Below are 144,179 nucleotides of genomic sequence, written 5' to 3'. Positions count from 1 at the left end.
GCCGTGGGGGCGTTATAATGTGACGGTCAATCCCACGATTCGTTGGTAAATAGCCCAAGAGTTGGCGGTGGGTGGTGATGACTAGCTACCTTCCCTCTAGTCTTACACTGCTAAATTAAGGACGGCTAGCACAGATAGCCCTCGAGTAGCTTTGTGCGAAATTCAAAAAAACAAACAAAACAAACAAACACTTTTCTGAACACGAAGTTAGTTTTTAACAGGAATAACGCAACCTATAATTTTGTTATTAGATACATCTTATACTATAAATAAAATAGTTTCAATAACTGGTTAGATTTTACCATGAATAATACAAGGTTAACTTTTAATATGACATCACTTTTGGAGGACACGTCTTATTTCATGTGAATAACATCCCCCACTTTTCTAGAATACACTTTTAGATTTTGTTTTGTATAATACAATGTCGTATTTTCCTGGGAAACAGTCAGTTGTACTAACGATAACACCTTGTTTTAGTTTTATAGGATACGGTGCTAGCTTCTGCTATGAATAACACACAGTTTACTTTCTGATACACTTTTGTGCTAATATCATTAAAACACTGTGTTTGTTCTCCGTATCAGTTCTTTTTCACTATCTATAACACATTGTCTAATATATCTAACAAGATTTATTTTATAGAACACACAGCTAAGTTGTCTCATGAATAATAAAATCTCTCTCTTTTATAGAACACAGTATTAAGTTTTGCGAATTAACCAATATATATTTTTCTGGGACAGAGAGTTGTTTAGTTACAATAAATAACTTATTGTGCCACTAATAGTAGAAGTATTTTGTCTTAAGTTTTTGAAAAACTTTCAAACTTAAAACTCTACGAGTAATAATATTATTGGCCTAAATTGTACCTATTTTACCTTCCAACAGGATGGTATTGGTGGGAACTGTGAAACGTCATATTAAATCCAGTCTATTCAATCACCTGACTTTCTCAGTAAAGATTTTGTTTTGAACATCACAAAGACAAGAACCTATAAAAACTGTATCACAGGCCTGCATATGTTCACCATAAACACGATGTCCATGGATGCCCATGGGTTTGTTCTCAGAGCCCAAATATGATCCCTCTTTACACACATTTTAGATATCCTCATCACCCATTTTCAGAATGTATAGGATGTCCTAAAGGGAACGAAATGGTAAGTATTAACTGAAGGAATCAGAGAAGTCACATTTTAAGTTAAACAAGATTAAACATTGATAACTTTGTTAACAATCTGTATTCTTCACAAGCGATCAGTGCCTTAAACAGTTCAGATTCTATTTGAATTAGTTAGTATATTATAATAATAAACCACGGGCATATATTTTGGAAAAATGAAATAATTTTAGTGTTTTATTATTTGCAGGACATATATTTGCGGATTTATTTTTTTATTCTATGTTCTATTATATTATTTATATTCGTTTACATTTTCATTTATACAGGACAGTATTCTTGCCAAATCTTATTCTCACACGAAGTACAACGTTAGTGGTACATTTAGCAACATGACGATTCAGCAGATTACAGTTATGGGAAGATTGTACATCCTGCATACGGCAACGAACTTGAGGTCTTTTCTCTGTAACTAAAATTTCAGATAAAAACAGTAAAGGAAGAGGTGCAATTTTATATTTCTAGATGTAAGTTTAGCTGCGTCGATTTACATATATTTCGGATTTGTTGTTGTTCTTTCACCACGCACTATTCATTGAAATATTTAGTCATACATCAAGAATAGTTGAGTATGTGATTCTCTTATAGCAAAGCCACATCGGACTATCTGCTCTGTCTACCAAGGGAAATCTGAACCCTGATTTTAGCAATGTAAATCCAAAGATTTATTATTGTACCACTGGGAGACAATGAATGATTGCTCAATCACCATCACTAAATCTCATGGTAAAAGTCAGTCCACCAGTAAGACAGCTGTAAGCTTAGACCTACAAGGTTCAAATTCTAGGTTAGATTCTCTGCTTGAAGATCGCAGATAGCTCAAAGTGACTATGCTCTCTAAAAAAACAAACACTTTGAAAGAATTTTCAGAATTATATTTTCTTTAAACAAATTGCAACACTATAGTACGAAATACATCTATTTTTGATAAGGAATTTATTTTACAATATAAGCTACTGTCTATTAATTTACAAACTTTATATACAAATAGTGAGATCATAGTCATGTTTCAGTTAAAGAAAAATAATTTTTTGCATGAGTAAATGAATGATTTGAATTCCTTTTAAATCTAAATACGATTGAGACCACACTGAGATATCTCAGCTATTTTGGTGGTGTAAAATTATATGTAAAATATTTATTGTAAAGTATACGTGTTTATCGTTAATGTGAAAATAATATTACTTAATATAAAACTGATAACTTTATATAACTGCAATAAATTGTAGAGTTGGCAATTAATGCATCACTTTCTTTTTTTTCAGCTGCAGCATAGTAGTTAATAGGATGGCTCCGAATTGGCCACGTACAAACTTTTAATCTATAGTTCCGCTATCTCTTGACCGATTTCACATCTAATTAGAGTTTTGGACTCGGGCGGTCAAACTCTTTTGGTTTATGTATTTGACCATGCTAAATGTTTCACAGATTAATTTACCCTAGCCATACCTTAATGAATTTTAATTTGAGGGTAAGCTGATAGAGATCCTGATGAGTAATAAAACTGAATCAGGTATATGAGCACCTCACGCTTGGTATTGCTGGCACAAAAAATGTATATCTAGTAAAAAAAGGAGAACGGGAAGTTTCATAGATTAATTTACTCCAAAGCTCCATAAAATAATTTCAAGTGCCGCGGATATTGAAGATTCCCTTTTATTTCATAAGCCATACCTTTTTTCTTTTACTTCAGTATACTTTGATGAGTCCAGATAGCGATACGACAATAAATAAGGTTCTGGAAACTTAAGATATTTATCTAAAATTCTATAGCATGTGAATTTTCGCGATATTTCCAACATTCCTTAACAGTTGAGTATTTTATCTAGCCAGTCTAAGAGTTCGTTGTTCATAACCCGTTTAGGAAAAAAATATTTTCTTTACACTTTGGGACTGTAGGAGTGCTAGAGGAGTGACAATCAAATCTCACGATTTGACTGAATAAGGTTCGTCCAAAAACTGATGCTGGTTGCTTCTTACTAGCAGAAAAAATAAAGGTTATATTGACTGTCAGTTCAAATCAATGATGTCCTCCGCTGGTACAGTGGTAAGTCTATAGATTTACAACGCTAAAATCTGAGGTTCGATTTCTCTCGGTGGACTCATCAGTTATCCCGATGTGGCTTTGCTATAAGAAAACGCCCATCCACACACTCATATCAATGACAGACACATACTGGACGCCCCTCTGTAACGTTTCGTGAAAATACAAACACTGGGGAGTAAAGGAGTTTGTGAAAAGGGTTTGTGACTAGCTGACCTCTGATGTAGAGAAACCAAAACAATCCTGTGTGGCAGCAGTTCATTAATCAGTACTGAACAGATCTTAATAAACTGAAATTTCTGGTAATGTGTACACATAAGTGATTGCTGTAACAATTAAAGAATAACTTTGGATTGTAAGCACGTTATCTATCTCTAAACGATTGTTTGTTTGAAATTAAGTACAAAGCTACACGATGGGCTATGTGTGCTCTGCCCATCACAAGTATCGAAACAAAACCCGGTTTTTAGCGGTGTGAGTCTGGGGGACATCTCTAATAGAACAACCATAACTTAAACATTCTAATCTAGAATTATCAACTTGCCTTTCAGGTTTCCAATTTAATTAAGATGAAAATGAGACTAAGCCCAGAGTACAGTCACGAGTGTTTGTTTTCTTATCCAACTAACAGATAATTAAGTACAATGAGAATTGCTTACTCAGTTGTTAAGCAATAGTTTCTAGAAATCAGTTCCTGTAGAGATGTCAGTGAAGAGATAAGATGCTTATTGTTTATCCTTCAATTTAATTATAAAAAAATTATTCAAAACTTTATTTTTACCAACATTATATACACACTTTTGTCATAAAACTTATAAAAAAAGGTATTTTCACTTTACTTTGACTGTAAATGGTAACGACCTTTTAATCCGTTCTCGTCATAATCCAAAGTTTCATTTCCCTGACCTAGAGATATTACACTTTTTCATAGTAAATTGTTTAACGGATGCTCAAAACCTTGATGCAGCTCAGACCCAGAGATTCGTGTCCCGTTAATGAAAAAAAGGAGAGAGATAGAAATATCGCTCTGCACTTCGGAGACATAGGTTGATTATTAGAGTAACGTTCAAATCTCATCATTCGATTCGACAAAAGTGTCTTTCCTCTGGTCTATTACTTGAAACTTAGGAAACGTTAGCTCTGTTAATTTTATGTTGTTGACTAAGTGTCTTCCCTCTAGTCTATTACTTGAAACTTAGGAAAGGTTAGCTATATTACTTTTATGTTGTTCACTAAGTGTCTTTCCTTTTCTCTGTTGCTTTAAACTTAGAAAAAGTTAGCTCTATCAGCTTTGCATTAAAATAAAAAAAGAAACAAACAATCACAAGCGTGAAAACTAATCCCTTTCCTTGATTGGTTCGAATGGTTGCTACAGCATATTTGTCAAACTCAAAGATATACGTATCACATTATTACTTCTTCAGTTATATCTCATGAGAAAACAAGTTTTTTTTTTTACTTCTAAAAGGACTATGTATGAGAACGTAAAAAGCTTAAAATCTCTATTACGACAACTTTATTCATACTTACTAAATAACACCTGAGAAGGTGTAATAGGTTTTGTGATACACGGACATTCTTCTACACTCACACCTAGCTTACCGTTCCTTATATAGAACTATACAAAACGCTCAATGTGTAAGAAAGGTGTTGCGTAGGTTAGTGAATTTCCCATTCTATAGAATTTCAAATAAATAATGAAAAATAAGTAAGCAGTATGATCAAAAATTTGTATTTCATTTTGTTGGGTGTATATTACAGTTACTCAAAATATTTTACGAGCTAATTATGTATTACCTTGACTATCATAAAACACATGTAAACATTTAAACTTAGAACTTTCTTTCATCAACAGCACAAACCTGACACTTAGATCGGTTACTCCATCTTTCTATGGATCTTCGAAATTTGAAACGTTCAGTCAATCACACCTACTAATCTTACAATCCATTTGCATCAGCGAATTGTATCTCATCCTACTGATAGCATTGAGCTGCCTACGTGGACTGACAAAGTCTTAAAACACAGAAAGTCGAAATTATTTGTGGCAAAAGAATACAAATTAGGAACGAATTCATCGCTGGACATCCCTTTTATGTCAATCTTTAGCCCTATCAACTTAGATGACGTGAAAAATACGGCCATAGAAACTTTAGAAAGCCTTGCTAATGATATCTGTAAAGAAGACCTATCTAACTCTGAAAGTATTTATTACAAGGTTGTTGGTTTGATTAATGCTCTATCCGTCATGCCATTCCACCACATCAAAGCTCTTGTTGAAGAAGTCATTTCAGAGACAGCCACATGACGAGAATATGAAAAACATCAAATTATGAGGTAGGACTTGAATTCATATAATATTACATTATTTTGTATAAACTTAAAATTTATATCGAAAGTGAACAAATTAAACAATTCTTTGAGTTTTATTGTTTTTGTTTTATTACTTACAAACCTAGAAGTTTGATGACTTGTAAAAGTTTCGATATGCTTCTGTGTGTCGAGTTCCATACCTGACTTGTTGAAAATAAGGGAATGTACTTCGTTAAACTGTTAATGCTTCAAACTCGTATGTAAGTAATAACACCCAATGTCGTTGCATCTGCTATTACCTGGAATATTTAGAGCATTTTCTTAACTCAGGATTTAAAATTATTTTGTATGGTGTTGTGAAACGAATTTTAACTTAGCTCTTAGGAATTAATTGAATGTAATTTTTTTATTTTGTTTTCGTTAATTCGAACATGAATGTGATCCTATCAGATTTTTACAACGAATGATAAGCTACGTAAGCTTACACTGTGTGATAACTACACAGTAGAGATAGTAAAGTATTTTAGAGTATAATATCTGTAAATTCGTTCCATTTCCGGAGAAACCCGACTAGACTCGATGTTTGGATAGATTGGTCTATGAATCTAGAAGTTCGTGGTTCTAATTAATCATTAGCGCAAATTCGAGCTTGAAATTTTGGAGATAGGAGAGCGTATAAAAGTGACAGCCAAATTCACCTAATCGGACAGAAAAGAGTAGCCCAAGAGTTGGCGGTGAGTACTGTTAACTAATACGAAAATTGTAAAAAATAATAATTCCTAAGTACTTTTTAATGTAATTATCTTACAGAAAATGTTTTGGCAATATCTGCTCGTGCTGTCCTGTTTATTGTTTATGTTCTCTGTTATGTGCTACCCTGTTTATTATTTATGCTCTCTGTTATGTGCTACCCTGTTTATTGTTTATGTTCTCTGTTATGTGCTACCTTGTTTGTTGTTTATGTTCTCTGTTATGTGCTGTCCTGTTTATTGTTTATGTTCTCTGTTATGTGCTGTCCTGTTTATTGTTTATGTTTTCGGTTAGGAAGCTGTTACTTGACGTCCTTCTCTTGAAATATTTGTGAGTACAAATCAAGTGTGTATGATTTCCTAGAGTTTAATATTATCCAAATTTAATAGAGTGAGAAAGAAACTGTTCCTTCGTATACCAGCGTACTAATTTTAAAACCTATGAGCTAAAATAATAATACAAAACATACATATGATCAAAACACCTCATTTCTTCATCCGAATGTAATTAAATTAAAGGTAATACTTTTTAATTAAATATATTCAATAATTTTGGCTCAGTCGTAGTTTTTTCTACCTTTTCGTGATTCTAACATGTTTTTATTTCTTTTGTAGCTCTCGGTGATACAGCGCTATGTCTGCGGACTCAAACGCTAGAAACTAAGTTTCGATACCCGTGTTGGTGTAGCTAAGTGCTTAACTTCAAACAAACACACAAACTTTCATTGTAGTTTCTAATTTACATCTTGTGACACCAATGACATTGTAGAATAATTTATCTTATTAATTGTAATGAATGAATATTGTCAAGTTAGTTTTTTAAATGCTTTGATTAATACTGACAATGCATTATTGGCCCGACATGACCAAGTGCTGTTAAGGCGCTTGACTCGTAATCCGAGGGTCGCGGGTTTGAATCCCCGTCACACTAAACATGCTCGCCCTTTCATCCATGGGAGCGTTATAATGTGACGGTCAATCCCACTATTCGTTGGTAAAAGAGTAAAAGAGTAGCCCAAGAGTTGGCTACTGGTGGTGATAAGTAGCTGCATTTCCCCTAGTCTTACACTGCTAAATTAGGGACGGCTAGAGCAAATAGCCCTCGTGTATTTTTTCGCGAAATTCAAAAACAAACAAACAATTCATTATATCTTTTATAGCATCAGTTTATTTTTTAATCCATTGCAGAAACTGATTCAAAATCCAGAAGTTCAGGCTTATCGCTCGCTTTTTTCTTCGGCATCTATTGCTTTCAAAAAAATGGTTAACCGAGCATGTTTAACTCCTAAGATGTAGCCTTCAACTTATCCACATAGTGTAAAACATGATTATTCTGATTGTGAAGAGAGCTCCTTCTTTGGAATTGGCCCACAACAAAGCCATGTCAAAACTATATTCCATACTGCTGTTTGTGGTCCTCAACATGCCATACGTTACATTGAGGCAAGTTACTGTAGAATAGTAGCGTTCTTTAAAATGTTAGAAGTGAAATGATACTTCCTATAAAGCTATGATTACTTCTAAAGAATGTCTGAAGTAACTGTTCTTGTACTCCATTAATCTTATCTAAAGTTACGTTTTGTATTACTGACTCTGATGAGAACAGTTCGGGGTTTCCAAACCATGTCAAATGAATTAAAATATTTTTATTTCACACATATGATGTCTTTTATTGTTATTCTATATTTCCAGTGAATTTCATGTATCTATTTAAAACATGAATATTATTTATCATTTATGATAAATGAAATAATAAAGTGCAATATATTAGATAGATTTCCTTGTGTTACTGGTTTCTATCTTAAGTCTTACGCCGATGAGAACCTAATACCCAAATTGGCTCTTTTTTACAAGTCATAGCGTACATTTGAACGTACAATGATTTTTCTGTGTGTAAATAAGGTGGAGAATTAATTTATGAAGACAGTTTACTAAGATGTGCTAGACATTTGAGGTAGTTATCTTGATAGTTTCTTTAAATTAAAACTCAATTCAAAGTATTAATGTTTTGGTAGAAGACCCTTAATGAAACGAATCAAACACCTTCATAAAACTGTCTTGTTCCGAATCGTTAACTGTATAAAAATAGTACATAGTACAATGAATGCAAAACGTTAAAAAATTATAATAAAACCTTTCCCATAATGCAATAAATGTATTCATCACGTTTATAGAACCATACATATAACTAATGGAACACAGTTTCTTTTATGTAAAAAGAAGTATTTTAATGAAATATTTCAGGTTGTCCACAGTGTTTTAACTCAAACTTTTATCCCTCATTCATCAGAAAGTAGCTTATCTTCTGTAATCAACACGAGAATTTTACAAAAAGATAGCCTACATAGAGCTTTTGTCCTACATCGCCCATCCGAATGTTTTGTCCTATCTGAAACCATACCTCATCTACAAGTCTCCAAGAAGCCAGTCTTTACACACAAATGAATCAAACCCTGAAGCCACTTGGACCAGGTGATCATTTACGCACTCCACCATATCATCCACACTCGAGAGGTAAGAAATTCGCTTTAGTGAGACGGTTGGGAAATTATCACACAATTTCTGTTAAAGGACTGTCTCATCTTAAATATCATGGAATTAATACGATGAAACGTAGAATTATTTGTCGTAAATAGTTATAATGTTATAACAATGAAAACTGTATAAATAAATTAGGCATTATGCTTAACATTAAGCCTTTATTAATTTCTTATTTCGTTATTTTTTATGAAAATATGGTAATCGAAAGATTTATCAAATGCCATCAGATACTTATTTTGCTGATAAACTCGCTCATCACGTATACTTTTGTACGTTAGCATAAAATGTGTATTAAAAATGTATCGTTATAAAACTCATTATTTATGAAAAAATAAAAAACAAAGTGTATCAAAAGTGGTTATATGTACTGGAGGTTATTTGTTATGTAATGTGTACTGAAGGTTAAATATTATGTTATTACTTTTAATTCTACTTTCAGTCCTCAGTCACGTATTTTCAAGTGTGAACACATTATGTAGGTACTTTTGTATGTTGAACTATTACTGTAAATACTAATTAGGCCTTAGCTCATGGTTAAGTTTTTCTCTAACTTAATTAAGCCAGATACGAAGCTTGGTTAGGTAATTCGGTACAACGGTAAGTCTATGGATTTACAAGGCTAAAATCAGGGGTTCGATTCCCTTTTGTGGACTCAGCAGATAGCTCGATGTGACTTTGCTGTAAGAAAACACACAAACAAACACTAGTTCAAGATTAGGAGCGCTTTAATTTATCCACTTTTACAAATCTACCGATGAACAGTGCTGTACTTAAACAGCATCGACTTAAGAAACTACTTCCACTGGGCTCTCTTGACTGTTATGCACTATTAATTTGTAATATTAACATGTGTACGTGCTTAGTGCTCACATAAGGAAGGGGTTTTTACCTCGTTAAATACGTGTGTAACAAAGGCATATCTATTTCATAAAAACTATGATATATAAACCACAAATAGCTCAAATGTGAAAAAAGCTCCACCAAAAATATTTTACTATACAAACAGCGACAAAAAGAACTGATCATGTGTATGCTAATACGGACAACAACAAAAAACTAGTCAAATGACAGGAAACTCATATTTGTGCTATTAAATATTTCCTATATTATGGTCTACTGTAAATACATTACACGTTAGTTAAGCCTAGAATCAATCACAGAAGATGTAGGTTTATCAGGATCTAATAAAAACACCGTAGGTGTAAAGAAAAGTGTGGTCAAAGAAGGAAGGGGTGTGCGACTTAAACAAATGAAGTCAAAACTGTTAGTCAATCTGGTAGCTATACTAATACCATTGATCATAATTTTACAGCAAATATTCGTTAGTTATGTAGGACGCGTTTTTTGTCCAATTTGGGACATGATGGTGAGCAAAACAAAATACGTGACCGACCTAACTAATAAATAGATATTTGGATGTTCAACTTCGGACATGATGGTTGGTAAAAGAGAATACATGGCCAACCTAACTAATAAATGGAATTTTTTTTTAAAATTCTTATCAATGTTATAAATGTAGTTACCAATTTGGTCGTCAATTTTGATGTCATTCATTCAAGTCACATGATGAAACTTTTTGTGGTCGTACTCTTTTTTTTAAATATATATATATATGCATATACCATGACTTTTTTAATTCATTATAAATAAAAATAAGCCCCGAAATTAAAAAAATACTGTACGAAATTACAGACATTTGTGAGGAGATGACTGCTCTCCAAAGTAAAGAAAAAGAATAAATAATAATAAGGTATTAACACTTAAATAGGTTTTAAGTGTACTGGAGGTTATTAGTTATGTAATGTGTACTGAAGGTTAAATATTACGTTATGTGTACTAATGGTTACTTGTTATGTTATGTGTACTGAAGGTTAAATGTTATGTTATGTTATGTGTACTGAAGGTATATACTTAAGATGTGTACTTAAGATATATAACTGTTTATATCCTACGCTTTTGTTTTGAGCTTATTTTTGGTGGTTGAAGATTTCTAGTTTGATGAACCATTGTAAACGAAGCGCAGAAAGCAATCTAGCCATTTGATTTTCTGTTCTATTTCCAAATAATTCTTTATATTCTTCTCCTACTATTTTATTCCATAAAAATATTAAAAAATAGAAATAATTGATCGTATGCTACTAGTTGTTATAACTCATGTGCAATAAAATAAAAGTATATGATATATTTTTACTGTAGAAATAAATGTAATTATATTACTATATTATTATTTAGTATTGTAATATTACCCAGTTTTTCAATGAAAAACAAAAGAAAACACAAAAATTTCGACTAATTTAACTATTCAATTATTTCAATGTTTACAAAAAATTATGTTTTTAGTAGAAGTAAAAATAACGTGCATGGAAATTATTAGTTTGAATTTGAAAACAAGTATATAAGCCTAATTTAAAAGGTAAATGAAGATACCCTTGGACTTTTAACTAACAAAAGAGTCTTCTTTGTTTTCACGATGAGAAAATGATCTTAATGACTGTTTTGTATGTTATATTATTTTTAAAATTAAAACTAACTTTAGATATAATTTAAATGTTATTAGGGCTCAGAATATTCGATATGTGGTAGGTTCCATTAGACCTGTGGAACTGGGAATACAGTATTCACACTTTTACGAAACAGACATTTACGGCGGTATTTTAGACACCACATTTATATCGTACATACGTGAATTTGCACATTTTTGAATGATAAGTGTCTAAATGTTGAATAAAAACTGATAAATAATACGTTTTTTTCCTTGTTTTATCCAAAATATTAAAATATAAATTACGACAAACAGAAAGACTTCATGACCATCATTGAGTTTTTGTGATTCAAAAAATGAATAATAAAGTTTATTTAGAGAAACGTAAAAGGATTTTTAGGAACCTATTGTTACAATTCATCACACATCAGTTAAAGCTGTTACTGTAACTATACTGATGTAATTCGTTATAATTCATTTGAAACTATTCTTGTAACTGTACTGACGTTGTTCTTCACACATTGTTGAGCCTATTCTAGTAATTGTCCTGGCGCAGTTCACAACATATCAGTTGAAGGCTTTCTAGTAACTATATTGATGTGGTTCACCACAGACCAGTTAAAGGTTTTCTTGTAACTATACTGGTGTAGTTCACCACAGACCAGTTAAATATTTTCTAGCAGCTATTCTGATGTAATTCACCACAGTCCAGTTAAAGGTTTTCTTGTAACTATACTGGTGTAGTTTACCATAGACTCAGTACAAGGTTTTTAATAACTAAACACTGGTGTAGTTCACCACAGACCATTTAAAGGTTTGTTAACTAACTTTACTTTATATTCTCTACTATTATACAGATTACTAACTTGCTGTCTTTTTGTTGTCGTTGCAACAGCTTCACATGACTATGGGTTTCAGTCTCTGTATGAGTCCATCCGAAGCAACGTTTCATCCTGACCTCGTTCGGGATATCTAGCAGCGTTACATAACGCAGGCCCTTTTATTGATATACCAATCGAGGTACATGATTTTCGAAAAGAAATATAGTTTTCACGCTAAGAATTTTGTAATATAATTTGAAAAATTCCTGGGTCTCAAAATATCACTCCTTAACTTGCCTTTATGTTAAATGTCTTAGTTGGAATAATGAAGACATCACTAAATAACGATCCAACTGGTTAACTAACATTAAAAACAAAATAGATTCACTATTCAAGTGAAATTTCTGCTTATATGAAAGTAATTTAAAACGGAAGATATTTTCATCATTTTTTCTTTGCACTTCATTTATGGGTGAAATTCCTTTTTTCTTTTATGTGGTTTGTTTTTATGTAAACAATAAATACTTTCTCGTATCGCATAAAGAAGTTACATATTGTTTGCTCTCGATTGAATTCGCTTCCAAGGGCGTGGATCAATTGTTTAATATTCTAACTAACTCTGAAATATTGTCAAATTTATACTCCACTTACCCTCAAAGAGGTGTAATTCACGAGGAGGTTTAGAGGTGAAAAGAAAAAAAAATTAATCTGGAAGTCAGAAAGCCAGAGGAATTCATAGCAACATTCTTCTACAAACTGTTTGACAGAACATCATACATAGAACTCGATACGAGATATGTCATACGAGAAATATAAGAATCAGGTAATGTTACCTAATTTTTCGACTTGTAATTTTTTCAATTGATTTTGTTATCTTAATTAATTAATTAAACTAACTAAAGTGATATCTGACTAAATGTATGTATTAAGATAAAATCAATAAAACTAAAGAAGTTGAGACGAACCAACTGAATTCAAGTAATACTACTTTGTATGTTAATTAATTAAACTAGAAAGCTTAAGGGCTAATATCTAAAACTGTAATCTCTGTAGCTAACATCGTTATGCGTCTAAGTATCAGTTTCGTGTGACAATAGCACTTAATTATAAACTTTACAAAACAATTAAAGGATAAATAGAATTTATAATGGTTTAGTTTTCGCAAAACTGTATTCATATTAGAAGCACACAATTATATTCTTACCTAAAAGCGGCACCTAATTATTAACCTAACGAATACGAGGTTAAGGCTGCTTTGAATATTTACATTTCATAACCATTTACTTCGGTAAAACTGTTCTGTAGCAACAGATTTTGCTTTGCATAATATAGCAAATTCTGATTATCCTCCAATTCATGAGTTCTGTAATTAATTTGCTGTCAGTCCTCCTTGAAGATATTTCAAGCTGTGACAAACTCACCCGCCTCCCACATACGCATAAAGTGATAGTAAATTGTGATGTTATCACAAAATGTTTTATGATTTCGCGAACAGTTTTTTGTTATACCTTTTTAATTGTTTGTGCAGTGTATTTTGCTTATGTTATTATACTGTTAGAGTCATTCAAAGAAATCTAGAAACTTTTATGTGTATGTATATAAACAAGTGGTGTGGGGATTACTACTTTAGGTAGTAATAAAACAAAAGCTTATAATAATTAGAACTGAATGACCAGCTGAGTACCCTCGCTGATATCAATATTTTCGGCTATAATCCCAAAAATATCTCAGGATCCTCAGATGGCTTTAAAAGATTTAGGCTAGTCCTAAATTCATACACTAAGCTAATAAGACAAGATTTTTTTGTTTGTTTTGGAATTTCGCACAAAGCTACTCGAGGGCTATCTGTGCTAGCCGTCCCTAATTTAGCAGTGTAAGACTAGAGGGAAGGCAGCCAGTCATCACCACCCACCGCCAACTCTTGGGCTGCTCTTTTACCAACGAATAGTGGGATTCCACTACTTTAAGAGTTAAGTACCTAAAACCAAATGTTACAAAATCAGTTATATAGCTACTACTTGACTGAAAAAGATTCGGCATTCTGTTTCTAAAAGAACACGTTTCAGTATTTACGAGTGGCTCAAATATATGTGGGATAAACTGAATAGTGGAGTGAGCTATCGTTATGTGAAGATGATCACACCATCGGGCATGTATAAAGTCGTTCCTTCTGAAACTGGTTTACCGTTGCTCATTTCCCATCGAAATCCCATAATTTTATTTGTCCACGTTAAGAATGCTCGAGTCGAAATAGTACCTGCGTCTTCTGGATTACTTCCTAAACGTCTTGAAGATTTCAAGACACATACAGCCGACGTAAGTTACCCGTATCTTTATGTTTTACACCAAATGTTGCAATAAATGCGATATTTATTTGATAAACAATATAAAATTACAATTATTTTAAATAGATACTATATTTTAGAAGAACACATAACAATGTGATTTTAACCACGTAGTGTTCGTTGTGAAATACTGCATTTAACATTTTGCTGGAGCTTACTAATAACTTTGCTTGCATTAACATGTTGTACAAGGCAATTATAGTACTGTGGTCCGTATTGGGCCACACTTCAGTGAGTGCAAGGCATGCTGTTAAAAGATGCTCAATAAGAAATGCAATTAACATCGTTATCATTAATTATTAATTATTACGGTACTATCAGCGAAAGGTTAGATTGGAAGCGCTTTAAGATTGTCTCTTTAAAGCGTGAGTACTGTTTCCACTTTTAATCATTTATTTCTTACGTTCACTTAGTATTTAGTCCTCCTGCCATGCTTTCGGAATCATCGTTAACCCTACGGAACACACCATGCACGGAGTGACTATGTACCAACAAAGCCACGTTACTCTACCGATAGATGTCAGGCTTGTGGTAGTGAAACCCTATCCCACTGTGAGTATATCTCTCAAGCCAAAGGCGAACAAGATTTTCTATCACAAGAGTGATGCTGGAACATTCATAAGGAGATCCGTTGTTGCAGTACCAACTCACGAGCACTTCTTAGATGATTATATTCCTATTCGAACATTACCAGTCCCTCTAAAGGTAAACAAAATGATACTCAACAGCAACAACTTAGTTTTTTGTTAAAATATGTCTACAGATGAAAAACAAAATTCACGTAAGCACAATTTGTACATAAAATATAAAAACAGATGCCAATAAATTTAAGGAATAAATTGATACGTATCAGACTGATTTTCTCTACGATGACGTTGAAATATGGTTATTAAGTATATATATATACATTGTCACATTCTTTATAAGATTATTATTTTCAGCTTTAACTTTAAGACATAAAACTTTATTTTATTTGTTCACCCTAGTATGATCGTAAGTACGGCATAGAAGTACTTGGATTGAAGTTCCATGTACAAGGAGTAACAGAAACCATCTGGTCAGATACACCGTTCTATTGGAGCCCTACTTCCACACAAAAAAGTTTGTTGGCTGGCCTAATTGAAACTATCGTTAACCCCGGTAAAAGATACCGAGAATTTTCAGTATGGGTTCATCAAAACCACCATAACCCTATCACAGAGGTAAAAGTCGCATGAAGATAAAATATTCTGTGAAACAATAGCTAATTGTTTCATTAAATTCGTAGCAACTCTCTTGAATCTGTGTAACTAAATGTTACATTTCGTTATTTCTGAGTAAATGTAAATACTGATTATAAAACATGTAGTTATTGTTTATTCTATAAAATTTCAAGCTTAGATAAGTAATACTGATGAGTTGTGGTGTTGTACGAAAGGCCTCTTGGACAGTGATATGTGAATGACAAAAGATACATCTGTCTTGTTATTTTTATACGCTATTGACTTTGAATCCGAAATTTACAAGTTAAGAAGAATATGAAAAAAAAACATTTACAGATTACCCACTTTTTATTACAAATATGAGGTCTCTTGGTTAATATCCCTATTATGAAATTTCTTATTGAAACAAAAGTTCAAAGTTAAGTGACGTAGGCAGACATTAAAATCACACTCCAGAGAGGGGGAAATTGGAAAAGGTTTCATTATCTGAAAAGAATAGTTACTCGATCTTCACTTAATTATCTTCTTGCAGATGACTTTATTAGGCACATCGTATTTCCCTTTCTAATATATATATGCACAATATTGTTAGTACTTGGAACTCATATCTTTGTCCAAACGGTCAGAACATGGAGCTATTGTTGACCATGGAAGTGTGTTAAAATCACGCTATAAGTCTAAGAAAGTAATAAGATAAAGGCCTGTCTGAACTATTTCTCTAACAAATAAAGAAGGTGAACAAAGTCGTGTGTCCTTAATGGGATTCCTTAATTGAAGTTAACCCTTAAATTGCTGACTTGTTTATATACTGTTCATTGCTGGTGGTATCCGCCTATACTATCATATTGAATTATTTTATCTTTTACCTTTTTATCATTCAATGTAGGGAATAGGCCGTTAATTACATAGGTTAATTACAATATTGTTTACATACGTCTTTGCAAGTAATTGACCAATAATTGGTAGGATTAATTACAATACTATTTACATCAGATATTATAAGAATTGACAAGTAATTAGTGGGTGAATAGCAATACTATATTTCTTGTTTTATTTTCTAATTACAATTTATTTTGCAACTCCTATATTATTAGAAACCGGCTGAACAACAAACTTATAAACTTGCAAGCAATAAGGTGTATAAATACTTTAAGAATACGTGACGTATGAACCCATCTGTATTTCTAAGATTAATGGTTATATTTTCTTCTTCTCCTTTTTTTGAAAAGTTTCAACAATAATGTTGAATAATGTTTGTACAAGTTGTTGTTTCTGTTTTATTACTGAAATGATTGTTATTCAAACTACAACTCACTAACACTCAAAACATATAAATATATCCCCATTTTAGAACAAGCTAATGGTCTTAACGCATTAGGCATATCAGATTAACTGAAATCCTCTATGAAAAGTGCTAATTTGGCACGATCGCTGTAAGGAACATAAGTCTTTCGTGTGTAGTGTACAAAGAATCTGGACAGTTTTTGTTTTTTGCATAAGTAGATTATTCTCCTGTAGCAGTGCAGTAAGTTTATAGGCTTAAAACACTAAAATTCGGAGGTTGTTTTTTGGAGTGGACACGTCAGATACCTCAGTGTGGCTTTGTTCTAAAGCGAACAGATAAACAAACAGTAAGACGATAAGCCATGTTATTGAAATGAAAAGGATGCCAGCTTGAAGAACACATTGATAGATATTTAAATACATTATTCAGTTAACAGTGTAGAGCTTTATATAATTGCTTCTCCTTAACAAATATGAAAAGGTATTAAAATACATAAACAGCAATTGAAATTTCATATGAAAAAAATTAATTAAACATATTAGAAAATGCTTTACTTTCTTAACGTTAGAGCTGGAGCTTCAACACATTAAAATACAGTTAAAACACCCGCTCTCTTTTGGAATCATTTCTTATATGAACGAACTGATGAAGATCTGTCAAAATATCAGTTAAATAAATTGTTATAAAAACAGTTTAGTGATTTACACTATCTCTGATTGTCGTGTTTATGTTGGGTGCCACAAGAGCATTTGTTTAATTTTCTGTATTTATGTTGGATGTGTCATAAGGTATCTTTTAAGGTTTTGGTGTTTAATGACAAATGTGGTTATAAGGTATCTTTTTTATGTTTCAGTGTTTGTGATAAACGTGTCACAAAATATCTTCTAAGGTTTTGGTGTTTATGGTAAATTTGTTTTAAAGTATAGTTTAAGGTTATTGGTATTTATGGTAAATGTATTATAAGGTATCCCTTTAGATTTCTGTTTTTATGATAAATATGTTTACAAACTATATTTTATGTTTCGGTATTTATTATAAATGCATTGTAAGTTATCTGTTTAGGTTTCAATATTTATGATAAAAGTGTCATACGATAATCAGTACTTTAACAACATTACGAATTTCTTAAATGAACTTTTGTTTGTCTTCACCTATTCTGTGTAAAACAACATTACAACAATATATCTCTGATAACATGTATATATGTATATTATTATTTTGCAGTTTAAAGCTACTGCGTATTACAACCATACAGAATACGGAACGAAAGTCGTCACTGGTTATGACAGGGAATCTATATACAAACGGTATCAATCTCACGAATACACCCAGTACTCGTCTCATTTCCGTGAAGCAAGCCTGAAGAGAACTTACAAATCCATTTATGGATTCACTTACTCTATCCCCTCTTTGGAGGACAGCATCCATACGATGTTAACTAAAGTTCATCCTCTCTGGAAATCCTACAACCCCATTGTTACCCAAGCAAGCACACTGCATGCAACCATTTGTGACACCGTGTTTGTTATATTTCAAGGGAAGAGTACAGTTCCCTTAGCTAGCATTCATTAATTCACATACGCTCACAGGATCGACTGGAGCAAGACCTGGATCAGAACACATCTGCGAATTTCTCCTTTTGAACTATACGCATCACAACCATACGAGGTTTGGTTTTTCTTTACGCAAATATTCCTGTCGTATACTACACGATTTATAAACGTGCTGACTATTCAGTGTTACACACCATAAAACGTCACCTTTATTGTAACTGCTTTTGTTGGTCCATTTTTCAATAAAAATGCATTAGTATTTTAGTTTAGGTCATTTTATCAATTTCATACTGGATCTGTTATCTTGTAATGTTACGTTACTCCATATTGATTTTTTATGTGTATTTTGATACAGTTACAGGATTGAGGTTTTATATTTTGTAGGACACGTTATCATAAACTTGAATTGTTTTGTGTAGTTTGATAGCATCACTAGGCTGTAGGGAAAATCGGTTCATGTGACTTTTAACTCAGCACATGGAAGATGAGTAAAAGCCTTTTTATCTGTTAGATAGAATTTCTTTAGTACCAACTTCCCACAGGTTTGTTTAAAAACATTCTGATGTTTAGTTTTGTATGAACCAATCTAACAGCTAACTTAAAGCGTTAGTGACTGTCATAGGAAGTAGACTGTGAAAGAAAATTCAATGCTTGTTTATGAAAACGTATGTGCTTTTCTCAAAACAGTTTTATTTAATACACTGCTAATATAATACTGCTTTATGAGGTTTTATATTATTAGAAATCATAGGAATGTTCGATTTGTTGCACATGCCTTTTATCCCTTTTCAGATATGTATAAATGCGTCTATCCCCTAGACCTAATGAATTCTATTTGAATCCAAGTTATACCCAAGGACAAACGGTTAACTCAAAGTTTGAGATAGGCTGGGAGCAACAGTGTTCCTCAGATGGACATATCCATGTCGATGTAAGCGTTTTATTTATAGTAGTATTATATTTTGTTTTAAAATATTTAGTAGAAGGTGAAGCTGTGTTTACATTTGTATATTTGTTTAGTTGTTTCTGTGTTATTTTCTGAAAGATGTGTTAAACAATGAAGGAGGAACGGCTGTCTACACTGAAAAATAAATAAACAGTAGGTGGTTACCTGACAATGGTTAACAACTACACCACGGATTGTTCTGCTTCTTAGATTCCTTCAATAACTTCATTTAACTTATATTTTCCTTCATTCGTTCAGTTTAGAGTAAATCAAAATTTATTCGGTTAGACTGAATTAATATCAATATTAATTTCAACCACTTGATATATGTTACGTCTAAATGGAATATTTTCATAGGGTTTGCAATATGCATTAGCTATTTGTTTACTAATTGTGAGCGAACATTCAGACGGCGACCATGAACACGCTGGAGTTTATTGGGAACACTATAAAGATGTCACTATATTACTTTCAGTTTTAGTATGAAAATATTTGTCTCAAGCAAAGATTTTATGACATCTAGAACTATTATTGATGTGAAATTATATGTATCTTCCGATCTAAGTAAGCCGCCTACATGAGCTAGAACTAGAAATTAATATAATAAATGATGTAGTTTGTTAATAAGCTGACTTAATTATGACCGTAGCATAACAAAACAAAAGCTTATAATAATTAGAACTGAATGACCAGCTGAGTACCCTCGCTGATATCAATATTTTCGGCTATAATTCCAAAAATATCTCAGGATCCTCAGATGGCTTTAAAAGATTTAGACTAGTCCTAAATTCATACACTAAGCTAATAAGACAAAATTTCTTTGTTTGTTTTAGAATTTCGCACAAAGCTAATCGTGGGCTATCTGTGCTAGCCATCCCTAATTTAGCAGTGTAAGACTAGAGGGAAGGCAGCTAGTCATCACCACCCACCGCCAACTCTTGGGCTACTCTTTTACCAACGAATAGTGAGATTGACCGTCACATTATAACGCCCCCACGGCTGGGAGGGCGAGCATGTTTAGCGGGACGCGGGCGCGAACCCGCGACTCGGATTACGAGTCGCACGCCTTACACGCTTGGCCATGCCAGGCCCCTAATAAGACAAAATAATATTCCTTGTGATACAACATTATTAAAGTAGATATATATATATGCAGTAAACATTTTAATGAGTACTATTAACTAAATTAATACAAAAGAAAAAATGTAATATAACTTTACTTACTAGACACATAAAAACTAGTTGTTTGTATTTTGCACTATCAATGATCCGTTATTTCTATAAAATGTTATGTTTATAATTTTAAATCCGCAGTTCTACGCATTTCATTGTTTGGCAGTTTTATGAAAGAGGTGTATTTTCTCTCAAATTTCGACTTCGGTAATTTTTTATCCTTTTCATGCTCGTAGACTAATACCAAAACTTATGCATATTTATACAGTATGTTGCCCAGAAAAGCTATGAACAACTGAATAGTCCTATTGATTTCACTGGTGTCGATGTAAGTGTGTCTTCAGTCGCAGGTATCGCTGGTCTTAGTGACCAGTGGCCTCTACCATGGTACTATAAACAGAGCACCATTGATACTCACGAAGGCAAGAGTGAAAGCCTCCCTTGTGAGCATGCCATTGAAGACAGCAAGTTGCTGAATAATGTAACTTATGACATAAGCTATAGAAATGTAAGAATATCAAACAAATGACGTTGCTTACTATTCCATAGGTAGAACACAAATACTGACTTGTGGACTCGTTTAGGAAAGCAATGTTACAAAGCACATAGCAACAACGTTTAGCGTATTTAATATAAGAAAAACAATACCTCTCACTAATCAGATATTTTATTCTATAAATTTTCGTTGGAAGAACTTTCAGACGTTCTAATATATACATAAGTGTATACTAATATAAATGTAACACAAATTTTGTTCCTGGATAGTGTGTGTTATTTCTTAATTGCTTTTGTTGTAAAAGCACAAAAAATGCTTTTATGACCTGGATAATGAAATTTAGAAGTTAACCTATTTTCTATGTAAAAATGGGCAAATTTGCACATTTTCATTTACATAAGGTCTGAATAAAACAACACATGAATCAAGATTTACATGCATTTATTGTAAAGTTATACAAAAATGAACAAAAATGTTTAGAAGTGAGTAGTTTTTCAAGATTTGCGACAATAACGTAAATCACTTCCACGTATCAGCCCTTAAATATAGTCTCCCATCATGTTTTCGTTATATGCTCCTTGGTAGCAGCGTTCAAAGTCCAGTATATCTTGGTGGAAGCGCTCGCCTTGCTCCTCTGAGTATGCTCCCATGTGCTTCTTGAATTTGTCAAGATGAGCGTCAAGGATATGGACTTTCAAGGACATCTTGCACCCAATTTTGCCGTAGTTCTTTACCAGAGCCTCAACCAGTTCCACTTAATTTTCTGCCTTGTGATTGCCCAAGAAGCCCCAAACCATGCGACAAAGCTGCCCCAAGTTTTTTTTTCCCCCTTTCTACTGAGCTTCTTGGGGAATTGTGTGTACTCCAGAATCTTCTTTATTTGTGGTTCAACGAAGACACCAGCTTTGACCTTTGCCTCAGACAGCTTAGGGAAGAAGTCTCGAAGGTAGTTGAAGGCTGTAGACTTCTTATCAAGAGCTGTGACAAACTGTTTCATAAGACCCAATTTTGTGTGCAATGGTGGGAACAACACCTTCTGGAGGTCCACTAGTGGCTTACACTTAACATTGTGCCTTCCCACAGAGATCTCGGTCTGTTGTGGCCAGTGCTTCCTGTTGTACTGCACTGCAGTGTCCCTGCTGTCCCAAAGACAAAAATAACAGGGAAACTTGGTAAAGACTCCTTGATAAAGTCTAATGTGTAAGCGGTTCATGCAAAATATTTTATATGTGATATTTTTTCTATACTATTGGAAATTAAGAAAGATATTTAAATTTTAGAAGGTCTAAAATTTTTATAATATAAAATCTTACTATTCAAGCATGCAAAAATTGTCCGTCTTACCTTACTTAGAGTTTTTTTTTTTTCAGTGCTCGCAGGTAAAATAAGGTGCCCAGTGTTTGTCATGATCCCCGACAAGCATGCCGAAATATGCCTTGTAGTCTTCACACACTTTAGTAGATGCTGTCACAGAGTAATTTTTCGCTCTTCTCTTTATAAATTGGCCACATACATAGCAGAGTGGGTCTGAAGAATGCTTGCAGCTTCTTGATGCCATCTCTGATAAAATCAGATAGGTCTATGTGTTCACTTAGGCAGATAGAACTAAACTGAAGTGGTGAACCCCTGTATATATATTACTATGAAAAGTTCTACAACATTCTAGGAAGTTCTTACATTTTCGTAAGTTCCTGAAAATTCTCTATCAGCTACTCAGCACTGAATCTACCTGGAATGTTCTGTAAAATGGGTAATTTGAAAATTTCATTACCCAGGTCACAAAAGTAAAGGTTGAAGAGAAAATGGATCTCTTCCATTTACTTTAGGCTGTTGGTGTTTTGAATTATGCACAAAGCTACACATGGGTTATCTATACTTTGCCCACCACAGGGATCGAAACCCGAATTTTAGCCTTGTAAGTCGGCAAACATTCCACTGAGCCACTGGGAGCTTACTTTAGGTATAAACAATTGGGAAATAACACTTTCTACCTAGGAACAATAAAAAGTAAAAATTTTATTACATAGTGTTGTATAAAGTTACATGGTCGATTAGTAATGAAACTGTAAAGCAGTTTTAATTTTATGCTAATCACAGTACTATTATTATGTATGGTGTTTCCCTTTGAATGTAATTTGTAAACTTAGACCTACAAAGTACAATTTACAGCAATGTAAATATGAAGCAAGAAATAAACTACTTCTTTATTGTCATTTGTAGTGAGCTCTGAATTATTCTTACCAAACAGTTTAAAAGAACATATGCATGGAAAGAACTATTTAAAACACTGATGCAGAAAGTAGGGTAATTTAAGTGAAAATAAGATTTAACACTGACGAAATTACAGTTTCAAAAATGTGTATCGTTTCGTGCAGCAAAGCCACATCGGACTATCTGCTAAGCCCACCAAAGGAATAGAACCCCTAATTGCAGCATTGCACATCCGTAGATTTACCGCTGTACTAGCGTGGGTCTATAGTTTTAACGCAACCTCACAAGGAAATATTGGATATTTTTGAAATTAATAAAATAGTTTAAAGAAAGTAGATAAGAGTCGGGCAGAAAAATGAACAGAAAAATATAGGAGTATTAAAAAAGAAAGAAACTGAAAAATGTATGAAAAATAACAAAAATCAAGAAAAAATTACAGAAAATTAAAGATGGTCAAGAGGTAAGAGAAAATAATTTAAGGGAAGATTTAAAAAATAAAAAGAAAGAAACTTAAAGAATAATTAAAACAAGAATAAATCTCATTCAAGAGATCAATAAAACTGTTGCATGAAGATTACAATAATAATTGGGTTCCAGGTAAAACATAATCTTGGCAAAATGGCATTAAAGACAAGGAATTAAAGCAATGTTTTCCAAAGTGTGGTACTGGTCTACGAAAAAAATGCCTATCTGCAAAAATCTAGAAAAATAAATTAAATTAATTTTAACCCTTTAAAATACCAACCGCCATTTTTAAACTTTCTCCAAGCCCATGTTCTATATTAAAGAAATGTAAATAAAACCAGTTAGTATAAATATATCCTAATAAAAATTAATATTTTCAAATACGTTATAATTTAAATTCTTGTTTCACCTAACTTGAATTTCTCAGTATTTCAGTTAGGCTAGTATAACAGGAAGAAATGGTGAAAGTTTATACTTTGTTTGTTGTTGTTGTTTTAAATTCGCGCAAAGTTACTCGAGGGCTATCTGCGCTAGCCGTCCCTAATTTAGCAGTATAACACTAGATGGAAGACAACTAGTCGTCACCACCCACCGCCAACTCTTGGGCTACTCTTTTACCAACGATTGACTGTAACATTATAACGCCCCCACGGCTGAAAGGGCGAGCATGTTTGGTGCGACGGGGATGCGAACCCGCGACTCTCGGATAACGAGTTGCACGCCTTAACCCACCTGGCCATGCCGATCCGAAGTTTGTATTTAAGGCTACGAAACTATAGAATTCACAAGTTGACGCTTGGCTTCATACCTTCAATCACTCAGGAATTAAAGTGTTCTCATTTAGTGCAACTTAGAGAGCCTAAGATTAAGTTTTATGGTGTTGATAGCCTTAAGATTTTTGTGCCTACCGTTAATTTAAAAAAAAGGATTTACATGTCACATAAAAGAACCATTTCTTCATTCAAGTTAACCAGTTCTTCGATATCAACGTATTAGGAATTTTATTTCAACCCCCTTTCCAGTATGGATAGATGGCTGAAGAAACATGCATCAGAAAAGAAAATCTCAAGTGGTGTAGGAATGTAGAGGGCGTGATTAGATGTTAGATATAAACAAACACATGAACAAACGCAAAATTAAAGAAGCCTTACTAATAAAACAACTCAAGCCCAAATTAAACCAATAGAAAGGAACACCTTTATACCTATATTAATAAATATATCCAATATCTAAGCCGCCCTCTACATTTCAACACTCAATCACACAACCGCCTTCAAATATATGGTCAGCTACCGATCCGTAGCCTTTCTTTCTTTGTGAGCCTGATGATGACCGAAGATGTTTTGTTTTGTTTTGGAATTTCGCACAAAGCTACTCGAGGGCTATCTGTGCTAGCCGTCCCTAATTTAGCAGTGTAAGACTAGAGGGAAGGCAGCTAGTCATCACCACCCACCGCCAACTCTTGGGCTACTCTTTTACCAACGAATAGTGGGATTGACCGTCACATTATACACCCCCACGGCTGGGAGGGCGACCATGTTTAGCGCGACGCGGGCGCGAACCCGCGACCCTCGGATTACGAGTCGCACGCCTTACGCGCTTGGCCATGCCGGGCCGATGACCGAAGAAGGTCAAAACGTTGTCCGCTTCTTTACTAGTACTTTCTCTACCCATACCAGCCACTTTTTAAATATATAATTTAAAACATGGTTTTGTAAGTGGTGGTAGCAATAATATCTTGCCACTAAGTGTTCTTCGCAGTTCAACATTATCAAATGAAAGCATGAAACCATCGAAACTGAAATTCTACTTTGATACCACGCATCCATAATTCTCGAGCAAGCCAATAATCTTTTCATAAATAATAAAAATGAAATAGTTTTTCCAAACAAATAATTGCTCATGGTTTTCCACGTAAACTTTCAATGAAGACTTGGTTGTGGAACAACGGCTGACGAAAGTTTTAATTTAATCAATAATTTTATAATTCAGGGTTGTATTCAATGGAAAGAAATGTGTTTGATTGAGTACTGATATTGCTCGCTCAATGGTAGGTCCCCATACAGGAGTTTTCCAGAGGATCCGAGCAGTGATACCTGCCTGTGAATAGGTGCATTGTAGCATTCACGAAGAGGCGTTAGTTGTGAAGTAAATGCCTTTACTTTTGAATTAACTTATACAATAATGTGTTAAATTCATAAACTATAAAAAACTACATTGATAAATTCCAGAACCTTTACTGCTTTGTGCAAAGAATTAGCAGTGGACATGAGACTGTGAAGATCGATGGTTATCAAAATAAAACGTCTCAAAAAGGCTTATCGAAATGAAAAATGAAGTTATCTTGTTTTAGGAGCGACATTCCCTAACAAAAAAGAATGCAATATTTAAACATATAGACAGATTTCATATTTTGCATTGGTTAATTAAGGTGGCCTAATTATGTAACCTTTTCGGCGTCTTAAATACGTTATATCTAAATTTACAAGGTACTAACAAAAATATTTTTAAAGTCTAGACAAAGATAGAAACAGCTATAAAAATTAACTTGTGAGTACATTGAGTTGAAAAATAAATTATAAGACTTTCTCTACTTTAACAGAGTTACAAAACCAAGATAAAAAAAAAAGATAATATTCTAGATGAGATTTCCTCATCAATCAAAGAGCATCTTCTGGGGCTAAAATCATGCTTGAAGGAATATTTTCATCCAATTTACAGCAGTAAAATGAGGATAGAAACCCTTTTACTGTTGACACGGAAAATGAGGAAGGATTACAACTCAGTGAATCGGAAATTGATTATATTATTAAACTGTCCTATGATAGTGCACTGAAAGACCGTTTTAGTCAAAATTTGTTAATTAATTTTTGGCTGAGCTGTCGTTTTGAGTACCCAAATTTATCAGAAAAAGCAGTGAGATTTCTTATATTCTTTGTCACAACTCATAAATGCGAATCAGGCTTCTCAATATCGGTTTTTAAAAAAAAACAGGTATAGGAACAGATTAGATGTCGAGCTAGATTTGAGGATCAAACTGACTTCTTTTTCTCCTAATTTGAAGTTGCTTTGTGATTAAAAACACCATCATCCTTCTCATTAAGTAAGTTATTTCGTAAAAGAGCAGTAATAAATATATAGATAATGTAAAGATTAAATAACAATGAAGTATAATTTCTTTCTACACAGTAATGCTATAAAACACCTGTATATTTTATAATCCATAATGTATTGATAGAACTATTGTTTCCAACTTGAAGTTAAGGCTTAACCATATCTTAGCGGTTCATCTAATTTTGTATTAGAGAAGGCCGGGCCTCGTGAGAAATTACAAAAATAAACCGGTCCCTAGTTGAAAAACGCTAAATTGAAGAAGTTATACCCCCCCACAAATTTTTGAATATTTAGCCATACTGACTTGCATTTTAGATTTTTTTTGTCTACATATGCTTTACTAAGATATGAAATACTGAAATAAACAAACAATAAGTAATTTTAAGTTTCCTCTTTTTTCCATGAAGGTCCCACGGGAATATTACTATTTCAAATTATTTTATTAGAGCTAAAATATGAAAGACATGAAAAGTAAAGAAAGATTTTAGGTTTTGACTGCATCTCAAATATTATTAGAAAACTGAAAATTCCACTAAAAAGGAGAGGATAACTCTTGACATCCCTAGTATTAATACCTATATTGACCTGATCTCCCAAACTTTAAAAAGGGTCTATTCTGCACGTTGCAGGATTTTGCTATCAGTAAACCAAAATTACTGTAGCACAATTGTCACTTAATGGCCTGTGTGTTAGCTGCTTGTGTATTTGATAATTTAGAAAAAATGGAGGCATCCACATCAGCACACCCACCCACCAAGGGATCTTCTCAAATATCGGGCTCTAGATCCATAAATAAAAAACTCAAATACAAAAAAAAATATATGAAACATGAAAAATTATAACAGTAAGGTCAGTGCTTTAGAAAATAACACAAGTGACAGAGTAAGACTTTAAAAATGAAATACTAAACGTAAATATTAAACAAGCAATTCCTCTGTCTGCATCTGCTCAAAACTTTATTCCTAAAACACCATTATATGGAATAAAAGAACCTCTATTGTCTATATCTGCTTTCATTACTACTGTGCCACTTGTGACTAAAGAACCTTTCTGTACTATTCCAGCCATGCCACTACTAAATCCAGTTATGGTATTTAGCTTGCAAATTTAACATCGGCTAATTGACAAACCAATATGATATTATGGAAAGTTATCATAGAAAGTATATCATTGAAAGTTCAGTTCAAAATAATTGAAAGTGTGAATGGATACAACAGTGAACAAGTTATTCATCTTTCTGCCCATTTAAAACGACCAGCTGAGACAACATTAAGAAACATTCTAGTTGAGAATTGTAATAACAATCAAGCATTTAAATGCTTTATCTAATAGATTTGGAATGACATATTCGAAGGAAATATCCAGAGCAAAGTTCTGGAATAGTATATAGAAGAAACAAGATATCTCTAGCCCATCATTTGGAAAGGCTTGCACAAGTGTCCTATCTGGATGTTTTTTGTGAAATGATGGATGCATTGGCAGGTAACCAATTTACACGTCATAAGAGGCAAGAAATGACAAATAAGCTGAAGCAAAGTACGCGTATATCTTTAAAGGAAGCTTTGCAGTTCACAATGGAACTACCACCCATTAAAGTTGCAGCTACACAACTACAGATAAATAAAACATATTAAAGCAAAGGATCACGAAATGAAGTAGTTTTGAAAACCGTCTTCTGCTGATGATAAACTATAAGAACCAAGCTTAATTAGTCAACTAGTTACACAGTAGGGAAGGATTAAACCACAAGATAATAAGTTTTCAAGTTAACTTGAAATACATATTTCCAAGAACTGAAGATAAAACTTGTAGGGAAAGTATTCCATTCCAAAAGATACTAGAGAGAAGGAATTGTTATGAGTGCAGGAAACATGACCAAGATTGTGATGAATCACCAGCTGTTAAAGACACAAGGAAACAATACCCAAAGGATGAGACTTTGAGCTCAACCAGCTTGAAAGAACAACAAAGGATTAAACAGACATCAAAATCAGAAATTAGCTGGACTTACTGAGCAAAATTTAGATAAAAAATACCTTATTCTAGCACAGCTCATTCCTTCTATATTATAGAGCACAACTATCATATCAAGAATAGGCAAAAAAACACATGCTACGAGATGGGAAGATGGGTAGGAAGTGTGAGAAGGGGTACTTATTGAAAATATATTTTTAGTGTTGAGAAATGTTTGCTTCCTATACAGTATCTTACTTCTACTGGTGAAGGGACTGGTGCAAAATTTATATAGATGAGTCCCTTTCAGAAAGTGCTCAAAGAAAACACATGGAGAATGATACACTATACAATGAAAATTGAGAATCACACTAATTGAAGACTGCACCTCATCTGTACCATGTGAACATACACGTCACAAAGTTGGCTGGAAAGAAAACAAGTTCAATAGCAGAAATGGATATGTCATATGGTGTGACGTGGTTAGGACGGGTCAGACCAAACTTGGGAAGTCAAGGCTTGTTCATAACCAGTTAGCACTAGGTACGTGTCTTGTCGTGTTTGGTAACAGAAGAGTTCCAAATGTCTTCAATAATTTTATAAAATGTCTCAGATGCCTTATTAGTCTTGCGTTAAAGTTCCAAATGCTTTCAAAAGAGGAACTGAAATATCTATGTATACCATACATACCTGCCAGTTACAGCAAGAATATGCAAATTTAAAAAAGACGTATAACAAAATTTTTGTAAAGACGATTGTCTGAATGAGTAAATTGTTACACAAAAGTGACTGAGATGCATCGCCTAAGTGTAACATCATACAGTTCGTCAAAACTATGTAAACAGAGGTTATGATAGTAATGGGAAAAGTTACAGAAAAAGTCTTAGTTAATCCATAATTATGGCAATGAATTGATAACCAAAAAGGAGTGGTACTTGCAAATAGGCAGCCATTTAAGAGGCTCTTACTGTATCCAATTAGTACCCAGTTTTGGTTCAAGAAGTCAGCAAAATTAAACCAATTTGATGAAGGATCAACTTGTGGACTACAACTATGATGCTCTTTGATAAATTGCAATATTACAGAAAATAATGCATAAAACATGATGTTTTCGGGCCTAAAATTTGTTCTCTCTGGCATTCCTTGAGGGCAGACAACTTGAACAAGTTCTCTCCAGCATTTTCCTGTTGTCAGACAAAGATTTACTAGTTCCTTTTAAAAAGCCAAGAGAAAGGTTACTGTAGTAAATAAGATGGCAGTTGCACAGTTATTCTACCATTTTCAGCAAACAAACACTAGTTTAACAACGTATATTATGATGTTTGAAGCAAGATTTCTGAATTAAACTGGGAGATATATAAATATAACGGTTGAGTGGATAATTTTTTATATAGTGTCGAAAATAATGAATCTGACAGAAGATGTGCTTGATGCAGAACTGTTCAAAGGCAATTTTGGTATTTTCAATATCAATGAATATTTAGATATTTGAGTGTGGGTGTAAAAAAGTATTTTATATTGTTTGTATCATCAGTCTCTGAGTCAATTTATTGTTTCACACATCAATTCATTGAGTTGGTAGCCTATGTACTCATTCAGCTACATACACAATTATGCTCTTAGAATTTACAATAAATTAATTTACGATTCGTGAAAGTAAAACCCAAATTATCAGTCTTCACCAGCTTATCTTTTACACTAGGAAGCAGAGAAAAATCTGCCTCTGTTTTCGCACCCTAGATAGAGCAGTCCTATTATAGAACCAACGTTACCAGGCCACCCAAGAACCAGACATCTAGGCAACAACGGGAAAGGAAAATGTAAATGTGGAGGTCGACACCAAATCAAAACTAGCTGATGTTGGAAATTTTTTGTCCAGTCCACAGTATAAAGAGTGTTCCTACTAGCCACATGTATAAGGATTTATGTTGGCTTGCTCTGAACTGGTTCAACACTAAACCACCCAGAAAGCAACATCTAGGGAATATTCAGTTGAAGGAGTGAACTACATATAGCTGATTCACCTAATCCAAAACCAAGTGGCATTGGAAATTTGTTCGTCTGGTCTGTGGTAGGAGGAGAGTACCCCTCATCTACACCAACAAAAAACAAAACACTACCATCTTATTCTCTATCAAATGGAAGTAACAACACACTCAAGAGGAAACCTCCAAACATCCACCACCACAACGGTTGGAAATCTGGAGGAATTCAACCTGTTACGATTGTGCAATGGGTGACCATGAAATTCCTATTTTCAAAAGCAAGCCTGTATATTTAACCAGAACCAGAATGATGAGTAGCAATCTCATATCCCAACACTGCTTGACTCATGACAGTCCTTAACTTTGTATGGTTTAGAACAGTCTTTGTTCTTGAAGGAATATAGTGCAAGAAACCCTTGAGCAGTCTTGTGGAATATCCAACTTCATCAGTGAGCATTACGGGTTGTAAAGGCTACATGGAGTGAATTTTAAATTAGGTATACTCTGTCAGGCATCGCTTGCCACTGAGCATGATACAAGATTAAAATATAAAAAAAGAACTTACGTATTCTGAGCTGGTATGGAGTATGGAGAATAGAGTGGTTTGAATAAATGAAAGTGCCTAGAGGAGAAAATGGAGAATGGCTTACAAAAAAAACAAGTTGAATCAATACAGATTGAAATAAAAGATACCTAGATGAAGGAGATACAGCCAAATGAAGAATGTAATGTGCAATAAAATTGTGAGGCATAGTCCATATGATAGTCTGAATGATATTCCCAATAGATAATAGCAGTGTGCAGCCAGAGAGAGAGAGAGAGAGAGAGAATAATGATGAATATGATGAGAGGAAGCTTGGAATATGCAACAAGAATCCTTTTCCAACAAAGCTTATGCCAGACAGGAAAGTTATTTAAGCCAACAAGTAACTGTTACGTGAAAGGGAACCCAGGTAAGTCAAAAGGGATAAAGAGCTGGGAATGGAAACCATTAAAAGGAGCAGTGTGGGCCACATAACATTTAATGTAATAAATGTAATAGAATAAAAATATGAGCAATGGATGGAAGAGAAACAAGAGTGGATGTACTGTTTTTCTCAAGCACTACAGATGTCTCTATAAAAAAAACACAGTTGGGAAAATGAGAATATAAGAATGGTGACAAATGATTTTGGAAAAATCAAAAGTATATACATCTGACCTTTGACATCCACATGCAAAAAGAAGTAAAAAATTAAGTATTGAAGGAAAGATGGTGCAAAAACAAAGAGGCTAAAGGTTCAAACATAAGTAGTGTAAGGGCAGGAAGGTCAACATTAAGTTCCAGTTTTGGAGTACAATGTGTTCAATAAACAAAGTCAAAGGTTTTTTGTTTTTTAATTTTGTGCAAAGCTACACAAGGGTTACCTGCATTAGCCTTCCCTAATTGAGCAATGTAAGACTGGAGGAAAGGCAGCTAGTCATCAACACCCACTGAAAATTCTTGGGCTACTCCTTTACCAACAAATAGTGGGACTGATCATCACATTATAACACTTCCACAACTGAAAAGGCAAGCATGTTTGATGTGATTGGGATTCGAACTAGCAACCCTTAGATTAAAAGTCAAGCATGCTAACCACCTGATCATGCTGAGCCCAAAGGCAAAGGACAAACTATTTTTGTTCAATACACATTTAAAACATGTTCACTATATATACTGCTGGCCAAAATCTTAAGACCAATGAACATAAAGAAAAAATATGTATTTTGTGTTGTTAGACAAAACCATTTATTTGAGTAGAGCTTCAAAAGATGAAAATAAGAAATGGGAAAATAAAAAACTTTTTTAGCATTTAATAGGGAAAATGTGAACACTCTGAAATTAGCCTAAATACTAGCTGGTCAAAAGTTTAAGACCATAATGAAACAAAGCGTTAATCGGTAAACACGTAATGAAATTTAGTCATTTGTGTTCATGCATTAGCATTGCCAACATCTCCCACTAACATATCCTGTGTTACATTGGGTAAAAACATGGCAAAGGCTAAAAAGTTGACAGAGTTTGAACGTGGCAGAATTGTCGAGCTGCAAAAGCAAGGTCTCTCTCAACATGCCATCACTGGTGAGAAAGGGTGTAGTAAAACTGCTGTTGTAAATTTCTTAAAAGACCCTGAGGGATACGAAATGAGAATTTCAAGTGGTCAGCCCAAGAAAATTTCACCAGCATTGAGTAGGAAGATTCCATGGGTTGTCCGGCAAGAAAACAACCGATTGTCGAACCATATCAAGGCTCTTACAGATGCAGAATGCAGCTCCAGAACAATAAGATGGCATCTACAAGAAAAAGGCTTTAAAAACCGTAAATGCCCTCAAAGGCCACGCCTCCTTACACATCACAAAACAGCTCGGTTAAACTTAGCTGAGAAGCACCAAACATGGGATGTAGAAAAGTGGAAAAAAGTTTTGTTCTCTGATAATGGTCCAGATGGCTTCCAACATTACTGGCATGATAAGGATATCCCACTGGAGACATTTTCTATATGACATAGTGGAGGAGGTTCCATCATGATCTGGAGTGTTTTCTCCTTCCATGGAACAATGGAGCTTCAGTTGAAACAGGAGTGTCAAAGAGCAGCTGGCTACATTGGCATGTTGGAGTGAGCATGCTTACTGACTGAAGGCCCTCACTTGTGTGGAAATGACTGGATCTTTCAGCAGGACAATGCTGCAAACCACAATGCCTGCAGGACAAAGGACTTTTTCATGGCGAATAAAGTGATTCTTTTGGACCATCCAGCGTGCTTGCCCAAACTGAACACCATTGAAAATGTTTGTGAGTGTATGGCAAGGGAAGTCTATAGAAATGGACATCAATATCAGACAGTGCATGATCTTCGTGGAGCCATCTTCACCACTTGGAATAACATTCCAGCCAGCCTTCTGCAAACGCTTATATCGACCATGCTAAAGCAAATGTTTGCAGTTATTCGCAATGACGGCCGTGCAACTCACTACTGAGACCTCTTGTTGGGCATTTCCTACCCTGTTTAGGACTTCTTTTTGGTATGGTCTTAAACTTTTGACCAGCTAGTATTTAGGCTAATGTCTTAGTGTTCACATTTTCCCTATTAAATACTAAAAAGTTTTTATTTTCCCTTTTCTTATTTTCACCTTTTGAAGCTCTACTCAAATAAGTGGTTGAGTCTAACAATGCAAAATGCATATTTGTCTCATGAAAATATATGTACAACACTCATACATTGATTTCCATACAAAATATTTATTGCAAATGGTTTCAAAAGTTACGTTCACACTGAGCAAACAATAAGTGAAAGCAATTATACAGTAGTTATTTTTTGTTTTAGTTATGTAGCACACAACACAAGTTTCAGGTATTACTATGAAAATTTCTTTAGGGTATCAAAAATGTACAAACATAAAAACTATTTAGAATTATGCAAGTAATGTAACTAATATTTTTCTGTCTATAAGAATTAATAAAAAGTTTCAAAATAGTAGCTTTCTACTATTACTATGTTGTCTAACAAATATTGTTTTTAGTACCTGAATAAATGTATATATATATATTATGGTACACTAAAAAGTGATATGCTCTTCATAATATACATCTTCACAGCACATGATATTTCCTTAGAAGACATTAAATATTTATGTACAATACAAGAAAATTATATAACAATGTATGTTAATGGAAGCTACTTGCACTACACAGCTGAATACTAACAGCACGTGCAATGATTCATTTAATAAAATGATACTAGATTTGCCATCAGTTGAAAACATACCAATACACTAAAACTGTCATATTCAATCAAAGTTTTTGCATTACAAAGCAACAGAATAGTTACTACAAGGTTACAAAATGTTAAAATATCTTTCTCTCTTTATCCAACATTTGCATGTAAATATTTCCAATACTAATCTAATAACAAACTAGAATTATGCAGAAAGAGATAAAAGTGTATGATGAAAATGAGCAATGACCATTTAATACCCTGGACAGAAATACACATACATCACTCGACTAATGGAGACAATAATTTTGATAAATTACTTTTCTTTAACAAACATTTTACATTTGGAATTAAATACAAACAATATTTATTAAGTTTGTGCATACTACTTAATAAAGTTAAGTGCACATCACTGAACATACACCTGATACAATATTTTAAAATATGGAATACATTAAGACATTCATAACTTATAAAATGTTTCTATACACAACTACACATTCCTACAATTTTACATATGAATGTGATATTAGTCAAATGTAATATCCTCTATTTCTCTTTTGCATAATCTACATATTTAATATAAAACATATGTACAAAAGGTGTACAAAAGTGCCAACAGTTGATTATACAGAAAAAAATCTAAATAAATACAGTGAGCATTTAAACAGCCAACATTTTGTGAAAATAAAATTTGGAACCTACACTGTTAGAACAATTACAGTGTACAAGATAAATTCACTTGGGTACAAACTGATTTTTCACATGTTCATGTTTGAAAGTATACATTTCTATACTACTGAAAACTAAAATGTTTTAAACTACTTAAAAGTTGTGTGTTATGAGATTAATGTTTATGTTAATAACATTAATAATATGTGACTATTTGCACATACATACATATGCACATACAGATACATGCAGAAGGTTTGAACATAATTCTTCTTTACAGGGTAATATCTTTTTTCACATTTCCAACTTAAGTTTTCTTGTCATTCATAACATTTTAAACATCTTATGCTGTATAGCATCATCATCATTACAATGAGAAACAAAGAACTACTGATACACTATAACAAATAAAAGAAGTTCTTAATAACACATGGAAATATGATATTGATTAATAAAATAACAATACAGTGAATAATGACAAGAATGATTACACCAGAGATTTTGTTTTATGTCAAACTTCATATGATGCTAAGTCTTCAGTGTTTCTAGGAGCACTCTGGCAAGGAAAAACCCAAAGTAAAGTAGATCCTGGAAAGAAAAAATTTGAAAGCAATCAACATAAAATTCTAGATTAGCAATGCAGCCCTGATAATTTTTTTTTTTCCTTAAAATCATTAGTGTTAAATGTCTACATTTGTGAACTAGGACTTGAATTCTACTATAATACTGAAAAAGTGAATTAATGGAACATAAACACATAACTTGTTTTAAACATGTAGATAAATAACAGTCTGCCTAAAAGAAAGCACTTAGAAACAAATCTGAAGGAAATACTATCAAGCATTATTAGTTTACGTACCTAAATTAAACTAAAAACATAAATAAAATACAAAAGCTAGACCAAACACATAGTACAGAACAATCAAACTTCTATTCACACTTGAAATAACTACAAGAAAACTGCTCAAATTTAGTCTTTAATCCAGGTTAATTTTAAAATGCAGTTACTAGAGAATTTCACTGACAAAAAAATACTACATTTTCACAAATTTAACTGATTTCAATGGTATATTGTAGTGTAGTCAAAATATATGAAAATTAAAAAAACTATATTATACAACATAGTATTTTAGATCTTCATTCTTGATAAGCTAGCCTGAAATAATGGTTTCATTAAAAAAAAAAAAGATATTAAAAGTAATACATAATTGAGTATACTATATGAATTAAAAAATGCAAATCAACAAGCTACACAGCAACCACAGCCAAAATAAAGTTGCAGTAAAAAGGTATGTACTAGAACATTCTAACACTGTTGCTAAACATAGGTAATGTGATGATACTGAACAGTAAGAACTTTTGGAACGAAAATATAACTGCCCCTTTTCAAGTTAAAATATTTATACACTGAAACCATAAAGATATATTCAGATTGAGAATTTCGACTTTCCAAGGTAGGGATGTCTCTTGTATTCATTGGCACTGGAAAACAAAGCAGCATTGATTAACTTGGGGTACCATGACCATCCAAAGAGAATTTTACTTCAACGATGTTGAGAAAAGTGTAGTGTTTTGTAACAGGAAAGAATCAACAAACACATAAGTCAGAAGCAACAGTCCACAACGTAATCAAAAAGGATCTTCACCCAAAAGACAACAAAAGTCAGATGTATACATGTGTTTTTCATAACATATGTGTTCAACAATCCTATATATTTAGCTGATGGAGAATGAAACAAGTATTCATGCTATTGTATGCAAAAGTATACTGGTCAAGTTTCTGGATGCAATATGTACAGACTTCTCAGCAACTGGATTGTTGAAACAGGTGCAGGGAAACTGTTCTCCTGGTATACTATACGAATTATATCAAGATAGCATTATGTGCTGAAGCTTTTGTGATACCAGACCATTACCAAACTACAAAGGATGGCTAAGATTTCATTTTATACGACTCAGGTCCTGCAGGTTAAATAATTTTATTATTTCAAAACACATAAAAACATAACTTATTTAGAACATTCTTCATATTCATTCCTCAATGGTACATTTAAAATTGCACCTGACATATTTAGTCTAATGTGTACAAAATGTGCTTTTGACAACAGACTTGCCATTCATCGTATATATTCTCTTCTGCCAGATAAAACTGAAACAACTTATACCACTCTGCTTCAAAATTGATAACTATCAGTGGTAATATGAGACTGGCACATACATTAATGTGCAAAATGTCAGGACAAGAGAATATTTTGTCATTATTTCCATTTTATGGGGCAAATTCTTCCATGCCATTACAAAATGTAAATTTCAACACCATGGTAATGCTTCACTGATCCCTATTCACAACTAATTGAATGAGCCAGGCTGATAATCACTATATTTTAGAATTTTCATACACTTTCACCAAGGGTATGTCAGAAGGCTTCTGCATGACTGAACATACTAATCAAATGTAAGGTCTGAAATAACTGTTATAGTACCTTATCTTAACTATATAGAAAGAAGCTAGCACATTGTACTGGTATATGTTAAAAGAAATCAATTTAACAGCACTCCACAAATAAACCTTGATAAAAACAGTGTTTAACACTATATATTAAGTTTTTTTGTCATGTCATGACCAGAAACAATGTAAAGAATAGTCAGTAAAGCAGAGAGTTTGCATAAAAACTTTACATGACACTGGTTATATGTCTCACGGAAGGTGAAAGTTACTTACCTCAATGCATCGCACCTACCATGAAGTATGGAGGAGACAATGTGATAGTTTGAGAATGTTTTTTTGCTGAGGCAACAGGAGATATTTGCACAACAGATGGAATAATGGACCAGCTCAAGTACTGTCAGGTACTGATCCATCATGGTATATCTAGTGGTTTGTATTATTGGTAAATGATCTTACTACCAAGGAGATAATGATCCCAAACATTTATCCAATCTACACAAAAACTACACAGTTAAGAAAAAAGCTGCTGGAATCAGTCAAATGATGCAAATGGCTCCCACAGAACCCTGGTCTCAACCCAATTGAGCAGATCTAGGATTTCACAAATAAAAAACTTGACAAATCAAAAGTTACTTCCAAAGAACCTTATGGGAATGTATTAAAAACATTTGGAGTACAGCCCCAAAGAACAAATTGATCAAATACATTGCAACAATGCAACTGTCTGCAGTTATTAGAGCAAAACGTAGACACACAACAGATTAACTGTTTGCTAAACTAAGTTTCAGTTGTACTAAATATGAAAAATAATACAATATTGACGTTTCACCTGTGGTTTACCTCCCATTTTTCTTTGAAAGTAGCTCAAAATCTATTTGACTTTGTCCTAACATTTTTGCACATTTAGTGGTTAATTTTGAAAAATCCGTAATTAACACAGCTTGAAACATATTTTCCCTGAAATAAAAAGATGATATTTTTCCTTTATGACAAAATATTTATAGGAAGATAAAGCTAATTAGCCTCAAACAGCAACACAAAGATGTAGACTTTTTGCTTAAAATGAGAAGGATTGCAACACTTGCTTTTTTTCCATGAAAAAATGGTAATCTTAGCTTTTGAAGAGTTATTTGAAATATTACCATCAGAATCACTTCCAACCAGTGATTATGCTGAAGACACCTAAATCAGGAGACCACACATCAAGGGCATCATCAACTAATGTTTGAAATAAATCTTTGGAATGTGTACAAAAAAGCAAGAGATGAACTGTCAAAAACAAATAATCCTATTGAAGGATAGCATTAAAGTTTTCATCCAAATGTTGGATGTACTCACCCAAATATTTGGGATTTTTTTCAGATTTATTCAGCATGAACAAGCTTTACAACAAATTTACAGTGTACAGACCACACCTGATCATGGTCTACAGCAAAAAAGAACAAAGACATAACAGCAGACTACTTAGAATGATTTGAGATCAGAGAAATTTCAACATTCTGGGCTATTTGTAAGGAACTGTATGTCTGAAAGTGGAAAAAAGGACTGAAATGATTTGGTGAGGCTCCAAAATTGTTTTAATAAAATGTAATAACATTTTTACTTTTGTCATTGGTATGAGTTCTTAGAATAATGGAAGAACTCACACTGCAACAGCTTGGACAGCCTATTTCATAGAATTTATTGAGTATTTATAGGTAAGTATAAAAACAGTTGTTAAAGTTAATTACAACAATTAACAAGATTATAGTTAGGAACCAAAGCTGAAAGAACTAGCATTAAGGATTACCAACACAATCAAGTACATTTCCAAAGACTTAGAAACTTGAACATTTCAAGTAGTTGGCTATTCTTCTTTTCACTATTCAAAAACATTAAGGTGAACACTATAGGAGTTCATGAAAAGTGTTATTATTTAAAAACAAGTGGAACATCAGGAGGTGGTAATCTAGTTGACTTTTAGGTGATGAAGGCCCCAGAGAAGTATCACATACAGAACACCAAAGGCATCATGACAGGATATGGCATGATTTATCATGGGTCATAGACATCATGCATGGTCTTAAGATATCTATAGTCATCAATTTACCATGAAACTCTCTCCTCCCCAGTGCAACTTCATAGATTATGTCTGTAGTGCAAAGGAAATATCGAAAAAATAAATCCCAAGAAAAATTAGAAATTATTTTAATAACAACAAATTTAATAGCATAAAGTGTATAGAAGACTGACTAAGATCCCTAAAAACATGTAACTGGTGAAAATTTGACAGTAGCCAAAAAAGGTTTCTTTCAAACACAACATATGATAAAGAAAGTGTAATTTTTGAACAAGATGAATACAGTATAAGCAAACTGTACAATTAATGTAACTGATGAACCTCTGACAGTAGCCAAAAACAAGTATGTTTCAAGCACTACATATGAACAGAAAAGTGTAGTTTCTTTACAACCAGTGTTGTAGCTTTTTCTACATGATTGTACCTTCTAAACTAAAGTAAGTGACCTTTTTCAGCTCTCTTCATATTAGCAATAATATTTCCAATAAGATGCACCATTAGCTTAATCATCAACTAATAACATTTCACTTGGATGCCAAACACTTTACCTCATCATAATTAGTTCTTGTATTTGTACAGCATGGTAACAATCAAACTGAATGTGCAAAGTTAGCTCAATGGACAAACCTCACATTGGAGAAGGAATATTGACTTTAATTCTGAAATGACAATGAGTATCTACACAAAATGAGGCAAGATGTTAGTAAAATGTACAAATCTGTTATTCATAAAAAAATAAAATGTATTACAAAAGTATTTGTATTCAAGATATGCCTGTGAACTGATGCCAGTCTGACTCAGGAGTTGAAGTGTAGATGATGTTCATGTGAAGAATAAATAAAACCTTTTGTTCTTGGTTCAGTTTGCACATTGCATTCACATAATCTCTAAAATATCTGAAATACATATCTCTAGTTTTTCATTACCCCTGTATACTGTGTCATGTATTTATTCACCTCTACCATGAACTAAATCAGCAATGTAAAGTATAATGAATTGCCAATAACTGTCACAAAAAATAGCTAATACCATGTTGAATGGCACTTTGTGAAAGATTAACACATACAAACTTTCATTCTCAGTGATATCGAGAAACCCACTTGTTGAGAAATTTATATGCAAAAACGGCTTGTTTGGGTTGAGAAAATATTTTACATAGAAGAGCGAACAACGTTTCGACCTTCTTCGGTCATTGTCAGGTTCACAAAGAAAGAGGTAACTGACCGGAACCTGACCACATGTTTGAAAGGGGTTGTGTAACTGTGTGTCGAAATGTAGAGGGCGGTATTAGATGTTTGAATACATAATTTTATTTATTTTATTATATTAATATAGGTATAAAGGCGTTCCTTTATATTGGTTTATTTTGGGTTTAAGTCGTTGTATAAGTAAGGCTTCTTTAATTTTGCGTTTGTTTATGTTTCTTTCTTTATTTAGTATTTGAGTGTTTTCTATGGTTATGTTGTGTTTATTTGATTTGCAGTGTTGAAAACGTGAGAAGGTGACTTTTATGTTCTTTGAATCTGGTTTCCATTTTCTACTTGTTTCTCAATATAGAAGTCGTGGCAGTTATCACATTGTATTTTATAAATAATGTTGGTGTGGTGCTTGTCAGTGTAGTTTTTACATAGTATAGACCTCAGTTTTGTGCCGGGTTTTTGAATAAATTTGGTATTAACTGGAATGTCATATTTTGTTACTAATTTTTGCCAAATGTTGGTTATTTGTTTGCTAATGTCAGGAATATGTGGTATACAGCAGTATATGGTTTCATGGTTTTGATTAAGTGAGCTGTATTTACTTTAGTTGGTTGATTTTGCTTTCTGTCTAGGTGTGTGCGTATAATGTTTTCTACAGTTTGTGGAGGAAACTTATTGATGTTGATGAAGTATTGTTTTATTTTGTCTAATTGATCATTAATTTTATCTGGTGAGCATAGTTTTATGGCTGTGTTTATTTGGTTTCTTAGTATGTTGAGTTTTTGGTTTGTTTCATGTGCTGAGTCCCAAGGAATGTATAGTCCAGTATGGGTGATTTTTCGGTGGATTTCTGTTTCGAATTGCGTGTCAGTTCTTGTAATTTTGAGGTTAAGAAATGATATTTGATTGCTTTCTTCCTGTTCACATGTGAAGTTAATGTTGGGATGTATAGAGTTAATGTGATTGAAAAAATTAAGTATGTGTTCTGTAGATTTGAATCCCGAAACAGTGTCATCTACATATCTGTGCCAGTATAGTGGTGGATGTAATGCTGTGTTAATTGCTTGTGTTTCAACTTGTGTCATAAATATATTGGCTAGAACTGGTGATACTGGGTTGCCCATGCTTAGGCCATTTGTTTGTATATAGTTTTGGTTGTTGAACATGAAGTTTTTCTTTATCGTGGTGAGTTCTTTTCTGCAAACAACAGAAAAGACACCAAAATGACAAACCGTTGACTAACCTCATAATTAACAGATCCGACCGTCAATTAAACATAAACGAGAAACAACTGCTTAACAAAGAACTCAACTTCGCAATAGCACCTAGGTACATTCCAACCATAGAAATCAAAACATGTTTAGAAGACCTAGCCAGGAGACTTGTGATACTTTCTACAGAGAAGGAAAACAAGGAAACAACCAAACACAACCAACAGAAAAAAGACAACTTAGATAATTTTATTGACATCCAACAGCCAAACTTCCCAGGTAAAATTACAAATTTATATTTTCCAGAAACACCTAAAAACAACATCTTAAACGATTTTTTCAAAGAATTTTCTCACAAAACCATCAACATAATTTCACAAAACAGAAAACTAAAAAACAACCTTACAAAAAGAGACATTAATTCCATTGAAAATCTAAAACAAGACAAAAACATAAAAATTCTAAAAGCAGATAAAGGTAACGCTTTTGTGATAATGAACACGAATGAATACATCCAAAAAATGAATAACATCCTATCAGACACGAGCAAATTTAAACCAATACACACAAATCCAACAAAGACACACGAGAGGGCAACTGAACAAATTACTACTACAAATGAAAAAAAGCCAACACAATTTCACAAACACTTTATTCCTACCTACGTAAAACCGACTCACGCACACCGCAAATATACAGCATCCCCAAACCTCATAAACCAGATTGTCCATTACGACCAATAATGTCCACATATGAATCGTTTAATTACAATCTTGGTAAATACATAGCATGGGCATTCTCCAAATATGTAACATCAGCCAGCTCATTCATCAAAGACTCTTTTAATTTCAAGTCTAATCTAAATCAACTTAATCATAAAGCCTTAATGGCCAGTTTCGATGTTATATCCCTCTTTACAGAAGTTCCAACCACTGAAGCCTGCAAGATAGCCTTAGAACTCTATATCCGAGACCCTAACCCAACTATAGAAATTCCCAGTAACCAGTTAGCAACCCTCATAGAATTCACCACAATAAAGACAAACTTCATGTTCAACAACCAAAACTATATACAAACAAATGGCCTAAGCATGGGCAACCCAGTATCACCAGTTCTAGCCAATATATTTATGACACAAGTTGAAACACAAGCAATTAACACAGCATTACATCCACACTATACTGGCACAGATATGTAGATGACACGGTTGCGGGATTCAAATCTACAGAACACATACTTAATTCTTTCAATCACATTAACTCTATACATCCCAACATTAACTTGACATGTAAACAGGAAGAAAGCAATCAAATATCATTTCTTAACCTCAAAATTACAAGAACTGACACACAATTCAAAACAGAAATCCACCGAAAAATCACCCATACTGGACTATACATTCCTTGGGACTCAGCACATGAAACAAAACAAAAACTCAACATACTAAGAAACCAAATAAACACAGGCATAAAACTATGCTCACCAGATAAAATTAACGATGAATTAGACAAAATAAAACAATACTTCATCAACATCAATAAGTTTCCTCCACAAACCGTAGAAAACATTATATGCACACACCTAGACAGAAAGCAAAATCAACCAACTAAAGTAAATACAGCTCACGAATCAAAAAACCACGAAACCATATACTGCTGTATACCATATATTCCTGACATTAGCAAACAAATAACCAACATTTGGCAAAATTAGTAACAAAATATGACATTCCAGTTAATACCAAATTTATTCAAAACCGGCACAAAACTGAGGTCTATACTATGTAAAAACTACACTGACAAACACCACACCAACATTATTTATAAAATACAATGTGATAACTGCCACGACTTCTATATTGGAGAAACAAGAAGAAAAATGGAAACCAGATTCAAAGAACATAAAAAGTCACCTTCACACGTTTTCGAACACTGCAAGTCAAATAAACACAACATAACCATAGAAAACACTCAAATACTAAATAAAGAAACAAACATAAACAAATGCAAAATTAAAGAAGCCTTACTTATACAACAACTTAAACCCAAAATAAACCAATATAAAGGAACACCTTTATACCTATATTAATATAATAAAATAAATAAAATTATATATTCAAACATCTAATACCGCCCTCTACATTTCGACACACAGTTACACAACCCCTTTCAAACATGTGGTCAGCTTCCGGTCAGTTACCTCTTTCTTTGTGAACCTGACGATGACCGAAGAAAGTCGAAACATTGTTCGCTCTTCTATGTAAAATATTTTCTCAACCCAAACGAGACGTTTTTGCATATAAACTTTGATTCTCATTTATTTACAAAGGATTAAATTACCTCTTCCACAAACTTCACTGAGTAATGCCATCTTTGGCTTACGAGGTCGATGTGGGCCTTTCTTCTGAAGCTGTTCAATGGCTGTTTCATCTGTTAAAATAGCTTGAAACTAAAGAAACATACAAAAACCACCAGTTACAATACTATGATGATGTTTTTAACCCTTAAATGGCAGCCACCATTAATTGATGCTGCTACCTACAGCATTCCCACTCTTTAAGGATTAAGAAAGAAAACAAAACTATATTCACAGTTAATAAATACAAATGCCTATTAACCATATACCTTCAGGAGAGCTACAACAAAATAAACCATTTGTTACAGTATATTTCAAATTAAGGAATCAAATAATACGCAAATTAAAACACAACCTAAGAAAACTGGAATTATTTCAAAGGCTAACATTTTCCTAAATTTGAAATGCATTTCTGAGAGATACATATTTGTTGTTACAAAAAAACTTTTATGACTTATGTTGTCCTCTGTCAGTGCAAGTTATCACTTGCAACTAGGCTTGATACTCCCAATCACTCCCACATGTGTTAATGTGATATATATATATTTATACACACACTAATATGCAAGTGATTATGTACCATACACTATCCTTAACCAATAGGAGTGTAACACCAACTCTATCACTACTAGCACTCTGTTTAATCTTGTAGCTGTTAACCATTTCAAGATTGGTCAAATCACAAAAACCATACCAGAAGTGGAGAGGGCAGGTAGAAAAAAGAAATGAAGGTAAGTATGTATCATAAATGTTTTCAGTTTATGAAAACATTAACTTCCAATATGATATCTTACTTCTTCTTAAAAGAAGCTAGAATCCCACAAGAAACAGGTGGAGAACTCAAGAGAAGATGATGTTCTTACATGAGGTCTGTGGTCACAGTCATTCAGCATGATATATGATCACAGGTCTTACAGTGTGGATTTAAGACCAAATATACTTGGTGAGGCACCACTTGCTACAAAACAGGATTCATACATGTGATAAAAACCCTTGCAAAGAAAAATAATGTAGAACTTATCAATCAAGCGCAGATAGCACTCGAGTAGTTTTGTACGAAATTCAAAACAAAACAAGCCAACAAAAATTATCAATCACAGAGAAACAGAGGAATACAAAATGGCAATAGGAGGTTAGCAGAAACCCAGATAGCAAGAAAGGCCAACATGATGGAGGTAGTGAAACATAAAGGTATGAGAAATGGTACATGCAACAGCACTGATGATGTCCTTCAATGGAAGATGAAAATATGCAGCCAGGAACATGGTTAGGTGACTGATGTGATGGGCAGAAACATGAAGAAAGCAATAGTCATATGAAGAAAGAGAAGAATATGCAGGGAGAATTAAATGGCAAATTCAACCCATAACGGTATTGGACAAAAGGTAACAAGAAAGGCTAAGATTTCATGGAAAAACCACTGGGCACAGAAACCATGGAATGGAGCAGTGTGTGTCATTTAATATCAAATAGTCTTAACTAAGCAAAGGAGGCAATTGGGATTGGAATTATCACAAAGGTGGGATATAGATGGAAGGGAAGTTAGTACAAAAGAATAATTACTCTCTGAAGCATATGAAGTTTTGACCATAAAAGAATGATCAGGTAAGAGGAGAACACAATAACTATGAAACAAAATGCAGCAAATGGCAACTGCAAAAACATCCAAATAATGGTGACCACACATCAACATTAGCAGGATCAGGGAGTTCAAGGAAAGGTGATATAACAAACAGGAATACAAAGGTTCAAATGAAAGATGGGTAAAAGCATAGAAGATCACAATGAGGTTGAAATCAGAATGGGGATGAAAAAAATGTGAAAAGAATGAAATAAAATGGACAGACAATTGGAATACATAAGTAACTTTGGTAAATCAAAAAAATGGCAAGTAATACTGCCCTATAACCCACAATGAAGAAAACCAAATTGTTCCTATCAAAAAGAATGTTCTGTAAAAAAACATATGATGGGAAGGATAATAACTTTTTTGGACAAATCAACAACAGTACACAGACTGCTTACATTGGTAAAATACCATGAAGAAGGGGGGAACCAGATAAAAAAAAAAACTAAGGAGGCTACATGCTGGAAAATTCTGGCCCTTCTAGCAAGAGACTTGACAAAAACCACATGCAAAGACAGAAAGTGGGTATGAACATATGATGCACACCAAAGTAGGGATAATTTTGGAAATAAAGGAAGAGGAAATGGATGTGATACCAAAAGTCAGTGCAGCAGTGGAAACTACATTTTGTTTGGAGGATAAGCATAAAGGTTCCAATGTGTTCAATCTTGACTATGAGCACTGACTTCTCTTATGGATAAAGAATATAAGAGCAAAAACAAGTAAGTTGTGTATTGAAATTAGTGGTAAAACCCTTCAAATCTGTGACATTTCAATAAGCACATAATTCCTGAAAAACATGAGGATCCAAAAGCCACTCTGTTGGGAGAGTCTTGCCAGGATAAGATAACAAATCCACAACCAGATTTTAGGACATCCAGTGTAGGAAATGCCAACAAAGTGATGTTATGGCTGTGAGCACAATAAAGAAGACTCAGCATTCATAAATAAAGGTCTCTCAACCAGTGCTTCCTTAGCTGATGATGTACGATATTACCGTAGAATGTTTGGAGACAGCCACTATCAACTAGCTTCAAAAAGCCCATAGGAAGTGAAGGAAAGCCCAATAAAAGGAAAATGTTCCAAGATATTGATCTAGAGAAAGAAGCTGGAAAGAGTTCATCACCCCATCCCCACCCCTCACCCACCCAAGTGTCAAGATATGCTTCACAACCAAAACGAAAAGTATCTGTTTAAAAAAAAAAGTCACAATCTGGATGAGAAACAAGAAAAGGAATATCAACAGTAGTATTTTTCTGATCCAACCACCAATCATTTTTCTGTAAGTGAAGGGGAAGTGCAAGGGGTACATCTAAGAGATCCTAAACAAAGCTCCATTGGTCAATCAAAACCCTCTGAAGATAAAGAATGTGGATGTGACCAAGAGAAATGAAGGTTTCAAAATAAGTCCACCTTCCCAAATAAAAGAAAAAAAACCTTTCACAAAGTTGTATAAGAAAAGAATTAAACATTAAATAAAATATATTTCATAGCTCTCAAAGAAAGAAGAGAAGGTTGAGCCCAACTAAGTAGGTAGTTGAAAACACTCTGAGATGAACTAAATATTCTGTTGGAGTAAGTACAGACTTCTCTATTCTGGCAAGCCAACCCATCTTGGCAGTTTCCTAGAGAAGAAAATTAAGTATGTATGACCAAATATACTCTTCAAAAAAAGAAACGCAATAGGGATATTTTTGTTATTTTAAAGAGAAATATATGTAATAACATTACAAGCTCAGAGTATGTGATGTTACGCGTGTTAAGGCACTGATTGTCAGACCAAAATGACAATAAAAGTTGTGCACTTTGAAAACGGAGGAAAACAACGGATTTTTCGCCAAAACACATTTGTGTCAAATAAATTTGTTTGAGAGATCTGCATGTTCTGCAAGTGCAACATGTGCAAAATCCCTATAAAAGTGACGAGTTCTTGGTTTCCATAGCTCAGTGTTAAGCCACCGACACGCAATACAGTTACGCCAAGACTGACTAAATCACAACGCAACAACACCATTGGTCGCTTGAAAGCAGGCAAATCTCGATCAGATGTTGCCAGAGCTGTGAATGTCCACCCAAGCACCATCACAAGGCTATGGAATCGTCACCAACAACGTGGATCAACTCGTGAACGTCCACGATCTGGCAGACCTCGTGTGACCACACCCGCACAAGATCGCAACATCTGGTTACATCACCTTTGGGATAGGACCACCATTGCGACATCTACTGCCTCAACCATACCAGGGCTGCATTTGATTTCCATTCAGACCATACGCAACCGTCGACGAGATTCTTAGGCCCCATGTGCAACCCATCATGGTGAACATCAACGACGTTTTTCAACATGACAACGCCGGTCCTCACACAGCCCGACTCACCACTGTCTTCTTGAGACACCACAACATCAACGTTCTTCCCTGGCCCTCCAAATCACCAAATTTAAACCACATTGAACATCTTTGGGACGAGTTGGACCAACGTCTGTGATGGCGACAACCTCAACAGCAGACTCTACTTTAGCTTGCAGCAGCTTTGCAGGCTGAGTGGATAGCCATTCCACAGGATGTGATTTGTCATCTCATCGCTTCCATGGGCAGGAGATGCCAAGCAGTTATTGATGCTCACGGGAGGCATACTTGTTATTGACGCTGAGTGACGTTAAACTTCAACTAGTGAGCGTGGACTTCGCCTTTGCAGACTTTGGATGTTCAGCAGTGAATGTGCAAAGTTTCACACATGTCATACAGAACTACCCGAAATAAACTTGTTAACTATATGTCTCAAATTTTGCCTTTTGCATTTCTTTTTTTGAAGAGTATAGTTTTGTGAAGAAGCAAGAAGCAGCCAGTTATTTGCATAAGGATGAAAGTGAAAGCCCTGGGAATAAAACAGATGAGCAAAAGTATAGAGATTTTGATAGAAACCATAGGTAGCTGACGTAAGTCTGAACAAAAGTTCCTAAAGCTGAAACACATCCATAATAAACAGTTGAAGAAACCATCTGGATCCAAGGGAAATGGGAATATAGAGATATGCATATGAGAAATTGCCCTTTGTTGTCCATAACATGGAGTGAAACCCAATGAAGAGCAAGTATGACTCCACAGTGTACTTGGGAATGACTGAAAAACAGTTCAGAGATGATAAATAAATGAATAGCTACAACTCTTTCATCTTTACTGGGAACAACAAACAGGCGAGAATAATATGCTAGCAAGAAATTGGACCCCAAGGAAGAGGGAAGGAAACAGGATGAGGAAACAATGAGGGAGATGTATGGAAGTAGAAGATCAGAACTTCAGAAACCACTTTAAGAATCCATGTATTGGTAGCACAGGACCTCCAAACTTAGGCAAAGTGCAAGAGTCTGTTCCCCACTGATCCAAGAATCTAGTTACTGATCCAGAATGCCAAAAAACTGACATCAGACAGAATACTTACTGCAAATGTTAGACATCTGTGAAGCTGGAACTTGCTGAATGGGGGTCAAGACACTGTGACAGAAACAGATTGACAGGATAAACAATAACCAGATGTGAGGGGAAGTTAGATACATTGAATGATTCATTTCTGGTCTCCAACAAGTGGGGAAGACCCCTAAACACCTCTTGATGCATATGTGCCATACACAAGTTATGCAGTGAAGTGGTGGGTAAACAAACCCGAGATAAAATGGCATCCCAATCTAGAAATTCCCAACAGCAGAGCAACAACACCTTGAAAGCCAGAGGTGAAGAGGAAAGGAGTGCTACAGTAGAAAAAAAAGAGACTCTGAGTATTATGAGAAAACCCCTTTGTGGAACAATGAACAGCCTGATCTAAAGGGTGAAGAGATGATAAGGAATAGAGAATGGTGTTTAAAGTAAGATAAATATAGAAAACAGAAGGAAAAAGAGACTCCAAATGTTGTGAGTCAAAATAGGGGAAGTTGGAATGATGATAAGCAAAAGCATGATCATCCATAATATATGGAGGTTGAAGCACACTGACCACTGAATGCAGTTGCTCCCCAAAATAACTTAAACGAACCCCAATATTCTGGGAAAGAGAAAACACTATTTAATGACCTAAAGGCTTGTTACTGAGAGGGGCAGAAGTGAAACAACTGGAAAAAGGAAACATGTACAGGACATACATGATTAGTCACACCACAAAAAGAGGAAGAGGCCTCGGCAAGTATCTTGAAGTGACATGCAACTGAGAGTCATATTCAAGAGAGGGTTAAAGGCTTCCCAAATCCTCATCTACCTGTTCATTCATACCTTGAGCAGGTATAACAGGACAATCTTCAGTTTGTTCTGAATGTTGCATTATTACATGGGCCAATAATCATGGTTCCAACCTGTCAGAAGTGATCAGTAAATATATCTGCACCACTAAGAGCATTGGTAGTCATTACTACTTGAAACTGTGAGTACATAATTCACAATACTGAAAAAGTAGAGAAGATAAATAACTTAATTGTAACTCTCTGTGAAACAGAACAAATATGCAAAATAACAAAGTAAAAACTTGTGGCTGGATTAATCAAACCATAAGCAAAAACACATCTAATCTGTAAGACTGCCAATCATGAAGTAGATAACAGCTGCAGGATTAGAAAGGGCACTAATTATGACTGGAGTGGTGTCACATTCCTTTTAGTTAGTGGTAGTATCAAGGCTAGTAAAAAAGAAAAAATGTCCACCAATAGAGAGCAGTATAAATCAAGAAAGCTTTTTGCAAGAGAGGTAAGATATTCTGTTGGACATTTCATAAACTTTAAGTAAATTAATGGGTTAAATTAAACTCTTAACACTGAGTTTGGCAAACTAATGCAGGAAATGAAAGGCCTTTAATAACATGTAATAATTACTTTACAAAAACATTATTTATGTAGGTGTATTTCTTTAGCAACATATTAATATATGAGCAATTATTCTGAACATATAGGAATAAAATACATATATATCTGAGAGAGACTCATTGGGAATTTACATTTTTTTTACTAAACTTTAATGGATACCTTTATAAACTTTTGTGCACTTGATTGATAAAGGCAAAAAAACTGTATAAAACAGATAAAGGATCAACACTTGCTTATTGATAATGGGTTACAATATAAATAATATTATAGTCTTGGCCACAAATTCATAGGTACATGTTATCTCCTTTTAGCAAAATTGTATTTTCTGGAATCATATATACTAAAATGATTGACTCAAGAATATACCAACAATAAAAATAATCAAAATTTCACATAGTAACAAAATTATGGTTTCATCAACAAGTGTGATTTTGTAATTTACATATAATATGATTTTTTTTACAGATCATTTTAACATTCCTTCATATTTATGTTAGATACATGGTCACAAAATAATGTTGTGCAATAGATATTCCATAGTAATGAAATCCATAAAGTAGAAATGCATTCAAAAACTCATAACTTAAACTTTATATGCAAAATTAATGTTACAAAGGCAAAACATTAATTGTTCTATTCATTTATGTGCCAAAACAATAATTACAAGATACATCTTTCAGAAAGTTATACAACTGTCCAATTCATAGAAAAAGTAAACTGAGAGCTTCACCATATAATAATGACATATCCATCTGAATTACAGAAATGTGAAAACAGAAATTAACCCTACCAAAAATAACTTAAGGAATAAAAAGCTACATGAAAACAGGAATGTAAAAAGGCAAATTGCTTCTACACATTAAATATGTTTTTAAAGCTGACTATATTTTAAAAAACTTAAATGTCAAAAATAATAAAATGTAGGTATGTAATTTCCATTTCCAGGGTTTCACAAAAAACTTGAACAGAAGATAAACTTTTGGCTAATTTTCTTCAGTCATGCATTTACTCTTTCAAGAAATTATCTACTTTCCCCATATAAACATATAGAGAAAATATACAACAACTTTCACTTCTGGATTTCAGACAGTGCTTTGCTGTAAATTAGTGCTTTCCTCAGTTACTTAGCTATAGATTTTTCTTGGTGAATAAGTTCAACAGCATTATTTAAAAACTTTTCCTCTGAAACAACAAAATTAACCAGTCTTACATAGTCTTTTGTCCTAAACTAAAGAATATTTATGACAGCTCCTTAATAACAACATACACTAAACTTGTGTTCAATTAGAACTGCATCTGAACATTATGTAATGTACATGATAATTGTGGTTTATTTCTTTTTACTCTGTTTTTAATCATTTCGGTGATGTAAAAGTAAATGGCTTTTTAATTTAGTGTTGGAAAGTTTCCAATCAATTAGTTGAACAACTACATTACTATTCCAGACAAATGTGGTAACTTACTTATGAATGCATAATAATTAAATGAAAAGGTGTGCATAATATTAATAAGAGTAATTCCTGCACTTCAAAATGATACTGTCATGCCATAAATTATTCATTATTGCAAAAGATTCTCAAATAGACGTTCACTTATAGCTCAACTGTCAGAGCTCCAGTTACAGATAATGCTATAAATTATCCACCTGAATTCCTAAATTCTTTTGAACAATCAGGGATGACAGGTCATATCACATTCTGAAATTATCAGTTATAATTTGTTTTGGAATATCAATTAATAAGGCAGGAGGTCAAAGTTAAACCCTCAAACAGTGGTAATGTTGTAGATAGCAATCAATTGATGATTGCCACTGTTTAAGAGTTAAAGGTTGCTGGATTTTTCCAAAAGTAGTCTTGCTTTTTGCATGGTTAATTCTATGTAGGATGTTTCATCAAAACATGATGGAACAACAGCCAGTTGGGTATATCAAGAAGCTTTAACTGAATTGTTAGTTAATACTGGTAAGGAACCTAGGATTTTGCAGAACCTAATTTTTGAAGTCATTCAGGATCATAACACTTTCACCAAAACCTGATATGTGTAGTACTTGAGGTAAATGCTCTTGATGTCATTGTGGATGCAATGGTTTAGACCCAGAGGTCAAAATGGCATAAAAAGCATGTGGAAAACAACCACAGAGGAAATTAAAGTCACAAAGAAAGAAAAAATGAAGGACTGATTATGTTATTTCATTTAAGAGTGATGAAAGTGAAATGTCTAGCAATACTTCTAAGAATCCCTTGAATTTTATGACAGCAAAAAAATGATGAAGATTATCTGAAAACTTAAGTGTGAAAGCAAGGCATTCAAGGTATTTTTGTAGTACCCCAACAAGGTATAGGAATGATGTGCAATTCAGCAGTTCTTTAGTATTGAATTTGCAGTGACATCAAACTTTCCAAATGAAGAAGCATGATAAAGATATCAAATTTCATTGCTCTTAACAAGAATACTTGATTGCTTGGGTTATGCCTGAAGGTATTTAGGATTCTTTGCACTATGTTACTCCCAGGAAATCAAGATGGTTTTATGAATGTTACTGTAAAAGATATTTGTAAGAAATCTGATGACACAAAATTATTTTCATCTGCTAACAACGTGCAATGGATTCAGAGAAAAGTTATACTTTCATTACTATATTAGTCAATGACATTTAAGGAAATGAAAGAGAGATCAAATATTAAAGAACAAACTTTTTAAACAGTTAGATAGCACTTTTGCTTATTGAAGTCTGGATTTCAGCTGGAATTTACAGTATGATCTGTCCAGCATTAATATAAGCAAGCTGCAGTAAAGTACCATTGATCAAGATGATGAGAATTATTCCACTTACACTAATGCCAAGACCTTCATATATATTCTAAAAACAAAGAACACAAATGGAAACAAACAGCCAAGAATATAACAAACTGTGCTTGATCTCAGCCAAGAGACCAAATGGGTAAATAACAATAGAACAACACACACATCTTCTAAGTTTACTACTGTGTACTATGGTTGTCAAAAACTTGTGATTAGCATTACTAAATGTGCAAATTTTTTCACAAAACTTTGTGTGAAATTTTAGTTCAACCTCAAAATGCTAAAAAGAGTTTTAGGTCATTATATATTAAGATCTGTCATACAGCCCAAATCTTGAGTGCTTGACCTGTGGAAGCACTGTTAAATAAATTTATGTAAGGTAATTTCATTGTGTTTTTAAATACCTATTTCAAATAATATAGTCACCTTTTCCCTGTGCAGGGAATGGATAATTCAGATAGTAATAAATAAACACAGAAATAGAATAGAATAGCATTAACAGTTTGGTTAGAAAACAAATAATGGTTTTCAACTCTAGCAAAAAGTTATAAATGAGAGTATTATTAATAGGAACAGTTATAATGTTGCTCCTTTTTACACATATGTATTTACTGTGAAGAAGTACTGTACTGGAATTGAACATTCAAAAGTGGCACAAAGGACCTTAACAGACTAGATAAAAAAGAAATATGGAAGTTTAAACTACACAAAAAATGCAGTTTTGTCAGATATTATTTTAAGGTCTTTTGTGCTGAATATGAGGTCTTTATGACAGCATTTACAAAGACATGTAAAATATCAAAGTAAATACTACCATAGATATTTATAGTGTTTTTCTGCTCAAGAAACTGACTCCAGTCATAAAAGGAGCTATAATGAAGGGAAGATTTTAACTTTGAAGGTTTGGAACACACTACCAAATTAAGGTCACAATCTAAGATACTACTGTTTGCCACATATTCGCATTTGCAACAACTTTTTTAACATTTATTCAGAGATAAATGTATGCACGAACTTAGTCATGAATATAAAACAATCTTAATCTAAATTGTTTTGAAGGGAACAATTTCACACTTTATGGATGACTTGTAATATAGTAGAAGGCAAATGTTTGGGCTAAAGTACCACATAATGAGCCACCAGACATAACCATAAAATGTACATAAATGTTAGAAATGGTTAAAAAGTGTGACGGTTTTAGTTTTATCCTTGAAAACTGTATAGGAATTACTATACTTATGTTTCATTCAAGATTCCTCTCCAATTGAACATTATTATTAAATATTGAAAAGGTTTAAAGAAATATTATTTTTAACTCTTATTTGTAAAACTTTATGAACACCACTACTACTAGTCACATTCAATGATGCTACACTGAAAGTATCATATACCTCCCGAATTCCTGCCAATAATTACTAATGTAAATAGATCACATTGTGAAAAGTACAAGCATACAGTATTTCAACAAAGACTTACAAAGATGTTCAGGTGTGAAGCAGGCCTTAAGCTATAGACACAAGATCTGTTCCTTACTGTCTTATCACCGATATTCACCCCTATAAACATAAATATGTGCAATATCCCAAATTCTACAAAATTTAAAAACAACTAAAATGGAATAGAAATATGTCATTTAAAAATAGTGTTTCACCACTGTTGATGTGACATTATCAGGTATTCAGCACAATGTACATAACACTTAGGTACACCCAACTGGTGGACATCAACCATATAACCTTGAGCTAGCATGACATTAAACCTATTCCTTATGTTTTATGTTGATTAATATTAGGTTCTCAACAAGTATTTTTAACAATTATATTTTCATTAATGTTGGTAGACATCTGACTGAGCATGGCCATGCCACGATTCTAGTACTTAAATTTTGACAAGTCTCCCCAACATAGAGATTATTACAGTCTGTACATTCAACACTATAAACTACTTCTTTTCAATTCTTAGGTATTCTAGTGATGTTGTTCATGTTTTGGTACTTTTAGTTTTGTGTATCTTTCTGTTTATTTAATGTGAAATGATGAAAATTTATTAACTTGCTATGGAATTTTTACCAAAGATACATTTTGGAACTTACTGAAAATTTACTTATGTAGTAAAAACGTTGAACTGGACACTGTATTTTTTAAAACTTGTAAAATTTAAATGACTTATTCCAAAGGTTTTTTCTTGTAAATTGCTTGCACCAAATAAAAAAATATGTGATAAACTATTATCTATGTTACTAAATAAACTAATCAGGGAACATACATGACTTAATTATCAAGAATGAAATTATTTGTATGATAGGAAACTGGTGCTAGAAAGCACCATGGCTAAACTGGTTACTCCTGGAATTTATGCTTTTATGAACACTTATTCAAAAAACAGTAACATGTCTGGATACAAGAGTCAAAACAAGTTAGGAAATAAAACTGATAATTTTCAGGAGAAGCAATTCCAACATCAATTCTAGCAATGTGTCTAATGGGATGGAAAAAGTGCAATTCCAGTTGTTTGCAACATATTGCCAATTAGGTTAAAAAGTGTTGAAAACCAGGTGTTGAAAAAAAAGGAATCAATTCTTCCATTTCCCCAAAATAACAGCTTTGTTGGATAAAAAAGCTGGATGGGAAAGTTTTATTACAAAAGTAGTTATCCATTTAACAAGAAAGGATGAAGAGAGAGAACAAGTGGTTCAAGAATCTAACAGAACAGAATCATTTTGTTATAGAAACAATTACGCTTATTTTCCACAGGTACCAAAGAATGGGTATTTATGTAACATTCTCTGTGACTTTTCTGAGAAAATAAGAAGGTTGGTGACTGGATCAAAATGTATTAAGCCTGACATAATAAAAGTTGAACTGAAAGCCCTTAAAAATTATGGGAAGATAATAATTTAGTTAGTAAGAAAGCTAAAAAAGGTAATGCTATTGTAGTAATGAATTATTATGATTATTCAAGTAAAATATGTGATCAAAAGCACTATAAACTCTTAACTAACAACCCACCTAAAACACAGAATAGAAATTGAACCAATTTTAACTACATTAAAATAAAAAAGAAACTCGCCAAACGATTATCTTTGTACTGTTTGAGATCTAGTGATGCAATAACACCTTATATTTATGGGTTGCCTAAACTATATAAACAAGATGCACCTCTTAAGCCTTGTGTATCCACTAAAGAAATGTTTAAGTATAACCTAAATAAATTTTTAGTCTGGATATTTAGACCTTATGCATTAGAGGGGAAATGTGTCATAAATATACTGAGCATTTTACCATGTGTTTTTTTATTTATTTATATTTGATGTTGTTTCATTATTTACATAGGTACAGACTAATGAATCTATTAATTGTATCCTTTCGTGTTTTATACAAGATAAATTCCAGAAAAACAACTTTCTTCAAAAGTTTTGAAACAAATGTTAATTTTTACAACACCAACTGTATTTCAAATTAATGAGGAATTTTATGATCAGATTGAGGAAACAAGTATCAGCAGTTCATTAGAACCTGTTCCAGCAAACATCTTTATGAACATCATAAATTATAAAATTAAAAGCACAGTTAATCTAAGATTGTGTCTTTTTGTTAATTATGTTGATGATACCCTTTTCCTGGGTTTGTTTCTGGAAAAATGGTTGAACAGTTTTTAGTATTTTTAAATTCACTGCACCCTAATATTAAATTTACCCATGATAATAAGAATGAAGATGAGTTTTCTTTTCTCAATATCATGGTTAGTAAGGTTAGTAATGCTTTTAAAACAAAGGTATTTAGAAGGAAAACTCGTACTATTTGTACTTTAATTGGTCATCCACTTGTCACAAATCTTACAAAATAAGGTTTATAAAAACGTCATTGGTTATTGCAAAAATTAATTGCAGTTCAAAGGAGCTGGTTAAGAAAGTACATTACCTGAAAGATGAATTGGTGAAGAAAAATGGTTATCCTATTAGTGTGGTTAAAAAATGCTAGAGAACTGATAGGGTGATAGAAAAAAAGAAAAATAATTCAGATAATCTGGTTGATTGCGTAATTCCTTATGTATCTGGCCTACCAAATACAATAAAAAGACTTTGGAAACATATAGAAAGGATGTATAAGCTTTCAACTATAGGCAAATGTGTATTTTTACCAGGAAAAATATTAATATAATCTTTAAAAATAGAATTAAACTTACTACTATTGAAAAAGAAGTAGTTTAAAGTATAGAATGTATGCACTGTAATAATATCTATACAGGAAAGACTGGTAGAAATTTAAGTACCAGAACAGCCAAATACGGACATGCTCCCTTTTACATCTACCACATTTTACAAATAAAGAACATTGTAATGAAAATAAAATTGTTAAAATTATTTGTCAAGAGCTTAATATTAATAAACATAAAATAAAATAAGCCAATTTAATAAAGGAATACAAACCTTTAATAAATAAAATACAAGGATTAGATTTATACTTTTGCTAGCTTAAGGTTATATGGTTGACATCATCAATAGGATGTTCTTGAGTGTCTTGTACAATTGTGCTTAATTCCTTATGATGCCATATTAACAGTAGCAAAACATCACTTTTAAATGGCACATTTTGATCCCATTTTAGTTGATTTTACATTTTGTATATTAACCCTAATTACTATACTGATTTCCAAAGTGTATACAAAACAGTGGTCAGTAGACTAGTTTTTGTGCACACCATTCATTATATGGAACAGCTGACCTTCCCTGGATTTATTTATATACAGATAAACTTTCTGCTAATATGTCTACAAATCTCCAACCAGAGACTTGCATGTATCAAAATGAACTGCCATTTGTGTCTGTAACTGTTTAGTCTCCAACATGAATTTCTCCAAGAATCTGCATTTCTATAAGAAACTTTTGTCTGTCACTAGTAGGTAACAATGTTGCATAAATTTACAGAAACATCTTAAAAAGATAGAAGTAAATGGAATAATATCTTATAAGAATGGGTAATATCAACACAATGGAACAAACTAGCCATGTATGAATTTTCATAACAGAGGACATGAAACAAACACTAACAAATAATTAATGAGACAGTGATTTTTGGAATTTCAGATGTAGTTTTCAAGACTATATTAAATGTTTGCCCTTTTATCTTTTGGTTAGAGTTTACAAAGATATGAATAAAAATAAAATGATTACCTGATCACACATGATAGCTATCACAAAAATTCCAAAAAGAAGACTCTCAATAACTAAAATCACAGAATGTATTCTGAAATGACAAATATTATATTATGAGCAAATATTTCAGTCACTCAGTTTGTCAAAAAACTTAATTACTAGGCATAAAAGTGTGAATATGCAAAGCATGTTTTACAACAATCTAAACACTTTTTATATATTTCCTTTTTTTTTTCACCAATAGTTACTAAAAAGAATAATAGAAAATGACTAAAATTCAAATATTTATATAATTTTCCCCATATGGTTAATTCTATTGATTGTTTCTATCTCAAAGAGAATTTAAAAAAAAAAAATTGAATCATATAAAATTATATTATTTATTAAATGTATAGTTTATTTTCAAATTTCAAAAATTGAATAATGGTTAAGTGCAAACAAAATATACCAAAACTTTACCTAAGAAATCATCTAAAAAACCAAAATTATATAAATGGTTATAGATTATATAAAACACCAGAAGATTTATAATTACTCTCAAAATTATGAAAGAAAGGAATTAGGCTGAAGTATTTATTCATATACACTATTTAGTTATCACTTATGGAAAACACTTACCACCAGATATCTGAATTCAGAAATTTCTTTAAGTTATAAAGAACATTATTTAAATTCATCACTATCTCCTATTAGATTATATTTCAAAATAAGTATGTAAATACAGAAATCCTAAGTACAACTGCAGTAAAGTTATAAAAACACTAACAATACAACAAAAGAGTACACAATTCTCAAAGTTCTTTCTTAGAAAATAACAAACAACTTTTTAACAAGTAAATTTCTGATTTTTGTTGTATTCACAATGTATTTAAGAAATTATTCACTCATAATTGCTGCTTAAAACATTTCTGAGATAGTAAAATTACCATTTCCCAAATGTTAAATATTAGTGTGCATTTACGACATCTTTCAAACATTTAATTTAAAAGTGAAATTTTAAACACAATTGATATTTTTTATGTTGTGAAACTTTTAACTGAAATTTATTTTCCATATGCATTTACAAGTAAAAAAAACATTAGATAAACATATAGTAAACTTACACTCTATGCTGCTTAAATATGATTTCATGATTACAGTCTTTGCATTCTCTGGTCCAAGAAAGTGCAACCATGGCCACTGTATAAATACTTGCCAAACCTGGCAGTAAATTAGAGGAAAATGTGAATAAACCTCTTTAATGGTAAATACTTGAAATGATCACTTAGCAAGAAAATAAAAGACTGATAAAATACTCCATTCATTATCAATGTTCACTTTACATGAAAATAAGAAGTATAATATACTATATTTATAATCAATGTTGATTTGATAAGAAAAGAAGACACAGATACTTACTAAAGCTGGAATATCAAATGATTTGGATAAAAAACTACTTTTGATTAACATTCACTTTGCAAGAAAATGAAAATAAATAATTTAATAAACTGATGTATCTGTAATAAATGTTGTAGGAAAACATAATATCTGTATAAACTTTGTTTTTAATTAATGGTGACTTAGCAAGAAAAAAAATTGAATACACCATTTTATTCATAATATTTGTTAACCTGATTGAAATACATATTATGAATACCATAAAAATAAATTACTTAACCCAGGAAAGATATTTGAATTTCTGGGTTATAAACATGCTGAAATATATTACCACACTGAGTAATTTGTTCATATCAATTCAATATCAACCAAAAGTATTATAAATTATATCATTCAATTATGAAATAGTTGGTTGATGGTAATTAGAAACAATCAGTAAACTTGATTTTACACATAACAACACAAAAGGTGTAACAAGTTATATAAATATCAAATGAAATAACTAAAACAAACAATAAGTGATCCACCCATTTTAACTTATTCAATCCGTTGAGTCATTTAAATTAATAAGACTATAGAGCAGTGGTTATGAACATTTTTGCAGTGCAAACCTTTGCCTAGAAATACTATTTTTGTTGTGATTCTATATTAAAAAAATCTCAAGAAATTTCATTAAAAAAACATATGGGGATACAACAACACACTGAATTGCAAAATTAAAAAAATTATGCTATGTTGGTTAAAAGACATGAAATAAAGACTATAGCTTAACACTTTTAATGCAATTTATACTTGTGTTTTAGCAAGTACAGTTTCTCCAAGCTCAGTTGTAGACTTGTTAACCATAGATATTTTTGGCAAACACATTACTTTACTTTGTGTTGCCTCAGTAAGTAAATTCCCAATTTGCAGAGGTATTAAGATGAGATGCTGCATAAATAATAATTACTGTAATTTATTTTATTCTTATTAGGTAAAACATGAAATAACAGAAAATTGTATATGAAAATAATACTGTTTCCAAAGTGCTTGTTCTGCCAAAAAAAAGGGCTGAAAGCCCAATCGTTTTAACCATTTGCACCATTATAGTGTGTTTTGTCTGTCAGTACACACTAAATGGACATCACATAAGAGATGCTTAACCCTTATGTGAGGAGCTAGGTATAAAATACATGAGTTCATGTTCACATTTGCACATGTTAAATATTCAGAATATAATTTTTAATGCAGTATGTGTATCTTCACAAAATCTGGTAGACCTTTAGTAAACATTACAAGTCTTTTGTACACAAAAAAATTAGATTTTTTTAATGAAGTATTTTTATTAAAGACTTATTCATGAATATATCGATTCTTTTTTAGTACTAGTCCAAGTGCAAATTGATTTTCATCTTATGATTAAAAACCTATTATTTTCCCAAAAATCTCCAATATCATTTTTGTATATCTAAAAACCTCCTTAATATATTTCAAATATTTGTATCCAGTGAAACTTTATACTTCTCAACCTTAACTCTATATGGGGTCTATCAATTTGACAAGCCTCATAACCACCATAAACATTATAACATGAAAACACAAATGTTTAGTGTAAGTAGTTTAAATCAACATTACATTATACATTTGTATATGTATCTATTATATTGACTTTTAAGCTGTGCCTGGTTCACATAGAAGCTGTAACAACATAATGCAGGTGCACTCATGTTATTGTATTAAAGAATATAAAATTTGCCTTTAAAAAGTGATTTGTCTTGGCTGTGTTTTAGTGGACTTGTATTTTGTAAAATTTTATGAATTTTCAGTTATAGTACATTAAATTTATTTTTCTTAAAACACAAAAGAGTAAATAAAGAAGTATAGCAAACAATTATCTGTTCTAGTTACAAGGTTTGTAGTCATTTGCTTTAGGTCATTAAGCCCTATTAAATTTCACACATGGAGGATGGGTAACAAAACACTTAAATTTTATATATCCATTGGAACTAACCAAAAATCATAAATTACTAAATCAATACCATAGAACTCCACTATAATTTATTAAGCTTAGCAACTACTCTGTATTTGGGTCTAAAGATACAAAATGTCAAGCTCACTACAGTCTTACCTTAATGTTTGAAATCTAGTATCAAAAGAATGAGTTTGATACCAATTATTTCAATGAGGCTGAGAACTTTCTGAGCTTTCAGTTGGTTATTCACACATCATAGACAAGAGTAGGCATAAGTGTTTCCAGGGCCACTATATTTGTTTCAGTAAATGTAGAGATACCTCAGCAAATAGAAAGGATGGGAGGTGTTTATTTTACCTTCTAGTTTGTTGACATTGGTAATTTGAGCTACTAATTTGTAAAAAATTATAGATTTTGTATTTAGACATCACAAACATTTAATTTGAGCCAATGTTGCATCCAACATACCACATGACACACAAATAAAGATATTTAGTTTTTTTTTTACTATTTTCTTTTAAATTTAGAAATTAACTAATGTTCAGGACCAGAACCTGAAATGAGAACCTCTGGCTGACAGGGCTACTGCTCTTCTATTGAACTTTTCAAAAGTACAAACTGTCAACATCAACTTTTACCCATAGGGCTTTGTACTAAGAGTACACTCACAATATCATATTATGTTAAGAAACCACCTAATCATATTACATTTTGTTAATAAACAATGAAAGGACAATTTTTAACATTAAACATTATACGAAAAAAGGAAAATATATATATATGGTAAACTCTGAACATTATACTGACTTTTTAATATAAACTTTTAACAAAATTTGTCTAACCATATTAGTGGTACAATATGGGGTCTTTTAACACTCCTACGAAAAGACGTTTCTAGTCTTGATTTCTCCAAGCCTGTTCCCCTGGCTGTGGTTTCGCTAGATAGTAGATAGGGACAGTGGGAATCTCGTTAATCCATTCATTAATGGATTTAAATGGCAATTTCATTTAAATACAAAATTATTAGCCTAATATTAATAACCTTTCAAGTTGCTCTGGGGCCTATTAGGCCCCACTTTTCGTAGGAGTGTTAAGCCAAAGGTCCTGGAGAGACTTTTTTTTTACTTACTGGCTATTTTCAAATAAAATTTAAAGGTGATTAACTAGCTAAAATAGTGAAAGTTAGTTTCTCTAAAATAATTTCTATTAACAAGTAGATGCTTTATAACTTATGTTAGGTGCCATAATACCAGTAAAATATAATCACATGTATCATGCAAAATGTAAAACAGGGTTTTGAAACATTTATCAAGGTCCAATCCTACAAAGATTGTTATATAATATCTCCGTCTTGTGTACAACCAAAAATTATATTAGAAATTTCACTTCACAAGAGAGCATTTAATAATCTCATTTTGAAGTCCTAGCCATGTGTCATGACAGAAGTATAAATAAAAATGGGTAATTCCATCTAACACAGGTAAGTTGACATGTAATCATATTTACTTAAAACATAAAGAGTAGAGAGTAGTTTGGTAAAATTTTGTATTTTTCAAGACACAAAATACCCAATATATTTCTGATTGTAATTATTGGTTGAAAAAAAAAGGGGGGAAGGGAGACTTGAAAAAAATCTCCCCAACTTTAGATAATTTTTCCCTAACTGTATACACCCTGCTAGAATTTTATTGTACCTGCAGAAGTTGTCTCACATCAAGTTTGTTTTCTGTCTAACAATGAAAATACTTAACCAGACTGTACAAATCTCAGTAAAAACTTTGTAATTAGTATCTAGTTATCACTTTTGAAAATTCTTTCTAGCATTTTTTGTGTTGTGCAATTTCAAAAATTTATTTAAGACAAAGTTTTAAAAAACATTAACCATAATTCCTTTCATCTTACACTTTTTTTATTGTTGATCCAAAAGTTTCATTATATGAATTTGGTGTAAATTTTGTGCAAAGCTACACAAAGGCTAGCTATGCTAGCCATCTCTAATTTAGCAGTTTAAGATAAGAGGGAAGGCAGCTAGTCATCACCACCCACCACCAACTCTTGGGCTACTCTTTCACCAATGAATAGTGGGATTGACCATAACATTATAATGCCCCCACAGCTGAAAAAACAAGCATGTTTGGTGTGACAGGGATTTGAATCTATGATCCTTAGATTACAAGTTGAGTACCTTAACCACCTGGCCATACATGGCACCATTGTATGTATATAATCAGTTTCAACCTGACTAATATGAGCACATTTCTTTTTACATTTCATTTTATCAGTTGCATCAGTCACCAGTTACCACTTCAGGCAAAAGCTGATAAAAATTGATTAGTGACTGATGATCTAAGTTGTCACAATAAAACTTGCTAACAATATTCTTGATCAAAATAAATTTATTCCTAATAAATTTCTTTACTTCATTAAATAATAACTTATATTTTACTTATCTACTCTGAACATGATCAACTTAACAATAATATAATAAAATAAAATAAGTTATTATAAAATATAATAACATATTTTACTTATCTACTCTGTTTGAACATGATCAACTTAACAATAATATTCATTGTTGATGATGTTGAATTCCACAAAAAGCTATTTGAGCTAGCCACCCCTACTTTTGAAGTGAAAAAACACCAACAATTGAATAGTGAGAACTGATTATTATTGTGATAAACATGCACGGCTCCAAAGTGCAGAACATGAATTATTTTTTCCAGTGGTAACATGGCACAGAGCATTGAACTTCAGATCCACAGTCTGGCACACTAACCACTGGTTCCCTGTTGATTTATAATATTCTGTAATTAGGATTATCTGATATTTTGTCATAGATGAACATTTCCACAGATTTCAAACAAGCATAGCTGAACACAAGAATATGTACAGGAATAAAAATAATATCTAAAGAAATTATAAAACTAGTCCATGATCTATGTTTTTCTTAAGTCTTCTAAAATCTGTTGTACTCCACAACAACTAAATCTTATCATTTTCCTACAACAGTCAACATTTTCTTACACTGAAAATGTACACTTGATTTTTATTTATCTTCTCTCACACAGAGTTATTTGGATCATCATTCTATCCTTTAAGCATTGCTAAAAACTGTTTCACTCTCAGTGCACTAGTTTATATACCCTAACAATTTTGTCATTTTTTAACATGTAAATACCATATGACTACTCTCCACCAACAATATTTTACCACTTACATAGGTGATGAATCTAGCTCCTCCTACTATTTCCACTCAATCCTCACTTTCAAGAACTAGCAAGCTCTAAAAGAAGAACACCAGCAGTAACGAGGAAGGGTGGAAATAGTGCAAGATAAAACATAGACAGGACTCTTAATTAAATGATATGTAAAGTGGAAATGATACATAAAGTACAAACTATCTGAACATCCCTAGTTGTCAAAGTACTCATTAATATCAAACTAATAAAACATCAATATTTGCTTATTCTACAAAGTACATAACAATAATGAACATGTAGACTAACTAATATTATTTACAAAACAAAGTGATACTCAATATCTAATATCCAATAAATTCAAATTAACTTACACAACAAAGGACAATGAATTATTTAACTTAACAAAGTCAAAGCACTGATGATGTAAAATACTTAATTCTCCCACATATGAAAAAATGGCAAAGCCACACAATGGGAATCTGTACCACACCTACTACAGGTATTGCAACTAGGTGGGAGGTGTACCAATCAAAAACTTACCACCATTCCACTGGGTGGTCTAAAAGCAATAGGACAAAAGGAGAAAGATACTAAACCTCCACCAAAATGAATGGTACGGAGGCACAGGAGCAGGATTAAAAAAAAAACTAGCATTATCGCTTGTCTCAAACATACAGAAAAAATCTGAATCTGCATTGACGACCTAAAGTAGTAAACAGCTGTAAAATTTGTGAAAAATTCTTATATAATTCGGTAGCAAGAAACAAACGACAAACAAAAATAAGAAAATATTGAGACAACTAAATGTAAACACAGTAACTGCTTAAAAAAATTGAAATGGTAAATAAGCACAACCATAAACAGTAGCCAAGTGAAAAAAAAGCTTCTAAACTAAGCTGTGCTAATCAAGAAGTGAAGATAAAGAGGGAAAAGCAAAGAGATCTAGTTGTGCCAATGTAGGTGGCACAATACTATTGGTGGAGAGTAGTCACATGATATTTACACATTCAAAATTGGTGTGGTATATTGACTGCTGTGTCAACACAATAATTTTTTGGCAATGCTTAGAAAACTTGTAATAAAAAAAATGTTCATATCTACTAATGGACTGGACTTTGTAATTCAAAAGAATCTGACCAACATTGTTTCCATTATGGGTCATCACACAAGCAACTTGTAAACACTTACTTTTCCAAGAAATGAGTATATTAACTACATTCATGATATTTACAGAAAATAAGTATACACTTTTCATAACTTTCATAAGCTCTTCTAATTACTAAAAGTGCTTAGTCTATTACGTGCTTTTAAAATTTGATTCTGTTAGTTATTCTACTAACTGGTCAAGTTTTAATTTCTCCTAAAACACTATTTTCATCTTATGTTGAATACATGGACTAGTCATTCTGTAGTACTTACATAAACAAGATAGAATTAGAATTCTTATGTTATTATAAGAAATTACAAAAAATCATAAAAGTAGCTAAAACGTACGTTTGGAATTCATAATAAAATTAATATTTTAAGTCCATACTTTGAAACAACTTACAGAACCAATAATATGAGTTAATAATATTACTTACTTACAAGTACGTACAATAGACAGAAACATACCTACATAGAGAAGGAACTGGATGAAGTATTTTTGGTTGAACTCCCCAACACAGTTGTTAATCCTATACAGAAAACAGTAAAATATAAGTACTCTAACAATTATATTAGTCACTTATGGTACTGTGAAAAAAGTGTTACGGCAAAAGAATGTTTTGTAATTCTTTCTAATTAATAGGGTTAATTCTTACATGACATCATAAAATGTAAATTTCAACACTATGGTATTGCTTCACTAGTCCTTGTTGACAAGTTCAATGAACCACAATGATAATACCTATCTCTGTTTAGAATTCATATATACTTGTACTAAGGGTATGTTGCAAGGGTCCTGTTTGAATGAACATGCTGATCAAATTTAGGGTCTGAAATAACTGTCATGGTATCCCATGTAGAGTCTTAACAGTACAGAAAGAAGTTAGCAACGAACTAGCATATGTTATGGGTATAGTATGACAGAATAAACCAATCTAATAGCACTTCATATATAAACCTCAATAAAAACAGTGTTCAATACTATATATTATGATTTGTTGTCACATCAAAGCCCAAACAGCATAGACTATTATCAGTAGAGCAAAGAGTTACATAAAAGATTCATGTGATGTTGCCTAGACTCTCCAACAAATTGCTGCAGACTTGAAATGCTCCCTAAACACTGCCAAGAACACCCCAGATAGTGAAACCAAGACAGGTAAATTTTAAAATAGGTAAGGAAGAGGTAGAACACCTAAACTCAATGATAATGATGTTAAGTGTCTTTGTTTATGCAGCTTTTGGTACAGAAGGAAGACTACCATTGATCTCAAGTATGAGACAAACTATCATGTACCAAATGACAGAAAAGTGTCCAAATTGATAGTTATAAAACCTTTACTTTGATCTCCAAATATTGTGAAGAGACTGAAATTTGCTAAAAGGTGCAACACTGAATTTTTGATGATTAGAAAAGGGTGCTATGGGCATATGAGTCCAAGTTTGAAATACTTGGTTCAAAGTGGTGGTCGTATGTCCAAAAAAAGAAATATGAAAGATACTTACCTCAATGCATTGCACCTACCATGAAACATGGGGAAGGCAATGAGATTGTTTTGTGGATATTTTTCTGCTGAGGCAACGTTGCACACAATGTCAGTTACCGATCCATCATGGTATAACCACCAGTGGTTTGTACTGTTGGTAAAGAATTCTACTACTAAGGAGATAATGACCCCAAACATTCATTCAACCTATGTAAAAATTACATAGGTAAAAACAGAGGCATCTGGAGTCATTCAAATGATGCAATGACTCCCACAGATCCCAGATCTCAACCCAATTGATCAGATGTAGGATTTCATGAATCAAAAACATAACAAATCAAAAAATTACTTCAAAAGAGAAATAAAAACCCAAAGGACACTTTACTTAAATATGTTGCAACAATGCCTGAAAAACTGTTTGCTGGATTCAAGCACTTCCACCAAGTTTCTGCATTTCTAAACATGAAGATCAATAAAATTTCGATGTTTTTTCCGATGATTTGCTTTCAATTGTTCACCTGAAATCTAATTTTTGAATTTCCTAACACTTTTGCACATAACTGCATGTCTTATATACTCTGAACAACTGGATATTTTGAAAATGTTTGTTTACTCTTGAGTTTGTCTTAATCTATAGCATTGGCCAAAGGGAGAACTGCAAAGTTTTTCTTCGCATTTTTTATTCACATGACTGGCTGAGTCACCAAAGATATCATGATGTTCTCCATAAGGAAATATTAATGTAGCATATGACACATTATAAAATATAATTTTTCTTGAAAAGCAAGGAACTATTTTGAGGACTTTCACTTGCCCTTCTTGATTTGAGTAACCAACAGTCACGTGAATAGCATGTGTGTCTAAAGAGAGAAAGTGTCATACACATAACTATATTTACTTTATTTTCAACATGTTTTACAGAAAGGAAATGTCTTTCCACTTTGAATTTGTCTTTGTTTTTGTAAATTGTTTGTTTTTCAGACTTGGCTAGAATTTTTTTCATTTTAGAGACATTTTGCAGTTCTTAAAAATTATGTTAATCTATATTTATGATTCACAACTAGTTGAGATTTAAGCATTAGATTTTTTTAACAACTTGATAAAGAGAATTGTTTTATACATTTTTTTTGTGTACAATCTTTCTCTTTGTGTTGGACTCAGTCAGAATCAAGGAAAGACAATCCCACACCCTATACATCTGTATTTGTCTAATATCCTATGCTTATTGTTTATGGAACCTACTCACTTATACTAGAGGAAGTCAGTGTGTCTGAGAATACCCCAGTTGATAAAATTTCAACACTCTGCCAAAGGCTCCAAATAGGTTTTGGTTCATCAACCAATGTAAAAGTTAACATTTTCTTACACTGTAAAAGTATTTCTGTCAGTACTTACTTCAGTTCACAATCATAGGTATTCTCTTTCAGTGCTGCCCTCTAGTTGCAAAATATTTCCATGCTATAAACCTTTCAATACCATGCACAACTCATTTCACATGGTTTAATTAATTCTTGCATGAAAATCACCATGTGATAAATCTCGACAAATACACCCAGATGACTCACTCTGTTATTCCACCTAACTATCACTTTGAGTTTAGGCAGAAACATAAACAGAGGAAGAAGGATGGGAAGTGTGAGCAGAAGCAAGTACCTGTCATAAATACATATTCAGTGTAGAAAATTTATAACTTCTGACAAGATAACATAACGGTTCACCTTGTGTATGACTAATCTAAATAAAAATCTCATTCCTTGATATCTATTTCAGAATATTTCATTTAAATTCAGTTTTTCAAATGCATACCAAAACCCTAAATTATAAACCAAGGAATTATTTAAGTTTTCAGTAACATGATTTATATAAATCAGTATTTGTTATAACCTAATATATTATCTTACATACTTAACAAAACATCAGTTACTACAATTATTATATATGCACATAAAATATTTGATGAAAAATAAATTCTATACAAAATTAATGTTCACTTTACACATCAATAAATGTATTCAATTAGGTTTCTGTAATTAACAATTAGTATACAATATATTTATCCATCTATACACAATATTTAATAACAAACTTTATATACAGTTACTGTTTACTATACCTTGATTAGTATTTTTGCATGTTATTGAAATTTAAAAGTCGACAAACATAGTTCTTTACATAGTGTTACAAAACAGTAACTGGTTATTTTATTACTCAACATGCAATTACTATATATTGTGCCCGAAATAATGTCAGTTGTTAAATAAGTTGGCTTAAACGTCAGTTGGCTTAGAATAATTTTTTCAAAATGAAATTTTGATTCAGTTCCACTTAAAATGTGCAAGATTTCAATTTAAACTGATTATTATGATATATATTGTTTTGAAACATATTTTGAAAGAGTAAAGCTATACATTTAGATGAAACACTATTCTGAATGGGTCACTGACACAATAAAGGTCAGTTTGGAGTTCAACAAGTCTATTTCTCAATATACAGTAAAGCTGGGTAGCTCATCCATATATAAACAGCTGTCAATCAGTCTACAGTCACTATGAATTCAATATTCATGTGACTGTTATATCTTACTACTCTGCTAGTGATAAACCATGGGCAATTCAAATGATGTAAGATTTTTGAACATATTCCTGCACTAAATGAAACAAGTATTATTATAGGTCTATTTTGATTATACATCTGAACTAAATGAAATAAGTACTGTCATACATCTATTTTTGTAACTTGTAGATACAATTATGTTGGATATGGTTCTACTATCAGTCAATAGTGAGGATCTAAATAAGTTAAAAAGTATAATTCTGCATCTACTATGTACAATATATAATTTAATCATAAAACACACAGACTTATAAGCATTAGAGGCACTCTCAATAAGAACACTAAAAACATACTGGAAGGTACAACAAAACATCTAGACAATAAAGATAAAGCAAAAATATGTGTATATTCAAGTCATCTTGATAAATCAGTAGATACATGCTTACAGAACAGGGATCTTTCCTCACCTGAAATGATTTTAACTACTATTGAAAAAGTAAATCAGAGTAACAAAGGTATACAATTAAATAATTCATTCAAAATTGAAATTAGTACATTGGAATTATCAGTAGACAGTGCCTATAATTATACGAGGGCTGTTCAAAAAATACGCAGACTGTTTGAATTGTGCGGCTCCAGTTGGTTCCAGGGGAATCCGTTTGATGTCGCTAGGTTCGCACAGATCAGCTGATTACGACGCCATTTCCCAATTGCAGATATCTTCATTTGTTTATTAGCTACACGGTTTTAAGTGAAGTGCGATTTTTTCGTTTGGCGGATTTCAGAATGAATGACCTGAAGGAGCAACGACTTGCTGTGAAATTTTGTGTTAAACTTGAAAAATCTGCGACTGAAACTTCTGCTATGCTTAACACGGCTTATGGTGATGTTGCTATGAAGCGTACGGCATGTTTCAAGTGGCATGAACATTTTTAGGATGGTCAACAGTCCATTGAAGATGATGAGCGTCCTGGACGTCCTTCCACGTCAACTGACGACCCACATGTTGACAAAATCAACACCCTGGTGCGGGCAAATCGACGTCTGACTGTCAGGGAGCTTGCTGAAGAGTGTGGGATATCAGTTGGATCTTGTTACAAGATTTTGACCGAAAAATTGAAGATGCACTGTGTTGCTGCGAAATTAAGCCCTCAGAACTCATGAGTTTTTGGCCAAACACTCGATCACTGTTCTTCCACACCCTCTACTCACCTGACCTTGCTCCTTGCGATTTTTTCTTGTTCCCCAAACTCAAAAGACCCTTGAAAGGAAGAAGATTTGAGACGATTCCCGAGATTAAGGCAAATGCGATGAAGGAGCTGGAGGATATTACAAAAGAAGCGTACCAGGACTGTTTCAACAAGTGGAAACACCGTTGGGATAAGTGTGTGCATTGGGGAGGAGAGTACTTTGAAGGGGTCCCAGACCTGTAACTTTTAAATAAAGTACATTTTGTTTTATGACGTCAGTCCGCGTATTTTTTGAACAGACCTCGTAAGTTATCAAACAATAGTCTTGATCAACTTAAAAAACCTATCAGTTATTGCTATAAATAATAATGATGGCCTTTACTGTGCTAACATTATAATAATAACCTTATCAACACTCTGTAAAGATCAAAAACATAACAGTATTATGTTATGTTTTCGATCTTTACAGAGTGTTGATAAGGTTATTACTATAATAATGACTGATGCTTAAAAATACGGCTAGAAAATTACATACTTCATCTAGTTTTCTAGAAGGACTATGTGGAAAAAAAGACATTTCTAAATTTGAACATCATCTGTAGTTCAAATACTTCTAGCACCTACATAAAATGTCAACTGTGTAATATAAAAAAGTCCTTCACACTTCCAGACAGTATTTACCTGTGGTACCATGATCATAATTTTGAAGTTATAATGTCACTGAAAGGTTTTAAGGAGTAAATTATTACTGTTCAGAATATGACAAAACATATGAGCATTTAAATAAATATCAGTGTTCTGAATATTATAATGTTTATTAAAGTATTGAATGCTTGAAAGGTCAACCACAGTTTCTGATTATAACAAATTTTGTACATTTGCAAAATGTTACAACAGACATAAATCAAAGAATGGTAAACAAACAATATCTTCATATGATAATTTTTACCAGCATAAAAATTTTGTTATTACTTACAAAAAGAAACACAATCCAGAATTTCATACACGTGGGAAAAATCATATGTGTAAAATGTAAATCATGTCTTAAATAACCATTTATGTTTTCTTAAGGATAAAAGAAATTAAATAAATATTTTTCTTCTTCTTTTGAGACAAACCAGGAAATCAGAATTTGTAGGATAAACTACTGCATGATACATGATTTTAAGAGAAAGGAAACAGTTTTCAAAGGTTATAATTCCTGTGAAGAATTTTGTAAATTATTTTCAAAAAAACATAAGAACTATAATAACATGAAAGATTTTGAGGGACACTTTATTCTGAATTATCTAATTCATAAAGTAATAAAACCAAACATTATTGTAAACAGTGAAATTTGAAGAAATCAATAGTTGACTCATGCTAATTTTCCTTTTGCTCTTTTGAAACTTTTGTTGAAAGTTGTATTTATAATTCTTTTTTAATTTCAATACTGCTGATCAGACATAGATACACTTTTGGACTTTGCCTTCAGTTCAATGAAGTGTTTCTCACAGCTTGCAATATATAATAAGACCATTACTGCTGTATGCACAGTTGTATACAGAAGCAAATTCATACAACCATGATTTATAGCTTTCATACCTAATCACAGATGCTTCATACCCAACATTGCAGCCAAGTAAATATCCAACCATTAGATTATTTACAAAAATCTGAGGAGGTTAAGATCCAGCATGGACTTAAAGATGGTTAGAAACAAATCCTGAATTACTGAACAGATGGTTTCTGCATGTAAAAAAAACAAACAAAAACGTTTTCTTAAATTGAAAATGCATTTCCAATAGTACTTGCATCTGCCAACAGATACAGTCACAGTTTCTTCTTTGCCATTTAAGCATTATTCTGATTTTTTCTCACTCTCTCCAGTCTTATATCCCTACTCAACTGCCCTTGTTGATACTTGTAACATAATATCCTTTACCTACATCAATGTGTTCTCTATAATGTTACTGTACATAAGCACTTCAATCATATAATTTTATCATATTTTCGAGACTGATACCATCCCAGTTTCTAACACAGGCTCTTAGCGAGAAGGAATGGTGAGACAGTGTCAGAAGAAATGAGTATTATTGGAAATAACATTTTCCTAAGTTGAAAATGTAACTTCCAAAATATAATTACCTTTACTGCCACTTATAGTCTAAGTAGTTTAAGTCTCATAATGCTTTATATTTAAAATTTTTTATTATATTGATCTTCCAGTCATGCCTAGCTAACATTACATAACTTGTATTGATGTGGTGCACATGCACTCATTTTATGCATCCAATAATATAAAACTAATCTTTAGTCTTCTCTGTCTTGGCTGTATTTTAGAGGACCAGTATTTTGTAATAGACAGTCACATTCCAATTATTATACATTATATATGTATGTAAATTATTACTACTTAGAAATAAATTATAAAACTTATTTTTCTTAAAATACTGAATAAACAAACATGTAAAGCAAACAATTATCTCTTCTAGCTATGACCTTTGAACTCAGTTGTTACTAGACAGAGGTTGCTAAGCCTTTTAAAATTTTGCAGATGGAGGATATACAAACAAAATTTTTTTTAGGTTTCATACACACAATTGAATAATAAAAAAATCATAGATAACTATATTGATGCCACAGAATTATATTATAATTTATTAAGCTTAGTAACTAAGATGTATTTAATTTTAAAAAATACAAAAATTTGAACAGATTAAAGACATAACCTACCTTACATCTCAGGAAAATAAAAAGATACGAGGTTCTTATTTTACATTCTAGCTTGTTAATATTACTGATTTGAGTTCCTAATTTGTATGAAACTATAGTCTTAGTATTTTGACATGACAAACATCAAAATATTTAGATGTGTTCTCTTACTATTTGCTTTTAAATTAAGAAATTAACATATATATAATATTAAAGTTTGAATTATACTCTACAATTTGATTCCAAACTTACTGACATAAATTCATAAAATAGCAGTTCAATAAAACATTGAACAAGTCAACAAAACACAATGGCATCCTTTGACCCCTGACTCATCATGAAAGGGATAAAATAAGAATGGTTACTAAGTAGAGGAATCACACTACATCCAGAGCATGTATTTTGTTCACACTGAACTTAATTCCTTCATCAAGATTGAAAATGGACATGAGTAATCATTACAACAGACCAGCCCCAAGCAGGCAGCCAAAGTTGCACTACTCTGGGTTGAAATTAAGGGGTCTTGGTCCCATTTTGGTGGCTAAGACAACTGGACCACAATGTTATATATAGATATAGTTGTGATTGGACCCTAAGCTATGGCTATAGAGTGATGCATTCCAAATTACCAGAACCAAAACAAGAAGACAAGCAGACAAACCTTTTCCTCCACTTGAAGAAGCTCAAAAGGCAACATCTCCTACTTGTAATTATGAGATCATGTATGCCTTACTCAACCAAAGGAACAGAACTCATCCAGTCCACAATTATGAACATTTATTCTTACTCCTCAACTGAGTGGGAGGGAACCTTTCTCTTCCCCCTAAAATTATGAGGAAAATGTGAAACAACTGTGTTCAACGAAGTACCCAGGATGGAATGACTCCATGTTCAAAATTATGAGAAAAAAATGGACCTCCTTCCATGAACAATACACTTAATGGATACTGACCAAAAATTAGAGCCCTGCACACCCCAATCACACAGCTGAGCATCAAAGTTGAACAAGCACCATGAGTAGGCTCCCACATCAGGCTGTTACTATTCCTATCACTTCTTGGAAGAAATATCTAGAAACCTGTGATGAAGGGCCCCAACTTTGCCATCTTCTCAAAGGGTGAAAGAAATTACTCTAACACTCTGAAGGAAAAATTTCTGTCAACCTTTCCAGTGACCAGAAACTGGGTGTGGTAAGGACTCTCTAATTCCACTAGTAGAATATGGGGGTAATGCACATTGAGAAACAATGCTCTGTAAACAGCACAATAGGTAAACCAAGTTCCATAAATTTTTAAAAACAACCTGACTCCAGTTGAATCAATCTAATGTTAAGCAGGGATGAGCAGAATCTCTTTTATCTTGATAGTCCATATATGGTGGTCTTACATAGTATGGTTATACCACCTGGTTAGCCCATAGGTGATCTTATGGAACACCACATTTCTACAGAGCCTGTTGCACCTGGTAGAAATTATAGTGAAATAATGGTTGCTAGTGCAGAATTGGTTTAATAAAACCACACTTGTCTGAGAAAAACTCACTACAGAGTGGGATCCTGCAAAAACAAGGTAAGGGGCCCTCAAAGGTAAAAATAAGAATACTCACCCCTCAAAATGACCTAGCAGAAACAGTTAAAATAACTATAGGGGGTAGGCAAAAACCCTCAGATGAAGAGATAGATCAGGCAAATAATGTAAGATAAAGTTACTGGGATTATCCACATATCACTCTGCATAGTGACTTCCAGTGAGCAATTCGACTGGGCTGCTAAGGATGTAGAGAAGAGAAACCTGATTAAATGAGACTCACAGAAGATACCACCCTGTCAAAGACAGCCCAGAATAAATGTATAAATGCAGACAAAAAAACGTTCAAGACCATCACTGAACATGACTAAGACTGAAATCTGACTGGATATACAGAGAAAGATTGAGCACATGAATTAGAGAAAAGAACTCAACCTCTTTCCTGTATGACAGAATGCTGGGTAAAATGAACTAGTGTGAAGATGTAGAGATAATAAAAAAGTATTCAGTGGAAAACAGTGCAAATCACTCTGACTGGTAATGTCTGTAGGTCAGTAGTCACAAGAAATAGCACTGTAGGTAAAAGGGAATACATGGCATATATAAAAATCAGGCCACAAACAGTTGTAGAGAAAAAGCACATAGTCTGAATCTACCTGTTAGGTAACTGGAATGGGTATTTAAGACCAACAAGCCAAAACAATATGAGATATATGGAAAGTACTTGGGACTCAAAAGTATAAAATTGCAATAATTGAATGGTAGTCGATAAGTCTGCTGTAAACAACAGTGACTGTGCAAGATGTGAAAACCTCTGTCAAAAAGCCAAACCAAAAAATGAGTTATGATTGACACCACTGACTGAGGAAGGTTTAACATCCTCTCAATACATCATTGCCTATACACATCATTGAAAAGAAGTCCATGAAGCACAACCTCAATACCTTGGCATAATGAGAAATCATGACTCAACACGTATGAGAGTTTATGTTTGTTGGTCTTGCTCAAATCCAAAACCATTAGCTTCAAACTGACATTCAGTTAAAGGTCAAATGAGGGATTACAACCATAAGGGAGAAATACAATGTGACAAATCTACTCTAACACTTTATGATACATCTGTGATTTATGTGAAGGATCTATGCCATTCACACTATGCTCCACTTTCTACTGAACAAAACTGAACACATCAATGAGGCTGCCTCCATAGTTGATCCACTAGAAAAAGTAGATGCACTGGGGAGTATGGAAGAATGTTAACACTGGAGACAGTGGAATGAGAAACAATGAAATTCCTATTTTGAAAAATAGACCATCCTTGATTTATTCAAACCAAGGGATGGCAGGGATGGGCAGTCATCCTCTTTACTTATGAAGATCCATGGGTCAATACAGTCTGCAACAGGCATCTGTCTGAAGTAAAATACTGCAAGAAAAACCTACTAGTAGTCATATGGAACACTCCATTTAAACAATGCACATTGCTGGTTATGGGTATACACCAATGCTGGTGAAATCAGTCTCCACATGGTGCTACCTTCGATGTGATGTCCCATACAAACTTTGTCATGGTGGAGTGCTTGGAGTAGCAGGGTGCAGTCTATACAACATCATACTCTAAACAAGATTGCTGCAAATAAAACAGATTACAACTATCACCAGCTAATATCCTGAGCAACCACAGTCTAAATGATGAATAGAGTCAAAATCATGCAAACTCAACTTCTGGGATCCACCACATGGTTATGGAGCATCAGAGGTACTACAAAGCTTATAATATACCCAGGTATGACTTATTGTTTGGCCATACAGTGCAGAAATGAGATTAGAGATAAGCAGTTTACCTGAACAAACAACTCTCACCATTCAACAAAATCCATGACCTAAAATGGGCATGCCTCTGTGAATGAAAGCAGCATACAGGTAAAGTAAACTTACTGAGTCACATTAGAACCAAAGATTGAAATATAGCAAGATGCAGAAGTTAGTACCTCAATGAGGAAAAAAACATCCATACAATAAAGGTAGTAGAAAGAAAACAGGTAAGGTACCATATCTGATGCAATATCATTAAATACAAAATCCAGGAAGAAGGAGACAGGGAGGAATACTCCAGTCTGATAAGCTGATGAACCCAACCTATAATGGTAGATGGAGTAAGAACATGAATTGAGGAAATGCTCCAGGAAATGTAAAGGTAGCATCAGGTACCATGAAAGGAGGCTGTGTGGGTAATGCAACAATGAAGACTACAGATTAGGTGCAAAATCTATAAGATCAGACTGAGAATAAAGATGAGAAATGGATGAAAGGGAAATCAGCCTGAATGAAACATTTTCCTCACATACCATTGAAATTTTGGCAAGAAAATATTGATGTGGATAAAGGATAACATAAGAATGAAATAACATCTGTAAAAATATCTGAGAGATACCACCTACAGGTTAAAAGGAGTAGAAAATAAATTATAGGTAATACATGGAGCAAGAGGCTAAAGGTTCAAATAGAAGTAATGTAAGTGAGTAAGATTAAGTAATATTGGCACTCTATCCCTAAAGAACCATGTGATAAGGTGGTGAACTAATCAGGATGGAATATGATAAAAGAAAAATGGAAGGATAGGAAACAATTCAGACTTGGAAAAATGGAAGGTATTGGACAAGGCTGCTTGATAACCAACAAGGAATGAGACAAAAAATCCCATGACTGAACAACCAGGTAAGAAATTCTGTAAGGAGAGGAACAGTGGGCCTATAATGAGAAACCCTATGGTGTAAAGGACAACAGCTGAAAACAATCCACTTACACTGATAAACTGTGAGGGAGGAAAGGCAAATAGAACAGGCTAAAAAAAAAAAACACACACACAGACAATCCTGATTTTCTCACAAGAGATCAAATAAATGATATACATGGAGCTAAAAAGTGTGAAAGACCACTAACCAAGACTAATAGAAGATGTACAGAGTGAAAGGATAAGGTAATAGATGTGTTGTTTGGAGCTAAATGAGAAAAAGAAACCAAGGTTGTGCCAGCCAGGAAAGAGTAATGAGAAGGATTTGACATGGCACAGAATAGATGACTAAAATCACAACAAAAGCCTGTGGATAAGAACCACAACTCAGAAAAATGAGGTAATTTGGTGTTGAGAAAAGTAGCAGAAGCATCCAGATGAGGAGTGCCTCACTTACTGCAAAGCCACTAGAAAACCTAAGGGTCTAGGTACCACTCCACATGGTACATCTGATAAGGTAAAAAAAAAAAAAACTATCTGCCACAAAGTTGAAAGAACTTGGAATATGACATGCTATGAGATGAATCTGCAACATATGGGTCCAGTAAAGTAATTCCAAAATATTACCACAAAATGAGCTAGAATGAGTGCCTTCTCAATGATTGATATAGAAGATGACAGTGGAATTGTCCAAACAGATCATGATGAGCTTCTTTCATACAAATGAAAGAAAATGGTTCATAGTTCAATGTACTACAAGAAGCTCTAAGATGATGATATCATAAAACCTTTCAAGCAAAGACTATTGTCTTAAAGCCTCCAGCAGATCAAACCCTGCTCCCCAACCTTCTAGAGAGGTATTGGTGAACAAACAGAAACCCAGACAAGGGGTGAAAATAGCACCTCCATTCATAGCATTGTCTTTGACAAACCACCAATGATTAGCATCCATGATGGAAGGAAGAAAGATGATCAGGGAATCAAAGGGGTTTCAAGTGAGATTCCATTGATTGTGCAATTTCATCTGAAAAGAATGCACATGGATACAACATAGAAACCCAAGACTCCCCGAATAATAGGAAAGGGTGTGGAGAACTAAAAGCTTTACTGCATGTATGTACTGTGAAGAAAGTTGGGCCTGATTGAGAAAAATATTGAAAAACACACTCAAATGGATATGATATTGGATAGGAATAAGGAAAGACTTCACCATATTAAAAATCCAACTCACTTGAGCTACTTCCATTAAGAACACATTAACATGCTGAGAAAACAGCAGCTCAAAACAAACTGGAAGAAGCCAGTCATCCATACAGTGGTGGAAGCACAATCCTCAAGCATGAATAAGTTGGGCAAAGACCTTGACCACCCAATAAAACACATAAGGAGGTGAGACAAGCCAGAAGAGTAACTCATTGTAGACAACCTGATGATAGGGGAAAGGGGAAAATGTATGTAAACATCTAAGATATCCACCTAGGTCATTTGCAGACATAAAGAGAAAACCCACTAAAGGGTGAGAAAAGGTTCCAAGGTAAAGTGGGGAAGATAAAGAAAACAACTGAGATGGGACAGATTAATCACATGATGGCAACCTCCAATTTTCTAGGAGAAACAAAAAGTAGGGAATAAAATCCTCATGTATTCCACATGACTTCAAAGATTTAGAAATATCTCTAAAATCAGACCTAAAAGAAGCCATCCACAGGTTATGAAAATTCATAGATGGTAGTTGAGCCTGAGACAAGAAAGCATTCCAATTAGGAGGACCCTAACATTAAAAAAACCATGTGTAAGGAGGTAGGGATGAAAAGAATAACTGCACCAAGTTGAAGGTAATAAGGGATTGGGTATCTTTCAAAAACCTCTCAGGAGATCAGTGGAGAGATGTAGAAGGGAAGTGTATAAACTAGTCAAAAATGACTAGTTGCTGAGTCTCAAAATAGATTATAGGCCTGATGGTAAGCTAATGCATAATTATTTAAAGTCCATGGTGGATGAGGCATGCTGGAATCTGCCCTTAACAGAGAAACAAAATACTCAGCATGTACCATGAGATCAGGAAAAGGAAGGAAGACAAAGTAATCAGACATTTGGAAGGGACAGCATTATAGGAAACAAGGTATAAGGATAAAAAGTAACAAACCTGACAAATTATAACCTAAAAGGATGAGGCTTGCATGGCTGATTCTTCAGGAGAACATGAGTGTGCACACTATAGACTGGAGATGGAAAAAGGCTGTCAAAATCCTCATCATCATGAACACGTTATACATGAACTAAAGAATCCTAGAGAGTGGTGAGAGAAAAGTGCTGTCACATGCAAATTTCAATCTCCCTATGAATGATGGCAAAAAATCCTCAGCAGAGACAACTATTCCTGAAGCTTGTTATGACACTTGAAGCAGCAGTAATATCTGCTGAAGTCCTGACATGTAATTCAGAGTTTAAAATCAACTGTGAATGAGTTGATATCCAAGAAAAAATATGAAAAAAGAAAGGCAAACCAAATTTAGCTTTACTTGGTTATAAACTACAGTGAACAAACTCAAAGAAAAACAATAGAAGGAAACACTAAAGTACTACTTTGAAAAAAGAAAAAAAAAGTTATTGAATACATCAGAACAAATTCAAAACATCTGTACTAGACAACTGTCTAACAAAAAGTGTTGGTAAGGTGGAACTAAATATAAAGAGTATTGTGCATCAGAATAGTCTGTTGCACTCCTATCAGTCGAGAGCTGTCACACGAGAAGACACGGTAAACCATGTTGATCACAAGGTAGGTAGGAGTTTTAAGGCTAGTGGCATGCGAACAAATTTTGCCTACAAAGTGCATGACTGAATAAGAAAAAACTAGTACAAGAGTGGAAATAAGGTACCTTATCAGAAAATTATTTTAGTTATAAATGTATATTATATTAATGAATGAATCAATAAATAATCATGAATATTATTCATAGTTCCATAACACATACTATGTTCAAAGTAAAACTATATACTTAATGAAAATAGAAGTACTGTCAAAGCAAAAGGTGTACAAGTGTCAAAAACAAGCTAGAAAATAGAGTTAATATTCAAAATCTACATGAAAATGCTAATTTACCAAGGACAATGATGATCCATTCTGCGAATACACCTCTGGCAGATTCGACAATGGTGTGCTCGAGGAGGTCTATAAGTTTCACACCGTGAACAAACTGTCCAATCCTCCTGAAATTTTAAGGAATTAACTGGCAAAAAATATGAATGTATGCTTTCTTATATCTTCAGTAACAATTACATTCCATTAATAACTAGATGAAAACTTAGGCAGTGTACAGATCACTTCATTAAAACCTGTCTCCCAAATTCACGTAAATGAAATCTATACTTACTTATTGAATTACCTCACATACATTCAAGCAAAAGTTACTAATATACATTTAAAGGGTACAAAAATAAGCTACTACATGTTACTTACATTCTCATTAAAGCATTACACTTCTGCAACAAAAATCAAATGTGATAAAAATCTAAAAATGCAAGGTACCCATACAAATAAATAAATAAAACATTCAAAAGATCACGGTTTTTATGTACAATCCTAACTGTAGCCTGTCTGACCCAAAATTCCATACAGACAATAAGATTATAGGTAAAAAATAATAATATTTGAAACCTATTTTAATATTGACATAAGTTGATAACAAAATTGCCTGATAGAATTTTAAATGTAGCTTCACAAAAATTTGTAACATATGTAAAGAAACCAAGCTATATATGAAGGGTTAAAGAGTTTATCTTTGTATTATATGTATTTTTGTTATAGAACCCCATATTTGTATATCATAAGTTCATTCACTGTTAAAAAGTTTAATTTTGTATTAGCTATTTCCCCTAAAGGATGTAGATTATCTATGTTAAAGGTTTTTTTTTCCTTTATTTTGTGTTTTTGTTTTGTAACATGTAAAAATGCTATATGATGCATATTTAACTATTCTATAAAAAATATCTGTTTTTTACAAAATGAATAATAAAAAGCAAACATACCTTTTCAAGTAAAGTTTTATTTCCTGCATGAACATCTGAAAAATCTAAGCTATTCTCTGGTAGTGGTACTGCTCCTGGATCAGAAATTACTGCTCTCATATGAGACATCAGAAGCAAGAATAAAATGATGTTGAATACCAGCACATTAAACATTCCCAAAAGGCTAAGGAAAACAGTTAATGGTAAGTAACAAAGTTCAAACATCTTTATTTGTATAACTATAATATACTGCTAGCAAAAGTAGTTTATTGTAAATATTTATTGTACAATTCACAAAAAAAATTCAATAAATAAATACACATTTATTAACTGTATAACATGATTTGTCAGTAATGGAGTCAAGTCAAACTGGATTCTTGTTACTAGTAAAATGTCACAGGATTCAACAAGCCTTTACTTTTTCTTATTTTCATTAATGATATTAACAAAGACATAATAATTAAATTAATAACAATTCTGATAACATAAAATTCTTGGGTACTGAGACAGTTAACATATTACACATTGTTGTCAAACAATTAGTAAGCTGGATAAAAATTTTGTAAATTACCTTTAATTATAGCAAACCCAAGGTAAGGTAATTGGGTTCCCATAATTTGAATCAAGTAATTCATACAGATGGGACCCACTTACCACAAAAAACAATCTTGACACAGTCTTGAGTAAGTCACTCAAGCCATTAAAAAAAGTGTTCTTTTACTGGTAGCAAAGAAAACAGAATTTCAGTCTTTATAGATATGATGATTAAATCTCAAAGAAATAATCATCTTTATATGCAACCCACTAGTTGGTCCAACTTAAAATACTGTGTACAGTTTTGGACTCCTTATCTAATAAAGGATATTGACTACTTAAATATGGTTCAAATGAAGCCTATTAGGATAATTCTGGGAATGGAAGGTTTATCTTACAAGGATAAGTTAAAGTCTCTTAACTTACTTTGTCTAGGAAAAGAATAACAGATGAACTTAACAAATCTTGCAATGTAATCTATGAAATTAAGTGGATAAAAGCTCCTAATTTCATTATGCTATAATCTGATCATAATAGGATAAGAGGAAGCAGTATACTTGGGAAAAACATTCAGTCTCAAACTAAGACAGTTTTATCACAGAGAGCTATACAAGCTTGATAATTTTGGCCAGCCTTGTAACCACCATGTTAACATGTGCTACAACTTTTAATTTAGCTGTATCTTCAAAAAAATTTGACAAGCTTTTAGAAAACAATACAAATGTTTTTTGTGCACAAAAGTGTTTTATGTTTTAATCAATGATTTTTAATAAACATTTATCAGTGAATTTATGGAGTCAGAATCTGACACACTGACTAAGTTGAGTGCAAAGTAATTTTCATATTAAGATCAAAGATGAAAGACTTTTGAATTTGAAATGTCATCCTGTACACTATTTTTTACAGCAAGCAGTTGCCATCCATTTCATTTACTCATCATGAATACTCTGCCTGAACAATTATCAAAGATTAAAAATATGTTCCTCATTTTATGATTTTAAAATTTCATTTGAAAAACTGCCAGAACCTTTTAAACATTTTATTTTCAGTTAAACTTTATATTTTATGTTATTTTCTTTACCCTAATATTATAACAAAAACATATGAAATATAAATTTCCTTTTTTCTATAATAGCTACATGTATAACAGACAATTAAATAGTATTTACTTTTACTAATACATGACACCTGGAACTGTACATCAGGTTCAGAGTAGGAAGGATGTCACACCATTGACACAAGATTCTAATATTGACCAGCCCATCTCCAACCACCACCAGGCTCACCAGGAATGTAAATCTGGAGGTTAATAATAAAATCTGCCACATATATATGGTGTAGAGCTACAACCAAAACCTGGTGGCATCTGGAACTGTACACCATGGTAGGAAGCATGGTACACCACTATATATGTAAAAACAGCTGGTATGGGTTGAGAAACATTTATGTAGAGAAACGAACAACCTTTCAACCTTCTTTGGTCATTGTCAGGTTCACAAAGAAAGAAAGAGGTAACTGACCAATAGCTGGCCACATGTTTGAAGGGGGTTGGGTAATTGAGTGTAGGAGTGTAGAGAGTGTGCTTAGATGTTTGATTATATTTATTAATATAGGTATAAAGGTGTTCCTTCATATTTTTTACATATATAATTTTCTCTACAAGTGTGTTTTCCCATCATCATGGATGGTACACCACTGTCACCCACAAAATGCTTCTTCCCTACTCTTATCTGAGTGGTATGATGCATCACCCACCAAGACAGGCCTCATAGTCCATCACCCAAGCAGACAGAACCTGGTAAGTAGCAAAGATTCTCATTACTCCACTACAAGAAGAGAGAAAAAAATGCATTAGAGAATCTGAAGAACTGCATCATAAGAGACAGTGCAACAGGTGACTGCAATACCCCATTTTGTAAAACAAAGCTACCATGTAGATGAAGTCAATCAACAAACACTTCGCAGCATCTGAAATTGTACTCCAGGTCTGTGGTTGGAAGTATCTCAAAGCCATGGAGCAGCATAGATGAGCAGCAATCCCTGTCTGCTTTACTCATTATTGTCCATGAGTGTACAATCTGGGATGAACATATTAACAGAAGAAAAAACACAAGTGATCCTGTGGAACATGCAACCTCAACAGTGTGTATCATCCAATTCTGCCTCATAACTGATTTGGCACATATGATAGTTGAATGGAGACACACAGCTAACAGTTCGTAGCATCTGGAATTGTACTTCCGTTCTGTGGTAGAAAGATCTGCAATTTAATGTAATTGACATTGTGCATGAATATAGAATAGACAATGCATATTTTATATATATATATATATATACACACACACACCTGGTTTGGAACCAGGCACCACTCACCACATAGTGCAATCCACAATACACTAACAAAAATGTTCCTGTAAATAAAGAAATAACTAAAATATAAATGCTTAAAAGTCATAACAACATCTTGACATGTGATATGGTGGCTAGAGGTAAAAAATAATCCATGACCAAGAAATGTAAATAATATGAAGGAAAGGTATTAGTTGTAGTCCATATACTGGCCCTGACAATAACTTCCAAAGGAAGATGAAAATAAACAGTCAGGGTTATGGTGAGGTGACTGATTTGATGAGTAGATACACTGAAAAGGCAACACTTCTCAAGCAAAATGAAATAATAAACCGACTTAACTAACTAGTAAATCAAATCTGTAAAGGTAATGGGAGAAAGGTCCTAGATCACAGACGGATTCCATGAAACAAACAAACAGTCACAGGAACCACGGAATGCAGCAGTGCAAGTGATATACCACTGGAGGACCCAAAACAGACATATGAGGCAGTCAGGATCAAAGCACTCATAAATGTGGGAAATGGTAAATAATGAAATGGAAGGAAAATTCGAATCACCCTCCCTGGAGAGAGAAAAACATAGGAACTATAAAATAGCACATGATGAGCAATAATTGCAAAGATGTCAAAATGATGCTGGCTATAAGTCAATAATATGACAAGTAGGAATTTTATGGTAAGGTGGTAGAGGGAACACAAAGACATCAGTTTCAGTGAGAGAATGAAATACATTTAGATTCCTATCTGGGAGATACACAGCAAAGGGAAGGTGGGAAAGGGAAAAAGAATAAAATAACAATAACAACATAAAAGGATCAAAGACAGAGGAAAACTCAGTAAAACTGAAGGTGCAAGATGATGCCACTCAATATCCAGAAGCTGAAGAAACTGACAGACCCCTATCAAAGAACCATGTGAAAACTGCAATAAACTGTGGTAGAGAGGATGTGAAGGATGATATCACCACCAGTGGCATCCATGACTGTGTAGGCTGAAACAAAGTCATCAGAAGCACATGACATAGAGTGGATTGAATCAATGTAAGGGCCCTGTTAAGTATGAAAAGAAATGATACACCAATGCTATCAATTCTCTTTACAATCATGAACACTTCAATCAGATTCCCTCTAACTCTTCTTTATTCAAGAGAAAACAATTTGAGAAATCTCAACATCTTCTAGTACGACAGTCCCTCTATCCCAGGCACCATTCTAGTAACCCTCCTCTGAGCCCTTTCTAACCATTCAATATCATTTGTAAAGTAAGGCTAAACACAATACTCCAAATGTGGTTCAACCAATGACTTATACAATGAAATTAAAACCTCTGTAGACTTGCATTCAATATTTCTTTAAATACAACCTAAATGCTTGTTTGCCCCATCACGAGGGATAGCACACTGTTTGGATGACTTAAGAGACAGATAAACTGTTACATCAAGATACTTTTCTATCATAACACTGCTAAGGTTATTCCAAATATACTTGTAATTCAAATTATTATAACCCACAGGCATTATCTTGCATTTATTACAATAAAGTTCCATTTGCCATTTATTTTCTAAACTCACTAAATTATCTAACTCCTTATTTAAAGCAGCAGCATCCTCTTCACAGCTAGTAACACATTAAGACCTTAATATTGTCTCCAAATGCAATTAATTTATTAACTATTCCTTCATGTAAGTCATTTATGTAAATCAAAAAGAGTAATGGCCCCAAGACTGAGCTCTAAGATACCCAGATATCACTTGTGACATTCATCCAGTTTGACTGAGTTCAATTTGTAACAACCCTCTGCTTTCTTCCATCCAGTCACTCTTCTATTCAATTAGCTAATTTATCCTCCATGCCTATAGATATATTTTATTTTACTTTTTTATGTAGTAACTTGTGAAATACTTTGGAAATATTCAGATACACCAAATCTACACCCTTACCCTCATTTATGTAAGAAGTAACCTTTTTCAAAGAATACCAAAAGATTTGTAAAGCAAGATTTTCCTTTAGTGAAACCATGCTGACTATTCAAAAAATTCTAAACTTGTTAAATGACTTTGAAAAGCATTTTTAACAAACTTTTCCTGCAACTAATATAAGACTAATGGGCCTATAATTACTGGGATAATTTTTGTCACCTCCTTTGAAAAGAGGAATTACATTAGCTAACTTCCAATCCTCTGGTGCCTGCAAACTCTTCAAGGAATAACAAAAAAACTGAAGCAAATGGCTCACATATCCAAACATTAACCTCCTTCCAAAGCTTTAATGAAATATTATCTGTCCCAGGAGCTTCATTATTCTTTAAACTTTCCCATTTTTTATTAACAAACTCAGAATTAATGCAGTCATCTTGTTTCCATATATCAAATGTTCAAGATGTAAAAAACCTGGTTAAATCTTTGTTTGTAAAAACTTAAAAACAAACAAACAAAATTTAGTAACCCAGCCACCTCATAAGCATTACATAAGGACCTTCCTTTATCATAACTCAAGGGTAAACCATCCATCCTTACATTCTATTTACCCTTAATGCATTTAAAGAAATCCTTACTGTTAACTGTTTAAATTTTCAGCCAATCTTTCATCATACAGAAGTTCTGATGTCCTAATTCCCTATTTTACCAATTCTCTTAATCTTCTGTAATTTTCTAAATCTCCCATTACAACGTTCAATTTAAATTTCTTAAATTAATGCTGCTTTTCTTTAAGTTTCTCTCTTATGCTCTTTGTAAGCTAACCTGTTTTTTTTTTTACTTGCAACTACCTTTTCTTTCTATAAGGTATATGTTTACCTCAAATATTTAAAAATTTATCTTTAAACATTTTCCACATCTGATCAGTTGACAAATAATTCAGCTACCAAATAATTCAAGTACCAGAGGATTGGAAATTGGCTGTTATTCCTACTTTAAAAGGAGGAGATAAAACTGTCCAGTAATATATTAATCTGACATCAGTGGTGGGAAAAATCTGATAAAATGTCCTTTGCAAAATCATTTAACAAAGTTTGAAACTTTTTTAGATAATCAGTATGGTTTCACAACAGAAAAAACTTTGCTCTACAAATATATTAATATTCTTTGAATAAGTTACTGTTTATTTAGATAAAGACAAGAGTGTGCTTTTGGTGTATTTTAAATTTCAGAAAGAAATTGGCAAGATGCAATCTAAAAGATTTGCTAAAAATTAATCTTTAAAGATGCAAGAGATAAGTTGGTTCATTGGATAGAAAAGTTGTTGGATGGAAAGAAAGCAAAGGGTTGTTAAAATAGAGTACTTCATGGCTCAATGTTAAGATGTTTTCTCTTTTGTTTTACATCATAAAAACAGATTTTTTTTTTTAATTTGCTGAAGAGGATATGATCTTAGTGGTTGCTGGCTATGAGGAGAATGCAACTGCTTTATAAAAGGATTTAAATCATTTAGTGAATTTGACAAATAAATGATAAATGACAGGTATTGTAGGTGAGTTATTATTTGAATAATATAAATAATTCTGATGGGAAAAACCTTAACACTTAAGAGCAATAAGGAGAAAAATGATCTTGGTATTCTGGATGATCAGTCTCTTAAGCCATTCAAGACTAAAGCATGTCTCAAGAACTCTCAGGTGTTAGGTTGTGAACAGCTGAACTTTTCATCATGTACCCATTGTTTTCTCCCATTCTATTTGTGCATAGGACTGTGCCAAATAGAACTTGAAACCACAATAGTTCTCGAATCTTTGAAGTCCACAACTTTCTGTAATCCTCAAGATATAAATAAAACTTTGTTTCTTGGATTTTAATGAAAGATTAGTGCTTCTTCATATATTTTCTTTAAGGAAGTGCTGCAGTTGACCAAACATTACTAATTTTGTGCCATTTTGTTTTTCTTCTTTTTCTCAATTCAACCAGTCATTGCATGTGTTTAGACTCAAATGGAACCAAAGGTAGTTAGTTCAGGCAGTATTATTAAGCAGTCGTTGGTGTTATGTGATTGTTAGCATGCACTCGTTACTGTGAAGACAAGTAAATATATGTGTCTCATATTTCCTGGTACAAGCAGTAGTGAAGTTAATGTTAGACACACCTGGCTTCTGAGGTTTTGGACTGGCTTCTAGATCTGAAAATATTTGTCAAGACCTAAACTAAATTATAATTACATTATACAGGCTATTGTTTAGGCCACACTTGAAGTACTGGGTTTAATCTTGGGCTCCTTACCTTAGTACTTTTTTGTAGTTAAGCACAAGCTACATAATTGGCTATCTTTGCTGTATCCACCATCAGTATTGAAACTTAATTGCTAGTGTTTTAAGTCCATAAATTCACCACCATGTCACAGGAATGTTTTTACCTCGGGAAAGACTTTGAATCATTGGAAAGGATTCAGAGAAAGGCTACAAGGATAATACATGGGATGGTAAAATTTGTCATATGAGAACAGGTTAAATCATTGTCAGTACATAAGGTAAGACTAGAGAATGTAAGCATAAATCTTGGATGCATACGAGTTATCTTCAGTTAAGACAGTTTAATTTCTTTTAACAGGTTAGTTAGACTTTGAGATAAGTTGCTTTCAGACATAGTAGAAGCAGTAAATTAAACAGAGTTTAATGGATGGCTTCAGAAACATTTTACAGTTATAGGATTTAAGATATATCTTTTATATAGTTTATATTAATGGATGGAACAACTTAGATAGTCCAACAAGTCCCTGTTTCCATACAGTTCTGTTAATTTCCCATAGTTCACCAGCAGTTTACATTTTTTGACAGACTAAGTAAAACTTGTGTTTCAAATGCTGTTTACATATGCACAGCTTTAGATATGAAAAATGTTTTGATCTAGTTTTTGTTCACACATACAGTACAGTTCATCTTCTTATATTTTCATTTACATAGCTTCAATTTGTTCAAGATTTTAGCTAATATTTTTTTATTTGGGCTTTTTTTCATATAACAATTTAGGTTAGGTACCAAAATCAATATAATGACTGGTTAAGAGCTCTAGTGTTTGTTCTCATCAACCCAACAAGACCAGTAATGAAAATTGTCATCAATAGTTTTATATGGCAAATAAACATCTTTATAGCACATACATATCTAGTTTGAAGTTCAAAGTCATAATGTATGTATTACAAAAAATGCTTGAAGGTGGTTGAAAAAATAAAGTTTTAGTGACATACTTCAAATAAAAAACAAACATTTATTTATAAGTTCAGTTGTTTTCTCATACATACATATACCTGAACCATAGTGTAAAAATAATTTTACCTACTTTTGATTGAAAGATAACACTCTCACAAACTTAACATCTATGAATAATAATAATAATTTATCTTGTTGTTACAAGTTATACTTTTTAAGATAAAGAATAATTTGAAAGTGTTTTACTTTCAATACAAAAAAATCAATCCCAATGTGATAGAATTGGCTATAAAACATTGAGAAAAAATCTGGTTTGTTCCTTAGATTTTCATGTGCAAAAGATATTTCATTATGTGTTATCAAGACCACACAGTACAAAATTTTGTTAAAAGGTTTCTATTTTAAATGTTTTCGAGATGTGCCAGTTTGAATTCTTTATTTTTGGTTTTGCAAATTTCCTAGGAAACTTGAAAGTTAAATTAATACTACTTCTGCTTTTCACAGCAATTTGCTAACAAACATTCTTAAAACATTTATATTTCTAAGTGAATCTTAAAGAGCATAGCTATATGCCTATAGTTATCAAGTGTTTTTAAACCTTAGAAAATCACATCCATTATCCAAGTAGATGTGAAATACAAAAACATATTTTACATGTTATAACACTGAGTATGATTTTTGCATAAATTTAAAATTAAAATTCTGTAATTTGATTTTACATAATTTGTTACTATAGTTAATTAGTTTGAAACTTTTGGTTTAGTATTACTGGAATCTTAGTAACATATTACATTTGTGAGATTCTATTTCTAGTACCACTAGTAGTATGAATAAAATTACATTACTATGTTAGTATTATTATATTATTTATTCTTTCACTTTTATAGGATTATTCACAATCATCATCAATTGAAAGTACGAATAAGTATTATTGTGTGATAAAAGTGAGTGGATGAACAGATAAAAAAAACAACACAAACCTGTTCAACAAATTATGTAAAAAATAAAAATGTCAATATGAGTTAACAAATTGTATTTTTTTTCTATCAATGCTTTTCTCTAATAGACGTGGCTAACAGGAAATCTATTTCACCCCAAATTAACAGTAATTAACAAGCTATAAACTAATAATAACTTATATATAGTATAATCATGTAACTGTAACTTACATATATATAATTTATTTTTACTGAAAATATAGTTTCACTCAGTAATATAAGTTATAAATGGTATCTCTCGTCATTAATCGATTATTCTTTAATTTTTAATTAAATATTAATAAATATCAGTGTGAGGCTTACCTGTTTGTCATCGTTGGAACAACCATCCACAAAACCACACCATAATCAGCATAAAATACCGCTACATAAGTTAATATTATACAAATAATTCCACAAGGATCACTTCGACAAATCATTATTAATACAAAACGTAAATCATAAAGTTACCAGACCACCTAAATCTTATGAGGGCAAAGGATATAGCTTAACAACTGAGTTTTATGTTATAACTTATAGGTCATCATAGCAACCAAATGATTCTACATACACAAATTACGTCAGTCCTAATGCTATAACAGAAAACAGTAAACATAAGACTTTAACATGCGGTCAAAAAAAAATTTAGGATTTTCCAGAAGTTAATGTTATATATGTATTATCTAAAAGAAAATAATTATTCGAATAGATAATAAAATTAATTTTAAAATTATGTTAATTTTTTTCTGTAGCACATTTTCATAGTCTGTTTTTCGTGTGCTTTACGCATCACGTTTTTAACAACTATCATTCACAACGACATCAAAAATTTAATTGTAAAATAAAAAAAACAGTATAATTAAGATACGACCGATAATTAATAATATCGTACTTTTCAATATTAAATTATTTTTATACTTATTATAAAATAACAAATGCGTCAAATCATCATGCTTTGATGGACAAAGTATTACTAAATATTTTAAAAAATTACGTAGCATAGAGAACCGAGTGAAAATTCTTCAATTCCTTAACATTTCTTATTATGGTTTTATCAAGAAGTAGACTTTCTATATAGCAAAATCCCAGTCTTAACAAGACATAAAATTAAAGACATTAAGGTTTGCAGACGAATGCAATATGTCTTCATTACTCACAATCTCGGTACGACTAATTTTGATAACATAAAAATTGAAAACTGTCTGTAGCACTGCTTGGGACCTGCAAGAAGGCATCTTTGTATCCAGTCCCATGTCACTGGTTGACATAAAAATAAATAGTTCACAAAAAACCCAAATTGTGTTTTCTTTTCTGAAAAATGTCGTCAAAGAAAAATCCAAAAACGTCTATATCTCTATTTGGGTCCTGCAAAGTGCATCTTTGTACTAAATCCCTAGTAAATTGCTGGAAATGTGGTCAATAAATGGACCATAACTCCTAAAATTATGGTATACCTAACCTTTAAGCTCATCGTAAGCTTACCAAAAATGGATATATCCTACATTTTAGTATGTATATGTTTGGGGCCTGTAAAATGTATCTTTGTACCACATTACACTTAAATTGGCCCAAATAAAGTGAAGTAATTAATACTGTGTTTTTGGGCAATCCAATATTTTTTTCTATGGTAGGATGTTTGTGCATGAGAAGTTGAGTCAGTGTTTATTAAGATTGCTGTAAATGACTGCCCAGGAGCCCAAAATATACATTTTTGGGATCGTTTGGCTTTTTATCTCATGAAATTCTTTTAAATACCTACATTTTAAAAAATGAAAATAGTATCTGGGCGTATTGAATCAAGGCATTATCCTACTGAGTTTCAGGTAGAAGGTGTTAAAATGTTCACACACATACATAAATTCACGATTTAAGGTGATAACCCTCTATTCCTGTTGATTGTAGGAATCTCAGATCTGAGAGAAAGGGCTTCTTGTTTTTTTCTAAATCAATACTGAACAGGAAGTACAAGGAGTCTCTCTTCATCAAATTTGTGAATCCTTTAATCAACAGGGATAGAGGGCTGCCACTTTTGAATGGTAAATTTATTTCCTTTTGAATAAATCTAGTTATAAATACATTTACGATTTACATGAAAGTATTTATTAGATTTGAATGTTCACGTAAGTCATATTTTAGCTTCGATTTTAAATACGCATTTTCTTCAGGCTAGTTATATTATTCCAAACTATTTATTACTCTTATATTTTCATTGTTGATAATGTGATTTCATGTCAGACTATAGACAAAAACACATTGTTATTATTTCAAATTCCATCAGCTATTTTGTTCTATTTGTTTACTTGTAACTGAGCACAAAAATAAACAATTGTAAGTTTGCAAAGGAGGTTTTCTTTTCATAAAGCTGTAATTGTGTTCTGTAGGGTGTCTACCTTTAGATAAAGCTGTAAGATGAAACTTTGAGGAATTGAATAATTAATAATTTCAATTTGGTATTGTCTATTTCTCTTCATAAAACACGTCTGTGTGTTTACATATAGCAAAGCCACATCGGGCTATCTGCTGAGTTCACCGAGGGGAATCGAACCCCTGATTTAAGCGTTGTAAATCCTAGACTTATCGCTGTACCAGCGGGGGACATTAAACATGTTATCTTAGCTTATTTTTTCCTAAGATAATTGCTTGAACTATAAACTATGTTTTGTTGTTGGTATTTACTAATTATATTATTTTGTGCCTTTACTAAAGCCTTCTTAATTCAATTCTACATTGGTCATATTAGGCATTTACTAGATACAAAAATTATGTAAAATGTGTTTAAGGAAACTCAAGAGACATGAGTCACTTCTAGTGGATTATTATAAAACTTTATCTCTGTCGTACACAAAACAACGCTATAATTTTTTATTACTCTTTAACAGTCCTGAAGAGAAAGTGAATCAAAATGTATAGAAATGCTTCTGAGAAATAAACACACATATAATTTTCGTTTCGGTAACGCCATCGCCAGTTCACTTCTCATAATTCTTCGATGTTGAACCGTCGTCCATGATTCATATTCATAACATAGTACATGTATTATTTGAGGTGAAACTGATTGTTCCAAAAGCAATTTAAGGCGTGCGCTTCGTAATCTGAGGGTCGCGGGTTCGCGCCCGAATCGCGCCAATCATGCTCGCCTTCCCAGCCGTGGGGGCGTTATAACGTAACGGTCAATCCCACTTTTCGTTGGTAAAAGAGTAGCCCAAGAGTTGGCGGTGGGTGGTGATGACTAGCTGCCTTCCATCTAGTCTTACACTGCTAAATTAGGGACGGCTAGCACAAATAGCCCTCGAGTAGCTTTGTGCGAAATTCCAAAACAAACAAACAAACAATCCAAAAGCAATGAACTGGTCAAATAAAACAACAGGAAGTCCGTCAAAATGTTTATTAAAAGTAAAATTGAATTTCTCTGAATTACCTCAGTTCGTTAATAGTAACTAAAGGCTTGACACAATATAGAACAAAAACTATAAATTTTACTACAAAAGAAAACACAGATTCGGTGTGTGTGTGTGCTTGCGTAAATGGTGAACGTTTCCTTTTATGGGGTTAAACTGTTCTCTCCCCAATCTATATTCAATGATAACTTTTATCAGACTGTTTACATCTAACATTTCTTAGTTAAAACGTAAAATCAAATTTACCAAGAGCGACTTTAGCTTCCCACGTGATTGATCATTCTCATTTCAACATGTTTGTTCGTTTGTTTTTGAATTTCGCACAAAGCTGCTCGAGGGCTATCTGTGCTAGCCGTCCCTAATTTAGCAGTGTAAGATTAGAGGGAAGGCTGCTAGTTATCACCACCCACCGCCAACTCTTGGGCTACTCTTTTACCAACGAATAGTGGGATTGACAGTCACATTATAACGCCCCCACGGCTAAAAGAGCGAGCATGTTTGACGCGACGGGGATGCGAACCCGCGACCCTCAGATTACGAGTCGCACGCCTTAACACGCTTGGCCATGCCGGGCCTTCATTTCAACATAAGTAGAGTTGTAACAAGAAATTGCCTAAGTAACCATTGGAGTATACCGTTGTTCACCTGCTTGCACAATGTGCGGCATTACAGCTATATCTTTTAGTGAAAGAAGAAGTGTTATCTCCAGAAAATGACAAAAAAATGAAAGCAGTTAAAATGAAACCAATTTAATGACTGTCTTGACCATGTGTTACATAAAAACTGCAAAGACACAAAATAACAAATAACAGAAAATACAGTGGTACCTCGGTTCTCGAACTTAATCTGTTTCAGAAGGATGCTCGAAAACCGATTTCTTCGAAAACCGAATCAATTTTTCCCATAAGTGTGTGTTTTTCTTATAGCAAAGCCACATCGGACTATCTGCTCAGCCCACTGAGGGAAATCGAACCCCTGATTTTAGCGTTGTAAATTCGGAGACATCCCTTTGTACTAGCGGGGGGCGTTTTCCCATAAGAAATACTGTAAATTAAATTAATCCGTTACAGACCTCCAAAAATTACGCATTATGAAGCATATTGAGTAAAAATATTGCTTAATTATACCTGTATAATAATACTTACATGCATATAGTCAACCACAAAAACTATAAACACAATAAAAAAACAATAAATGAAAATTTAACTGCACTTTACCTGTGCTGAGGAGAACTGATAGCGTAAGTGAAAGGTGGTGAGGAAAGTGGAGAGTAGGAGGGTTATTATTGTTTGGAAGAGGAGTCACCTTCCATAGAAACGTCAGGTAACTCTCCTTCTGTGGTTCTTTCTCTTTCCTGTCTCTTTGCACCGCTACAACCTGCTTGACGACTCACTGGACCTATTTCTCACTAAAAACTTGTCTAATGAGGTTTGTTTCTGTCTGCATTTTAAAATGTTTCTGAAATTATCATTGAAAAGGTTTATGCTCCAGTTTGCTACAGCTTTGTCAGGGTGAAAACTTTCCATAAAACTTTGTAACTCTCCCCATTTTCTACACATTTCCTTGATTAGTGAACTAGGAACATCCTCTTTTCCCTCCTCCTCATCTGAAGACACTTCCTCAGTTGCCTTCTGTTGCTGCTCCTACTGAATGTCTTGGAGTTTTTCCGTGGTGAGCTCAGTGGTGTGATCTTCCACCAACTCCTCCACATCATCACCACTCACATTCAAGCCCATACACTTGCCTAGTGAGATAATATCCTCGACAACAGACTCAACCTCAAAGCCTTCAAAGTCTCTATCTACTACTTAGTCTGGCCACAATTACTTCCAGGCTGAGTTCATGGTCCACAAAGACATTTCCCTCCAGACTTTTTCTATGATCTTCAAGCAATGGAGGGTATTAAAGTGATTTTTCCAAAACTCTCTGAGGGTTAACTCTGTGTCAGAGATCACTTCAAAGCACCTTTGAAACAGTGCTTTTGTGTAGAGTTTCTTAAAGTTCAATATGACCTGCTGGTCCATGGGCTGAATAAGAGGAGTCGTGTTAGGGGGCAAGAGCTTCACCGTAATGAAACTGTACTCCTCCACCATCCCGTCCTCCTAACCTGGTGGGTGAGCAAGTGCACTGTCTATCACAAGAAGGGCCTTGAGTGGTAATTGTTTTTCCGTGAGGTAATTCTTTACACTTGGGGCAAACACTTCATGGACCCACTCCATAAAAAATTGCCTGGTTACCCATGCTTTACTATTAGTCCTCCACATGACATTTAGTTTACTTTTCAGGATATTATTTTTATTAAAATCTCTCGGGTTCTCAGAATGGTACACAACCAAAATCTTAAGTTTTAAGTCCCCACTTGCTTTACTACATAACAATAGTTAGCCTGTCCTTCATTGGCTTGTGTCCTAGCAGTGACGTCTCCTCCTTGGTTATGTAGGTCCTCTTTGGCATTTTCTGCCAAAAGAGGCCTGTCTCATCACAGTTGAACACTTGTTGGGGAATAAAACCCTCAGTTTCTACATAGTCCTTAAATTCCCTAACAAATTTATCAGAAGCGTCTTTTTTAGAACTGGCACCCTCCCCATGTCTCACCACACTATGTATGCCACTTCACTTCCTAAATTTTTCAAACCATCTCCTACTAGCCTTAAATGAATCACTTGTATCAGCACTCGTTCCAGGGGTGTTTTTCAGGAGGTCAGCATGCAACTGCTTTGCTTTCTCACAAATGATGGTCTCAGAAATGCTATCACCAGCTAACTTTGTTTCGTTTACTCAAATCAACAACAGTTTTTCTACCTCTTCCATTGTTTGTGATCTTTTTTTCGTAAGCACTGTCACTCCTTTTGCAATATCAGTTTCTTTGACAACCTCCTTTTTATTTTTCAGTACGGTGCAGACTGTAGACTTCACCATACCAAACTGTGTAGCAAGGTCAGACACGCGATCACCACTCTCATACTTCGCTATGAGATCTTTTTCTCCTCTACTGTGGTTCTAACAACTTTTCTTTTTGGTTTTTTGGTTTCTTTGAGTCCATGGTGGCTTATTTAATCAAAATATTCAGAAAAAACAAAACAACAACAACAAAGTAAAACGATAGCATTCACAGCAGATTTTAGCGGGGGTGTGGACCGAACGACAGGTGCGGGTAAAATGTTTCGGGCAAGCTTGGCGTGGGCCGAAAATGGTCGAAGTGTTGTTCGCGTCATCAGTCGGATTATTTCGGGAGTTCGGGCCACGACAACCTGGTTCGGGAACAGAGTTTATGTTCGAGAACCGAGACATTTTTTTCTCAAACAATATGTTCGAAAACCGAATTGTTCGAGAAGGGAGTCGTTCGAGAACCGAGGTACCACTGTATGTTTATATGTGACGCTTTTCTCCTTCCCTTACTTCAAGCTTTGTCTCAAGATGACGTTAATATTAATTTTAAACCTATAAATTCTAAATGTGTGCACTAATCAAAAAAACTGTAATATTGTTTTAATTCTATAAGCAGTTATGCACAATAGAAAGAGAAAATCCTTTAACAAATAAAAAGTTGTACATGATCAATAACATCTTTAAGATAGATGCAAGTGCATGTTGTGAAACCTTTTGGTTAAAAAAGTCTGAGTAATTATATCGATTAATAATTTTACAATACTAAAACTCGGTAACAAAAAAGTGGAGTAACTTAAAACTATTCAACAATGATTCACTTAATAAAATTTCCATACTACAAATAAAAATACCTATTAATAATGTTTCCGTAGAATACTATGCATTAGCAATTGAACTGCATAAAGTACAATAACAACCTAATATGATAGAAAGTACAATTCAAACTTCAAAAAATATCACATTACAAGTGCAATCCCTTCAACAACACCTAGGGGCAGAGCAGTATGTCTTAAGACTCACATCAATAGAAAGCAGGTTTTGATACATGGATGGGCAGAGCACAGCTAGCCCATTGTGTAGTGTTATGCCTAGTTCTAGAAAACAAACCCTTTAACAAAGATTACCATTTAATGGTTAACTTTAAAAACGCTTTTAAAGATAATAAATACAACCAATCTATTTAAACAGTGAAATTGTGCATTAAATATAAAAGTAAAAAAATATAATCCAAACTTTAGACAATAAAATGCCAAATAACCCTTTAACAGACTTGGAACATACAAGGAAGCCATTTATTAAACAAAATTTAGATAGTCTAATAATACAACTTTTTTTTTGCAATTATTTTATAGAATATAGAAAGCAATTTCAAATCAACATTAAACCAAGGAGTTTAACCCTTTACATATTAAATAAACTTATTTTATAAAATATAAAATGTGCTAAACATAACATAAAATAAAACTTTTAAACAGAGTTTATAACCACTTAATAAACAACAATGGAATACATTAAAAACATATATGCTCCAAAAGTGGTACTTTTAGATGAAAGGCCCAGCCAGATGATTAAGGCACTCGAATCATAATCTGAGGGATGTATGTTCAAATCCCTGTCACACCAAACATGCTTGTCCTTTAAGCCATGGAGCATTATAATGTGACAGTCAATCCCATGGTTCATCAGTAAAGAGTTGGTGGTAAGTGGCAATGACTAGTTGTCTTCCCTCTAGTCTTACACTGCTAAATTAGGGACAGCTAATGCAGATAGCCCTCATGTAGCTTTGTACAAAATTCAAAAACAAACTTTTACATGAAATATTAAAATACACAAACACAGCTAATGCAGATAGCCCTCATGTAGCTTTGTACAAAATTCAAAAACAAACTTTTACATGAAATATTAAAATACACAAACGAATAATATTTTAAATATGCAATTAATCTTTATTTAAATCCATCAATGGTTATAAAAGTAATTCTACATGTTTCAATGGGGTTTCATGTCATCTTAAGCTAGAATAAAGAATTGACTCTGAGACTGAGATTTCAAACACAACACTTTAACACAGTATCTCCTAATCAGCTACATTGGTACCCTAAAGGTACCCTGGAACATATTAATATCAAAACTATCAAACTCATCAATCTGGACTGGTAATAGTTTTTCAATTATATTTGCTATAATATCCATTAAGTAACTCAACATTACCAATAAGTTATCAATTATTACATTGATTGAATTTGATTCAGTCATGTTTTAACACTATATATTCAGTTCTAGCTATGCTATTTAATTCTAGGGAGGTATGTCAATAATTTACTTACACAGAGTTTAAGCAGGAATTATTTAACACACTGAACTTAGTTGTGGACATGACTTCTAGTTCAGAGATTGGTAGGGACTTCAAGAAGAACTTGTGCAGATTAGGTACTGCAGAGACTGACTTTCTGACCCCAAACAGATGTTCTTATATTGATTCTTTCTGGTATTCTTATGATTTTCCAAATAGTGTACACATCTACCTACAAGTGTGTCTGACACTTCACTGGTCAAGTTTTGCAATCTCATCATGATCATTGGAACCAGAACCGAACACACTTGACCATTGGTTATAGATAACAATAGTGACTCAGAAGTCTGGTTGCTTATAGATCTCCATGCATTTTTGAAGTGTCTTCTACATAAAAGTTCCAATGCATCTCCTTTACAGTAACTGTGTCTTATCCAATGTAAACACTTTTGTTGCTTTTGCTCTGCTATAGTAGCATTGGTCTGTTTATAATGCCATTATTTTCAGTCTCTCTCATGAGGCTTTCTTAAACAATCTCACGAATGTGACAGTGTCATATATAGATATTATAAATATTTATTTCATTTACATATCTTCAGTCAACCTTCATTAAATAATTTCTCTTATGCATTCAGTAAATGTGTGCTACAATTCTTCTTATTTCATGTATGTACAGCACACATGTAACTTTTCATAATATGCATATTTTCTCAATACTGGGAGCATTTGAATTATGGTGAATTGTCCAAAATGCTGCAAGCACTTGATTCCTCCCACCTTTAGAAGTGTTTATTACTGATAAAAATTTTGCCACCTAACCACCCTATTTCCATATCAACAGTTACAATAATTTTGCTACATCATGCTTCATTGAAAAATCTTCTAGTTAAATAGCAATTACTATGTTTACTTATTAATTGCTACCAATTTTCATTACATTAATCCTCTTAACATATCATAACATAATCTATTTATCTCCATTAATACTAAAAAATATTTATCCAACAATAAACCATAAAATCACAATGATCAATTTATAAATTGATTAATGTCTTATAAAGCAAGAACTTATCTAGTATTAAATAAAAACAAAACACAGCAAGTTGAAAACCATCTTATGACAATTAAATGATGTCTTCTTTCTTCACTTCTTTCAGCTCTTCTCTTTTATTGTTCCATACTTTTGAATCTTATAAAAAGATAGGACTGTCATGGTTTAAATTTCTGTATGCCTGGCATCCCAAATCCTCTATATGGACACATGTCACTCTTGTCAACCATTTTATCTAATCCCTTAGAGTAACTTTATTGTATGTAAGATTTATATTGTGGTAGAAAATTATTAAATTTGTTAAAATGTATTGTTCTTCTTCTTACGTGATGTTGTGCAAGTAAATCATAAACCTCTTGGCATGTCTCTTGTCTTCCTCAGTCAGAATTTATCTTGGGAACAATGCTCTAAAAGTGGAAGTGTCAGTCAGCCCTATAAATGTGTCCAACTTGGTGGCCAACTTCTTCACTATGTAACTGTCTACTATTCTAAAACCTTCAACCTCAACTTTGACAGCTTATTTCTCTTCCACCCCAGTGGCTCAGCAGTATGTCTGTGGACTTACTACACTAAAAACCAGGTTTCAATACACGTGGTGTGCAGAACACAAATAGCCCATTGTGTAGCTTTGTGCTTAATTCAAAACAACAACAATTCTTTCTCTTCCTGCAACTGCACCTTACCGAGTTAGGTTAAACCTAAAACATTGTCACCATACTATTTTTTTATATCACAGTTCCATCTGCTCCCTTGTCATCAATCTTATGTGTTTATGGGTGACTTTCTGTTATTTTCTCAAAGTTATTTTAATTCCCTCACACACTCAAAATGTAATCACTCAAAATGCCACAAATGATTTCAAAACTAATGTTTCTCTTCCACCCACATGTGTTTTTTAAAGTTACAGCTAATTGTCAGCAAACTGTAATGCAAGTATGTATGAAAGGTTTGGAGATTAGATATAAATTACGAAAATAACAAAAAGGAGGAGACTGAGAACAGAACTCTGCAGACTGTCAGCTTTTAATTGAAATGGGTGAAAGGTTATATTGTCAATTTTAACTTATTTGGTTCTACCCAGGAGAAAGCTGAATGTCCACCTGGGGGTAGGTATAGGAAGTCTCTTACTATTTAATTTGTATTTAATGGTGTTGTTTGTTTGTTTGTTTGAAGTTAAGCACAAGGCTACACATTGGGCTATCTGTGCACTGCCCACTGTGGGTATCAAAATCTGATTTATATTGTTGTAAGTCTGGGTACATACTGCTGTGCCACTGGTGAGTCTGACTGTGTATCAAATGCTTGTTTAACATCTAGGAACGTGATCTGTAAATAAAACATGGTTTTCCAGGAATTGGGCATTTACATATAAATTTAAAAATATATATATTTAGTTAGCTCAAAGTTGTTTTAACAGAACATTTTGTGTGTTTGAAGTTAGAAGGGATTACCTTAATACATATTGCTTAATGTCTAGCAACAATTTGGTTCAGGTATTTCATTTTAATTACTTACTTTTAAGTTTTCAGAATGGTTCCTTTTCAGGACTGAGATCAGAGGATCCAAAGTTCAAAATAAAATTTTGCTGTGGGGAAAAACAGAAGTGTTCTTAGAAAGCTGACTTTCACAGCCAGAACACCTAAAAATTGCCCTGATTATGCCTAATCAAATCTAAATGGGAAAAATGAAATGGGTTAGTATAGCCTGTGGATATGATAAACAATGATAAAATAAACTTGAAGAAATGAAGGTTGATGTAAAGCTCAGATATTCCTGATCATAGTTGTTGTCAGGATCAGATTTGTATGTGTAACTGGCATTCTGGTATCAATAACTTGACTTATAGACTAGATGCTTTTGGTTAGACTGAGGTAACCCTGTACAACTGCAAATGTAGGTTGAATGTGACTGCTTGGTTAAATGCAAAAACATGTGAAAGTTGTCAGTTGGTTCTACATCTATTTGAACTTTTCTTCTTCTTAGCAATTCAGGTTTGCGATTGTTAACTAGAAGTCATTTGTGGAAGTTGAAGAGCTAGTCATGATGATCCATGGTGTTTGGGTGTAGGCTGTATGAGTGCTTGGAGCCTGCTTTCTTGCTTTGGTGAATCTTTCTTTGATGTCAGGTGTTTTCTGTAAGTGTTATTTAGTTAGACTTCTCTAAGGCCTGTGGCTCTTATCATAGCTCCCTTATGGCTATTTTAAACTTAACTGCTCAATCTGGCTTGTTTATGGCAGCATATAACTGAAAACTTTCAACTCTTCAGTTCTGCTGATTTGTGTGGGATGGTTGATAGGGGTAGTTGGTGGTGGGGTGTCAGTTAGATCGTTCAACTCTAAAATAAAAAGAAATGAAACCATAGGTTAATAAGTGGTTGTCATGGTTTTTAAAATGAGAGAAAATATTCATGAAGTGGGTATGAAGCCCTGCAGTACTTGAATGGATTTGATGGATGACACAGATAACATAGTTTGGTGTCTTCATAAGTGCAGAGAATATCTCTTCAGGAGAGATTGAGAAATTAACACCCCTCAGAAAGACAAAAGAAAGGTTTTTGTTATATTTCTGAAAATTGCAGTTGATGGGTGGTGCTGAATAGAGAACATAGATAATGTAAGTCAGTGGGTGCAAGAGGCTGAAAAAATATTCCACCCCTTTAAAAACTCTCATTTGATGTGATATATGCTGGCATTTGCCTTGTATTGTCAGAGGAAGGCATTTATTTGGCTAAGGGAGTAGTCCTTTGGAATGTTGTCAATAATGACAGATGAAACATCTGGTAATGCCACCCACTTAGTCTAACAGAGCAGAATGGAACTGTATGGTATCAGGAACTCAGTCACTTGTAACCCACCTTGAGTATGAAAATCCTGTTTTCTCTTATCCTTGGCAGTAATTCTGATTTTAAATTTTCAAAGGGGCCTGAAAGATAATGGGGTAACAAGAAACTGTTCATTCGTTTTGCTCTACTTGCAGAATTACAGGTGATTTTTTTTTTTTTTGTGAATGAAGTAAATTTTAAAATAATGGATTGAAATTTAAATGACTTGCTTAAGATATATTAGAGGGCTGTAAAAGTAAATCACTGGTGATTTGTTGAGTGGTTTACTTTACTAGAGTGTGAAATAAGCATAGATAATGAATAACTGAATCTCTTCAGAAAAGCTTTGAGTGCCTCAAGAGGAAAACAGGAAGTTACTATGAAGAAATGGAAGGCTTAAAGTGTTGAAACACAATGTAGTTGTTGAAACAGAACAAAGCTGTAACCAAACACGTAATGAAAACACAAGTTTTGTGAAGTATGTGATCTATAAATGAATCATAGTAAAACAGGGATTAAGCAATGACATAGAAACAGAGAAGTTTTTAGTAAACTTGATATAGTTTTGCACTACATTTTGTGTACTTATAATTTGAAAGAATTGCTTTGTTAAATATTGGCTAGGGTCTAGCAATAATTTCGTGGTGAGCAGAGCAAGATAGCTCTTTGTGTAGCTTTGTGCATAATACTAAAACAAACCTATCTACCAGTCTCATCATATTCATCTAACTGGAAACAAACAAAGTCATGATAACCAAGTAATGAAATGGGTGGAGACTTGAATCTTCTGTTGATTGAACTTTATCAATTACATGTATACATCAGCAGGTTAAGCAGACATCTAGCTGTTAAAATATATTTATATGTGAATACCCTTCCCCTGCAACCTGATATGTATGTACAAACTTACCATCAACAAATTGAAATTTGTGATTATTTAGTAGGATAAATATGCCATGGTAAGTCTATCAAGATAGTATGTAATAATGCATGCTTTTAATCCAATTTAGCAATATCACAAACTATCTTGATAGCTTTACTATGGCATATTTATCCAACTAATGTATAGTGTTTTTGTTAAAGATTTTACAGTTATATAGCATATTTTGAGGAATTTGTAAGAACAACATTAATGTTAATTTCTCTGTTTCTTTTAAGCTAAGTACAAAGCTACACAATGGGTTATCTGTGCTCAGCCCATTACAGGTGTTAAAATATGGTTTCTAGCATTGCAAGATTCCGGCATCCCTGTGCTACTGGGGACGTGGATTTGATACTCACTATTATCAAATCATATATTTAACTAAAACAAACATTAATATTAAAATATATATATAATAGAAATCCGTTACACTTTGTACTTAATTAAGAATAAACAAAATCAAAATTGGAAGTAAAATTAATTTTAGTTCTTGCTTTTCAAGTTCGTATGTTATGTTGCGTTGTAGTATGAACCTTCTCGCGATTCATGACATGCGCACGTTTTAGTGATGTTACGATAGTACAGATTGTAACGTAACATCATTTTAGCGTCTATTGATTGATTGAGAGACAACACACTGCTATATTGTGGTGTGAATGACTAAAAAAGATAATCCTCTAAGGTGGCCTTTGGCCCTCTTTCAGGGGGCATAAAGTGTTTCATCTGAATTTTGTTTGCACAAGAGGTTCACTATTTTTACACTTCAGCATGGGGTCATCTTTATTTCATTATGAAAATTCCTGGGAACTCTCTTCCGTTTCGGTGGAGCCCAACATGGCTAGTTGGTTAAAGCACTCGAGAGCTTTGCACGAAATTCAAAACAAAAATAATCATTAAGAATTTAGCTGTAGTGTTCAGGCTGTTCAGTCAAAATGTTTCGATGTTGGTCACTTCAATATATATTGGTTGCTTTGTATACTACTGTACTTGGTTTTGCCTATAGATTATTGCAAGTACTTTAATTTAAGCGCATAGCCACCGATGAACGCTGTGCCATATTCGACAAGGCTTTAAAGTTCAGTTATTCACATCAGTTAGTAATGTTTAAAAATATCGAATTTTACAAACAGTTTTTTGCCTTTTTTTTGAGTTTATACGGTTGATTATGAAATATGGCGAGCATTTCTCTTATTTCATATTGATAAAAATATATACTGTAGAAATATTCATTTTGTAATTCAACTGTTAAGTTCTTTAGTGTGACTCGATAGCATTGACTTACCGATACTGCTGTTTACTAATAGTTGCAGTAATAGGAATCTTAATCCCAAAATAACAACAACGAATGGAAACGGGACGTGTGTTTGGTGTTGGCCCGGGTGTATTTATTGTTGCTGTTATTTGGTCTCTTGCAGTGTTTGTTTTTTTGGCTGTTTCTAGAACGAAAAGAGCAGGAGCTAAGTAAGTATTTTAAGCCTAGGTTAGCCTATTGAGTTTGAGCTTTAGCTCAATCATTGCGAAAAACATTTATCGCGAGGCGTAATTTCATCAAAATTTTAATGATAATTTTTTTAAAATTTTAAATACAGTGGAACACAGCTAAATGAAAAATACGCCTAACATAGCCTAAATTAAAGGGGTGGTTGACATGTTGCTACGTAAAACAAAGTAGGTTCGGAAAGATTTGGACAAATCATAAAATAAAAACCCAGTCAACAACTTGAGACAGAGCGTTTGGAACTAGAAGTTAGATATATTAGCATTTCATGGATGAATTACTACCATTGACTGTTAAACGTTTTATTCCTTGCACTTAAAAATGAAGGTTTTTTGAGGTTTTTACTTAAGAGTTCAACAGCAGGCTTAGGGCACAAATTACATTACATATTTTACATCAAGTAAATTATGTTTTAATTTTTAAAGAGTGAATGGTAACTGAATGCTTGATGACAATGTGTAAGAGACATACTGTGTGATTTCTCTAGCACTTAGTAATAGTGTGATTAACAAATAGAATAAGTTGCCACAGAAAGTAATAGAGGCAAACACTTAAAAAAATTATAGAGCTTAAAATGGAAACTTGTAATTTTGTAAAATATAAATTAAAAGTTGGGTTTAAATTTTTATTTAAGGTTAGGTGTGCAACAACAGTGTTGAAGAACCAAATGATCCCTTGTCTTTACATGATGTTAAGTTTTCAGTGTTAAATTTTTCCACTGTTATTAATATTAAAATATTAAATCCAGAAAGTTGCTGTGCTATTGGAAATAAGCTGTGTTGATTTGACAACTTTTATGATTATTTTCTTTCATACTGATGAGAGAAAAGAATTATAAGTTCAATGAGGTATTTTTGTACAAAGTTTTGAAACAATGTTGAATGGGCTAGCAGAAGCTTAGTGGTTAACGTGCCAAACTAAATTTTAGATTAACAATTTGAGGATTCACATTCACAATCTGTTGCCACATTTTGGGTGCATTGATCCACAATAATAGTACAGGAGTGATTTTAAAATCTTACTAATACTATTTGGTCAGATAAGATTATCTCCATAGTTGTCAATTCAACATGAAGGATGGCTGAAAAGAGCTACCACATGTTGTTTTGTACAAATTTCTGGAACATTGAATTCAAGCTAAACAAGTTCTTGTAAGGTGAGTCTGTTCTCTCTCTTATGTTGAAGTGAGAAACTGTTAGAAAAAAACTGAGAAATTTGTAGAGAAAAAGTTTTGTGATACTGATACTATTTGTCATAAAACATTAAAGAAGCTTAACTAAAAGTTATTTTTGAAAAGCATAAAATATTTTCCTGAGGACTAATGCCTAACAAGAAATAACAAAGTTTAATGCTTATGAAAGGTGAGTAGTAATTATAAAATTAACATTGTGCTAGTAGTGATGAAAAGCAAATAGTAGTAATGAAAGAACATCTTTCCATTTGGGAGAACTTGAATGGTGAGGAGCTAACAGGGAACATTTTAATTATTTTGTGAATAATTTTAACATTTTTTTGGGATAGTAGTATTTCCATATTTGCCAGTGATGCCAATAAAGTTGATTCACGGGAGTGTCAGTTATACCAAAGGTCTTCATAGTCATAAAAGAAGAGTTAGAATGGGAAAAACTAGATTCATTGGATTCAAATGTAAAATAGTGCCCATAAAACATGAAAATTTAAAAAGAATATTGTGTATAAAATGAGCATCATTACAAACCTGTATAACAAAAGTGGATATAGGTGCAATAATTGTTATTAAACACCTGAAAACTTGGCCAGTGCTTTATATGTTTTGGAAAGAGGTAATTGAGTATTACAGTTTATTTACAGAATTGTTTTTATTCTAAGTGGGGTACTATATTTTTTAGCAATAATAAAGCATAGGTTTACATACTGGGTTTAATTTTGATGTTCCTACTTTGTGTAGGAAAGATAACATGTTTCAAAGAACAGGGAGATGAATTAGTACCTAGAGTGATAGCTGTATAAGTAATTTGATCTAAGAGAAGAAATTTAGATTTGTATGTACATACAAACTTTTATTCTTGAAGCTTTGAGAAATATACAATTGTAATATAAATAATGGAAAAATACTTGATTCTGTTATGTCTGTGAGAAAATCTTTATAGTGACATCTGGATCCCCCTACTTCTTAAACTCTTGGATCTGCCCATGGGAGATTATCAGAAAATTGAATTAGATAGCAAACGTTATGTAAATTGAAAGGAAGCTAAATGTATCAACACATCCCAATTTATTTTGTTATGAACATGTGTTTTGGAAAAGAAAAGGACCTTGACAACTGTGTCAGTTGAATTTTTTTTAGGCAAGATTATATTAAACTATGAGCTCTTTTTTTTTTTCCTTTTATTAGCTATATTTATGTGCACCTGCACATCAAGCATGGAGCATGCTTATACCTGATTTCATTTTATTACTCAAAGAATCTATTCCCACCCTCAAAATGGAATGATTTTAGGCAGGATTAGAGTAAATTAATGTATGAAATATTGGGTGTGGTTGAACACATCAATTGTGCACCTGACTCCAAGACTGTAATTAGATCTCAAATCAGTCAAGAAATGTTGTAGCTATGATCTAAAAGTTTGTATTTAAATAAAGAAACATAATTCCCTGAGCCCTTTAGACCTGAAAGTTTCCAAACCAAAATATCTTCCAAGGAATTTTCCTTTGTTTTTTTAACTGTGCACCACTCCCCAATTGCAATATTGCAATGGATCAATGAGCAGCTTTGCGTGAGGATTCTCTGCTCACTGGTATAGGTCCTTTAGGACAGTGCAATCAGGTGGGGTATCTTAACTGTAGTAGCCTTAAGAAAGGCTATAAACTACCTGGGATACACATTGCTTAATATGTATACACAATATGTAAATGTACTGCTTGCTGTATCCATCATATGCTAGGACAACTAGCACACGTCTTAGAGCTAAAACTTCATTGTATGGTCATTAGTAGTCACATTTTTGTAGATTGTACATGAATGCTCAGTGTTCATAAATTTGCAAAGGCCCACACATGGTTTGTCTTATGTTCTGGTCAGTTGAGAAATTCTTAGATCAATTTATGTGAAGTGTCAGGCTTTTAATGATTATTTCGATTTTAAAAGGCCACATAGACTAGGAGACCTTTTACAGACCCATTGACATTGTTGTGGGGTCATTTTGGGTCCCTGCAAATTTTCTATCCCTGTGTCCTGATGGAGAAGTAGACTGATCTGTCACATTGCAATTTACCAATTCAGTTGAGATCCCAAGTCCAACTATTTTATGGATGGGTTTGAAGTAACTCATCTAGGGTTCAGAGCAAGACCAGTTAACATAAGTCTTCAAATGTGTTTCCTGTGTTTTTCTTACTCATCACTCAATTTTTCTTATTATCATACAAATCAAAGGAGATCATTTTGAAGGAGGTGACAGTTCTCCCTCTGGTGGTGCTCCTCAAGGAGTGCTTGTCAGACTGAGTATAAATACAGTGTGACCTCTTACTGTTGTCATTCAGATGTCAGGTTCCTGGATGTATAGCTTGTTGTGATAGTGGAAATGTGCTTGTTTTGTAGATCAGTTTGGACAGTATATGTGTTGGTTCTACTGAGCTTGAAGTGAAGATGGTGTGAATCTGCCTTCTACCAAAGATCAGAGGTTATATTCCTAATACCACTTGGAATTGACCTGCTGTATGTAGTCCATCACACTCTAGCCACTTTACACTTTGGAGTACATTCAATTTCACCTTTCAACCACATAACTGTGTGTAGAGGATTCATCTACACACTGTTTTCAACAACATTAAGAGTATGACATCATGTGGTTTGAATTCAAATTCAACTGTTTTTCTCTCTCTTTAGGTCTTGTTTCTATTTTGTTTTGTTTTTATACTAGTGTCTGTCAAACCTCTTTTTATACTGGGTGAAGAATATATCTGGTACAAATGTGATGTGATCTCTTACTATGATTTTCTGTTAATTCTCCCAGTATGAGCTCTGTCAATTTGATCAACTTTCTGACCTCTTTGTACTCAAAGTTCTTATAGAGTTGATACTATTAACTTTTAATATCATTTGTATGTCTCAAAAAATTGGCAGTTTTTCAGTAAACATTACAAGTCTTTCATATATAAAAAAATCATATTTTTAGTGAAGTTTGTTTAAAAAAACTAAGAAAAGAGTTTTCTGTGAATATATTGAGCACTTGTTTTGCATAGTATGTATGCAAAGTGATTTTTCATGACAAAATATCAAATTCATTTGTTTAATACCTAAAACATCCTACATGTATTTCATATGTTTATTTTTGGTAAAACTTTATGCTTTATCTCTTTTTTTTCTCAACCCTAGCTCTATACAATGTTGGTCAATTTGACCAACCTCATGACCACCAACAAAAAAAATGAAATAAGTCTAAATTACTTTTTTTCTTTCTAGAATGATTTCAAATTTCAAATTATACTTTGAAACTGAATTTGTTTACCCTAAATAGCTTTAAACTTGTAACACTATAAATATATTTATATTTTATAGTTTTATTACCCATTGAACTATTATAAATTGTGATGACGAGAAACCCACTTTTAAGTAAAAGTGTATCTCAAGATGCTGATATGGGTATTAAAATTCATCCTAATAAATGTTTATTTATTTATTTTAATAGAAGTTTTAATACCCATACCAGCTGTTTTAAGATAAATTATAAAATGTAAATCACTTGGAAAATGCAGAGGTTTATGGTAAGTTATTAAATTATGTTACACATCAGCTGCTCATGTGCATGCCTTATGAAATATTTTTATTATATTATTATTTATTTTACCTAATCTGACTGTAACTAAAGAATCTCTGTTTTTACATTATTTCTTACTGTTCATGTGTATTCTTCATTTATTATTATAAAAGTAATTAAAAAGTGCTTATTTTAATCATCTTTTTCTTCCTGTTAATTGTTTGACACTTTACCCTCCTTTAATACCACTAAGTGTAGTAATGCACTAAATAATTTTTATTTGATTAAGTCATGCACCAAAGAGCATAGACTAATAACATGCAAAAAGTAGACAATTTCCCATAACTCTCATACTTTTGTGGTTTTCTGTGTGACAGGAGCTGTTACAAATTCATCCAAGCTAATTGTTATATTTTCTGTGGAATGAAGCTTGTATTAACAGTGAAATTGACATCTCTATATTCAGAAAAGAATGTAACATAATATATAATTTGATAGATAAAAACATTAGCTTTCTACTGTTTATAGGTAATATAGAATTAAACAAGAGAGAGAGAACTGTTACCATATTTTGAAAAAGATGATGTGATGTATGGGTGTAGTAAGAGGGGTCTGGTTTTCTATTTGATAGCTCTGTAAATAAATAGAATTGAAGGCTATAAAAATCATAGTTTGTATTAGCAATGATGAGTTTATAGTGAGTAAATTGTGTTTAATTTTGCCCTTATTGGAGGGGTGATGGATAAAATGAAGATACTTAGAGTAAATGTATCATACTAGAGGAAGTTCAGGATTTTTTTAAATATTGCCTTATAAAATTAAGAACTTGAAACCTGTATATAATTAAAATATGGATTATTAGCTTAGATTTTGGGATATAATAATTGTTATAGCACAAACAAAAAGTGGATTAATAAAAAATTTGAATGTAAATCACTGAAGCATTGTGACGTGCAGTAAAGCATGCCTGTCACAATACAGCTATAAAGATCATCAAGAAATGGTGTTTTTCAAATATGCCTCTCTATCTTCTCATTGTGGGATTCTAGTTTATATGTATATATAGGTAATGTACCATACCATAAGTAGTTTTCCTATACTGAAAATATATTTCTGATACATACTTACCACCTTTCACATTTTACAATTGTTCTCCCCACTGAAAACTGGAGCTTTCTTTTCTGCTGAACCTTTAATTGATAGTTTAGTAGAGTTGAATAGAAAAAGAGGATGTGTCATACTTCTGTTGGTGGAGGGTTGTCATGTGATGATTTACATGCGAGATGCAATTGAACCACTACAATTGTGGATGGCTTGTGGAATGCAAAAAACAAAACTGCATATGGAGAACAGCACTGAAAGAGAATAGTTATATGTTTGAGAGGAGGTAAGTATCTATTGGAAATACATTTTCATTGTAGGAAAATTATACTTCTGTTCATGCTGGTAAAATTGCCAGACGTAAATTTAAAACATCAGTATCCAAACAGATGGCAACTAATGAGTTCTTATTTGAGAAGGATAGTTTGTGATCTGGATATAGTAAGTAAATGTTAATTTCATTTGTTACTAACAAGTATGCTGTTACAAAGCATTTTTTGGTCTAAGTAACCATGTTGAGTTAAAAACTTGCCCTAATTTTCCTTTATTTTTGGTAACATTCCTAGTTTCATTAGAATTTAAAAGTTAATATATTTTCTTAGTGAAATGTCTGTAAACTAAGTAAAGCTAACAGTTTATTTTTACTAAAATTGTGAAAATACCTTTTAGAAGAAAAACAACAAAAACCAATTATGTCAAAGTTGTATTACAAGGATTAAATTTGTTACTCAGTATTGTAAACTTTTAACTGTTTACAGTACAGCAACTATTTATCATTTTTGAACTTAGATTATGAATTACTGATCTAAAACAAAGTTTTATCTGGTTCAAAACTGAAAAGGTGACAGTTACACATTAATTTTAATTTGTATGTATATTCAGGCATATTTTTGACATTATTGTCTGACTGTATACTGTTGTAGCTGTTACTCATTAATTTTAATATTTCTTGTTTTTACAGAACAGGAGGGTTAGCTACCATTTGTGTCTTGGTTGTTGTTGCTGTAATTCTGTTTTTGATCCCCCGTGAGCAGCATGATACATCAGAAAAGAATGAGTTTGAAATGTTTGACAGACTCTTCTATTGGAGAGTTGGTCTTCTTATTTTCATGGGTATATCCTTTGTTGGTGGATTAATATGTGTGCTTGTAACATCTTGGATGGAACCTGTGTTTGCCAAACCTCTTAAACAGTCTAAACAATGGACTCTATCTATGAGTGGGCAGTAAAAAGTGGTAAGTATTTAACTATAATATTTCAATCTTAAAGTAACTAATATGTAGAGATATAAAACAACCTTCTTCAGAACTGTCTTTCTGGAAGCACAGTGCAAATACAATTAATGAAACTGTTCACTGTCAGCCATCCAAATAGTTTCACATCAAGTAAAATTATCTTTGAAATATTAAGTGTGTCCTGCATTTGAACATGCACAGTCAACAAAACCTTTTGAATAAACAATTCTGAATTTTGTTTATATGTTGTAAAACATGCATTTTTTACCCATACTTTTTCACTCTCTTGCTTCAGTGTGACTTACTGTAAAATTATCAAGCAATCTTACACAACTTGTGTATTTCCACAGTAATTTAATTTTTTTTTCCTTTTAATTGACATAATATTCAGTTTGTTATGAGGTTCTTTCTGATAGAATTTTCAGAATTTCTTTTATGTTCCATAATTTGTCTCAAGTGCATGGCAAAATTGGGGGATTGTGTATCAACTGTAATAATTCAGTGTTTGTATAATTGTATACTAACATTTTTAACTACTGCCTAGTAATTAGTATAATTTACTAATTGATCACATTAAACTAATCAAGTATTTTTACAAAATGTTGTAAAAAATCTGTTATCCTTATGCAGGGAATAAAATATCGGGGTTTGCATCATAATTTGTGAATCACTTTCCTCTTTGTGTAACATTATGCGTGAATCGTTCCTTTCTGTTGTATGTTGCCTTTGAGACTTTTAACAACATAGTGAAAGTGTCATAACATTTCAGCTGAATATATGAAAGATAAAGCTGATGTTTTTATCTCAAATATTAAAACCAAAAGGTCACACACTTTGTCAGGCACATTGTTTACATACACATTTATAGCAATCTGTTCATGACATTTGGAATGAGTCTGGTTAGCACCCATAACACAGACAACTATGACTGACCACTTGACCATTTTTATTTGAATGCTGTTGTAGTACTATAACATTTAATACAACATGTGTATCTTCATGAAATATGGCATACTTTTAGTAAACATTACATGTCATTTGTATACAAATCTGTTTTTTAATGAGGTATTTTTACCAAGTCTTTTTTTTAAATCAATCTAAGTGTAAAATGGTTTTCGTGTTAAGTACATGTCAAATGTTTTTTTTAATAAAATATTATATTTTATCATTATTTTCTGTACACTAACTTTATACAAGTTTTTAAAGTTGAATGATCTTGTACTATTTGGCCTTATAGGTTTAAGTCACTTGGGGAATGTGCAGCTCATGTTATGCTGTCAAATTACATTACCCGTGAGCTAGTCCAGGCTGTGAGTGCTTCATGAAAATTCTTTTTATTATTATTAATTATTTTACCTAATTTATCTTTAAATAACTGAAGAGCTTTCTATTTTTACCTTTCAGTTACTTTTACAATAATAAAGAAAGAATACATATAAGAAATAAAAACTTACTTGTGCCTTCTTTTTTGTTGTCAGCAACACTAAACCAAACACTAATAGTAAACTAAATAATTTCCAAAACTAACCCAAATTTTCTGACTTTTTCACTAGAGTCATTATTGATTCATCCAAATTAATTGATGTGTTTCCTGTACAAATCTTGTACAGAAAAAATAAAATTATCAATTTTCGTAGGATAGTTAATAAGCTGGATTAATTTGAAAAAATTAGTTGTGATAACCTTGTTTAGTTGCAATATTTTCCAGTCACTTCTTTCTCTGGGTATTTGGTTTTCCATCATTTTGTGATAGCTGAGGTGTCTGAAATTTTTTTGCAGTTTTAAAGTTTTGCTTTATTTTATATATTAGGAGCTGTTTTGTGTATGAAATGCAATGTATAGTGCAATTACATATTGAGGTTTGAAGCTAAATAAATATATTATTTTAATAAAAACACACCATTTACCTCTTTTTTTTTTTTCATTAGTGGCTGTATTTTAAGAAAAAGGTAAGATCTTTATTGCTGGTTTTATTGTCATAGCATGCTAAAATGATAAATGTTAAGAAGACACTAAGCAGATTTTGCTAATCAAATCCACCAAATTATATTGTCATTGTCCCCTTTTATATGGAATGGCAAAAAATACAAAAATAAAAGTTATAATGCTAAAAACTAGATTTTGCTGCTCAGTGTGGACTGAACACATATAGCCTATTATATAGCTTTGTGATTAACAACAAACAATCATAATGGCAATTTTTCAGTTACTTGGATAGTTGGAATAATCAGAAACTGCACTTTCAGTTAGTTGAGTATAATTGTGGCACCAATGGCTTAAGCTTACCAAACTTTAATTAATTGAAAGTAATTGTGAAAATCATAATGGCAATACTTCCTTTACTGGATAGCTGGAATAATCAAAAATAGTAGCTACTGGAAACTCTGCTTGATTATTTTTGTGACATTAATTGGTTTAATTATAGTTTTGGTTAATCAGTAATTTTACTTAATATTATTTGATGTAATTTATGCTTATAAATAAATAAATTTCCTGCTCTATTTCTTTAGTATCAAGATCATGTTAATGCTCACTGTATGTAACAGTTGCAATCTTCTTTTATTTTTTTTGGAAGACTGAGTTGTGGGTCAGGTTAAATCTAATGATTTCATTTGTTTTTTCCTATTGGTTATTTTTAATTTTTTGAAACTATTTTTATTACACCTGTAGTGGCATGACTCAAGAGATATGATTTTCATACTTGATTCTCTTATTTCTCTCATCTTCTGATAATTTGTTTATGGTACCTATTGAAACTAGCTTTTTTTTTTTTTATTGTGACCCAGCTTTTGCTTTATACACCACTTTATAATTAATTATAGTTTTGAGACGTTCTTTTTTCTTCACCATTATTAGTTATTTTCCTTGTTATTTTAATAATGATCACATATTAGTTTTGAAGGATTCCATAACTGATGGCTCACTGTTATTGTTTCTATTACCATTACTACTCTTGTGTTCATTTGGAACTTGCTTCTGTCACACTATGATGCAAGGTATTCATCTGTTAATCAGCCAGCCGATGTATAAGTGACAATTTTATGAAAGTTTTTTTTTTTTTCATCAAGGTGTTTGGATGATTATTATTTGCATGTCGTGATTGACCTGTGTTCATTTTTCATGGAATGATGTCTCAGTTTATATCCCTTCCTTTTTGATTTGGCTTTGGAACTCCATGTCTACATATATGTAGTCTAACTATAAGATAGTTTTCTACACACATTCAGTGTTAATTGTCACCATTACATGGATGATTATAGGATTCCTCATTAGATTTGTACCATGCATTATCTTAACTTCCCAGTGAATTTCTTCTTTGGAATGGATTGTTCATAAATCAGAATCTTGGTTTAAGCATGCTCTTTCTTTCTCTCAGCTAAGATTTCTAATTAACACTTTTTAAGGAATTTTTTGCCTTTTTCTGTTTAGCTGTGCAATCTCTCATTTGGTGTACATATACTTCTTCACCTTCGTAACATCTATTTTCTGATAAGTGAATGGTGTTTTCTCTTTATATAACAATTCTCACGGACTGTGCTTATTTAAGTTACTCTTGATGATGAGAAACCCACTTGAAATAAAAATGTATTTTAAAATGGCTGGTATGGGTATTAACACTTTTATTAATAAACAGAGAACAATATTTTGACCTTTTTAGGTCATCTTCAGGTTGCTGTCAATGGAACTTTGTGTCATTTGTAGAGTCTATTCTCTGAGCTGTTGTCTTTTTGAATTTTTCCTACTAATTTTTGTTACCTTTTAAAGTGGATTATTTGTGAGTTTCCCATTGTAGGTTGCCCTTTTTTTCTCTGCCTCATTTAGATCTGGGTCTTTCTACTGATGCCTCACTCCAGGGCTTGAGTGATGTGTTGTGAAATGATGACACTTTAATGTACTTACTTTTTGATTTGCAGTTTCTTTAAATATCCCATTCTCAAATTTATCTTTTTAGAGATTTGGGCTATTTCACATGAATGTCAGGAGATCTTTTCTTTGTTATCATTTTGTTGTAGTGCACCAAGATAATTTGACTGTGGTGACACATATTAATAGGCATGGCTGGACTTGATAACATACTGTGTCTTTCTCTGATGCAATCACAGTGACAGTACCTTCTCAGAAAATCACAATGGCAATGCATTCAGTTTTGATACTTTTCCAATTCCAGGCCTAGCTTTTCTGATTACATACCTCTTTCACAATAAAGGGCTTTTCTCTTTCTCTTGCAAATTACAGAGCTGCTTTCTCAGGCACTTTAAGTGCAAAATAAATCATGTGTCTATTTCAGCCTCATTTTTTCAGGTTCTCTCTCTCTCTCTCTCTCTTTTTACATTATGCATCCCAAGATTACCTAGACATTGTCCTTAATGATATTTAACTCTGTTCTTCAGTTGTCTGGCTTCTTCTTTTAAACCATTTGTAACCTGTTCATTCTGCCATCTTCTCTGCTTCCTTTTGTTACTATAACTTCAGTGAGGAAATGTTCAGGTTTTTTTTGCAATTGATGTTTCTTGTACTCTTTAATTTTTTTTTCAGGAAGCTTCTATACTTGTACCTATGGAAGATTTCATACCTGAAACATGGGCTGTGAGAGCAACCATTGTTTCTCTTCTCCTTTTGGATTTCCGATTCTGACTGACCCTAATTTTCCTTATGATGAATGTTTTATTTGTCTATATTGTTGTTCCTATTTTGCAGTAACCATATTTTTTGAGGGAATTGACATAGCATATTTATACATTATGGCAATTCTTGTGCCTCATACATTGTACCATCCATGTGTTGGTGTGTTAAGTTTAACTGTCTTATTTATCGTGATGCTCCTGACCATCTTAAATGTTGACTTCAGGTTACATCAGGTTATAAATGAAGGTTACTTCATTTATGAAGTCTTTGGCCTCATAATTTTGGTATCCTTTAGTGAACATCTTGCAGGCTGAAATGGAAACAAATCTGCATTGTTTGACTATTTCTGCCTTCATCACATCACTATTTCTTCAGAATTCAGGTTTCTACTTGCCACCTGTAATTATTCTACACAGGGGCATAGATCCTGGGGGGGATAATATCCTCCCTTCATTTTAGGTGGGGGTATGATGCATACAATCATCCTCCCTACAGTTTGGTCTGTTGAATTGTTTTATTGCATCACAGGCCTACAAATTGTGTGTTTGTTCTTATGATTCTCATGTTCTTACCAATCGAGTTACATAATTAGGCCTAGATGTAGGCTTTTTTAGTAGCCGAAATGTACATCTTTAATATAGGCATGCTTCTAAGCTTTTCGATCTAAGCGATAGTTCGTACGTATCAGTCAGTAGGCCTAAGTATACATGCAAGTATCGTGGCAACAAGATTACTCTGTGATTGCATGTTTACAGCTTTCAGGTTCACGTAATCAGAGATTACATTACCAATTTGCAAATTGAACAGTCCACACAAGTGGTTGCAAAAATCATCCCCCCCATCAGGTGTAAAAAATCTACACCCCTGCTTTACAACTTAAAGTATGCCATATATTCTCTTAACATACTATTCTATTCTAGAGAATTTATACTGCAGGAACATAACATGGTATTTCACCCAGCTGTTAATGCCACCACCTGTGTTCCAGTGTTAACTTTAGTTAGTAACTTAACAGGTTCAAGACACCTTTGCTGCTCATATAATGGACCTATCTGCCTGAATTAAAATGTGATGTAGGCAAAGAGGCACTCTGTTAAGAAGAACTTTTTTCTGAGCATCCTTTATGTCCAGTGTTTTTTATGAGGCTGGTCCACTGAATTCATAATTCCTTTAATCCATTTCTCCAATTTTTTATATTATTCTGATTTCTACTCAAACTATTTGTCTACATATTTATTCTAATGTAGATTATTACATTCATGCCCTGTAACTTGTAGTTTCATATTTTCAGTTACTTTTGATGTTAATTGGCTTCCCATCTCCTTACTATGTGAATATTCTAGCATTTAGAGGTAACTCTATCTCATTTAAAGTTTAAATGTTTAGAATTAAATTGAGTTGTGAAATGATACCTACCTCTGAAATACCTTCCATAAGACTAAAATTTCATTATCTCTGCAACTTTCAATAAAAGCTATATCACAAGATAGCAGAATATAAATAAAATCTAGAGTAGAGAATTATGGTAAGTGATGTAGGCTCTACAATTCTATAAGAACATGATTCATTGACAACAACAGATCAAGCTCACCAAGGAAAGGGATTAAGTACTTCAAAGGTTATTTTCCTTCTATGAATGTAACATTTCATATAAGAAAACTTGGTATTGATAAACATTTAGAAGGTTTAAAATATTGCAATACAAGAATTTGTATTCTCAAGATGGCTGATATGGATACTAGCACTTTAACTGAAATAAAGTACAGAACAACGTTTCAACCTTCTTAGGTCGTCTTTGTTAACTTGATGTCCTAAAAAGGTCGAAATGTTATTCTGTACATTAATTTAATTAAAGTGCTAATACCCATTCCAGCTGTCATTGAGAATACATTTTTACTTCAAGTCAGTTTCTCATCATCATGAATAGAACAGTTTTTTATACACATTTACTTACACAATATGAAAGTTCAAAGAATAAAGTTATAAATAAAGAGTATATTTCAACCAAGAGTAAATATATTACTTTACATTTTTAATAAATTCAATAAATATTATATTTCTTAGATGTAAGAAATGAAAGTTTAAAAGTTAAAACAATTATTGTTTATTATTGTTTATTAAAACCAAATAAAACTGAAAAATATTTCAAGAAACAGGTCAATATTAAAAAAAAATGAGCTATGAGAAAAAAAGAGAATAAAAGAAGGAAAATAACTTCAGTAATAGATTTTTTATATATTTTAAAAGAAATATTTATATGTAACATAATGTTTAGTAAGAGAACTTAGTATTTCTCTTCTCATAATTAATGAACATCATTATAACAAATTGGCACAAGAGTGTGGTGTAGAAATGTTGTTGCCAATCTACGAATGAAATTTTCAAGTTAGGACAATCCTAATGCCAGTATGACCATTTGGCAACTTAAATGCTGCAAAACTCTCCTCCACTCTGTCCTATGCTTGTCTAGTTGTGTGCATTCTGTCAGTTAAGGACCTGTCCAGCTCTTGATATTGGTTCTCTAACTCTTCTTTGGTCTTTTTTTTTTTTTATGTCCACCTTTACAAATTGTGTGATAACATTATGTAACAGAAATTTTACTTGTTCCTGGGCATAAAGTGTTATTTCCTAAAGTAAATGGAAAAGACCTATTTCTTCTCTTCAAACTTTGCTTTTGTGGCCTGGGAACATATAACAAAAATGTGATGGGAGACTGTGTTTGGAGGCTGATACGTGAAAGTGATATACATTACAGTCGCAAATCTCGAAAAACTACTCACTTCTAAACATTTTTGTATAACTTTAGTATAAATGCATGTAAATCTTGTTTCATATGTTGTTTTATTCAGATCTTATGTAAATGAAGATGTGCAAATTTGCCTGTTTTTACATAGAAAATAGGTTAACTTCTAAATTTTATTATCCAGGTCATAGAAACAAAGTTTGATGGGAATGGTGGCCATTTTCTGTACATAAGAGATTAAGAAATGACATACTATCCAGTAACAAAATTTGTGTTACATAGTGGTAAGATCTGACCAAGTGCATAAAGCATATTTAAGTGTAGATCTAATATAAGTAATAGTATTTTAAAACTGTTTTACTAAAATAACATTTTATAGTATGTTTTTCAGTTGTATTGATTCTAGTTAAGTTTATAAACTAGTATTACAGCATGTCATTTCTTGTATAGGTTTGTAATTATAAGTTAATCATAAATATTTGATTGTTTTAGCTGAGGTTATAACTTTATTACATAATGTATTAAGATACTCAGTTTCAAATTTATATTTATTTAAAAAGTTTACCAATGAAAGGTAATAAATTATATAGTTTTTTTTTCTCCATAAATTGCATCAGAATTTATGATCAGTAAGAGCTATTTCAATATTTTTTTAAATTATCAGTGAGGTAATGGAAGAAGCAGACCAGTAAATAATATCATATATACCTCAATAGAAGTAATAATTTTATTGTGACAGAAAATATTATCAATATATGAAAAAGAGGGAGGTAAAGGATTTTGTACTTCTCCTTGATGTGCAGCAAATTGAAACTATTAATTCTAACAGTATTTCAGTTAAAAATCAATGTCATGGGTTACTTTATAGAGCAGATCATTCCAAAAATTGTATAAAATATTTGTTTCTAAATTAAACTGCAAGTGTGGTTGGGTTTTTTTTACTGGGTTAAGCTTGCTAATAATTAATCACCTTATTTGTTTTAAGACTGAGAAGTAGATAGTTAAATTATTATGTTTTATACATACAACCAAGGTTAACTAGCATTTGATTAGTTTTAAAAGGCTCAGACTTGGTTTTTCAATGATAATTTTGTTTGTTCTTTTCAGGATTTCCAGAAGAAAATAGATTTCCAAAACTTTTGCTTAAATAATTTGAGCAGATTTTAGTATAAAACTTATATTAATCTTTTCAAGATAATAATACACCTCATATATGCAAGATAATATTATTGCCTCTTCAAAGTTGAGTTTATCACTATTAGCATCAACACCATTTATTAAAATATTTACTCTCTTTTAGCTCTTAACTTCATTTTCCACATTACAACAAAGACTTTCATGATTTTTCTTTTCCATTTATGTCTAATTACTTGCGATTTTTTTATTGTACTTTAGTACTTCCTTAAATTTTTGTAATAAATAACTAAAACCAAAATTTGCAGATCACAAGCCTGTTGAACCCATGGGGAGCACATAGGAGATCAGATCCAAATGCAGAATCTTTCCACACTCTCCATATGCCAATACCAGGGAGTCCAAGAGAGGTTTCTAACATAATAATGAACATTACGTTTACTCAGTCTGGTCTGTGTATGTATATTTAACTCAAATAGGTGAACATAGAAGAAAACCATCACGTATGAGTAAGAGCAAATACACATGCCCTATTTGTGTTTTGTGTTCTAATAAAGACTGTTCATTTTGGATTACACTTTGTATCCAGCTTTGTTACTTCATTTTACATCAACGTAGCTAGTAAAAGTAATCGATATCTTGAGTGAACTCCTGTTCTCTAGTGGATCCATCCACTGTAGTGGTGATGTTAATTCAGTTTAACCTGGATGTGTACCACAGGGAAAATAGTTAGGGGGATATTTGCACATGAATGTATACAAGTTACTGTAAAGCCTGGTTAAAATATATAAGTATTTTAACAATTTTTCAAAGATGTGTTTGGGGTGTATCAAACTGAACTTAATTGAATATGATAGTAAAATAGCACAAACTAAATTAATTACATCCCATACCAGTTCTACAACTATCCTGTATCAGGTCTTTGTATAGGGCCAAGTTTTTTTATATTGGGTGTCTGTGGCTTATTGGTGATAAATTTCATCAATAAATGGTCAGTACACAGTTCACTTGTTTTTAAATAATATATTGAAAACAAATCAAGTTTATGTAAAAAAAAAGTATTACACTTTTGGTTATCACAGGTGTATCCACAACTTTAAATAACTGTATCATTTTTGTCAAAGTTCACACTGGTGGGTTCAATTAATTTAGAACACTCTTTGACAGGACAAGTTATTCTCTTCTACTGTGTTGTTAGAACCCAAAGTGTGAAAGTTTCACTTTAAAAATTATCTGTTATAGCTAAGCTCACAATTATACAGTTTATCATCACTTTTGCTTTCACTTATTTTAAATTCTTTTATCCACCCATTTATAACACACAACAAAAAATTCTGGAAATATATAGCCCTCCAGTGACAACAATATTCCCATAAAGAGAAAAACTTAAAAACTTCAAGTAAGATGACATCAACAGTATTACAAATACCTTATACAACAATTAAGCTACCTGTGCCATGTTTGACTCGTACAGTTACTTAATGAAACGTGTCATAAATATTGCTTTATAATATCATTAACTTTTAACATTCTTGTTATGAAAACTAAATTATCCTTTAATATCAACTTACTAAATAAATAAATATTAACTCTTTAACTAAACAATTGTATATTTCAACTCCCATATGAAGTCTCCTTTGTTGGTATATCTTTGCATAGAACATCTAATACATTTTTGATATTGTCCTTTGTTTTCATCTTGATTGTGTTGAATGAGGTCTGTTTTTTATGGTTCATTTAAGAAGACATCTGTGTACTGACACAGATGCTCCTGTCGGTCTTTCTTCTCATTGCCAGTTAGTTCTTCACTTTTGTTGACATCTTGGTTTGGCTCATCTCCATCCAATAGTATTAAAAGTCAGTATTTTCATATTCTGCTTCTATGACAGCTACATTTTCCATGACCATCTGTGTCTCAATGGCTCAACTGAATAATGTGGTAGATCTTGGTCTTCCCACCCATCTATTTTCACCTTATCTTGATCACCTCGTGTATATCAAAAAATCTTTTCCACTGCAGGGTGACTGAAACTTTCTGTTTGACCTTAAAATGTTTATCCTTGACCTTCTTGTAATAAAAGTGCTTCTTACTTCCTTGAGCTGCATTCAAGCTCTCTCAACAAGTTGATAGATCCCCTGCAGTCAGTTTCTGAGATGTAACATGTACCAGTGTGTATTTGTTACTTCTCCTCCTATCCATAAATCTTTCTTTATTTGCATTGGACCTCATATTGTTCTTGTGTACATTAACTCAGAGTGTAAATCCTGTACTTGCTTGAAGAACTTCTGATAAGCAAATAATACTGCTTGCAGGTACCCTGTCATCCCAGTCACATTGTCTCACTTGGTGCATCATCTTCAGTATACTCTCTAGAACTCCATTGATTCTCTCACAAAAGTCCATTAAACCTAGGACTGTAACAGGTGGTAAAGAGCTGCCTAGTGCTGATGAGTCTACACCTCTTGCATCAGTTCTGAAATAAACATGATATTATATACCTATATACTCAAGACTTCTTTTAGAAAGCTTATTCTGCAGAACATTTCAAAGAAGATTTCTGCTACTCTCTGTGTCTCTGTCTTTGACAGTGCTGTTGCTTCTGGCTAATATATCACGTGGCCAACTATTGTCAGTACATAACAATTGCCCTTGTCAGAAACAGGTGCTAATATTCCAGTTAAGTTTCTTTTATGAAAGGCATCTTCCCCAGTGGTACATTTCCTCTAGTTTTTGTTCATTGAGAGATGTTACATGACCTCCAGAATCTGCTTAAAATTCCAATGACCCCCAAAAGAAGTCATTGGTGATTGTGTTTGTCATCTACAATAGCCTCATGAGCCAGCTTCATCACTTGATTCAAGTATTCTGTTGGTGCTATGATCTCTTTACTTCCTCAATATAATTGCCTTCATACATCCAATACAGTACTCCCTTCTGGTCCTATTCTCTTAAGTCCTTTCCCCTTTGTTTTCTGCTCAACTTTCTCAGAAGCATTGCCCTATAGTTTTTGCAGGGAAAGGTCTTTCTTCTGTGCTTCCTTCAGTTCCTGCAGGTTTACATTTGGGATGTTGCCTTTTTATACTTGCATGGGTTTGATGTAATGCATTCTCTTCTTTTCTTGACCTTTAGTGGTGGGTGCAGATGCTTCATCCATCTTCTGTCTGATTCCTCAAAATTTCTGCCTGGTATATTTTTAAGCAGCAAGTTATAGGTGAGTTTCTTCATACACAACCTCAAGATCTCCCACAAAGTACAGAATTTTTATCTTTATTCTTACTCTCTCACTCTTCCATCAATCAGCACACACAGATATACTTTGTGGGTCATTTGGTCATCAGATACCATTACTGGTTCTGTCTGCTGCATCCAGTGTCTTGTAGAACTTTCAATTTCTTGTTCTTGGCATAGTCTTTACCTACTGGCATGATAAGATTTGTTGTTACTTCTCAGTGTTTGCCACATGCTTCAATAACCACTGACTCTTGAGGTAATCATCAGTAATGAACTGTTTAATCATAGAAATACCACTTTCTTCTCATGGTGAATCTCACAGATTATATCTAGATAGTTCTTTTTTCTTGCCAGCACCATCTTTATAGGTAGCTCCAGCTACTGCTTGTTGATATTATGCTATTACTTGTTAGTAATAGACATGCCTTTACAATGTTTCTAATTTATAACAAATATAGCAGTAAGTTAATGCCACCTTTGATGGTATCCTGTTTCTGGTCAAACATCTCTGGTTTCAACTTCAACTGGTTATTCAGGGACTTGTTATTATACCCCCTCCATGGGATTTCATATACTCACTTTTCTGTCAATTTAATCATCTTGTTGACATCTTACGGTGCTCGTTCCTTTTAGAATAGAGACATGTCAGTTGAGTACATGATCAGGAACTGTTCATATATAGTAGATTTGACAGTCTTTAACAACTATTTTGACACTTGGTTATGTCAGTCCATCTTGTATCTCTGTAGACATGCCAAAAACTGAAATACGGTTTCTCCAGTGTCAGTTTTTAATTCTTTGGACTTCTAATGAAACTTTACTTGGAAAATTCGTACTATTTCAGTGAGACCACTTGTAGGCCTTTTCCTGTCAGAAGAGGACTGAGACAAACTGTCTAATCATCTTTGTCTCTGATTTTATTACTTTGAGCAAGTGTTTCATATCTCTTCAGGAAAGTATTCATGTTGTCTTTCTGCTTATCAAATTTGGGAAGCTTAAGTCTACTTGCCTTGACCCCATTGTCATTCTTGGTTCCTTCTTTCTGTGAGGTGAGGTTGGCATCTGAATTGGTGTTCTTATTATGTATTTGTTGTCTCTCCTTTTTCTTCTTCCAGTTTTTTTTTTTTTTTTACTCTCCAAGTCTTCTTGTTATTTGAAAACTTGTATATCACCATATTTAAATCAAGTTACTCATCTCTCTCTACCCTTTTAACAAAATCTGTCGTGTTGGTTATTTCGCACGATTGTAATATCTGTACTGTTTTTGCCACCACTATACTTGCGTGTATATAGATCTGTTTCCACTGTCATTCACGTCTTCTTCCACTGCCTTTCACCAGTGAATAATCCTGATTGGCCCGTAAATTTCAAGGTTTCCTACAGGGCCAATATTTTTTACAGTAAGTTTATGTGACTTATTGACAATAAATGTCACAATAGACTGATAACATACAGTCCACTTGTTTTAAAGTAATATATTTAAAACAAGTCAAACGTGTGTACAAAAATTCGTTACACTATTGTTTATCATAGTTGTATACACAACTTTAAATAATTATCTCTTGTCAAAATTCACACAGGTGGGTTCCTTTAATTTAGAATACACTCTGAAAACACAAGACAAACTGTGAAACTTACAGTTTAGCAATAACCAGTTACAGTTAAACTGGCATTCGCATGGTCTGTCTTCACTTTTACTTTCACTAATCAATTTTAACTTCTTGAATTCGCACATATTTATAATAACGGAGGCAAAAATTCTAGAAATAAATAGCTCTAATAATAACTAGATAAGAAGATCGTAATACAAAAATTAAACTTCATACACCATTTATGACTAGAACAGTTATATGATGAAACGTGTCATAACTTCTAAAATCGTTACGTTTAACACTTGTTCTAAACACTCATTTAATATTAAATCACTAAATAATAACTTAAACTAAAGAGTCGTATATCCAACATCTGGTCAACTTTTTTCTTCAGCATGCATTTATTTTTATTTTGACCACTAAGCTGTTATATTTGGTAATATATTTTCATATTTTTTGAAATTATGTTTTCAATTCTTATATAAATGTCCTAAAAGATGGAAAACGATGAATTAGATACTAATTTTAAAAGAGACCCTTCTCTTAAATACTATTTTGCATTTTACATACTTTTCGCCCCCCGTTAGTACAGCGGTAAGTCTACGGATTTACAATGCTAAAATCAGGGTTCGATTCCTCTCGGTGGGCTCAGCAGATAGCCCAATGTGGCTTTGCAATTAGAAAATACACACACATGACTATTTAAAGCGCAGATAGTTTTCGAGTAGCTTTGCGCAAAATTAAAAAAACAAACAAAACGCTTCTTAGTCTTTGCTGTCCCATTTTGTGCTAGAAACTTGTAACAGAAAAATATAGGCCAGGTGGGTTAAGGCGTTCAACTCATAATCTAAGGGTCGCGGGTTCGAATTCCGGTCGCACTAAACATTTTCGCTCTTTCAGCCGTGGGTCAATCCCATTTTTCGTTGGCAAAAGAGTAGCTCAAGAGTTGGCGATAGGTGATAACGACCAGCTGCCTTCCCTCTATTCCTACACTGCTAAATTAAGGACGGATAGCCCTCGAGTAGCTATGTGCGAAATTCACAAACAAACAAACAGAAAAATGTATTTAATATTGTAAAAATAAATTTGATTATTAGAGAGAGAGAAAAGAAAATGTGACCAGGCTTAGATATTTTTGTTTACTAAGCTTGGTCACCCGTGGGGGCTTCAACGAATATAAACATTTGTTATTAGTTAACTCTTAGACACATGTGACAGCACAGTTCTGAAATTCAACCAGTAATCAAGAGGACTGTACAGAGCAATCAACTGTTTGATCCAAGAGCGTTTTTACACCAAGATGGCAATGCCATTGCTATTAAGATGTAAGATTCAGAAAGTAACGTAGATAACTACTAAAGCAATTTACGAGAGAGTTAAAAACAGTCTATTATAAATCACTAGACTACTTAAATTATGGTGATAATACACATACGTAGTAATATATGTACAAAAATAAATATATCTGTGATTTCTTACGTACGTATATAAACATTAAAAAAAGTCATTCTCAAATGTTTCATAACGCAAATGAATCAATTAGATACTCAAAGAAAATAACAGTAAGCAACCAGTGCGTGGAGAAATATGATTTGATCTCAATTTTGAAAACTGATAAATGTGAAGCTGTGATAAAAGGCCTAAAAAGTCATTAACTCTTCTAATATAATGTTTTGGTTTTGACATTTAAATAATCAGCGTGTAATGACTTTTTGTGGAAGAGATAGAGTCATAATGAAAACTATACTATGTCTGACAGAGATAACATAGAGTCTTATACCCGTTTTGTTCCGCTACGTTTGTAATGATTTTGTTTCTTGCAATATTAGTGTTTCCTTAATTTTTAACTACTGACAAAATGGCTTTGAGCCAATAAACAAAACCTACTATCCACCCTCAGGAATTGACTCACTCTTATAATGCACACTTAGCTTGAAGTACCGAGAATACTTTGTGGTATCACATAGATTAAAACCCAGTTTGCGAGTTTAGAAATTTAGAGATTTACCACAGACCCAAGCCAATTTCAGAATTATTACAAATCTAATAATCATTTATAGTTTCCACTACAAAATGTCAGGCGCTAAAGACTGTGTTACAATATTAGTGCGTAACAAAAGGCGTTTGCCCGAAAAATTGCACAAAATAAACTACAGAAGTTTTCATTTAGACGTTTCAATTTATTCTTTGTCATTTATTGAAGTTTTTCTCTCACGCCTTGTAGAATGACACTCATTCAAGTGTTGCAGGTTATGGATGTATAGTCTTAAAAAAGCATATAAAATCAATACTGATGTGAGTGGGTAAACTGTTCACTTAAAAGTGATTATGACATCTAAAATACCTTTTTGATCTTATTTCTATCTTCTCGTGTTTCAGAAACAAAAGTTTCTATTAAAATATTATATATTCTGAATTTATCTTTTCGTACATGTGCAGGTTTCGTATAACACGTTATTAAGTTCATCTCATTCTAGTTGTCTTTGTTCCTTGGCCATTCTTTTAAGGGATAATACTTACTCTGACCTTGTCTGTTTTGCTATGATACTACACGTTGTGCAAGAATACCAACAGCTGTGTCCTTTAATGTTAGGATAGGTAGTATTTTCGAGGCTATGTTTAACACGTGTTTAAATTAAACTAACCAGAAGTATCAGTTGTTCTTGGTAAATAAAACTTTTCTTGAAAAAGACTGAACGTTTGATTTAAACAGTGTAATACGCGATCTTGAAGAGCAAGTGGTCTGAAGGAAAACCTAGTAAAAGTGATGATCTAATGTTCAAATTGAGTATACAAAGTGTTTCATGTTTTAATAAAGATTGCTTATTTTCTATTTGAATTTACTTTTGTCCCCTTATTTTATTCTTGTGACTCAATTGTTCAGGATTTCAATATTATTCTGGAACAAGTATCTTAAACAAACTCTTGTTATTATGTACATTTATTTTTTTTTTTCGCTTTTAAGTACAATCAATTTTAACCCGAATGTATTACCTTTTCATAACTTTCCACTAAATACGTTAAGCCTCAGTTTGAAATATGTCTAGGTTTTGAAGCATGTAAAAGTGTAAGTCATGAAAGGTGCAGTCATAATGAAAGTCGGTACAAGTTAAAGTGCAACATAATAAAATTTTTTGTTTGGTTTTGAATTTCGTGCAAAACTACACGAGAGCTGTCTGCGTGAGCCGCCCCTAATTTAGCAGTGTAAGACTAAAGGGAAGACAGCTAGTCATCACCACCCACCGCCAACTCTTGGGCTACTTTTTTACCAACGAATAGTGGGATTGACCACATATTATAATGCCCCCACAGCTGAAAGGGCGAAAATGTTTGGTTTGACGGGGATTTGAATTCGCGACCCTTAGATTACGAGTCGAGTGCCTTAACCACCTCGCCATACCGGGCCAATAACAAAGGAATATGGCAATCAGCTTCCTATTACATACGAAAGAAAGCTCTAAGAAGGTCATTGTTTGAAACACGCATCTATTAAAGAGAAAATATGAGGTTTCTAATTTCAGTAGTTATCTAGTATCATTCAAATATATGATTTATGTTACGAAGAAATCTATTGTCGTAAAACAAATTATTAGTACATACATGCTTTTCTTATGTGTAATAACAATATACTTCAATTTTAATGCAAAGAAGAAAACTTACCAAATATCAGTCCAAGTTTTAATTACATTTAAAGTCTTTTGAAGAACGTAGCTTGTTATACAAAGATTACGTACTGTCTGTAAATGGAAATATAATTTGCAAAAATAGAATCATTATCACGTCATCTAAGATGTATAAAATAACATTAAGTAAAATAGGGTGGAAGAGAGAGTATTCTGAATTTAACTGCAAGTGTTAACCATCTAATTAATTGTCCAACTATCATAATATCTTACTTCTGTATCCAAGGCGTATGTGTGTTTTCTTATAGCAAAGCCGCATTGGGCTATTTGCTGAGCCCACCGAGGGGAATCGAACCCCTGATTTTAGCGTCGTAAATCCGTAGACTTACCGTTGTATCAGCGGGGGTGGCATATCCAAGCCTATAATTTTTTTTAGGAAACCATGAAATTAAAAAATACAAAAAAAAGCAAATTCACTACCTACCAAAACAACGTCCACATATCCATGATGAACAGAGACAAACAAATGGATTCTTAAAGGTAGTACTTCTGTCTTTTCAAAATGCCAACGCAATCGAACGATAATATGTCAAGAATGAATCTAATATTCCATGCTTCAGTTTGTTTGTTTTAGAATTAAGCACAAAGCTACACAAAGGGCTATCTGTGCCATGCCCACAACTGCTGTCAAAACCTGGTTTCTGGTGGTGTGAATCCGTAGACACACCGCTGTGCTGCTGGGGGGAGCACTATGCTCAAGAACTAGTATGTCATTAACAGTTAGATCAGTTAGGCACTGTGTCATATACACAACTGTTTTAGTTTGATTGTAGTGCGAGTATTAAATCTGCATAACTTTAGAAGTGATAGTTTATCTCAGGTTTGTTTACGAAACTATGTGAATTATACACTGTGTAGTTCAACTGTTGTAAACTGGCGATTGTTATGTGAATGCGTCATGTTAGTAGAACCTTTTCAGTTTTCTACAGTATTATTATATATAGTATCTCGTGGTGCATAGAATGTTATAGGCCTCAGTTGCACTATCTGTAAATACACGTACAAATTGTAGTTGGAGTAGGTAAGACGGAGTTAGGTAGATCTAAACGTATGATTGTGAGTTTAGCCATAACAGCCGATACTGGAGATTTCTTAAATGAAGTTATCATTCGTCTTTGGCGGTGGGGGGGGGTGATGATTAGCTGCCTTTCCTTTAGTCTTACACTGCTAAATTAGGGACGGTTAGCACAGATAGCTCTCATGTAGCTTTGCGCGAAACTCAAAACAAACAATCATTTGTCTTGTTAATTGTTTTCTGCAGTAATTGAACAAACCTGTGTGAACATTGACGAAAAGAGAGAATTCTTTAAAGGTCTGGATACACTGTATGTATGTTTGACTTATTTTGATATATTATTTTAAAACAAGTTGACAATGCGATTTTGTTTATTGTCAACAAGTCAAAGATGTCTACTGTAAAGAATGCTGTCTACACATATGTACAAAAACCTGGCAATGAGAAGCTAGCAAGGATTATACAGTGGTAAATAGCGGTAGAAAAAAACTGTAAACAATAGCGGAAATAGGCCTGTATAGGTACAGCTGTACTGGTGGCTAAAATATTGTTAACATTAAAATGACATGCACACATCTATATATAGAGCACGCCGATTGACTTTGATAAGTAGGCAGAGAGGAATAGGCGTCTTGGGCTCAAAGATGGTGATCTATGGGAGTTTGTTAAACAACAATAAAATCTAGAGGGGAAATAGTATCAACAGAGAAGAGAGGAAGAAAGACAAAGGCAAAAAAAAAAAAGAAACGAGAGAGAAGAGAGATTGAAAGTAGGGAGAATGAGAGCACAAATTGATATTGCCCAACATATAAATGGAGGACTCCAGAATAACAATGAGGGTTAGCTGGCATAAGCTGCTCAAACTTAATGAAAAGAAAGATGACATGGATGCTTTCCTGGAGAAGCATGAACGATCAGTCCAAAGTCAGAAGCATGAGAAAAGCAAGTGGACACTGTCTCAGTCCTCTTTTCATAGGAAGAAACTAATAAGTGTATGCGAGATGCCATACACTATAACAAATTAAAAGTTGCCTTGCCATGGAGGTTTTCGCTGCACTGTAGAGGAAGCAAACCTGACTCTGAATAAACTGTATATCAAGTTGTGAGAAACCTACAGTGATATTTGACGAAATGAATTGATATGGCCAAGCGTGCAGATAGTTTTAATGGACTGACAGATCTACCAATATGTGAACAATTTATGATGATGAATAGTTTATGAGTATAGGCATCAAAATACGTGGATGAGATGATCAAATTGGCAAAACAGTATATGGAAATTCATGGTAGGAGTACAAGTGTCAAATCCAGGAATAACCATTTGAGTTTGAAATCAGAGATGGCTGACCAGAAGTATGATGCCGGAAAAGTCGACAAAAAGTCAACACACAAAATGCTGAAGAGATATTATTATTATTATAAAATGAGGCACATTTCAAGTGGGTGAAAGTCTATCACCAACAAGCAACAGGACATAATCCAACTGGAGCTACCTACAAAGATGGTGCTGGCTAGAAAGGAGTGACTATTACTATGGATGCTGCTGCCAGAAAGAAACAAAAACAAAATAGAGACAGCTTGTCAGATTTCCCCAAAAAGAAGTAACATCACCATGATTAAACATTGCATGGTTGATTGTCAACTCAAGTGCTAATGGTGTTTGAAGCATGTGACAAACATTCATAAGTGTCAACAAATCTCAACATGCCAGCAGATAAAGGTTTAGCCAGGAACAAAAAGTGAAAGTTATACGAAGTACTGGATGAAGCAGTGTGAACCAGTCTAGTATCTAATGGCTAGACGACAAGCCAAATGCATCGTTTTGTGTTGATTTATGGGATAGTGAGAACGTTTTCCATAGCAAGAATATAGATAAACAGTCCATATTACATGGGAAATCTTGAGGTCATGGGTATGAAGACATCTATCTATGACTTGGTGATCGATAATATACCAGACAGTATGTATTTGGAGAAACCAGACAGTAAGAAGACTGATGAGGCACCTGCAGTCACTACAAGAGCTCAAGAAAAAAAGCAAGCAAGACATCAAGCCCTGTAGGTCTCATAAAACTACATCCTGAATGTAGATTTGCAGGAACTGAAGGAAGCACAGAAGAAAGACTCTTCAGTGGAAAAACATTTGGCCTGTGCCCAGGAGGAAGTGGAGCACTAGACAAAGGGGAAAGGGACTTACAGAAAGGATCATAATGGAGTGCTGTACCAGGTCTATCAAGGCAGTTCTACTGGGAAACTTAAACTGATCATTGTACACACAGAATGCCAGGCTTAAGTGATGAAGTTGGCTCATGAAACCATTGTGGTAGGACACCTATGAGTAGCGAAGACGGCATACAGAATTACCAGTAACGTTCATTGATTGGCAGCTATTGAAGATGTAACCAGATTTTGTACTCATGCAACATCTGCCAAAGGACAGTACCTGGAAGGAAGGTAGCCAAGGCGCCATTCATGGAAAAGCCATTCAGCAGAGTAGTTGAGGACTTTGTCAAACCACTAACGCCTTCATCTGACAAGAACAGACAGTATGTGCTGTCGGTACTGTTTCGACTATGCAACATGTTATTCAAAAAACATTGTCCAAAATAGATATTGAGAGAGTAGCAGTAATCCTGACATGAATAGACATGCCAAAAGAAGTTTTAAGTGATATAGGTACCATGTTTACCTCAGAACTGATGCAAAAGGTGTGCAGAGTCATCAGCATTTGGTAGCTCTTCACACCCTCACAACACAAGATGTAATGGACTTTATGAAAGAGTCAATAAAGTTTTAAAGAGCATAGTGAAGAAGATTTGTCAGGAGAAATCACGTGACTAGGACTGGTTCCTGCAGGCAGGATTATTTCCTTTCCGAGAAGTTCTGCAAATAAATCTAGGATTTTCACCCTTCCAGTTACTGTGCAAAAGGAGAGCATGAGGTCTAATGTGGATATTGAAAGAATTGTAGACAGGGAATAACAGTCAAAAGTAAGAAATATATGCCAATATACAAGTTAGATATCAGCAATCGATTTGAGAAGACCTGTGAACTCACTCAAAAACGTTTTATGCAACTCAAGGCAGTTAGAAGTGCTTCTACGAGAAGAAGGAATAAATCAACGTTTCAAGATTGGACAGAAGATATTGGTTTTGCTTCCACAGACAACAACAAACTCATCTTAAAATGGAAAAAAATATTTGAAACGCAAGAAGTAGTCAACAGAATGAACTATAAGCTAAAAATTGATGGGAAGACCAATGTATATTACGTGAAAACCTAAGACGTGTAGCTATTGGGGCGCAAGTGGACATAGCAGGTATGGCTGTCATACATCCAAAACCAGAAAATGATGATTTTGTCACAGAAGAGAAAGACCAGTGGCTATAGATGATACATCAACATCAGTGTAAAACTGAATAGCATAGAGAAAAAAGTATATAAGATATAAAATATCAGTACGCAGATGTCTTCACAGATAGACCAAGAGAATCGAGATCATGACGAAGGATTTAGGTGACTAGGTTTAACTTTGACCCTAGGGAAAATTCCAGAACTATCTCTATAGAAAAGAATTCGTCATCAACACACCCCGACAGCCACTTTTATACATCTAGAGGTGTAAAATTGACAGTGAGAATCATGAAATGGGCATTATAATTCGAGAACTACACGTTTCTTATTGAAGCCATTAAGAGAACTGCAAATGTTGGTGTAATCAGTATCAGTAGACTTTGTACATGAATTGAAAACAGACTCTGTACATAAGATAAATATATAAAAATATTGTAAATATCCTTGATGAGGGTCTTATTGTTACGCATATACAACTGTTTTAATTTAAGTATAGGATGAATGTCACATTTAGCTATTTTTAAAAGAGATAGTTTGTGTTTAATTGCATTACTGCAATGAAAAGATGTGATGTTTTCATATTTAGCTCGAGATGATTGTAAAGAAAGCTCTTCTCATTTAGTGTATGTGCTAAAAGCTATGCTTGAAGAATATTCCGATATCTACTCAGGAATAGTAGAACATATTCAATAGTGTTTATAAGGACCTCCTGATTCACGTAATCAACCAGAACTGTTACAAATCTGTGTTATTGTAAACTACAATACAGTGATTAGCTTGTATGACTGTGAATCTAAGTTTATTGGTTGATTCACTATTACCATTAAAATACTACTCTGCACTTTGGGGCTATGGGTATATTATAAAAGTAAGTGCAAATTCCACTATCTACTTTCATAGCCCGCTAGTTAGTCGGGTGATACTGACTAGGTGCCTTTCCTCTAGTCTGTCACTTCAAACTTATGGACGGCGAGTATAAATAACTGTTGAGTAGTTTTCTACAAAAATTCAAACGAGCAAATAAATTGAACTGATCAGGGAACATTATAAACAAGCAAATAAATTGAACTGATCAGGGAACATTATAAACAAGCAAATAAATTGAACTGATCAGGGAACATTATAAACAAGCAAATAAATTGAACTGATCAGGGAACATTATTCGGCTATGCGATAGCTTATTTTTCATGTCTTACATTTTCCACGTTTTTGTTGTAATTATCTACAACTTGGTGATAAATAAATAAGAAATAAAAAGAAGTAGATCACTATTTACAGTAGGCAAAAGCTGAATTTTGTCTACAAAATCTTATTAGCGCCAGATTTCTGCATAGGTCAACGAGGCCCGGGCCTAGAGCGGCACCTTGAATAAGGGATGCATCTAAAGTAAGGGTGGCAACTTGAATAGGGGTGACAACAAAATTAAGAAGGATGACTCGAGTGAGTGAGACACCTTATTTAAGAGCGGTGATTTGAGTAAGGGAGACAAATCAAATCAGGATGGTAGGTAAAATAAGGTCGGCAAAGATGGTGATTCGGCCTATATATGTAATATGATAACTATGGCCACTAATTTTATGTTTGCTTATTCTTCTGACACAATACAAATCCTAGTGATATGGATGTAGAGAAGCGTCCATATGATTCTGTATGGTTTTTAAAATAAACTTTAAGTAAAAGAAGTTGTTTTTTTAAAACAAGTACTATTTTACTTATTAAGATAAAAATGTATATGCTAAATTTCTTTATATCGAGGGTGAATAGTCATCACGTTTATAAATCGTGTAGTATACGACAGGAATACTTGCGTAAAGAAAAACCAAACCTCGTATGGTTGTGATGCGTATAGTTCAAAAGGAGAAATTCGCAGATGTGCTCTGGTCCAGGTCTTGCTCCAATCGATCCTGTGAGCGTATGTGAATTCAAGAATGCTAGCTAAGGGAACTGTACTCTTCCCTTCAAGTAAACAAACACGGTGTCACAAATGGTTGCATGCAGTGTGCTTGCTTGGGTAACAATGGGGTTGTAGGATTTCCAGAGAGGATGAACTTTAGTTAACATCGTATGGATGCTGTCCTCCAAAGAGGGGATAGAGTAAGTGAATCCATAAATGCATTTGTAAGTTCTCTTCAGGCTTGCTTCACGGAAATGAGACGAGTACTCGGTGTATTCGTGAGATTGATACTGTTTGTATATAGATTCCCTGTCATAACCAGTGATGACTTTCGTTCCGTATTCTGTACGGTTGTAATACGCAGTAGCTTTAAACTGCAAAATAATAATATGCATATATACATGTTATGATTTATTGTTGTAATGTTGTTTTACACAGAATAGGTGAAGACAAACAAAAGTTCATTTAAGAAATTCGTAATGTTGTTAAAGTACTGATTATCGTATGACACTTTTATCATAAATATTGAAACCTAAACAGATAACTTGCAATACATTTATAATAAACACCGAAACATAAAATATAGTTTGTAAACATATTTATCATAAAAACAGAAATCTAAAGGGATACCTTATAATACATTTACCACAAATACCAATAACCTTAAACTATACTTTAAAACAAATTTAGCATAAATACCAAAACCTTAGAAAATATTTTGTGACACGGTTATCACAAACACTGAAACATAAAAAAAAGATACCTTATAACCACATTTGTCATTAAACACCAAAACCTTAAAAGATACCTTGTGACACATCCAACATAAATACAGAAAATTAAACAAATGCTCTTGTGGCATCCAACATAAACACGACAATCAGAGATTTTACATCCCCTGATTTTAGCATTGTAAATCCGTAAACGTACTGCTGCACTAGCGGGAGGCGAACCACCATTAATAGATAGTTTAATTATATTTTTCTATTTTGTGTTGCTGAACAATATTTTATAATTATATCCAACAAAAACTTTCATCTTGGTACAGTGGGGCAACAGAAAATATAAGCTTTCCTTAAGTCTTATCATTTTTTTTTCAAATATTATTACGAATATAAATATGTATGTTATGAATTCATCGATGTCGTGGCAGCAATATTTTTAGAAGTTACGACACCCAAAGTGACGATCATTAAATATTATTCTCTAAGCGTAGACTCAACACCAGATATGTCACTCGTGGACCAACTATACTCATTATTCGATATGTCAGAATATATGGTGTATCTGTAGAACGATTACTAACATTTATTCCAAACCTTGAACATAAAGCTGAGACTTCATTCAAAAGAGTCACCAGTACACTAAAATATAATCAGTTTGATTTACTGAATAGCAGAGAACAGCCGTACAGCAATGCAAACAACATGATTGGTCCTTATTCTGGTCTTGAATCTCTAACCAAGGAAAGAAACCCCTTGGATGAGTATATCCTTTGCTCTATACGTTCATAAAATATTTCTTTCTTTAGAACCAATCAAAAGTTATACAGTTTTTAGCTCTGGATCCGCACAGAAGTGGGAAGTGATAACCATTCACAATCTCAATGTAGTGTGATAGAAAGTTCGTCCATCACAAGATAGTTTGTGTGAAATGAAGTATGTTTGAGAAAACCACGGAACAAAAACTTTAAGGCCTGGATATAGTCAAAGATAACATTCCCTAAAAGCTAGTGACTCGAAGCAAAGCTACAGCATTGAGGGAAAACTTGCAGAGGGTGGATGTCATCATAATGACTATATTTTGAAGCAACATTTTCTACAAATTAAATGCCATCAACAAACGCCTTTCGAATATCGATATGGAAATAAGGATTGTTGTTAGATATGGCGCTCTTTTCAAGCTTGTACAACAACGTAGAAATGATTTCTACGAGTTAAAAAAAGAAAGGAAAGAGCTAACTGGGCAAGAGAATTATGACATTGGTACCACTATATATAGGAGAAGGAAACTACGGTTTGTCGTCAGAGAAGAAAGAAAAATAGAGCTCAATACCAGGGATGAGTCCTGAGTTAACATATTATTCTCAGTCCTGAATAATTATTCCTGTGAGTTTCGCTGAAGAGCAGAACTGGTGCATAACGAGTTCAGTTTCTTTGAAATTGGCAAGTGAGTAAAGCTGATAAATTCTACAGCATCAATATTAAATACTCAGTATGGGCCATTCTGTAGTAAGTTAGGTACAGTGTAGGTTTGGGCAAGGCGGCCAATCTGAAATTGGCCTAAAGAAAAGGTGATTTCAGTCTTAAATGTTACGCACTCCATTTTCATTTTGAGCATGAAATAAAAACCTATTGAAAGCGTATTTTGAGCTCCATTGAATATATAAATATAAGTTTCATCCACGTAGTGAATATTTTCTTTTTCATTTTGTCAAGAAAACCGGTGAACAAATAATTTTGTGTATGGATTTAACCACTGTTCAATGAAATGATGATTTTATGTGATGAAATGCTTATTACGTGAACTACATTAAGATTTCGAAAAATAAAATATTTATTTTCCACACAGAAATTCGTACTGTATAACGAAATACATATTTCATGGTCTGAATACTCAGCTGGTGCAACAAAATCCATATTTTTCAGGCCAAAACTCACACCATGAAAGGAAATGCATTTTTGTGTACCAAATGCTCACTTCGATTGCACATTGAAACCTCATTTCACATGATGAATTTCGTATTTCAAGGAGTAAAGTCTCACTTCGTGGATTGAAACATATATATCTCATGGACTGAATGCTAATTTTATGCGACGACCCGTCATGGCCAGGTGGGTTAAGGCATTTAACTCGTAATCTGAGGGTCGCGAGTTTGAATCCCTGACGCACCAAACAGGCTCGCCCTTTCAGCCGTGAGGGCGTTATAATGTGACGTTCAATCACACTATTCATTGGTAAAAGAGTAGCCCAAGAGTTTGGCGGTGGGTTGTGATGGCTAGTTGCCTTCACTCTAGTCTTACACTACTAAATTAAGGACGGCTACCGCAGATAGCCCTTCTGTAGCTTTGCACGAAATTCAAAACAAACTTATTTCATGTGATAAAATGAATATTTTGTGCACCAAAAACTACTTTTATATACTAAATGCTCATTTTGAGCACAGATATTTATTTCGTACAACAAAATACGCATCTTGTGAACTAACATATTTTTTCTTAAACTAAAAACTTATTTTGTATTGCAATAAAGAAATGTGTTTGGTTTTAGTCCTCCTTCCTTTACTTGTATAGTCATGCAGTGTTGGTTTGTTTGTTTTTTGAATTTTGCACAAAGCAACTCGAGGTCTAGTCATCACCACCCACCGCCAACTCTTGGGCTACTCTTTTACCACCGAATAGTGGGATCGATCGTCACATTATAAAGCCCCCACGGCTGAAAGGGCCAGCATGTTTGGCGCAACCGGGATGCGAACCCACGACCCTTAGATTACGAGTCGCACGCCTTAACACGCTTGGCCATGCCTGGCCACAGTGTTGGTTGGTGTTAGTTACTACTTTAGGGTCAGAGTGGGCTGAATTGCTCCGACCCTTTTCAGGGCAATGTCCATGTACTGGTATACATTTACAGATATTCTTTTGCCCTGTCAGTAGGAAGTCTAGTCTGATGGTGGCCCTTCCCCCCCCCTCTCTCTCTATATATATATGTACATATTTTTTTCATTTATTTATTTTTATGTTTAAAATATATGTTGACTGGGGAGAGGTGTTCAGGACATCATCATGCATGAGGTACCTGTCTAGTTAGCATAACAATTCATTTTTCATCCAATTTTTATTAAAATACGTTATTGTACCATGTAGGTGTCTATCTGGTATAGTTGGTATGTTTGAATATTTGTGTATGAATTTAGATGATGTTGCTTTGGTAATTCTGTATGTTGTTGTGAGGAATGTGTTTTGTATTGTTTGTAGCTTGGTTTTAATTGTTTTGTCACTTACAGTTATCCATGCTGGAGCTACATAGTCTATTACTGGTCTAATATGTGTTCGCTTGTGATGTGGCAGTCTGGAAAAGTGCCACAACACCAACAGTAGCAGCCACAAACATACAACCTCAACTAAATAGAATAAGCGAATATTGTCAAAAATATAGAATGAAAATAAATACAGCAAAACACAATTTGTCATCTTTACAAAGCTAAAAAAATACAAAACCTACAGCCTGAAATATATGTGAATGGAATACTATTTCAGACTGCCAGATCACAAGCGAACTGTGAAGAGAATCCATGATTTGGATCCTTCAATGGCAAATTGTTTACATACATGATGAAGAGTACAGGGCTAACCACCCATCCCTGAGGGACGCCAGCTTCTGGAGTAAAGTACTCAAAAAGGTTCCCTCTACATATTCTATTTTCCAAAAAGTTAGATAACCAGAGAATAATTCTACGCGGTAGTCCCGTTTCATTCATACGGAACTTTAGACTATTGTGCCATACAGCGTCAAATGCTTTCTCAACGTCAAGAAAGCAGGCGACGTGCATTGTTTTTTGTTAAAGCTATCTATTATCTCTTCAGTTAGTCTGAGTAAGTGGTCGTTTGTTTGTCTAACTTTTCTGAATCCATTCTGTTTTTCTATTCTTCTGGTAATTTTGATGTTATCTTCAAGAATGTAGAAAGTCTGTTGCTTATTATTCTCTAAGGATAGTGATAAGTTAGAAAATGCTTTTAGGTAGTCAAACAATTTTGGAGTGCCCTTTTTTAAAAGGATGGTTTGTATCTCATATTTACCCGGATATTTGTTTTTTATTGCTTCAAAAAGTTCATGTATAGATACTTCTTTCGTTAGGTTCGTGTCTTGTGTTTGTCTCAGATAAACGTGTTGGGAAAATTGGTTCAAATTGTTCTTTATTGTGTAACATATAATTTGCAACTTTGTTGTAAAAATAAGTATTCATCTCTGGAAAAGTATGTGTTTTAAATGTATTCTGTAGCGGGTCTTTGAAAGTTTCGGTTTTTCTTTATTTGTGTATGCTATTGTATTATTCTGTTCAAGCGTAGGCTATTTCTTTGCGGCTGAATTGTCGTTGGTGAGTCGTCTGAGGTGTGTCCAGAATTTTGTCTGGTCATTTTTATTGTTTAATTTTGAGCAGAAATTATCCCATTTACCTTGTTTTTGTTGTTTTATTTGTGCGCCAATATGATTTCTTATATTGTTTATTTGTGTTTTGGTTTCTCTATCTATTATTGTCATGAATTGTCTTCGTTTTTTGATTAGATTTTTTATTTGGGTGTTAGGTTTCCATGTGTTTTATGGTTTTGTTTCAGTATTGTTTTATGTGTGTGTGTTGTTTTAGTTTTTCTTTAGCAAAGTTTTCTTGTCCACTTTAGCGTTGTAAAAGACATACCGCACTCCGTTATTGTTTGACAGTAGTTATCCAATTAAATATGTTTTTTTTTTACTTCTATAACGTTATTAGTAACTGATTGTCTAATTCCTTTTGATAGTCTTGCCAATTTGTTTTATTATAATCGAATTTTTCTTTTCTGTAGGTTGTATTTTTATGGGGGCGAGATCGAAGACACAACATATTGGTAAGTGGTCGCTATCAACATCTTTTTCCACCTGAAATTTTACTAGCTTTTGGCTCGTATGTGCTAAGACACAGATCTAGTATGTCACAGGTGTTAGTGACATACGCTGTGTGTGTGTGTGTCTGGGGGTGTTATTATTCAGTAGGACTACATTATTATCATCTATAAACTCAAGATACTTCTTCCATTATTGTTTGTATAGTTGCATCCAAAGTTAAAATTTTTGCTGTTGAGATCTCCAATGGCTATAGAGTTATGGTTGTGGGAAAAGATGTTATTGAGTAATGCTATGTCTAGTTGCTTATGTGGTGAACAGTATATTCCTGCTATTGTCACATTTTTGTTTTGTTTTTTGCAGAATATTTACAGTAATATGTTCATTCTTACTGCTCAAACTGATTTCTGTGACTGATTTGGTAATTTGGTATCTTAAATCTGTTGTCATTGTATATTAAAGTTTCGCTTAGTATTATAATGTGAGGGTTAGTTTATTGTATAAGGTCTTCGATCTCATGTTTCTTGGAAGCTATTGCTCCTTGGATGTTGATATATACCATTGTGAACTTTATGTTGTCAGCAGTTGTCTCGTAAGTGTTGTTGTTATGTGTGGTATATGAGGTATAATGTGTTTTTCAGGATGTTGATTATCAAATCAATATAGTTGGTTGTTTGATTTGGTTTTATGTAATCTGTTATAAATTCTGTGATTATGTTAGTCAATAGGTATGTTTTGTCAGGTGTGTTAGCGTTTGTTTTTGGGAGTGTGGTATTGTTTTCTTGTGATTTTTGTGTTTGTAATGAGGTGTTAATTTTTGTGTAGTATTACTTTGTTCTTGCAGTTTTTGTGTTTTGTTTCCTTTTAATATTTGTGCATACTTTGCTTTAGATGTTTTGCTAACTTCTGTTATTGTGTCTATTGCGTACTTGTATTTGTTTATTCGTGTTCTGACATTGTTGTTCTTATCTGATATATACGTTGTTTTATTTGTTTATATTTGTCATATCCTTTGCAATTTCCTGTGTGGTTTTGTCCACAGTTACATCATTTAGGTGTTTCTTGTTCCTTTTTGCAATGAGGTGTATGGTGTTCCCTGCTGCAGAAACGTGCCCATATTTTTGGCAGTTGTAGCATTGAGTTACTACAAATGCTGGAGTTTTTAATTGTTCAACTTGATATCTTTGATACCAAAGCATAATTCCATTATTGATGAGGTTTTGAATGTTATAGCCGTCTTCTATGTTAATTCGTATTAAATTTATAGGTGCTTGTGTTTTTTCTTTTGTAAATTATTCGTTGTATATTTGTGTGTGGTATATTTTGTTTGTCTAGTGCTTGTGTAATGGCGTCAAGGTTAATAGATTGACGCTCCCCCTTACGACTATAGATTTAGGCTGCGGCTTGTTTGTTTGTTTGTTTGTTTTTGAATTTCGCGAAAAGCTACTCGAGGGCTATCTGCACTAGGCGTCCCTAATTTAGCAGTGTAAGACTAGAGGAAAGGCAGCTAGTCATCACCACCCACCGC

General features: G+C 33.1%; 2 protein-coding genes across 10 annotated transcripts; one reads left to right on the top strand and one right to left on the bottom strand.

The window, feature by feature from the left end:
* Positions 1 to 34,107: 34,107 nt before the first annotated feature.
* On the bottom strand, positions 34,108 to 92,603 carry Dnz1 (DNZDHHC/NEW1 zinc finger protein 11). 3 transcript variants are annotated; one of them, XM_076467361.1, is made up of 9 exons: positions 92,165 to 92,428; positions 89,938 to 90,113; positions 82,867 to 83,029; positions 81,941 to 82,047; positions 67,119 to 67,180; positions 60,077 to 60,173; positions 58,992 to 59,064; positions 44,528 to 44,636; positions 34,108 to 35,858 (listed from the first exon to the last, which is right to left on the bottom strand). In XM_076467361.1, the coding sequence occupies exons 3-9, from the start codon at positions 83,017 to 83,019 to the stop codon at positions 35,782 to 35,784; spliced, it is 678 nt and encodes a 225-aa protein (XP_076323476.1). In that variant the 5' UTR covers positions 83,020 to 83,029; positions 89,938 to 90,113; positions 92,165 to 92,428; the 3' UTR covers positions 34,108 to 35,781. The 3 variants fall into 3 exon arrangements, with proteins under 3 accessions (XP_076323476.1, XP_076323474.1, XP_076323475.1); XM_076467359.1 differs by lacking the exon at positions 89,938 to 90,113 and having other exon boundaries at positions 92,165 to 92,603; XM_076467360.1 differs by lacking the exon at positions 89,938 to 90,113 and having other exon boundaries at positions 44,528 to 44,617; positions 92,165 to 92,429.
* Positions 92,604 to 105,839: 13,236 nt separating this feature from the next.
* On the top strand, positions 105,840 to 122,862 carry LOC143232206 (transmembrane protein 218-like). 7 transcript variants are annotated; one of them, XR_013017432.1, is made up of 5 exons: positions 106,017 to 106,675; positions 113,511 to 113,784; positions 115,022 to 115,094; positions 121,338 to 121,437; positions 122,596 to 122,862. XR_013017432.1 is itself a non-coding variant. In XM_076467358.1 (4 exons), exons 1-3 carry the CDS (start codon positions 106,560 to 106,562, stop codon positions 121,392 to 121,394), a joined length of 246 nt encoding a protein of 81 aa, XP_076323473.1. In that variant the 5' UTR covers positions 105,840 to 106,559; the 3' UTR covers positions 121,395 to 121,437; positions 122,596 to 122,862. The 7 variants fall into 7 exon arrangements, 3 of the variants coding, with proteins under 3 accessions (XP_076323473.1, XP_076323472.1, XP_076323471.1); XM_076467358.1 differs by lacking the exon at positions 113,511 to 113,784 and having other exon boundaries at positions 105,840 to 106,675; XR_013017433.1 differs by lacking the exon at positions 115,022 to 115,094 and having other exon boundaries at positions 105,937 to 106,675.
* Positions 122,863 to 144,179: the final 21,317 nt, after the last annotated feature.

The sequence above is a fragment of the Tachypleus tridentatus genome, chromosome 11 (genome assembly GCF_004210375.1).
Source record: "Tachypleus tridentatus isolate NWPU-2018 chromosome 11, ASM421037v1, whole genome shotgun sequence".
Classification (NCBI taxonomy): domain Eukaryota; kingdom Metazoa; phylum Arthropoda; class Merostomata; order Xiphosura; family Limulidae; genus Tachypleus; species Tachypleus tridentatus.
Note: the sequence above shows the minus strand (reverse complement) of the source record. Positions and strands in the feature narration are given on the sequence as shown.

What these genes read in the sequence shown, in the direction of transcription:
- Dnz1 (XM_076467359.1), bottom strand. Translation starts at nt 92,280, where the DNA reads ATGATTTGTCGAAGTGATCCTTGTGGAATTATTTGTATAATATTAACT. An exon ending in ATAAAACTTTACTTGAAAAG is followed by an intron (nt 82,048 to 82,866) that starts GTATGTTTGCTT and finishes TTAAAATTTCAG; the next exon opens with GAGGATTGGACAGTTTGTTC. An exon ending in CAGTGAAGTTTGTGGAAGAG is followed by an intron (nt 35,859 to 44,527) that starts GTAATTTAATCC and finishes TTTTCTTTCCAG; the next exon opens with GATCTACTTTACTTTGGGTT.
- LOC143232206 (XM_076467356.1), top strand. Translation starts at nt 106,560, where the DNA reads ATGGAAACGGGACGTGTGTTTGGTGTTGGCCCGGGTGTATTTATTGTT. An exon ending in ACGAAAAGAGCAGGAGCTAA is followed by an intron (nt 106,676 to 113,510) that starts GTAAGTATTTTA and finishes TTGTTTTTACAG; the next exon opens with AACAGGAGGGTTAGCTACCA.